Here is a 144,179-nt window from a genome sequence, read left to right as displayed (position 1 = left end):
TAACTGCCTTAGCTTCCATTGGCGACAGCCACCTTGGAGTTTTATTTTCCAGCAAGTCTTTATATCTGACCCAGACATTTAATAGTGCTTTTCTGACAATATGATTTTTGAAACTTTTATGTGCTTTAACCTTGTCATACCACAAATATGCATGCCACCCAAAAATGTTATTAAAACCTTCCAAATCCAAAATGTCTGTGTTTTCAAGAAGTAGCCATTCTTTCAGCCAGCAGAAAGCTGCCGCTTCATAGTAAATTTCGGTTGCAATTTTTCTTTTGCATAGATCACCACTCCTCTCTTTTTTACTCTGTCTGAGGATATAAATTCCTGTCCCAATCTTTTATTTATTAGTAATTTTCTGTGTGCTCTTGTCACATGGGTCTCTTGTAGGCAAATCAAGTCCAATTGGTCTTTCTTTAAGGCATGAAATATAGTTTTTCTCTTCCTGGGAATGTTCAAGCCGTTACAATTCCAGGTTAGAAGTTGCAGAGCCATGATGGGATTATTTACTCCTTCCTCCTACAGCTCCCTGTTTTTGTTCCTCGTCCGTCGGTGGTGCCGTATTCGTGTCCAGTGATGGATGCCCCTGTCCTGGAAATGTCTCTTTCTGTAGGTCTTCTTCGTGCTCTCCCAAGAACTTGTCTTTATCACTTACAGTCTTTATTCTTCTCTTCTTTCCCTTATATTTAAAAGACAAGCCTTGGGGAAATTCCCACCTGAATGGTATGTAGTTCTTCTTCAGCAGTGTCACCAGGTCCTTATAATGTCCTCTTGCGTCCAAGATACTCTTAGGGATGTCTTTAAGAATCTCAATAAAAAAGTCTTCAATTCGAAGGGCTGTTTGGTAGTGCAGGTTCAGTATTTTATCTCGCTCCTCCTTTGATCTTAGAGTAATAAGACAATCTCTGGGTCGATTCTTCTTCTGTCTTGTTCCCAATCTAAATGCACTTTCTATCTTAAAGTCCTCTTTCTTCAACTCCTGCTTCCAAAAATCAGAAAATTCTTTTGTCAAATAATCCACCAAGTTGTCTCCTTCCTTTTCCGGCACAAGTCTGATCCTTAAATTCCTCTCCTTGCGTTGCATATCCTGCATAGAGAGTGCCAGTTCATACTCGTCCAATTTCTTGTAAACTGGTGGAAATTTTTCCTCCGCAGCAGTTGCAATTTCCTTAGCTTCCTCAGCTATCTTTCGTGTTATAGATGAATCTTCCAATAATTTCCCAATTGCTTCTGCATTTGAGTTCACTTTATTCCCAAGGTCAGTTATACTTTTAGTATTTAGGTCAATTTTCCCAGAGATTTCTTCAATTTTTTTATTTGTTTCAGCAACTTGTACTTTAGTTTCAGCAACTTGCAATTTAGTCTCTGCGCCTTGCTTTTTTAGTTCCTCCAAAGAGTCATTTATCTTCTCCAATACCTTAGCAAATGATTCTTCTGTAGACATTGCTTTCACTTTTGGCTTTGCAGCCACTATAGTTCCAGAGGCTCCTGTTACAGAAGCCCTTCTTTGCATGAAAGGGTCAATTTTATATTGTCTGCCAGATCTCAAGGTTGTTTCTTGTAAATCCCCTTTCTCTTTACCATCTGCCATAACAAAGTCTTTTAGTCAAGGTCATTCCCAGACTTTGGAGCTCACAAACAAAAGTTCTCAAATTTTAAACTCCACTTGTTGCTGAAACAATTTGTAGGTCCTCTAGAGGGCGTAGAGTCAGTTCTATGTTTCTCAAAATAATCCCACACTCTTCAGAAAAAAGAATAAAAGTTTCCTAGTCCCTTTCAATTTTTCTTTTCTCTTTCAAGGGGATCCCGATCAATAGTGTCCTGTAAGTAACTTTGTAATACCACAGAAACAGTGTTTCAAATTGGAAGTAACCAAAGTCAATTTAAGATACTTTTTAGCTTCTTATAGCAACAGTCCTTAGCCGGTTCCTTTTCTCCGGCAGTCCGATCCCAGGTTAAAGAGCAGCGGTACTTAATCCAATTCTTTTAAATTGGCAGGGAAACACTTTTAAAATCTTCTCCCCCCCCCCTCCTGCCTTCGGGGGGGGGGGAGTTCTTTGCTTTGGTGGTGGATTTCTTAATTCCCGCAAGTTTCTCTCAAGCAGTTACAGCTAGAGTGCCTTTCGCTTTGATCTTGCTACAGAACGGAAAGCAGACTTCCTTTTTAGTGCTTATCCGTCTCGGTGCCCAATTTCTTTATTTTAAAGTCCAATTATACTTTAGCAGTCAATCCTACTCACGGATAGTTGTTCTTTTAATCCAATTTCACGGGAAGAAGTCAGCGCTCTCCGCTAATGGCGACGCGGCTTCGCTTCGCAGGCTGGGTGAAGACGACTCTCAGCACCGCTCCAAGACCCCTCCGCTGCTCCGCAGCCTTTAAAAAGGCTATTTCGCAGCGTCGGGGGGGCGCAAAGGTGCCCGCCGAGTCTCCAGTTCACAGGCAACGCGCCTGTGATTTTTAAGGGTCCCCGCTTCGCCGTAGCTGACAGGACCCGAACCCGCGAAGCAGATCTCTCCCGGAGCTCCGGTTGAGATCCGCCATTAAGCGCCGGCGCTAACCGGAAGTCTCAAATATTTAACTTTTTTCACAAAATCTAGGCCCGTTTTTTCTTGTAATATTTTCCTTTCTTCATCATCCAGATTTTTCTCTATTACTTTGGTCTTGCTCTTGTTTAATTTAAATCCTGATACCTGACCAAACTCATGTATTAGCTCCAGTGCTTTAACTGCACTGGAGTCTGGATCTTGTAATGTCAGAACTAAATCATCAGCAAAGGCTTTTAATTTGTATTGTTTCGAACCTACTGTAATACCTTTAACTTGTTCATCTTTTCTAATCATACTTAGCAAGACCTCCAGTACAGAGATAAACAGCAGAGGGGACAGTGGGGACCCTTGCCTGGTTCCCTTCTCAATTCTAATTTCCTCTGAAACCACATTATTTACAATAATTTTAGCTTTTTGTTCTTGATAGATCGCTTTAATACCATTTATAAAATCATGACCTATCCCCATACTCTCTAAGTTATGTAACATAAAACTCCAAGAAACATTGTCAAAGGCTTTCTCAGCATCGATAAACATTAACATTGCTTTACAACTCTTTCTTGCTTCTAACTTTTCCAAAATATTCACAACATTTCTAATATTGTCTTTCATATGTCTTCCAGGCAGAAATCATGCCTGGTTTTTATGAATATACTCAGATAAAACCTTTTTTAGCCTATTAGCCAGTATATTTGCAAAAATTATATAATCCACATTAAGTAGGGAGATTGGTCTGTAGTTTTTAACGTTGGATCTATCCTGACCCTGTTTAGGAATCAGAGTAATGTAAGCTTGTTTCCAGGTTTCAGGTGTTTCCCCCGCCCCCGTAAAATTGAATTAGATATTTCTACCAGAGGTTGCATAAACTAATCTTTCAATGTCTTATAATATTTCGCTGATAGACCATCAAGTCCTGGTGTCTTGCCAAGCTGCATTGAATTTATTGCACGTTCCACTTCCTGACTTGTAATTACACCATTTAGTAGATTCTTTTTATCATTCGGAATCCGTTGCAGTCCGTTGTTCTTTATAAATTGCTCGATTTCCCCTAAATCTTCTTTTTCTTTTTTATACAGTTGCTTATAATATTTATAAAAACATTTTCTAATGTCTGCAGGTTTCTCTACTGATTTTCCTTCTGTAACAATGTTTGTAATAGTACTTTGTTTTTGTCTCTTCTTTAATTGCCAGGCTAATAATTTCCCACATTTATTTGCAGATTCAAAATTTCTTTGTCTCATCCTTCTTATCTTCCATTCAATTTCTTGGTTTACTGACTGTGAATATTGAACCTGTAAGGCTTTAATTTCTTTTTGGATCTGCAAATTCTTTGGGTTTCCTCTAAGCTTCTTCTCTTTGTCTTTCAGTTGTTCCATAATTTTGTCTTTTGTCTCATTCTGTGACTTTCTCCTAATTGCGTTTTGTTGTATCAGAAACCCTCTCATTACCGCTTTGCTGGCCTCCCAAATCACCCTTATTTCCATTCCTTGAGTCATATTAAGTTCAAAATAATCCTTTAGGGTTTTTTGGGCCTTATTTACAATTGATGAATTTCTCAACAAATCGTCATTCATTCTCCATCTGAAGGAACCCTGAACAAACATTTTCAAGTCCATAGAAACTGCATTATGATCCGAGGAAGTTTTAGGGCAAATTTCCGTTTTTGTCACTTTAGGAACCAAGTCTCTGGATATCCATAGATAGTCTATTCGCGAAAATACTAGGTTTGCATCTGAAAAAAGTGAAGTCTCTTTCCATTGGATTTCTAATTCTCCATATATCTGACAGATCAAATTTTTCAGTTAGATCAAAGAAAGTCTTCGGTAGTCTGCCAGAGTTCGTAACCTTTGATCTCTGAGTTCTGTCCATCAAAGTAGATGCAACTCCATTCAAATCCCCCATCAAAATAATTTTATAATCCAAGTATTCCAGCAGACTTGCTTCCAGGTTCTTAAAAAATTCCGCTTTGCCATCATTAGGTGCATAGATTCCTAATAACAAATATTTCTCGCCTTGTGCTGAAATTTCAACTGCGATGTATCTTCCTTGAAAGCAAATTTTGGATTCCATTTGTCTTTGATGTAGAAAACCACTCCTCTTTTTTTTTTTCTTAATTGCTGGAAAGGCTACTTGCATTTCTATTTTTTTTAAAAAAAATTTTATAAATATTTATTAAGTTTTCCAATTTTATGCAAACACAAAAAGAAAAAGAAAAAGAAAAATATTGAAAACAAATCAATTTCATTAACAATTTTTCAGTAACATGTTTCTTTGACTTCCTCATACCTCCCCTTCTTGTTTTCTAGTTCAAATTGTTAATCCAGCAAATCCTAATCTCTTAACATTCCTTTTAATTAACACCTTATTTTCCACTCAACTTTTTAAATTTTATGACTTAAAATTTTTTAATCCCTGTTATCTTTATCATAACAGCTAGAGACCACAAAAGTTCAATCCAGCATCACCACTCCTCTTTTTTTGACTTTGTCAGAAGAAATAAATTCTTGACCCAATCTTTTATTTATTAGAATTTTTTTATGTAATCTTGTAATGTGGGTTTCCTGTAGACAAATTATGTCCAAATTTTGTTTCTCCAAAATATGATAATTTTTTCCCCTTTTTTGTGGCAGGTTCATGCCATGAACATTCCATGAATAAATTCTCAACGCCATATTGTCTATTTACGAGGAGGCTGCCCGCAGCTGTGGAGTTTGCAATCCAAGTTCTACCGAGTGCTTCTGCATAAATCTATCCTTCTCCTGAAGATTCTTAATCTTTTGCTTTCTTCCTTCAAATTTGAAGGATAGGCCCTCTGGAAATTCCCACCTGAAAAAAATGTTCTTTCTCCTCAGAATGTCTGTCAAATCCTTGTACTGGGATCTCAAATTCCAAAGAAACTTAGGAATTTCCTTAAAAAGGACCACCGCTTTATCAGAGACTTTGAGGCCTTTTTTATAGTGATGTCCCAAGATGATATCTCTTTGTTCCCTGGTCTTAAAGACCACAATAGAGTCATAGGTTATTTTAGTCTCTTTTTTAGGTCCAAATCTATAAGCTTTCTCCACCCAGTCTTCAACCTCCTCTTTTTTCAGATCCCAGAATTCAACAAAATGTTTTATCACACATTCTCTGAGTTTATCATGATCCTGTTCCAGATTAGGAAATCCTCTCAATCTCAGATGAGATTGTTTCTCGGCCAGCTGTAAATAAGCTATAGCTATTGCATTTTCCTGTTGCAAGCGTTCCAGGTCCTGGACCCGGACATTCTCCAATTGTATCAATCTTTCATCATGTGTATTAATTTGCTTTTTGACAACTTGCATATCGGTGCTTAACTGGTTAATCCTTTCTTCCAATTTATTTACAGCGCCTGTATTGCGGTCCAGTCCTTCTTTAATATCATTTAACGCTGACAATACCGACTCCTCAAATTGCGTCGTTGCTTTAGAGCCACGTCTAGGCTTTTCTTTTTCTGAAGTCATAACTGAGGAATGTCAAGGTCAATCCCACAGTCTGCCAGAACAATGGAGAAAAACAGTTTCTCTCCTTTCCACCAGCCAAATCAAAAGCAGCTTCCTTAGTCTTTAAAACTGCTTCAATCACAACAAAAAATATGGCAGAGAGAAGTTTATCCAAAACTCTCTTTCTTGAGAGGAAGTAAGACAGTTTTTATCACTTTAGAACGTTACTAGTCAGTGCAGGACAATTTATAAACTGTTCAGTCGAGGTGGAGATTAAGTTTATTCACTTTCATTATAAAATCACCATGGAGACTAGCCTTTCCTCTCAGCTGGTCCGCTGACAAAAGAGGATATCTCAGTCTAATTAGACAAGTTTCCAATTGTAATAAATCATTCACACACCCCTATGTTCCCAAAGAAGGGAAAGGGGAAAATTCGCTTCCAGTTTTAAAAGTTTTTCTTTACTTTTAGGCTTCGGTCTTTGCACGCTGATTCATATTTTTGTTCAACAAAAGGGGAGCGACCTCCTTTTTCCATATCTCCCTTATCTTCTCAGATAGCTCTACGATTGATTTAGGAGTACTTACAGTTCCGAATTGCTTATTCTTTTTTATGGAGGAATTGATCACCGCTGGTTGCCAGTCTCAGAGCTTCGCAGCTTCGAAGCGAGCAGTGATTTCCCCTGAGCCGTGTCTCTACCCCACTCACTCTCAGAGCTCTTACGAGCTTACCGGGGACTGGAGGAGTCGCAGATAAGGCTTGCCGGATAAACCAAGTCCTCAGAACGCCCGATCTGAGGTTTTTAATGGGGAACTGTGTCGCTCTCACAGTCTCTCCCTTCTTCAAAGTGCTGGAATTCTTTCAGCCGAAAGAATCCATGACTGTCATACCACGTGACCAACCAGGAAGTCCCCATATTTTCAACTTTGACTGAATACCACTCCAAGTTGTTTAATAATTATATTCAAATATTGTCTTCGCATTTTTAGTTATCCCTAAATATTTTACCATCTTCTTTGCTATAGGAATACCCAATAATTTAGAGGCTTCTAGTTGAATTTTAGGTTTCACATTTAAACATATCATTGATGATTTATTAAAATTAACTTTTAACCCTGATACCTTTGAAAATCCTTGCAAAATTCTTTTTAAAGGCACCATTGCGGTCCCCAGGTCCCTAACCTCCTCTTCTACCTCCTTTATCCTTCTATCTTTCCCTTTTTTTAACACTGACAGGCTCTGAATACATTCTCCCCTAATGACTGCCTTCATTGCTTCCCATTTTGTTGTTAATGGGATATCTGGGTCTTTATTTTCCTCAAAATACCTTTCTAACGCTATTTTAATTTTAAACTTACTCTGCTCATCAGCTACCAACCAAGGGTTAAACCTCCAAGAATAGGACCTATTAATATGACCTATTTGAAGAAAGGCAGATATAGGGGCATGGTCAGTGATCTTAATCATTCCAATATCCATTCCCTTCACCCATTCCCTAGCCACTTGCAATATTAAAATTCCATACAGTGTTGAGAATGTTTCATGTGGGCTAGAATAAAATGAATATGAGTGATCCTTGGGGAACAACTCCATCTATAGTTCCAATAATCCAAACTTTCCACACAATTTTTTAAACTTCACACCCTTTCCCTTTTTGGAACTATTTCCCCCTCAGAAATCAACATTAAAGTGCCCCCCCTTACTTTTGAATGAGGCGAGAATTTCTCTATCTTCTGTGAACACTTACAAAGAAAATCCAGCTGGTGCTTGTTAGGAAGATAAATTGACGCTAATGCCACCGGCTCTCCCTCCAAGCAGCCTTGAACAAAAACAAACCTTCCATTCTTATCTCTTAACACCTTATTCTCCACAAAGTCAACTTTGGATTTAATTACAATTCCCACTCCTCTACTTTTCGAAGTTCCAGAAGCCATAAATTTTCCCCTTTCCCAAAGTCAGGAAAATTACTGTAACCTCCCCCCCCCCCATTATATGTTTCTTGCAAAAATACAGCATCAGCCTTCAGTTCTTGAATATACTTCCCAATCCTCACTCTCTTCACCTGATTACCTAAACCTCTCACATTAAGAGTTGTACACATAACATTCACATTCTTTATTATGTCTTTCCCAATCATATCACTTCTCCTTTTTCCTCCTTTTGTACCATTCCCGTCTGGAGATAAACCAAACACCCCCCCTCCCAACTAACCCTTTTGTGAGCCCTACCCTTCCACCCCCACAAAAAAAATCCAGGCAAAAAAACAAGAAAATAACTGTGTGCCGCAATTCTAGGCACACTTCTTGCACCTGGAGTACAACCCAATATGCTTTCATTCATCCTCACATTTATTTTTCCAATTACTCCTCTCCTCTTTTTTAGCCTCACTTCCAATCCATCCATATCTACCCACATCCCACACATTCTAACTCCCCTTACCATCCCATACAGCACAGCACAGCACAGCACAGCACAGCACAGCACAGCACAGCACAGCACAACACAACACAACACAACACAACACAACACAACACACAAACACCTTTCCACACTCACTCATCCAACCCACATTCACTCCCATATTGGGGGGGGGGGGGTAAGTTGGAAGGGAGTTTGCAAGTTCCCCTAGTCTGAAGAAAGAAAAAACAGCCCCCTCGAGCCGCCCCGGTACTCTTTCTTCCTGCCTTGTGTCTTCATGGATTCTTCACTTCTTATATTTCACTCTGTCTCTGAAATCCCATGACTTTTTCTCAGTCTTCTTTTCCTTCCTCTTCTGCCACCCCGAGTTTGTTCTCTTTCTTCTCTTAAGTCATTTTCTTCCAAGTCTGGAGTCCCTTTAAAGTCCTTGGGTAACTGCAATCCCACATGTTTAAACAACGCCACCATCTGCTGTTGATCTTTTGCATACAATGTTTCTCCTTTATCCTGCATTCTTAAAGCAAATGGTGCCATTCTCCAATTGTTTTTCATATCTTTTTCTTGCAGCACCATGGTAAATGCCCGTAAATTCATTTTCCTTTTAATTGTTTCCAGAGATAAGTCCTCAAAGACCATCACTTTCTTGCCATTATACAACAGTTTATCAAGTCTATCCAAGTTTTTCAACGCCTTGAATACCTGCTCTCTGTGTGTGTATCTCCCAAAGCGCATTATCACGTCTCTCGGCCAATTTGACTCATTTCTCAGCTTCCCGACCCTATGTATGCGGTTGAGCGAGTCTTTCGAAATTCCCAATTCCGGCAACAAATTGGCCATCCACTCAACCACTTTCTCCATATCTTCTGTCTCCAGGACATTTTTTAGACGTGAATTCGACCTTCTGGCTCTATTTTCTAAGTCCATTAATTTATCATTAACATACTCATTATTTGTCTTCAGTTTCCTGGTCTGCTCTTGCAATACCTTAATTTTTTCCTTGTTGGCCTGTGCCAATTTCCAAGCAGCATTAACATTTTCTGCTATCAGTTCTACTGTCTCTGCCAATTTAGAGAGTTTATCTTCTACTTTTGTGATAGCCTTTGTAATACTGTTCTTTGCACCTTCTACTGCTTTTTAAATTTCTTTTTGAAAAGCTTTAGGCTTAATTACCTCTGTTTCGGTCTCCACCTCCAAATCCGAAGCCGCCATTTCTTTCACTCCCAAACACTGCACTTGAGAATAAATTTTTCTCGTACTCCCACTCTATCTGCCTTCAAAGCATTTCCTCCAGCAATTAAGCAGACTAGGTCATAAACTTTCTTGGGCTTGTTATTTTCCAGCTTTTTCATGAGAAGGAAGACATTTTTTTATAATTATCTCCACATTTCACTGGGAGCTCAGCCTCTTCCCCCTCAGCCAAGCATGCCACACCCCCCTAGGATTGAAGTTGTTGAGCTTGAAGTTGTTGAAGTTGTTTGTTGAACTTTTTAAAGGATTTTACCCCTGGAAATAAACTGCCACGGGTGCTGGATTAAACCGACCAGTGGGCCAGATTGGGCTTCCTAAATGGACTTTGGACATGCCTGATTTAGGGGGAGGGAAGTAACGGGGGGATGTACAATGATATATGGAGATATATTTACAGAATGTAAAGGAAGAAATGTTAGAAGATGTTCTCTTTTTTGGGGAATGTAATACTATAAGAATTTTTTAAAATAAAAGTGTGCCTCCCCCCCTTGGCCTCTCACCTCATGCTCCAATGCTCCACCCACCCAGCACCAACCCTCTTGCTCAGCTGCTTCCAGATCTTAGTTACCCTTCCCTGCCTCCTGAGCAAAGCAGCTGCTCCAGAGTCTCTCCTCCTGGGCATCATCCAGGCAGTGGGTCAGAGGATCCTTCAGTGTGAGTCTGTCTGTCTGTCTCTCCTCTAACATCTCTCCTAGGGCATCTTCCAGCCGGAGGATTAGAGGAGCTGTCTCTAACTGTTAGCAAGTTTCTTGCTAGCTTGGGGAAAATCCCCCTTCCCCAACTTATTCCGGAGGGAAAGTATGTGGTTCTTTTTATCCAAAAAATTTCCTAACTCAACTAGAAGGTGGCAAAGAGGGCACAGGGTTCCTGTGTGTTGTCAATTGCCGGCGAATTAATGTGCATCTTTTCTTTCGCTTTCTTTGATCTTAAATGCTTGGCTCCTATGCGATGGGAGTGGCTCCCTCTCTCAGATCCTCAGAATTGTGCTGTTCTTTCTGTGCCCGTTGGCAATCCCGCAATCCAGCAGGGCCGGATTTAGGTTTGATGAGGCCCTCAGCTACTGAAGGTCATGGGGCCCTTGATCTGTCCAGCTGTCCTTTGTCAACAACAAATTGTTGTTGTGTGTGGTGTGTTTTTTTTTGGGGGGGTACAGAATCTTTATTGAGTTAAAATGAATACATCCATACAGTATTTGCCATTACAAGCTTACAACATAAGAAAGAAAGAAAAGAAAAACACGAGATAACGACAACTGTATAAAAATCAAGGAAAAAAGAAGAGGAAAAACATACGTAATTATGAAATTCCTCAACAGTAAGTATTCTGTTAGTGCAATGATTATTCACACAATTAGAAATAAAAAGTGCTGCAAACATTTACAGTAAAAAGACTTCCAAGTATTCTCATTGTACTTTATCTGTTATATACATTATACCGCACAGTTACCTGTTTCTTGTGATTTTTCATTATACCTCAGTTACCTTTTATGAATTTCAAGGATCAGTCTAATTCTGCCAAATTGCCGCTGTTTTTTATTGTTGAATATATGCTATATGGTCATTGATGGACCTAATAGGTACCTAAAGCCATTTGCACATAACATAATATTGGTGATAGCTGTGTTGGTCTGACGCAGTTGAAATATAAAACTTTAAAAACTGTCCAGTAACACCTTAGAGACCAATGAAGTTTGTGCTGGGTCTAAGCTTTCGTGTGCATGCACACTTCTTCAGATACACGGAAACAGAAGTCACCAGACCCTTATATATAGTGGGAGGGTGGGGTGGGGTTTTTCTCCAAAGGGTAGTAGGACTCAATGGGTTTGGTTAACCTGTGGGCAACTGTGAACGACTGCAATTAGTCCTACAGGAAAAAGCAAGGGATAGTATGCAGATGATTAGCATATGTAATGAGACAGGAACCCAATATCTCTATTCAGACCAGGTCTCTCCATAGTTTTCAGTTTAGTAATAAGTTGTAGAGGGGACACGGGTGGCGCTGTGGTCTAAACCACAGAGCCTAGGGCTTGCTGATCAGAAGGTCGGCAGTTCGAATCCCCGCGACGGGGTGAGCTCCCGTTGCTCAGTCCCTGCTCCTGCCATGTCAAGTGCAAGTAGATAAATAGGTACTGCTCCAGCAGGAAGGTAAACGGCGTTTCTGTGCGCTGCTCTGGTTTCGCCAGAAGCGGCTTAGTCATGCTGGCCACATGACCCGGAAGCTGTATGCCGGCTCCCTGGGCCAGTAAAGCCAGATGAGCGCCGCAACCCCTGAGTCATCGCTGACTGGACCCAACGGTCAGGGGTCCCTTTACCCTTTAATAAGTTGTAATTCAGCAAGTCTATTTCTGAAATTCTTTTGTAATAAGACAGCTGCTTTGAGATCCTGTATTGAATGTCCTGGGAGATGGAAGTGTTCTCCTCCTGGCTTCTCTGTCTGGTCTGAATAGAGTTTTTGATTCGATTGAAGTCTGATGGTTGGGGTCGTGTCCAACCTGTGCATCATTTTCATTCAGTTCTCCTTAATTGTGTTAACAGGCGGTCAATCTAATATCTTGCCTCCATAGCTTTTCCCACTGTTCTGGGATATCCATGCATGGTGACTGCACATTTTCTCTCTCTCTCTCTCTCTCTCTCTCTCTCTCTCACTCTCTCTCTCTCCTTCTCCTCTCACCTTCATCGCTGCCAAAATATTTGGGTGGCTGCCCTCCCTCCCTCTCTGGTTTCTTCACCCGGCTTGTGATGAAACATTCCTCTGTGTATCTTCTCTTGACGTCCGCGGTGTCAAGGAACGAACCCATTGTAAATGGATGAGTCACTTTAATCTCCATTTTATTTTGAGTGGCCGGGGCGGCTGCCAAGGGCTAATTTAAACCTCCAACCCACCCTTTGTACGACCCGCAGGGCCTGATAACAAGAAAGTAAGTTGGCTGCCAGCTGGGAAAAAAACATGAAAGAAGGATGGGGGTCAGAAAGGACGTGGGGCACAGGGGCAAATTATTTCTTTTAAAAATAATTGTTATTGATATTCTTTCTTACAACAAATATCCATTATCATTACTAAGCATTCATTTTCCACTTTCCCCCATCCCTGCTGACTTCCCTCAGCTTCCATTTCTGGTTTGTTACATCAAATGGTACAATCTGCTGTTTGTACTTAATACTATGTTGATCCGTTGTTATACTTATTGTTCTCTTTAAATAAAGTTGTAAATGTTTATTTAAATCCTACCAATGAGTTCATTTTTTTTATTGTTTCTGCAAATATGTTATAAAAGGTTCCCATTCTTTTTCAAAGTCACTATTGTCCTTTTCACGCAGCTTGTCTGTTAATTTTGCTAACTCTGCATAGTTCATCAAATTTTCTTGCCATTGTTCTTTGGATGGTACTTCTCCAATCTTCCAATTTTGTGCTATTAAAATTCTTGCTGCTGTTGTAGCATACATAAATAATGTCTGTTTTTTCTTTTGGCAGCTCTTGTCCTAAAATACCCGTCAAAAATGCTTCTGGTTTTTAAACAAATGTTATTTTAAACATTTTTTTCAGTTCATTGTATATAATTTCCCATTTATTTATTTCTTTATAATCTTGCAGTCCCACCACATGTTCGAGCCTCCGCTACGACCCAGCTGATAAAGCTCATCCTCCTCCAGCCGAGTCCTTCGGAATCGCCTCCGACGATAATTAACGACCTGAGCCTCTGATGAGCCTCCAGGCACGTTCCCCATTCAGCAGAGTATCAAAGCAGCACGCAGGGAAGGACAAGATAGTATGAGCTACATGGCTAGGTTTTATTTCTTACTACGCAGACAGAAAAGAAACATCCTCTCTCTGTGAAAGCAGAGAGCAACTGAACAAACAAAGGAACAGGAAACCAGTAACGTCACATCCGTCTCCCGTGAGACTTCCAACAGTATGGAATGTGTGGAATGCAAACCAGAGTCTTGTGACTCCAAAGCACTGCACAGTGGCAAACAGAAACTAACACCACATATGGTAAAATGTACCTTCCTCTTCTTTACATCGCCAACAGTTCTTTTGTTCTGTTTTATACATTTTTGCCAGGTTTACTGGTGTGATGTACCACCTATACATCATTTTTATATAATTCTCTTTTAACAGTATGCAATCAGTAAATTTCAAGTTCACTTTCCAAAGCCTTATCCATCCTCAAATTGTATATTATGACCTAAATCCTGTGCCCACTTAATCATTACCGATTTACCAAAAATGAAGGGGAAATGTATGTGCGTCCTATGGGGCAAATGCAGGCTTCAGGAAGCTATCCGCAAGCCTTGGGAGCCCGCAGGAGTTCCCGCCGGGCTCCCACGGCTTGCATAGAGCTGCCTGCACCCCGAAGCCTGGGCGCGCTGAGCAGTCGCGCCCGGGCTTCGGGTAGCTCTGCGCAAGCCGCAGGAGCCCTCCCGCGGCTTGCGCAGAGCAGCCTGTTCTGGGGGCTGGGGTCAGGGGAAGCTCGGGCTTTCCCCGCCCCAGCCCCACGCCTGGGGGGGAAATAATTTTTTTTTTCTTTATCCCCCCCCAAAAAAAACTAGGTGCGCCCTATGGGCCGGTGTGCCCTATGGGGCGAAAAATACGGTAACTTCTTCATCTTTGGTTTCCCATTCCAACAGTATATTATACGCCTTCTTCAACTATTTAGAACTATTGTCTATAATATCCTTTTGGAATTTGGAAACTGTATTAGTAAATCCTCTCTTACTATCATCTTTAAAGATTTCATTTAGCTGCATGTGTTGCAACCAACTCTGAAGGTGTTCCTTTATCTCATCATAGTCTTTCAGTTTTAACTTTCCTTCTTGTTCTGTTAGTAATTCTCTATCTATATGTTGGCCAAGGGGTGAATTCTTTCTGCCAGCCGGGATAACGATGTGGAACAAGGACGGGGGTTAGAAAGGACGTGGGGCACAGGGGTGAATTCTTTCGGCCTTTCATTAGGGCTTTGGAGAGTGGGCATCTAGCTGCCTCTCATATCATTCTGGAGTGTTCCCCCCCCTTAACAAAGGACCCAACAAAGGGCAGGTCCTTCTTCGCTCTCACTCACTCGCCCTCCTTTTGCCACTCACAAAAATGTTCCAACGTGTCTGGGAACCAAGCTTTTAGCCAACAGATAAAAGTCTGGGGTTGGTGTGGTGGTGTTTTTTTAATACACCCCAAAAAGTTGCAAATATTGATGCCCCAAATAAATGGGAAAGTTTTCAACCATCATCATCATCATCATCATCATCATCATCATCATCATCTGGGTGCCTGCCACATCTATGTTTTATTAATTTCATAAAAATTATACATTGATTTATTTTTAAAAATAAAAACAGAACTCAATGCAGTTTACAAGCGATTTCCAATAATCTCCTATACATAAACAAAACACCCCTCAATCCATTCTTAACTCTGCAGGGGGCTATTAAACCCAGTCCTAAACACATCCTGTACATTATACAGTACTTCAATTTGAATATGTAAATAATAATAATAATAATAATAATAATAATAATAATAATATATTACTTATACCCCTCCCATCTGGCTGGGTTTCCCCAACAACTCTGGGCAGTTTCCAACAAAGTTTAAAAATACATTAAAACATCACTCATTAAAAACTTCCCTAAACAGGGCTGCCTTCAGATGTCTTCTAAACGTCAGATAGTTGTTTATCTCTTTGACATCTGACAAGAGGGTGTTCCACAGGGTGGGCGCCACCACCAAGAAGGCCCTCTGCCTGGTTCCCTATAACCTTGCTTCTCGCAGGGAGGGAACCGCCAGAAGGCACTCAGGAGAGGGATCCCGGCGTCCGGGGTGGAGATGCTCCTTCAGGTCTACTGGGCAGTTGAGGGCTTTCAAAGTCAGCACCAACACTTTGAATTGTGCCCAGAAACGTCTTGGGAGCCAATGTAGGTCTTGAGCTCCCTGGCCAAATTAAAGGACTAAAAGGGAAATAAGTCAATAAATTGAGTATTCAATCCTGGAAAAGACCTCTTGACCAATCCAACAATGCGCTTTCCAGGAACCAGCATCTCAGTCTGTGGAGGGAGGACTGTTCCTCCTTTCCTTGTTTCCTGATCCTTTTAACCAGGGGTTGGCAAACTTTTTTAGCAGGGGGCTGGTCCACTGTCCCTCAGACCTTGTGGGGGGCCGGACTATATTTTGAGGTGGGGTGGAGAAATTAGCGAATTCCTATGCCCCACAAATAACCCAGAGATGCATTTTAAATAAAATGACACATTCTACTCATGTGAAAACACGCTGATTCCCGGACCATCCGCAGGCCGGATTTAGAAGGCAATCGGGTCGGATTCGGCCCCCGGGCCTTAGTTTGCCTACCATGCTTTTAACTAACCAGAAAGGAAAATCTGGAATCTACAGGAAAGGGGCAGAGCTACACTGCCTTGCTGGCCAGGCGCTCTCAAGTCCAGTCCTATATTCTGGGCTTCCCAACTTCTGTACTGAAAAAATTAAAAAATTGTCCAGTAGCAGCTTAGAGACCAACTCAGTTTGTTCTTGGTATAAGCTTTCATGTGCAGGCACACTTCTTCAGATACACTGAAACATGCACACGAAAGCTTATACCAAGAACAAACTGAGTTGGTCTCTAAGGTGCTACTGGACTATTTTTGAAATTTTTTTATATATTTCAACTACGTCAGACCAACACGGCTACCTACCTGATTCTGTACTGAAAGTCCACCTCACCCTATGTCGGAAAAGAAGGGGGGGTGAGCCTCCATTATTTCTTTTTGATATAATTCATATTTGCTATCTTATTTGGCCAACCTCCCTGGAAGGACTGCCTGCCTGATTGTTTATGTGCATAAGCGGAATTGGAAATAAAGAAAGGGTATTTCATTATTGTTATGATTATGGTCTAACTATAGAATTAACTGCATGGAAATGATTTGTGAATTTACAATTACTTTCAACAGATTGATAAGGATAGGATAGACGATGGAAATGATGGTTTCTAGCCAAAGTGCTGGCTGATTTGTCTTGGAAGGAGATAAAACAAAGAAGTTTGGACATATGCCTGGTACAAATGGCAGAAAGCCAGATTTCCTCCACCTTGGGACGTGTCGCAGTGGAAAATCACAGGCGTGAGAAAAAGAAAAAGAAACTCCATGAACAGACTGTCAGAGCACAAAGAATATAAAGAGAGAAATAAAGAAAATAAACATCCACACAGAAACATATGGCATTGGTCCAACCTGCTTACTGGATGAACTAAGAGGCTGTTAAAAATAAACGAAGGATCAAGATCGGAATGTCTTATTGGAATGATCTGGACCAATTAAGAGAAGCCACACAAATGTGACATCATAATGACCCCCCAAACCTCAGAGCATGGGAAGTCAACCAAAGACTTACCATTTGGTGCAAAAATTGGATCGTTTGGTGTTTTTATCATTTGGAATGTTTTTAATGTGGTTTTTATTGAATTGTTAAAATGGAAATTTAATCAATATTACTATAAAAAGAGAAGGAAAGAAAGTCCACCTCACCCAAAGTAGTGGGAGACCAGGGAATACCCATTTGCACCGCCAGGCTCCTCCCGGAGGCCTCGGTGGCATCTGATAGGTGGTTGCTAAGCAACCATGGATGCTTCCCTGGTCCTCCATCTCTTGTTAACTGTGACATCTTCTCTCCTCACTGTTGCGGAGAAAACCCAAAGGAGAGTGCTGGGCCCAGAGGCTTTGCTGAGGTTGCCCACATGTGCAAGAAAAATGATGGTGAAGGAAGCGGAAAAGCGGAAACGGACGTCAATGACGAAGGCAATTTCTGGGGGATGCTATTGGTTTTGTGACTTGGGAGGAAATGGGTGGAGGGTCTCAGCTAGTAGTACCTGCCACCCCCACCCTCCCCAAAAAACCCTCCATGGTTGTTAAGAGTCCTGCTGCGGACAGAAAATTCCCCGCCCCGATGCAATAAAATCAAACAGTTCTGGGGTAATATTTATGAAGAATTTAAAAAGGTGTTCAAAATGACATTTGAAAAAAAGACAAGAAGCCTTTCTTCTTCTCCCCCCCCCCACCCAGGGTTACACTTCTTTATTCATATTATGTACAATTCTTACAACAGAAGACTTCACATCCAAGACGAAACAGTATATAACAAAACCATGAGTCTCATATTTTCGTTTGTACTGATTCTTCTCAGATTCCCTTATTTTACTATTCATTAATTTCTGTCTCCTTTTGGTTCCTTATCCTTAATCTCTTACGTCCCATATATATCTTTAACAATTTTTCAATTAATGCCCTCACATCCCTCCCCCTAAACCCGTTGCTTCCCTTCACCCATGTGCGATCTTCTTTACATACTGTTGTTGTTTTTGTTGTTGCATTAACAGCTGTTTATATTTGTTGTTCCATATTTGTTTTAATACCATCCTATAACCTTGAGCCCTTTAAACTATTGCATATTAATTTTAGGCTCCGAAGCCAACTCTTTTCATGTAATCCTTTACACATTCCCACTCTTTATAATTTTTCTGATTAGAATAGCCTCTAATTGATGCTGTTAACTTTGCCATCTCTGCAAAATCACAAATTTCAGCTCACCATTCTAGTAATTCTGGATTTTTGTCTGTTTTTTGCCACTAATATTCTGGCCGCTGCTGCTGCATAAAGGAATATATTCCTTTTCACTAGATATTAAGCCCAGCAAAAATGCTTTTGGCTTTTTAGAAACTGAACTCCTAAGCATATTTTTGAGCTCTTCATGTATCACAATTCAAAAGCGTTTAAGCACCTTACACGCCCACCACATGTGGTACATTGTCCCCACCTCTGTTTTACATCTCCAGCAGAGATTTGAGTGTTTTTTGTACATCTTTGATAATTTTACTGGGGTGAGGTACCAACGATAGAACATCTTCATTATATTCTCCTTAATCAGATAGCAGGCTGTAAAGTTTATATCGGTTTTCCATAACTTTTCCCATCTGTCTAAATGGATTGTCTGGCCCAGAAGCCTTTCTTCTAGGAATAGGGACAAAGGACATCCCCAACAACAAGGGGAAAAAACCTTTTATACGCCGCCAAGCTTTTGGTCCCCTTCATGGATCACTGCCTTGCCATGGCGAAGGGGCTTGAATAACTCAGAGAAGCTATGAGCTATGCCGTGCAGGGCCACCCAAGATGGACAGTTCATAGTGGAGAGTTTCGACCAAACGTGATCCACCTGGAGCAGGAACCAGCAAGCCACTCCAGTATCCCTGCCAAGAAAACTCCATGGACAAAGACAAAAGGCATATAAAAATTAAGACGCTGGAAGATGAGCCCCTCAGGTCGGAAGGCGTCCAACATGCTACTGAGGAAGAGCGGAGGACAAGTACAAGTAGATTCAGAGCTGATGAAGTGGCTGGGCCAAAGCCAAAAGGACGCTCAGTTGCGGATATGCCTGGAAGCGAAAGGAAAGTCCAATGCTGTAAAGAAAAATATTGCATAGGAACCTGGAATGTAAGAACCATGAACCTCGGTAAGTTGGATGTGGTCAAAAATGAGATGGCAAGAATAAATATTGACATCCTGGGCATCAGTGAACTAAAATGGACGGGAATGGGCTAATTCAGTTCGGATGACCATCATATCTACTACTGTGGGCAAGAATCCCGTAAAAGAAATGGAGTGGTCCTCATAGTCAACAAAAGAGTGGCGAAAGCTGTACTGGGATGCAATCTCAAAAATGATAGAATGATCTCGATACGAATCCAAGGCAGACCTTTTAACATCACAGTAATCCAAGTTTATGCACCAACTACTGGTGCTGAAGAAACTGAAATTGACAAATTCTATGAAGACTTACAACACCTTCTAGAAATGACACCAAAGAAGGATGTTCTTCTCATTATAGGGGATTGGAATGCTAAAGTAGGGAATCAAGAGATAAAAGGAACAACGGGCAAGTTTGGCCTTGGAGATCAAAATGAAGCAGGGCAAAGGCTAATAGAGTTCTGTCAAGAGAACAAGCTGGTCATCACAAACACGCTTTTCCAACAACACAAGAGACGACTCTACACGTGGACATCACCAGATGGGCAGCATCGAAATCAGATTGATTATATTCTCTGCAGCCAAAGATGGAGAAGCTCAATACAGTCAGCAAAAACAAGACCTGGAGCTGACTGTGGCTCAGATCATCAGCTTCTTATAGCAAAATTCAAGCTTAAACTGAAGAAAGTAGGAAAAACCACTGGGCCGGTAAGATACAATCTAAGTCAAATCCCTTATGAATACACAGTGGAAGTGAGGAACAGGTTTAAGGATTTAGATTTGCTGGACAGAGTGCCTGAAGAACTATGGATGGAGGCTCGCAACATTATACAGGAGGCAGCAACGAAAACCATCCCAATGAAAAGGAAATGCAAGAAAGCAAAGTGGCTGTCCAACGAGGCCTTACAAATAGCGGGGGAGAGAAGGCAAGCAAAATGCGAGGGAGATAGTAAAAGATACAGGAAACTGAATGCAGATTTCCAAAAAATAGCAAGGAGAGACAAGAAGGCCTTCTTAAACGAGCAATGCAAAGAAATAGAGGAAAACAATAGAATGGGAAAAACCAGAGATCTGTTCAAGAAAATTGGAGATATGAAAGGAACATTTTGTACAAAGATTACCATAATAAAAGACAAAAGTGGTAAGGACCTAACAGAAGCAGAAGACATCAAGAAGAGGTGGCAAGAATACACAGAGGAATTATACCAGAAAGATATGGATGTCTCGTACACCCCAGGTAGTGTGGTTGCTGACGTTGAGCCACACATCCTGGAGAGTGAAGTCAAATGGGCCTTAGAAAGCACTGCTAATAACAAGGCCAGTGGAAGTGATGATATTCCAGCTGAACTATTTAAAATTTTAAATGATGATGCTGTCAAGGTGCTACACTCAATATGCCAGCAAATTTGGAAAACTCAGCAGTGGCCAGAGGATTGGAGAAGATCAGTCTACATCCCAATCCCAAAGAAGGGCAGTGCCAAAGAATGCTCCAACTACTGCACAATTGCACTCATTTCACACGCTAGCAAGGTTATGCTTAAAATTCTACAAGGCAGGCTTAAGCAGTATGTGGACCGAGAACTCCCAGAAGTGCAAGCTGGATTTCGAAGGGGCAGAGGAACCAGAGACCAAATTGCAAACATCCGCTGGATTATGGAGAAAGCTAGAGAGTTCCAGAAAGACATCTACTTCTGCTTCATTGACTATGCAAAAGCCTTTGACTGTGTCGACCACAGCAAACTATGGCAAGTTCTTAAAGAAATGGGAGTGCCTGATCACCTCATCTGTCTCCTGAGAAATCTCTATGTGGGACAAGAAGCTTCAGTTAGAACTGGATATGGAACAACGGATTGGTTCAAAATTGGGAAAGGAGTACGGCAAGGCTGAATATTGTCTCCCTGCTTATTTAACTTATATGCAGAATTCATCATGCCAAAGGCTGGACTGGATGAATCCCAAGCCGGAATTAAGATTGCCGGAAGAAATATCAACAACCTCAGATATGCAGATGACACAACCTTGATGGCAGAAAGTGAGGAGGAATTAAAGAACCTTTTAATGAGGGTGAAAGAGGAGAGCGCAAAATATGGTCTGAAGCTCAACATCAAAAAAACGAAGATCATGGCTACTGGTCCCAATCACCTCCTGGCAAATAGAAGGGGAAGAAATGGAGGCAGTGAGAGATTTTACTTTTTTGGGCTCCATGATCACTGCAGATGGTGACAGCAGTCACAAAATTAAAAGACGCCTGCTCCTTGGGAGAAAGGCGATGGCAAACCTAGACAGCATCTTAAAAAGCAGAGACGTCACCTTGCCAACAAAGGTCCGTATACTGGTTTTCCCAGTAGCGATGTATGATGTATGGAAGTGAGAGCTGGACTATCAAGAAGGCTGATCGCCGAAGAATTGATGCTTTTGAATTATGGTGCTGGAGGAGACTCTTGAGAGTCCCATGGACTGCAAGAAGATCAAACGTATCCATTCTTAAGGAAATCAGCCCTGAGTGCTCACTGGAAGGACAGCTGAGGCTCCAATACTTTGGCCACCTCATGAGAAGAGAAGACTCCCGGGACGTCCGGTGGAGCGCGATCTTGCCGCAAGCGAGGAAGAATCCCAGCTATTTCGGGTGGGAAAGGGGTGCTACAGGGCTCGGTAGCCCCCTATAAAGCCTCTGGAGGGTGTCCAGGGGTGTCAGGTTCCCGGCAGTGCCCTTAAAACTGCCCGTCTGGCCGTCAGGTAACCCCCAAAAGGGGCAAAGAGTACGGCGGAACGGGTTAGCGGGCTATCGGGAAGCCATTGCTGCACCCAAATTGCGAAGCCCCGAGCTTGCAAAGAACAGCGCTTCACTCTCAAAATTAAGAAATTTGGACCTAAATTAAGCTATAAACTGCAAGAGGTGGAACCAAGGAAGGCTCTGAAAGAATAAAGATACTTTTTCGAGCTCGGCTGTCATCTGGGATCAGCTTTGACGCAGCAACAAATGCAGAGCTGGAAAGCGAAAGTAAGTTGCCGCTAGCGGCTATTGTTTCCGTTTTCCCCGTAACTTTTAGAAACAAAACAAAGAAGCTAAAAAGTAACTTTGCCAAGTTCTAAAGAGGCTGAAAGAAGTATTAGAACAAAAGGGGGAACAGAGGAACTGTTGTGGTAAATAGAGATCTTTGATGGATCGGAGGACTTACAGAGAGCCAAGTTCTTTGTCTTCCCACTTTCGCTTTTAAGGATAAAGGATAAAGAAAGGAGAAGCTTCCGACGCCATTGTTAATAGTATTCAGAAGGGAATCTGAAAAGGCTGCAGTTGCAACGTACAGGATTTAACATCTTTTATGTATCTTCAATCTCCTTATTAATTGGATTTATAATTTCGGTATATAAAAACAAAAGCTGGAATATGTTTATCTGGACTATTAATTTAATCACCCCGGATTTGGGCACGGACACCTAGTGGATGGATTAAGTTACTACAACTTGTTTTTCTGTGCTTCTTCCAATGTTAGTGGAATTTTTTCTTTTTTGAAGTGACCTTGGCTCCACTTCCTCTTTGTGCTGTTTTTCCTTTCTCAGTGGAGCTTCCCTCTTCGGTTATTTGTGGCTATTTTCTGCAGACACTAAACACCATTTTTTTGGAATATTAAACAGATAATCCAGACATTAAATTTAAGGTTTAATCGGTTCTCTGTATTGATACTGTGAAAGGACCATCCCATCCTAAGTGGAATATATAATTTGTATTTGGAGTTAAGTTCCTCATTTTTTCTTTTTTAAATTTTGATCTTTTGGATTTACACTCTATTTGGATTACAATTTGGATTACAATTTTATTTGGATTACAATTGAGGCAAGTACAAATACAGAAGGAAGAACCCAATTAGGATTAGCCCAAGTGGGGGCAAGAAGATTGTCTTCAACTTTGGTCAACTTTGGTCAGGATTGTGACTTCCCCTTTAACTTTCCCTATTAAAGGGGGACTAATTAATCTTAAATTAATTCTTTTTCTTTTGGAAATTATAAGATATTTTTATTTGTAAAAAAGTTTGTGGGTTTTCCATCATAGCTATTTTTTTAAAAAAATAAAATTTGTAAATTGGTCATATTTGCTGTGATTTTAACAGGTGGGGAACGTAATAAAGGATATCTTGGGTAAAATGACACATCAACAAAAGAAAGGGATGGAGTTGGATGGACACCAACTGACAGGAGACCGTCAAAGCAAGAATCTGATTTTAGAGCAGAAATATTGAAAATGTTTGCAGAAATTAAACAAAGTGAAAAGAACTTAGAAACAAAATTAGAATAAGTAGATAATAAAATGGAACAAGTGGATAATAAAATTGGGAAAATGGATAAAAAAAATTGATGAGACAGTTAATGAACTGAAAGGGCAAATAAAAGAGGTTTCCAAAAGAACACAATCACTAGAAAAGGGGTTGAAAAAGACAAAATTGGAGATGAGGGAAGTGAAACGAGAGGAAGAAAGAATGAAGGTGGAGATGATAGAAATAAATAAATCACAGGAGGAAATTAAAGACGCAATTGCTATGAATGAACTGAAACAGAGGGAAGTCAACCTAAGGCTGAGATCTGTACCGGAAATTCAGAACGAGAATGTTAAAGAGAGACTGATTACAGAACTGGCACAGTGGCTGGAGATCCCTGTAGAAGAAGTAGCAAAAACAGTGCAAAATGCATTTAGGATGAGAGTGAGAACAACCAAGGCAAGGAAATTTCCAGGTGACTGCTTAATTACGTTTAAAGATCGAGAGATGAGAAATTTGATACTACAGAAGACTAGAGAGAAAAGACTATATATAGATGGGAACTACATAATCATCTTCAAAGATATTCCGATAAGGCTGTTGAAACGAAGGGACCCCTATATGCCACTGGTGCAGATTCTCAAGAAGAATAAGATTGACTTCAGATGGGAATTTCCAGAAGGAATTTCCTTTTTCTATAAAACTAAGAAACGTAAGTTGACAAGCCCTGAAGAAATAGGGAAGTTTACGAGAAGATACAAAGAATTCCAGGTGGAAGAAGAAGAGGTCAAAGGTGCAGAAGGAGGAGTAGGACCCAGAGACGAGTCAGAATCAGTGGAAGAAGAGAGTTCCGAAAAAGAAGAAGAAGAAGCAGAAGAAAAGGAAGACAGGTTATAAGTAAATTAACATAAATTTATTTAATTGGCTTCTATCATGGCTCTAAAACTATGGAATTGGAATATGAATGGGATGAATGACAAAAAGAAACGAAATAAAATTGAACAATTTTTAAAAAAGAAAAAATTGGACATTATATGTTTACAAGAAACACATGTGGCAAGGAGACACAGAAAAATTTTGATCAACAAAAGACTAGGGAATGAATTTATATCTTCGGATAAAGAGAAAAAAAGAGGGGTTGTTTTATATATCAAAAACAAAATTGAAGCTCAACAAATATTTAAAGATGAAGAAGGAAGAATTATAGCAGTTCAGATCAAATGGCAAGGCGAAAATTTAATAATTGTCGGGATCTATGCACCTAATGGAAATAAGACTGAATTCTATAAAGCTTTGGAAGAAAAACTTTTTGAACACATGGACCAGAAAATCATAATAATGGGAGATATGAATGGAGTGGTTTCATTGGAAATGGATAGATTAAGAGAAGGAATAAATAAAGAAGGGAAACTACCTAGGACCTTTTTTACAATGACCAAGAACTGTAACTTGATTGATATCTGGAGACTTAGACACCCACTGGAGAAGCAATTTACTTACTATTCAGAACCGAATCAGTCAATGTCAAGAATTGATCAAATATGGGTATTGAATGAATTGACTCCAAGAATCCAACAAATTGAAATACAACCTACAGTAATTTCAGATCACAGTCCAATAAAAATGGAACTTAAAGGTTTTGAAGAAAGAACGTTTAGATGGCGAATTAACGATTATTTGTTGGATGATCAGAAGATTATAGAAAAAGCACAAAAGAAATTAACGGAATATTTTATAGACAATTCTAACAAAGGTACAAAGATGAACATTGTTTGGGACGCAAGCAAAGCAGTTATGAGAGGATTCTTTATTCAGCAGAACTCACTGAAGAACAAACATAGGGAAAAAGGGAAAAAAGAAATTCTAAAGCAGATCATGGACAATGAGCAAAAATTAATTAATTAAAAAACCAAATAATTTAAAAATCAAGCAAGAAATCAAGACACTTCAAACTCAATTTGCAATGATAATAAATAAAGAAGTGGAATGGAATGTTAAAAGATTACGACAGAAAAACTTTGAGTTCTCTAACAAATCAGGTAAATGGCTTGCGTGGCAAATTCAAAAGAGAAAAGAACAGAATACAATTAACAAAATTATTATGAACAGTGAAGAGACAGTTAACCCGAAAGAAATTAGGAAAGGATTCTTGGACTTTTATAGGCAATTATATAGAAATAAGGAAAGGAATAATATGAAGAAAATAGAAAGATTTTTAAAAGATAAAAAGGTGCAGAAGATCCCGACAGAACAAAAAGACCAGCTGAACACCCCAATAGAAGTTGAAGAGATCAAAGAGGTTATAAAAGAACTGACGAGGGGAAAGGCCCCCGGACCAGATGGATTTACATCAGGATATTATAAAGAAATGAGAAATGTTTTGATGAGACCATTGAAAGAAGTTATGAATAATATTCTAAAAGCAAGAGAGATCCCAGAAACATGGAAAGAAGGACCATAAAAGAACCGGGCAGTGTCAGGGCCCCCAGTTGGCGAGGGCTGCCTGTTCACTGCAACATAATGGAGACCTTTCGGAAAACCTCTGCCCAGCCTGTGTAGTAAACCAGCCAAACGAGCGGTGTAAAAATAAAATGTGATTTACCGTATTTTTTGCACCATAACACTCACTTTTTTCCTCCTAGAAAGTAAGGGGAAATGTCTGTGCGTGTTATGGAGGGTGTTATGTACTGAGTTGAATAGGATCCAAACTGCAGCAGTCTGATTGGTCCTAGAACAATAGGATCCAAAAGGCAGCAGTCTGATTGATCCTAGAACAATAGGATTCAGAATGCAGCAGTCTGATTGGTCCTAGAACAATGCAGCAGTATGATTCGTTGGCAGGAACCACCCAATCATGCTCCAGATAGAAGTGAATCCACAACCTGATTGGCTTACAGTAGAATTCCGGAATTAGCCAATCATGTGCAGCCCATTGTGTAAATAATGTATATAAAGCAGATGCTTTGAGGGGACTTTCATTCATTCCTCCTCACCACTATGAGCTGAATAAAGAGCATGAAATCACTTTGCGACTCTGAGTATATTTCACTGGCGACGAAGGTGGGATCCCGCTGAGCTGACTGCCACACACAGCACCGCAGCACCGCCACCTGCCACACCGCTGCCTCGCACCGTGTATCCAGGCTTCAGCTCCAGGACACAAGGAACTCAGAATGGCAACCGACAGCAGCTTCTCGCCGTTCAACCCAGCATCTGGAGACTGGGAAGCGTACGCCTCCCGTTTCACCTTCCTCCTAGAAGCCAAAGGGGTCACCGAGTGAAAATGAGTGAAAATGACAGAGCATTGAGTTCTGCTTCACAGGAACTTAGGCTAACTGTCGTCTGCTTTTTGCACAACCAGTCAAACAGGCAGTGGTTGTACATGTAGCATACTCCAGACGTGCTTGTACCATCCGTGGTGTCACTTCCAAAACTTGCATCTGCAAAGATTTCAAGACCTCCAGTCTTCTGACTGGTGAACCTCAGCCTGTAGTGCATAGTCCCTTTCAAATACCGGGCTATGCGCTTCAGAGCTTTCCAATCCTGAACAGTAGGATTGTTAGCATGTCTGCTAAGCAGGTTAGTGCTTACAGCAATGTCAGGTCTTGAACATCTAGCAATGAAATTCAACTTGCCTAGAATGCATCTGTACAGCGTTGTGTCAGAAAACGCTTCAGCAGTACTGTCTACCTGGTAACCTGTCACCATCGGTGTGTCTGCTGGGTTTGCATCAACCAAATTCAACCTGGTTAATACATCAGCAATTTTCTGTGTTTGGTGTACCAGAAAATTACCTGCTTGGTCCCTCTCCACCTGCAGAGAAAGATAGTTGGATACTTCACCAAGATCCTTCATGTCAAAGTGCTCCTTCAGCTGAGCTAGGGTGCTTTGGTAGAAAGCCTGATTCTTCCAAAACATCAGAAGATCATCAACAAAACATAAACAATACAGTTTGTTTTGCCCCTCCTCCTTGACAAACACACACGGATCAGCTTTGCCCTGGTGAAAACCTAGAGAAAGCAACGTTTCAGTGAGTTTTGTGTTCCAACACCTGGCACTCTGCTTGAGACCATATAAGGATTTCCGCAGTTTACAGACCATTCCCTTCTGTATCTGCATCCCGTCAGGTGGAAGCATGTATAGCTCCTCCCCCAAAATCCCGTACAAAAAAGCTGTATTTATGTCATGATGGGAAACATGCAGTTTCTCCTCCGCAGCGATCTTGAGCATCAGCCGAATGCTCTCATATTTGACGGTGGGCGAGTAGGTCTCGTGGTAATCCTGTCCTGGTACCTGTGAAAAACCTCTGGCAACTAACCTGGCTTTGTGTCTGACAACCTTGCCATTCTGGTCTGTCTTGGCCTTGAAGACCCATTTGCTGCCAACCAGTCTCATTCCTGGGACTACCGGTACCAGCTCCCAAGTCTGGTTCCTGTTCAAGGAATCAACTTCAGCCTTCATGGCATTAAGCCAAGGCTCAGCATCTTTAGAGGTTAACTCCTGGACCTCTTTGAAGCTTGAAGGTTCCCACACCTTCTCTGAGCTACTAAGAACAGCAGTTGCCGTCTTAGCAAACTCATCAGCAAATCTCTTTGGAGGTCTGCCTTTGGTCACCCTTTCAGACCTGCGAACTAGACGCAAGTCTTCTGGACTCATCTCCTCCTTCTTAGGAGAAAAGTGACCAATGGTGAACAGTGGTTCTTCCAGTTCATTGTCAGACGCATCAGATGGTCTGACTGAGGCCTTTGCGCTCTTGTAGTCTGCTGTGTCATCACTGTCGCTGACAGCAGCAGCAGCGCCGCCCACTGAACTGGAATCCGAACTCTGATCATCATCATCATCATCATCATCATCATCATCATCCTCAGTTTCCTCAGCTTTCTCAGCATGATCTGCTTTCTTCACATCACCTTCATCCTCCTCTGGGTAACTCTGGAAAATTCCCACATTTCCCCCCCACTTAGGATTGTACTCAACACTCCTTGTGAACTTTATGGATTTTGAGTTAGTCATCCATACTCTGTATGCACCTTTATCGTACCCCATGAACAAACCATGTGCCCCACGCTTCCCAAGCTTGTTGCTTTGTGGGGTGTGTACCCACATGTCAGAACCAAAGATTCTCAAGTGCCTGGTGTTAGGTTTCTTACCAAACATTTTCTCATAGGGAGTGCAGCCAATAGATGATGACAGTCTGCGATTAAAAGTGTAAACAAAATTCGAGAGAGCCTCCCCCCAAAACTTCTCAGGGAGGTTGGCATCATGCAACAAGGTTTTTATTCCTTGCAGCAACGTTTGATTTGCTCTCTCCGCAAGCCCATTCATCCATGGCGATCTAGGCGTTGACAAGTCATGCTGGATTCCCTTCTCAGTCAGGAAAGCTTCAAACTGCTGAGAAGTGAACTCCCCGCCCCGATCAGTAAACAGACAGCCAATACGTTTACCATGAGCATTCTCCAACCAAGCACAGAATGCCTTGAACCTAGGAAATGCTTGCGATTTCTGCTCGAGCACAAACACATGAATGTACCTGGAAAAAGAATCAATTAGAACCATGAAGTACCTTGCTCCTCCCAAAGAGGGCGCTAGAGGCCCAACCAGGTCTGCGTGAACTAGCTGGTAGGGTTTGGAAGCCTGCCTGCTAGACTCCTTGCCTTTTGGAGCAACCTTCACCTTGTTCTCTGCACAAGATACACATTTCATGTGAAATTTACAAGGTTTGATGTCCAAACCTTCAACCAACTCAGGCATCTTGGCTAGCGCTTGCCAAGAGAGGTGACAAAATCTTCTATGTGCATCGTGAATGCATCCTGCATGAAGAACCTTGTTAGTTTGTGCAACACAACAAGAATCAGCATTAGATACTACAGCATTGTCATCATAAGTTAGACAGAACAAACCATCCAACAACTTTGCATGCAAAAAGTCCTCTTTGCCTTTTCTGATGACACAGACAGTCCTCTTGAATGTAATTTCAAAACCACGCCCGTTGAGCTGTGGGACACTAAGCAAATTGTCCGCAGCTCCTGGAACAAAAAGTACATCTCTGATGGTAGTATGCAGACTTGCAAGTTTCACAGTCCCAACTCCTGCAGCTTGCAAAGTCCTTCCATCAGCCAGGTGGATCTCTCCATCTTGAGGTGTGAAGGAGATGAACAGATGGCGGTCTTTGGCGATATGGCGCGTGCAGCCTGAATCCACTATAAACCTCGCCTTGGCCTTCGGTGAAGCAGTGCCAGCAAACAAAACCTTGTTTTCCACTGGCGTGGGCTTTTGCTGCTTGCCCCCCTGCTCCTGGCCATCAGACGTGCCTTTAGCCTTTGGTGGAGCTGTGCCAGCAAACATAGCCTTGTTTTTCCCTGGCCTTCCACTCCCCTTCTGCTTCGGGCCATCTGCAGGCTTTTTCCTTTGTTTATTTCCAGTCTTTCGACAAAACTTCTGAGTATGACCTTGGTTCCCACAGTTCCAGCACCTCACAGCTGCCAACGCTTTGGCTCCCCCTGGAGGCTGGAATGCTGTCCCACATTGCTCCCCCTGAAGCGCACAAGCCGATTCAGCTGCATTTCTCCTGTCGTATTCGTTTTGCAAAGTCGCCAAGACCTTTGTAGCAGTGAGGTCTTGCGCAGGGAGGGTCGCCAGCTGACTTGACACGGCATGATAGCTTTCATCCAGGGAGTCCAGGATGAGAATTGCAAACAGTGACTCAGGCATATTGAAACCTCTCTGAGTCAATTCCTGTCGGAGATGCTGCAAATGTAAAACGTGGGCTCTAAGGTCTTCCCCTGGCTCCAAACGCTTCCTGTGCAGCTTTCTGAAATAAAGCAACACAGACCCAGCCTCTTGTCGGAGATGACAGGCTCTAAGCCCGTCCCACATCTCACGGGCACTGGCCTTGCCAGCCAGGGTGATTAACTCTTCAGGAGCTACTGAGAGCAAAATTACCCCCATGGCTTTCGAGTCCCGTGCACTCCATTCATCTGTCACAGGGGCTGGGGGGTCCTCAGAAATAGTATTCCACACACCAAGCCTTCTCATCTGGCCCTCACAGTACCTTGCCCAGGTCTGATAGTTGTGGCCATTTAGCTTTAGTGGACACGGAGCAGCTTCAGAGGATTGTAAAAGATCCATCTCAGCTATTTGCTTCAGCCGTGAGCCTTTATGCCTTCAAAAACGGCTTATCTCGGCAGCCCATAAATCACGAAGCCTGCTTGGCTCGGCTCCCAGGCCAATTAGGCCAGCCGGACATCAAAAGCTCTTGCCGCGGCAAACAGAAAAGCCTCTGCTTTCGCTTTTCCAACATACCTTTCAGCAGTCTGTCGCTGTCTTACTCTCCTGCAAGTGCCGTGAATCTGGGCCCGAAACCTATTTATTGGGATACTGCCAGGGAGATAATGTGCATCTGAGCCCCCAAGCTCGGTGCCGGACGATCCATCGACCTCCCGTAGTCACGCAGTATCAGCAATTTAGCGACACTAAGCCTCTGGCTTAGTGCACACTCTTAACAGCAGAATTCACACAGCAAAAGTTGCACAAGCAGGACAGCATATTTACAGTTTATTTGGCGATGGTCAGAACAAAGAAATCATGACCGTCTGCTCCGACTGCTCAGGCAAAACAGACAGAAAACGAAAGGAACAGATAGCATAAACATCCTGTGAACAGGAAATACGCAGGCTGTGACACAAACATCCTGCTGCCTTTTAAGGTGGAACGGAAATATCCTAACAGAAGACGCCAAGAAGAGGGCAATATTCTTCAGCGTCTGCGGAGAGGAGATGTTTGAAATCGCCCGGGCTCTCCTTGCGCCTGAAGACATTGCTACTGTTCCATAGAAAACAATAATGGAACAGCTGAAGGGGCACTTTTCGCCACAGCCCTCAGTGGTGGCTCGTCGAAATGCCTTCTACGCAAAGCGGCAAGCCCCTGGGGAAACCATAACTGGGTTTGTGACCTCTCTCCGCCAAGCCGCCCGGTTCTGCAACTTCTCAGAATTGGAGAACATGCTTCGTGACCGCCTCGTCGGTGGCCTGAAGGATGAGAAGCTGCAACGACGCCTCTACGCTAAGAAGAACCTAACGTTCCAGGTTGCTCTGGAGGAGGCCCTGGCAACGGAAGCTGCCGAGAGGTCGACACAAGAGGCACGGCCGAGCCAGCCGTCCCAACCGAGGGTCCACCACGAAGACCTCACCGACGACTCAGGATCCAACCGGGAGGAGGTGCACCGAGTACAGCAGCGCACTCAAGCAGCCCACATACCACAGCTGCCTCGACGAGAAGGAGGGAACTGCGCAAGCTGTGGAGAAAGTCACGAGAGGAGGACCTGCCGTTTCCGCAACACAGAGTGCAGGCAGTGCAGAAAATTGGGACACATCGCCCGGGTGTGTCAGGCTCGGCCCACCCGACGCCAGGCATCAGATGACCAATCCGAGAGCCCCAGGTCCCGGGGCCCAACGCACCAAGGCAACTCGACGGAGCTCACGGACTTCCAGGTATACCAGTTGCCCCACCCCAACGTAGAGAAAATTTATGTAGAGGTACAGATAGAGGGGGCCCCACGCCGCATGGAGCTTGACACGGGTTCAACTCTATCCATAATCTCGGCAAGGACCTTAAGGAAACTGTGTCCTACTGGGGGTCCCAAGCTCAGGCCGGCCCCATTCACCCTCCGGGACTTCCAGAAATGTAAGGTCCCCACAATCGGGGTGGGGACCTTCAGGGTGCAATACCGAGGGCGGACGCGGCAACTGGACTTGCTTGTGGTCAAGGGCCCCTACATTAGCTTACTGGGATTGGCATGGTTTGGACCACTGGGGTTAGCCGTCACCGGGGTGAACCACACGAGCTTACAAGTGGACGTGGACGCCATATGCAAGGAATTTCCGGGGGTTTTCGATGGGAAATTGGGACAGTATACGCCCCCCCCCCCATTGCTCTACAGCTTGACCCCGCAGTACGACCGGTCAGGCTCAAGGCCCGCCGGGTCCCGTTCGCCCTGAAACCCCGTATAGACGAGGAATTGGACCGACTCGTGGAGCAAGGAGTGCTGGAGCCGGTGCCTAATGCCCCCTGGGAAACCCCAATCGTCACACCCGTCAAGCCTAATGGTTCGGTCCGTATCTGCGCAGACTACAAATGTACCATAAACAAGGCCCTCACGGCCCACGCATACCCAGTGCCAGTGGTCAGCCATGTCCTTGCCACCCTGGCTGGGTCGAAAATTTTTGGCAAGCTGGACTTGGCCCAAGCATATCAACAGCTGCCAGTAGATGAGGCCACAGCAGAGGCACAGACGATTGTGACGCACAGAGGAGCGTTCAGGGTAAAGCGGCTGCAATTCGGTGTCAGCGTGGCACCAAGCATATTCCAGAATCTAATGGACTCTCTCCTTAAAGGGATTCCTGGTGTCACCCCCTTCTTCGATGATGTGTTGATTGCCGGGCCCACACCCGAGGAGTTTGAGGACCGCCTCCGCACCGTTCTGCACCGTTTCCAGACGGCGGGTCTCAAGGTGAAGCGGGAAAAATGCCTACTAGGAGTGCCTCAGGTGGACTTTCTGGGATTTATGGTGGACGCAGAAGGGGGGTCTACCTGACTGGGGACAAGGTACGGGCCATTTGTAATGCCCCAGCGCCCAAGAGCAAGACTGAACTTCAGGCCTTCTTGGGACTATTGAACTTTTACCATTCCTTCCTTCCCCACAAGGCGGCGGTAGCGGAGCCCCTACACAGACTCCTGGACAAGCAGGCCCCTTGGATGTGGGGCCAGCGCCAGGAGGCCGCATTCCAGGCAGTCAAGGACTTGCTTGTCTCAAACTCGGTCTTGGCACACTTCGACGAGAGGCTGTCGGTGGTGCTAGCATGCGACGCCTCACCCTATGGCATTGGCGCTGTCCTGGGACACCAACTCCCGGATGGAAGAGAGGTACTGTTGGCATACTTTTCCGAGACACTCAACGCAACCGAGCGGAACTACTCGCAAATCGACAAGGAGGGTCTGGCAATCATGAAGGGAGTAAAAAAATTCCATGATTTCTTGTACGGGCGGCCCTTCACCGTGGTGACTGACCACAAGCCGTTGCTTGGCTTGTTTGCCCCCGAAAAGCAGACCCCCCAAGTGCTGTCTCCTCACATCCTCAGGTGATCAATTTTCCTTGCCAGCTACCAGTATGCACTGATTCACCGCCCTGGGAAGGCGATGGGCCATGCGGACGCCCTCAGCAGGCTACCACTACCGGAAACAGGCCCCGACCCAGCACCTGCACAAGAGGTTATGAGCCTGGAGCTGCTTCCCGACCGCCCCATTCAGGCACAAGAAGTTGCACACCATTCCAAGAAAGATAGGGTCATCTCCCGGGTCCTGGACTGGGTGTGGAGGGGATGGCCCAGCAGCGCCCCGGGCCAGAATTCGCCGGCTACACAACCCGCAAACATGAACTGTCGGCCCACAAGGGGTGCCTGTTATGGGGAAGCAGGGTCGTTGTTCCCCACCCCCTCCGCAAAAGGGTCCTCACAGCCCTACACGAGACACACCCAGGGGTAGTAAGAATGAAGGCCCTTGCCAGGAGTTATGTGTGGTGGCCGGGGGTCGACGGAGAGATAGAGGCCTGGGTCAAACACTGCCAGGCCTGCCAAGAATCCCGCCCAGATCCCCCAAGGGCCCCAGTCGAGTCCTGGGAGTCCGCCCGAGCACCATGGTCACGCGTGCATGTGGACTTCGCTGGCCCCTTTCAGGGGAAAACATTCTTCATAGTGGTGGACTCCTACACCAAATGGCTGGAAGTCGCACTGGTACCGTCCACTTCTACGTCCGCAGCCATCCGAGTACTACGCAGGCTGTTTGCAACCCACGGGCTCCCTGACACTCTCATCTCAGACAACGGGACTGCATTTACGTCAGGAGAATTCCAAACCTTCACAGCGCAGAACGCCATCCGCCACATCCGTTTGGCGCCATTCCACCCTGCCACCAATGGCCAAGCAGAACGCATGGTGCGGAGCACCAAGGACACCCTTCGCCGCATGACGCAAGGGGATTGGGAATACCGCCTTGCCACATTCCTTCTAGCACAGCACAGCACCTCCAGCTCAACGACTGGCCGGAGCCCCGCTGAACTACTAATGGGTCGGCGCCTTGCAATCAGATTGAACCGCCTTCACCCCGATAGAGCTCAGGATGAGGTAGTGGTGGGGGAAGGCAGGAACCCCCGGACCTTCGAGGCCCAGGACCCAGTGTACGCAAAGAATTTTGGGGCAGGCCCTGCATGGGTACCCGCCACAGTCACCAGGGTCACTGGCCCCGTGTCGTATGAGGTGCTAACAGATGGGGGGCAATGCTGGCGCCGCCACTGTGACCAGATACGGCGACGATTCCCGGGAGAAAACCAGGAGGAGGAGGACAGGTCAGAGGAGTCCCAAGGGAACAGTGGGGCTGTGAAGCCCATAGAGCAGGAGGGGCAAGCAGGAGAGGCAGAATCAGTAAATACAGAGAGGACCCGTGAGGCCGAAAGGACACCAGAACCAGAACGACGACTGAGCGAGCCGGTTGCGCCAGACCAAACAGCCCCATCACAGCCAGCATCCTTGGAACACGAGCCAGAACCTGAACCCCGGACCAGGGAACACCCCAGGCCGCAATGCACACGTAGGCCGCCGGCGTACCTTGAGGACTATGAATGCGACCTCCTGGGCAGGACTGGAACTTAGAGGGGAGGGGTGTTATGTACTGAGTTGAATAGGATCCAAACTGCAGCAGTCTGATTGGTCCTAGAACAATAGGATCCAAAAGGCAGCAGTCTGATTGGTCCTAGAACAATAGGATTCAGAATGCAGCAGTCTGATTGGTCCTAGAACAATGCAGCAGTATGATTGGTTGGCAGGAACCACCCAAACATGCTCCAGATAGAAGTGAATCCACAACCTGCCAGAGGCCTGACATGATGGTCAGAAAGGAAAATAAGTACTGGATGATGAAAATCTGGTTTGAATTGGAGATTGAAGAATGGAGAGATCTCCTTATGTGGAGATCTGAAGACCTATGGATTACAAATTTGATTAAGGTGGAAGTTGGAGCTTTCGGGACAATTGGACTTAAAAGGAGTAAGAAACAAGATTCGGGCTTCACTTTTAAGTATGGAGGTCTGGCTGGAAGAAACATGGACCTTATGGGGACAGAGCTTCTCCGAGATCTGGTGTTTAATACTAAAGACTATCAAAAAAAACCGGCAGAGAGGAATTGAGAGAGAATTAAGAGCCTCGGATGTGAGGTCTCCAGGCTGATAGTAGATTAAGACTGATGGACGTCTGTTGGGGATCGAAACCGGGAAAGGAGGTGGTGGGGTTTGGGAATCCAAAGGGTGTATAATTATAATCTGTTTTTCTATTTTGTTTTGTTATTAGTAAGAAAATTGGGGAATTCGGGGAAGGGAATTTGGGTCGACTTTAGAAAAAGCTTTTAAGAATGAGTACTGATGTATAAATATGGATGTTTATAAGTGAAAATTGGTTTTTTCTTTAAAACGAACTAAATATAAAAAGGTTAAAAATTGGGGATAAGAACTTGTTGAAATAACAATTTGAATTGGAATATAAGAAGGGGAGGTGCGGGGAAGTCAGGGAAATATGTCATTGAAAATACGGATTGTAAACTTTATGTGTTTTTTATTTTTTTTGTTTTTTTATTTTTTTTGATTTTTTTTATTAAGATGGAAAATTTTAATAAACATTTATTAAAAAAAAAGAAATGGAATAAATGAATAAATTCTTAGGGGAAAAAAAAGAAGTGAATCCACAACCTGATTGGCTTACAGTAGAATTCCGGAATTAGCCAATCATGTGCAGCCCATTGTGTAAATAATGTATATGAAGCAGATGCTTTGAGGGGACTTTCATTCATTCCTCCTCACCACTATGAGCTGAATAAAGAGCATGAAATCACTTTGCGACTCTGAGTATATTTCAGAGGGAATGCCTACGGGTTGCGGGGGGGGGATCTGCTGCAGTCGTGAGCAGAGGATCCATGGTTCCCCTTCCTTCCCTCCTCCGTGGCTTCATGGAACTTTGAAGTGTCAGGCATAGCACTAATGGCTTTAGCCCAAACGTAGCAGAGTTTTCCTGCACAGCGAAGAAGCTAGTTGAGGTGGAAATGACTAGTCATCTAGACTCAGAATAACTATTTACAGGATTTATTAAAAGGAAAAATAAAACCAGCAGAGTTTCTGCATACAAAACAAAGCAAAATAAATCCTTTCTTTCTCTCTCTCTCTTAACCATACACAGCACTTCTACTCCTAACACACCCCTAACACACCAAACTGTGCTAGCAATCCCTAGATAACAGAGTTGAGTGCTGGTCGTTAACCAATCAGAGTAAGTAGTTTATAGGTCAAGCTGACCTTGGCTTTCTGCCAAGAGTAAATTGACACGGCCTTGAGTTAATTGTGTGAAGCCAGAATCTGTAAGTTTCCCATGAGAACCAATTAACAGAAACTGAACACCCCCTCACAGATTCTGCTGGACAATTAACATCAAATACACCTATGTAGGAGATTATTTTTCCAGCAAACCTAAACCCTTGCACATTCGCTTGTTCTTTACCTTTGCCAATGGTTTAGTTAACACATCTGCTACATTTTCTTCACTTGATACATAAGTACAGGTGATTACATTGTCTTGTACACAGCAACGCACATTTTGGTATTTTACAGAGATATGTTTGGAACGCGATTTGAAACCCTCTGTTTTACTTAAGGTTATACAAGCTTGATTATCAATGTAAACTTGTACTGGTTCTCCACAATTTACATTTAAATCTGTTAACAAATGCTTGAAATAAATCACCTCGTTGCACAATTCACTCAACGCGGCGTACTCTGATTCCGTTGATGACACACTTACAACGTCTTGCTTGCGTGACCGCCAGCTGATTAAAGCTCCACCGACCATTATGACTAGTCCTGTGACAGATTTTCTATCCGGCAAATTTCCCCAGTCACTATCACAGTAGCAACTCAACATTTCATCCTCTGAAGAATTTAATTGTAACATATAGCCAATTGTCTGTTTGAGGTATCTCAGAACTTGTTTTACCCCTTTCCAGGCATTTAGTGTGGGTTTTGAGACCAATCTACTTAATATGCCTACTGCATAACTAATATCAGGTTTGGACCACTGTGCTAGATACAATAAACTTCCAATTACAGAATGATATACATCAGGATGTTCAAATTCAGGACTCTCATCTGTATGAAGTGTTTTTATGAAACCTGGATCCATAGGCACCACTGCCCCTTTGCAATCCTGCATCCTGTATGTAGTCAGTAGTTGTTTAACTTTGTTCTGCTGACTAATTAGGCAGCTGCCATCTTGGGCCCAGCACACTTCCAACCCTAGATATGTCCTAACCGGGCCTAGGTCTTTCACTTTGAACTTACTGGACAATTGCTTGGCAAACCTTTTAGTTTGTTTATCTGTTTTGCAAGCATACAATACATCATCTACATAAATCAGACAAAACTCTTGATCACTGCCTGTACCACGTACATAAACACAATTGTCAGCTGTACTCTGCTTGAAACCAAATGACACTAAAGCCTCATGGAAACATTTGTTCCAAGATCTTGCAGCCTGTTTGAGACCATATAGAGCTTTGTTTAATTTCAACACTCTATTGGAACCTGTCTCATAACCAGGCGGTTCGGCTAGATACAGGTCTTCTGATATTGATGCATGTAAATATGCAGTCTGGATATCAAAATGGTTTAACAGGAATTTTCTCTTTGCTCCAAGCGTTAGAATCAGCCTTACACTGTCCCCCTTAGCAGTAGGGGAAAAAGTCTCGTCATAATCTTTTCCAGGCCTCTGAGAGTATCCTTGAGCCACTAAACGAGCTTTGTATTTGTACTCTCCTGTCACCAGAGGTTTAAGTTTGTACACCCACCTGCAGCCTACAATCTTTGCCCCCTCAGGCGCTGCTACTGGTGTAAAGACCTTGTGCTCATTCAGAGAGGACATCTCTTCCTCCATTGCCTGCTTCCAGAGCTCTGCCTCCTCTTTTGGTAACTTTAACACCTCCTGAAAACTCTTGGGCTCTGCAATTACACTAAACACATTTGCAGTATCTGGAGAAAAACGCACCGGAGGCACTCCTTTGTTTTGTCTTTTAGATCTTCTGGGAGAAAATTTTTCTTCTGACCCACTTTCCTCCTCAGAACTACGACCTCTCTTTTGTTGCTTAGCAACTGGTCTCTGGCTAATTCCACTTTCTTGAGAGCTCTTATCTGAACTTTCCTCCCCCTCAGACTCTGATTCTCTATGTTTACCTTCAGAGTCATGAAGCTCCTGGGAAGGTTCAAACCAAACCTCAGTATTGGCGCATGTAGTCTCTCCCAGCCACTATGTTCACAAAAATTGGCATTCCTGGAGATCACAATGCCATTTGTCCCTTCAGCAAAGCGGAAACCTTTTCCCAGCTCCTGGTAACCCACAAACACTAACTGTTTGGTCTTAGGATCTCCCTTCTTTCTCATTTGTTTTGGAATTAATACCCAGGCTTTTGATCCAAACACATGCAAATGGTCAATTTTGGTTTTTTTCTGAAACAATTTAAAGTATGGAGTTGTACCTATTGTTTGATGAAAGAGCCTATTTTGGAGATAACACGCGGTGAGCATGCTCTCCCCCCAATAAGACATGGGCAAATCAGCATCATCAAGCATGGCAAACATCATGTCTTGTAAAGATCTGTTTTTTCGCTCTGCAACGCCATTCTCCTCTGGGGAAAAAGCGTTCGTTTTTCTATGCCCAATGCCACGCTTTTGTAACCAATCTCTAAAAGCATTTGACATAAATTCGCCACCTCTGTCCGTCTGAATCCTTTTGAGTTTAATGGACAGAAATCTTTCCACAGATGCCACCCAGCCTTTAAACTTAGTGAACACGTCACCCTTATTCTTCATGGGAAAAACCCAAGAATAACGTGTGGCGTCATCCATCCACAATTGTTAATGAAAAACGCGATCCACCCCTGCTTACAGCAAACGGACCAATTACGTCCATGTGAACCAGCTGTAGCGGTGACTCACTAACTCTGTCACTTCTGGGGTAAGAGACTCTGTGGGTTTTAACCTTTTTACAAACATTACAATCAAGGTACTTGTTACAACTCTTTAAATTACCCCCATCAGCCAATTCAGACATTTTTAGTATACTTTTCCAGCCAGCATGCCCCATTTTCCTATGCAATAAGTGCACACAGTTGTCATGTATAGCTTTGTTATTCACTGCAGGCTGAGATTTACTGACTACTGCTGCAACTTGAGATCCCGCTTTAAGCCAAAACAAGCCTCCCTCTGACTTAGCAGTGCCTAAAATCTCACCAGCCTTCTTAATAATGCAACTGTCTCCTTCAAAATACACTTTAAACCCAGCTTTTAGCAAACAATCTACAGACATCAGATTGCTCCTTAATGAAGACACACAAAGTACATTTTGCAGGCATTCACGAAGACAAGGAACAAAAACTGCACCCCCCGAAATCACTTCGGAAGTACTTCCGTCTGCTAGAGCCACCTGGCTGCGCTGTGCTGAGTTCTTGGAAACAAACAATTCATCTGAATTTACGATGTGCCGAGACGCTCCCGAATCGACCACCCAGACAGCTTGTTTCTCATCAGCAATCTTGACCTCGGCGGTCACCAGCTGAGCCGACTGTTTTCGTTTGAAGAACTTCTTTTTCCGCTGCTGCTGCCGCTGCTGCTGCTGCTGCTGCTGCTGATCTCGTCTCTGCTCCTGCACCGGCCACTGAGACTTGACCAACTCCGGACATTGTCGTTTTAGATGCGCTGAAGACCCACATCGGAAACAACGCCTAACAGCAAACGCTGACTCCTCACCAGTACGCTGCTTTTGCTTCACCTCTGGCACGGCATGAGAACTCCTTCCAAACCGCCCGCCTGTAGAAGCCTCTGCAGCAAACGACCTTTCTTGCCTCTTCTGCCACTCTTCAATCAAACGCCCAGTAACGTAACTGATTGATAAATCACGCTCCTGTATGCCTTCTAGAGACAAAACTAAATTATCCCAGCTTTCCGGGAGAGAACTCAAAATAATAGCCACCTTCTCCTGCTGGTCTAACGCACAGTCTCTTTCCTGTAGCGCAGCAAACTTTAACTGTAAACTGTGTAGGTGTTCCTGCATTGTAACCCCAGGCTGTAACATTGCCTTGTACAATGCCTTGCGAATGAACAGCTTGGAAACCGCTGTCTCACGCACATGGAGTTCTTTAAGTGCTTGCCACACACCTCTAGCTGTCTTGATTCCCCTCACATACGGCAACTGGGAATCTTCCAGCCCCAAGACAATTGTGGCCCTTGCTCTTTGGTCTTTATCGAGGTCTTCATCATCAGGCTTCGCAGGAAACTTACTCACCACTTGCCAGAGACGATCCCTCTGCAGCACTGCCTGCATGCGTTCCGACCACAGCAAGTAATTGGAGTCATTCAGACGCTCAAAAGCCATCTGAACTGGTTGTGAGGCCATCTTGAGAGCGATGTCCCTGGAACCCGGAACCAGCTACTCACGACCACCGAGAGAGAAAACAGGAACCACAGCACCCAGCACTCACACGCTGCAGCTGTTGTCCTTGTGTCCACTGCGTCACCAGCTCACAACAGTCAGGAACCAGCCAGTGTCCATCTGCTGCACCAACGGGAACAACAACTTCTGGAACTACTGGAACCAACACCGTTGATGCTGACACCACCACAACTCAGGCTGGCAGCACAATACCCATAACCTCATGGAACTTTGAAGTGTCAGGCATAGCACTAATGGCTTTAGCCCAAACGTAGCAGAGTTTTCCTGCACAGCGAAGAAGCTAGTTGAGGTGGAAATGACTAGTCAGCTAGACTCAGAATAACTATTTACAGGATTTATTAAAAGGAAAAATAAAACCAGCAGAGTTTCTGCATACAAAACAAAGCAAAATAAATCCTTTCTTTCTCTCTCTCTCTTAACCATACACAGCACTTCTACTCCTAACACACCCCTAACACACCAAACTGTGCTAGCAATCCCTAGATAACAGAGTTGAGTGCTGGTCGTTAACCAATCAGAGTAAGTAGTTTCTAGGTCAAGCTGACCTTGGCTTTCTGCCAAGAGTAAATTGACACGGCCTTGAGTTAATTGTGTGAAGCCAGAATCTGTAAGTTTCCCATGAGAACCAATTAACAGAAACTGAACATGGCTCGCTTTGAAACAGCAAAGCGGGAGAAGAGCCGCTGAGTGGGGAGGAGAGAGGGACAGAGAGCCTGCTTCTTTAAAGGAGCAAACCGGCTCCTGTCCGGTTGGTTCCTCTAAAGCAAGCAGGCTCTCTATCCCTCTCTCCTCCCCACTCAGCTCGCTACATAGCAGCAAAGTTTTTCAGCTCGCTAAGCCGGGGATGAGCGGGGAGGAGGAAGAAAAGCAGAGTATGCTTGCTTTAAAGGAGCAAAGTGGGAGAGGAGAAGAGCCTTCTCCCCTTATACCCCTCTTCTGCATTATTAGCAGCATCCTTCTCCACCCACCCCACGCGTGTTCCTTCTCCCCTTAAACCCCTCTCCTGCATTATTAGCAGAATCCTTCTCCACACATCCCACGCGTGCTCCTTGTCCCTTGAGTGCTTTTCCTTCCCTTCCCACTTAAAACGTGGTTACAAAGCACGGATCCACATGGATCCTCAGGATTTTTGCACTGGGTCACCCCAAATTCACCATCAGGTCACATAGCATGTCCATGGCTACATCTTGCACCAAAAAAATCACGCACCCACTGTTGTTGTTTTTTATAATAGATTTTTATTGATTTTACAACATATATTAAAACACAATACAACTAACAATTAACGACACATAAACAAACAAACATATAAACACATATAATTTCTTAACCTCTCTTTCTTGAACCTTGTTTCAACGACTTCCCCATACCTCCCTTTTCTGCATCCCTGTTTTAAACTTTTCCAGCAACCCCTAATTTCAATACTTATAATTCAGTTTCTAATCTTTTTCCTCTTGCCCAATTATTTATCACTGCAATTCCGTTTTACATTACCCATGACATTTTAGCACTCATTAATTTTACAACAGTTCTTAAGATAAACTTTAAATTTCTTCCAATCTTCTTCCACCGTCTCTTTCCCTTGGTCACGGATTCTGCCAGTCATCTCAGCCAGTCCCATATAGTCAATCACCTTCGTCTGCCACTCTTCCAGCGTGGGTAGTTCTTGTGTCTTCCAATACTTTGCTAAAAGAACTCTTGCTGCTGTTGTAGCATACATAAAGAACGTCCTATCTTTCCTTGACACCAATTGGCCTACCATGCCCAGGAGGAAGGCCTCTGGTTTCTTATGAAAAGTACACTTAAGTACCTTCTTAATTTCATTATAGATCATTTCCCAGAAGACCTTGATCCTTGGGCACGTACACCAAAGGTGGTAGAAAGTACCTTCAGTTTCCTTACATTTCCAGCATTTATTATTCGGCGTGTGATAGATTTTTGCAAGCTTGACTGGGGTCATGTACCACCTATAAATCATTTTCATAATGTTCTCTCTTAAGGCATTACATGCCGTAAACTTTATACCGGTAGTCCATAACTGTTCCCAGTCAGCAAACATAATGTCATGACCAATGTCTTGTGCCCATTTAATCATAGCTGATTTAACCGTCTCATCCTGTGTATTCCATTTCAACAGCAAGTTATACATTCTTGACAAATTCTTAGTATTGGGTTCCAACAGTTCTGTTTCTAGTTTTGATCTCTCCACCTGGAAACCAATTTTCCTGTCCTGTTTGAAAACTTCATTTATTTGGTTCCAAATAGTCCATTAATGTCTCATGCAATTTCTTAAAAAATTCTGACTTCCCTTCATTTGGAGCATAAATTCCTATTATCAATAATTTTTCTCCTTGAACTTGAATTTCAATTGCCAAATACCTTCCTTGTTCATCTTTAAAAATTAATTTAGGGGCCAACTTTTCCTTTGCATAGATCACCACTCCTCTTTTCTTCACTTTGTCTGATGAAATAAATTCCTGTCCTAATCTTTTATTAATAAGTAATTTTCGGTGTACTCTGGTCACGTGGGTTTCTTGTAAACAAATCAAGTCCAATTGTTCTTTTTTTAAGATATGAAAAACCTCACGCCTTTTCCTAGGAAGATTCAGTCCATTACAATTCCAACTTAGAAATTGCAGAGACATCTTGTTATTTACTTGATTGTTCCCCCAACTGCTCCGAGCAATTCTTCTCCTGTTGGTGTTTTAAGCCCAAAAGATAAGTTTGAGATGTCTGGTACTTCTACTAGATTTGTAGGTTCTGCCACTTCCTTCAGAAGGTCCTCCTCGTTCCTTTCCAAAAATTGTTCTTTATCTTGCACTGTTTTTATTTTTATTTTCTTCCCTTTGTAATTAAAAGACAGGCCTTGTGGAAACTCCCATCTGAATAGTATGTTATTCTTTCTCAACAGAGTGACCAAGTCCTTGTAGTGAGCCCTCACTTCCAAAATATATTTAGGGATGTCTTTAAATATCTGCACGTGGGAATCTTCAATCTCAAGAGCTCTTTGAAAATGTAAATTTAGTATTTTATCCCTCTCCTCCTGAGATCTCAAAGTTATCAAACAGTCTCTTGGGCTCTTTCTGTTTTGTCTCCTGCCCAGTCTAAAAGCAGTTACTATCTTGAATTCCTCTTCTTTCAAATTGTCCTGCCAAAATTCCAAAAACTCTTTTGTGAGAAAGTCTATCAGATTATCTTTTTCACTTTCTGGAATCAGTCTCAATCTCAGATTCCTATTTTTCCTCTGTAGTTCCAGTAAAGACAGGGCTGCATCATGTTCCTCCAGCTTTTTGCAGACTGGTACTAACTTTTCCTGTGTAGTTTCTGCAGAAGTTTTTGCCTCTTCAGCAATCTTTCTAGTTACCTCATTTTCTTGAACCAATTTGTTTATTGACTCTGTATTTAAATCCAATTTTGTTGACAACTCTTTCAGCTGTTTGGAGTTCTCTGTGCTCTGCTTTGTGAGCGCTTCCAAAGCCTCATTTATTTTAACTAGTGCCTGTGTCACTGGCTCCATAGATAAAGTTGTAGCTGCGCCTGCAGCAGCTGGACTTGAAATTGAGCCCCTTTTTTTCTGAGCAGCTTTACTTTTAGCTCTTGTTGTTATCTCTTCTGCTGGGCCACTCATGTCCCAAGGTCTTTCCCACGGGAATTACTTTCAAATGGAAAACTCCACCAGCCTGTTCTTTACAGTGGAAATAATAACTGTTTCCCTGGAACCCTCTAGAGGGAGCAGTCCAAAGTTCCAAATACAAAGAAACAAGGGTTCCCTTCAAAAGTAGCAACCAATTATCCAATATTCTCCAATAATAATATTGTCAATTGTAACTTTCCAGAGTCCCAAACTTGTAGCAAATAAGGTCTTTACTTTGTAATAAAAGGCAAAGCACCAACTTTGTAGCAAGTCTCTAATGACAGTTCTCAGTCCCGGTGGTTCACTTTCCAGGCAGGCCTCCCCAAGGGTTCAAAACGGCAGAAAATTCCCCTTCTATGCTTCTTTCATGCAGGTAATACAAATCAAAAGTCTTCCCCCCCTGCCCCTGCCTGCTAAGGGGGGGATTTAAATCCAATGTCTGAGTCCGTCAATTTTAAAACTGTTTCCTGTCAAATTGCAGCTTTCTGTTTCGTTGCTTTAGTTATCATGCAGTCCGGGAAAGGCAGACTTCCTTACTTTTTGCCTTCTCCGTTTTCAGCCAATTTTCGGAAATTCTTTTTTAAAATTGTTGTTCAATCTTACTCACGGATAATCCAATTAAATTCCAAATGTCAGGAAGGAATCGGCGCTCTCCGTCAATGGTGACGCGGCTTCACTCCACGGGCTGGGTAGCGACTCTCAGCACCGCGCTCGCCCGATGCCGCTCCGGAGCCTTTAAAAAGGCTCCTTTGCGGTAAGGGGGGGCGCTTAAGGTGCCCACCGAGTCTCCGTGCTCACAGGCTTCTGCGCCTGTGATTTTAGGGGTCCCCGCTTCGCCGTAGCGGTCAGACCCGAACTCGCGGAGCAGTCTCCCTGAGCGGAGCTCAGCGGGAGACCGCCATTGAGCGCTGGCGCCGACCGGAAGTCTCCAAAATCACGCACCCACTGTTGCCTGGAGCCGCAGTGGTGCAAAAATGTGGTTAAAAAGCATGCATCCACATGGATCCTCAGGATTTTTGCATTGGGCTACTCCAAACTCACTGTCAGATCACAGGTCTGTGGCCACAGCATGAACCACAAAAATCATACATCCACTGTTTCGTTTAGAATATTTTTTTTCTTGTTTTCCTCCTCTAAAAACTATGTGCGTGTTATGGTCGGGTGCGTGTTATAGAGCGAAAAATACGGTATATGGTCGCAGAAGCTTAGGAAAGAGTGCTGTGCTCCTGGCCAAGCAGCCACGGTTCCTGATGTACAGTTAAAATAACTACAAACATCAGATTCAGGTAAGTAGCCGTGACAAACTTAGTTGGTCTCTAATGTGCTACTGGACATTTTATTTTTATTTTTTATATATTACAAACATCAGAGAGGTCTTTAGCATATGTGCCGCCGGGGTGCAAAGATCCACCCCCACCCCCCAATTTAGTTCAGCTCCCAAATTTAGGTTACCAGGCGTCCGCATTTCCCAGGGACAGTCCCCAGATTTACAAATCAGTCCCCTGACAAAATCCATCTATTTAGTATAACTTTTCTGTTTTTGTTGTTTGTTGTATAGTTTGTGTTTTGTTTTTAAGGGACAGGATCAGGGCTGCCTGGGAGTGGGCCCCAGCCAACAGAATGGCTGGGGCATGTTCCACAGGGGGGGATGCACTGGGACAACCGATCTCAGTGATCACGGGTAGGAGGAGGAGTTATGCTAAGACCAGACTATGTCATTAATGAGGAGGCAGGTTTAGTCGTTGTTTGAGGACTATCCCTGCCTCCAGGTCTGGTCCTGACCAGAAGGACAGTGGAATCAACTACACGACCTTAAGGTGCTGCTGTGCAATGCCAGGTCAAGGATTCACAAGACGGCTGTCATCCACGACTTGATCGTGGATGGAGGACTTGACCTGGCATGTGTGACAGAGACTTGGTTGGATGAAGCAGATGGGCCTGTCCTTGCCGCTGCTTGTCCACCAGGTTTTTCTTATGCACAGCAACCCAGGCCTTGTGGGCGGGGAGGGGGGGTTGCAGTGATTTTTAGGAAGTCCTTAGTTTGCACCAGGTGTCCTATTGGGAAGACCCAGTTCTCTGAGTGCATGTTCTGGATGTTGGGCAATAGGGGCAGTACAGGATTCCTTTTGGTGTACCGACCTCCCCACTGCGTCAAGGATTCCCTGCCCAAGGTGCTTCAGGTCATGGCGGATGTTCTTCTGGAGACACCTAGTTTGGTTGTCCTAGGGGATTTTAACATCCATGCCAACACGACCTTACAAGGGGCTGCTTGGGACTTCAGGGAAAGCATGGCCTCCATGGGGCTGTCCCTGAATAAGTTTGGCCCAACTCATAGTCATGGACATGCCTTAGACCTGGTGTTCACCTCTATGGATGTTGGTGATCTGACACTAAGTAAAAGTGAAACAAAAGAAGTGCCATGGTCAGATCGCTTCCTGGTGCAACTGGACTTCTCTGCGACCCTTCCCCTCTGCAGGAAGGTGGGACCAATTCGGATGGTTCGCCCCCACCACTTAATGGATCCAAATGGTTTCCAGAGAGTGGTAGGGGATGCTTTATCCCATGTTGATGGCCTTTCAGCTGATTCCTTGGTGGCCCGCTGGAATGCAGAGTTAACCAGGGCTATCAACTGTCTGGTTCCGAAGCGCCCACTCCGATTGCATGGAGCCCCGACAGCCCCATGGTTTTCTTCGGAGCTGAGGGTGAGGAAACAATCACTGAGACGGCTAGAACGCCAGTGGCAGAAAACTCATTCTGAATCGGACCAGACAAGGATTAGAGCTCAATGTCGAGCCTACCAAGTGGCGATAGCGACTGCGAAGAAGACTTTCTTCACCGCCTCTATTGCATCTGCAGAAAATAGTAGCAGGAGACTCTTTCAGGTGGTCCGCAATTTAACGGAACCACCTTTACCACCGGGGCCTTGTAAAGTTTTTTGCAGATAAAGTCGCTTATATTCGGAAGGAGGTAGACACCACCGTGGATGCAGGGCCAGGGCGGGACAGTGCTAGAGCCCTGTCTGGTCAAGTTGCATGGAATCAATTTCAATCCGTTACCACCAAGGATGTGGACAGGCTGCTTGGATGCGTGAAACCAACCACCTGTCTCCTTGATCCTTGCCCATCCTGGCTTATAAAAGCAAGCCGGGAGGGCTGGGTGATGGGCTCTGCGGGGTGGTGAATGCTTCCCTCTGTGAGGGAGCCTTCCCAGACCCATTGAAAAAGGCGGTCATTAAACCAATTCTGAAAAAAACATATTTAGAACCGCCCCGTCTCAAATCTTCCATTCTTGGGCAAGGTGATTGAGCAGGTGGTTGCTGAACAACTCCAGGCACGCCTGGAGGATGCAGACGATTTGGATCCCTTCCAATCAGTATTCAGGCCTCATCATGGGACTGAAACTGCCTTGGTCGCACTGGTCGATGATCTGCAACGGGCTAGGGACAAAGGTGAGAGCTGTTTCTTAGTTCTGCTGGATCTCTCAGGGGCTTTTGACACCATGAACCATAACATCCTTCTGGACCGTCTAGAGGGGCTGGGAGCTGAGGGCACTGTTATAAAGTGGTTTCGCTCCTTCCTCCTGGGCCGTGTTCAGAAAGTGGTGGTGGGGGATGAGTGTTCAGACCCCTGGGCCCTCACTTGTGGGGTGCCTCAGGGTTCTGTCCTCTCCCCCATGCTTTTTAACATCTACATGCAGCCGCTGGTAGAGATCATCAGGGGGTTTGGGCTGGGTGTCCATCAATATGCGGATGATACCCAGCTCTACCTCTCTTTTAAATTGGAACCAGTGATAGCAGTGAAGGTCCTGTGTGAGTGCCAGGAGGCAGTTGGAGGATTGAAGGCGGCTAATGGATTGAGGTTGAATCCTGACAAGACAGGAGTACTGTTGTTGGGGGACAGGGGGTGGGCTGGTGTGGAGGACTCCCTGGTCCTGAATTGGTTAACTGTGCTCCTGAAGGACCAGGTGCACAGCCTGGGAGTCATTTTGGACTCGCAGCTGTCCATGGAGGCACAGGTCAGTTCTGTGCCCAGGGTAGCTGTTTACCAGCTCCATCTGGTACGCAGGCTTAGACCCTCCCTGCCCGCAGACTGTCTCACCAGAGCGGTGCATGCTCTGGTTATCTCCCGCTTGGACTACTGCAACGTGCTCTACGTGGTGCTACCTTGGAAGGTGACCCGGAAACTACAACTAATCCAGAATGCGGCATCTACACTGGGGACTGGGAGCGGCCGCCGAGACCACATAACACCGGTCTTGAAAGACCTACATTGGCTCCCAGTACATTTCCGGGCACAATTCAAAGTGTTGGTGCTGACCTTTAAAGCCCTAAACGGCCTCGGTCCTGTATACCTGAAGGAGCGTCTCCACCCCCATTGTTCTGCCCGGACACTGAGGTCCAGCGCTGAGGGCCTTCTGGCGGTTCCCTCCCTGCGAGAAGCGAAGTTACAGGGAACCAGGCAGAGGGCCTTCTCAGTAGTCGCACCCACCCTGTGGAACGCCCTCCCATCAAATGTCAAAGAGATAAACAACTACCTGACATTTAGAAGACAATTGAAGGCAATTTTTAGGGCAATTTTTAATGTGTGATTTTTTAATGTATTTTTAATCTTTGTTGGAAGCCACCCAGAGTGGTTGGAGAAACCCAGCCAGATGGATGGGGTACAAATAATATATTATTATTATTATTATTATTATTATTATTATTATTATTATTATTATTATTATTGGAAGTTGAAAAGTGTCCCCGGATTCATTGAAAAAAATCTGGTAACTTCAGTTTAGCCCCCAAATTAAGGTTACCAGACGTCCCCGTTTCCCGAGGACAGTCCCCGGATTTACAAATCAGTCGCCTGACAAAATCCATCTATTTAGTAGGAAGTTGAAAAGTGTCCCCAAATTCGGGGGGGGGGGGGGGCGCATTGGAAGATGGCTGACAATAACATCTCTCCGGCCCACACGAGGTAATTATGAGGCTGATATGGGAGTATGCAGTCTCCCTTGTTCGCCCAAGTGAATGTGTAACACTGCCTTGCCTGCTGTGGCCATAAATCACCCCCAGATTCGAAAGAAGGGTGTGAGGGCACTAGGCACAAAGCCCTTGTGTGGGTCCGGCTCTCCTGGACGCTGTCTCTGCGCGCTGGCTGCATCAGCTCGAAATAAACAATTAGAAAAGAAGCAAATGCACATACTTCGAGTGAAGATCGGGAGTAAAGACTGCTAATTAAAGGGATCTCTGGGATGTGGAGCGACGGGCTGGATTCAACAATAAATCAAGAAGAAGAATCATCAGAGGATTGGTATGTCTGAGCGAGACTGAAAAGGGGCGGGCACTTTTCTTTTTTTGTCTTATGTGAGTACCCAATAACCCTTCCCCCTAAGAAAGAATCGTCGCGATTACTGATCACAAGGAGGAGTAAGAACTGTGTGGAAATTAATTACTAATCAAAGATATGGCGTGCGGGAACATCGAGAAAGGAAAGAAAGTTCTTTGTGACGCAGTCATAAAAAAAGATTGTTATGGCAGGCCTGCCCGCAGGAGGACTGAGGGGGAGGAAGACTATGGCTCGTTACTATATCGGAATGTGAGATCGGCCTGGCAGGGCCCCCTGAGAAAATTTATGAGAGCGGCAGGCCTGTGGAAATCAGGACAGACTGTGGAAAACGTTTTGTATGGAGGTGTTGAAATGATGTCTGTCTATTTTGATATGGCTCTTGGATGAGTGTAAAATCCACACAGGATATAACAACGTTTGTTTTCAACCCGCTTGTGGAGACTATCAGAGATCATAAAGAAAACAAGAAGATGAGGAAAACAACAAAGAGAAGATGGAATAGAACTGTGAATACTATTTGGACAGAACTGTGTATACTAAAGCAGCAGCAAGAGAGATGTTTGGATCCCTTTCGGAGCTTGAAGTGTAATTTGGAATTAATGTGATTTGATTGGCCTGTTAATAAAAATTATTTTTTTTAAAAAAGTGTCCCCAGATTCATGGGGGGGGGGGGAATCTGGTAACCTTACCCCAAATTAACTTTTATAATGCTGATGTCAGGTGCCACGCTTACGCCTGATCTCATGCTTACGAAAGAAGGGGGGGGAGAAACAAACTTTTTTAATAGGGCGGTTCATAAAAAAACTTCTTTTTGAAAATGCCTGCTCCAAAGGTCTTCTCTTACTAAACTAGGGATTATATAGCTATCTCTAAAATTTCATGCATATCAGTTAATATCTTGACCCTGCTCCACTGAATTGAAATTTCAGCCTTAATGCCATAGGAAAACGGCCAAGTAAACAGCTCTTTTTGTGGAGGAGGGTCAAGATATCAACTGATATCTTTTTGGGGGGCCTCCAAGAGAGTGGAGCCCTAAGCTATAGCTTGTTTAGTTTATATGTAAATCTGGCACTGCCTATGGGCAGTTAAGTCCAACCCTGTACAGTCTTGCACGCACACAGACATGCCATTTGAATGGCAATGCCCATCAACTATGGGGGCTCCAGACCCCCTCAAATATTGATTTACTGGGAGGACCGAAGGGACCTCAGCAGTTGGATTTGGCTCCTGTGATTCAATATTGCCAATGGGGCAACATAGATCAGGTTAGCATAAGGGACTCAGGGGGAATGGGGCAGGGGTTGCTGCCACCCCCTGGCACCTGCCTCACTCAGCCTAATGGTCTTCTTCTTCTTCTTTGGCGATCCCTCGTAGCCAAGTCAGATTGTCTTCCATAAACACAGTTTTAACAATGAGTCCATCAGTGACGGTGGAGGCCAATTCTGGATCCACACGTCCTTCCACAGTGGGGACATTGGTTTCCGGGCGGGAATTGATCCCGGTGTGGATTTGCCAAATGTGCCTTCCTCTTAGCATGTTTCTCCATCGTGTCCTGAGTTCGAGTGTATTCCAAGCCCACAACACCTTTGGTCAAGGCTGTTCTCCCATTGGAGCACTCGCTGGCCAGTGTTTCCCAGTTGTTGGTGTTTACACTACATTTTTTGCCTTGAGGTTTTTCAACCTCTTTTGCGGACCACCAGCGTTACACTTTCCATTTTTAAGTTTGGAAGAGAGTCGTTGCTTTTGTTTTTTTTTTTATTAAATATTTATTGGCATTTTCAAAAAACACACAACAAACAAAAACAAAAAATACACAAAAAAACAGAAAAAAAACACAAAAATACATAATATTCAAAACTAAACAAAGAAGAAGAAAAAATAGAAAAAACCACATAAAATTTCTGATACTTATTATTCTTAACCTTATTTCTCAGACCTCCTCACACCTCCCCTTCTTGTATTCCAATTTAAATTGTCAGTTCAGCAAGTCCTTAACTTATTTCTTTACCTTAACTTAAACATTTGTTCTAACATACTATTGTTTTACTTTACTTCTTTTTTCCATTTCCTCAATTTATTTCTAACAGCCTTATTTTCAATTAATTTAAAAAGAAAAAACCAATTTTACCTTATTAAAATCACACATCAATACTTATACCTCATTAATTATTCTTAAGCCTTTTTCCTAAAGTCGACCAAAATTTCCCTTCCACGATTTACCCAATTTCCTTACCACTAACAAAATATAAAAAGCAAATTATCCTTATGTACCCTTTGGATTCCCAACCTCCACCCACCCTTCTCCCGGTTCCAGTCCCCAACCAATATCCATCAGTCTTTATGTTATTTATTTAGCCTGGAGATCTCACGTCCGAGGCCCTTATATCTCTCTCAGTTCCTTTCTGCCGGTCTCTTTGATAGTCCTTGATGTTAAGCCCCAAGTCTTGGAGGGGCTCCGGCCCAACAGGCTCCATGTTGCTTCCAGCCAGTCCTCCATACTTAAAAACAAAGCCTATGGGGTACTCCAACTCTTGTTTCAAATTTCTTTCAGATCCATATGTCCCCAAAGCTCCAGCTTTCACTTTCAACAAATTTGTAATCCTCAGGTCTTCAGATCTCCTCCAAAGGGGATCTCTCCATTTTCCAAAGTCCCATTCAGACCAGGCTTTCCACATCCAATTTTTATTGTCCTTTTTTATCATCATGTCAGGCCTCATATTGTAACTCTCCTTTGACTCCTGCAAATCTCCTGCTCCTCCTTCATTTTCTTCAAAAACAACATATTGCTCCATCATATCTACACTTTCAGTTTCATTTATTTGTTCAGTTGAATAGGCTTCCTGTTTCAAGTCCTTATCAGGCTCAAAACTGTTGTTTACTGTCCAGTGTAGTAATGATACCTCTGTAGACAAAGCATTGTATTCATCTTGCAAGTTTCCCAAGAGAACGAGTGCTCTGTCCAATTCTGCTTGGATTTTACATACTCCAGCCATTTTTGTGGTGTAGTGTCCCTGTTACCCCTCTAGGGGGATTTTAGTTCCTTAATGTTCCTTTCGGCTCCAAACCAAAAGTCCAGTTATTTTGTATCAACTCTCCTTATTTTCAACAAGTTGTACCAAATAAACCAGCAAAAACAGCAGAAACAATGTTCTCTTTTTCCAGCTGACAGCTCACTTGACAGCTGTCAAAATCCTCAATACAACAGGCTTTCTCATAGGACGTTCCCGGGTCTCGGGGGGGGGGTGAAATTTCAGCTCCCAAAATTCTTTTTATCCTCCAGTAAATCTTCTTATAGTGTCAAAACCGTGAAGTCAGGATCTTTCATTAAAAAGAAACAAGAAACAAATTCTCTCGACCTTAGCTGCCCAGTCCTTTGCTTTAAATTGTTTACAAAGAGGGGGGGTGGACTTCCTTTTTAGCCCCTTCCCGCTCGTTCCAAATCCAAAATTAAAAATTTTTAAGATTCCAATCTCCGTATTACTCAAGGGTTTATATTTTAGAGTCCAATCGGTCTTGGAAGAAGTTGGCGCTCTCTGTCAATGGCTTGCGGCTTCACTCCGTAGGCGAGGGAGTACTCTCAGCACCACGCCCCACCCTGCCTCCGTTCCAAAGCCTTTAAAAAGGCTCCGTCGCGGATTGGGGGGGCGCAAATGGTGCCCGCCGAGTCTCTGTGTTCACAGGCATCCGCGCCTGTGATTTTAAGGGTCTCCGCTTCGCCGCAGCGGCCAGACCCAGACGCTACGGAGCCGATTCCCTCCGGAGCTCGGAGGGAATCCGCCATTAAACAATGGCGCCAACCCGGAAGTTCGAGAGTCGTTGCTTTTGAAGACGATACACAACATGACCGGTCCAACAAGTTGGCGTTGAAGAATCATCACTTTGACATGGGCGATCTTTGCTTCTTCCAGTACGCTGGCATTAGTTCGCCTGTCTTTCCGAGTGATGTGTTTTCCGGAAACCCCGTTGATTGAATCTTCCAAGGTGTTGGAGGTGGTGTTGATAAGTGGTCTGTGTTTCACAAGCAGACATTAAGGTTGCTGGTACAAAAGCTTTGTAAATGAGCCTTTTGGTTTCCCTGCGCTTCCGTCGGGAGAAAGCCGTGCTGACAGAGCTCAGGCGGTGCTGGATTTCGGCATCAATTTCAGCCCTTGCAGAAAGAGAACTGCCCAGGTAGGAGAAGTGATCAACATTTGATTGTGTGAAGTGTGATTCAATATCGGCAATGGGGCAACATAGAGCAGGTTAGCATAGGGAACTCAGGGGGAATGGGGCAGGGGGTGCTGCCACCTCCTGGCACCTGCCTCACTCAGCCTAATGGTAGGTGAGATATCAATTTCAGTATTTGCAACCCTGCTGTTTACGAGCTGCCACAGGAGATGAGAGTTGCTCTTGTGCCTGGACCCGTCTTGTGGCTTTCCTTAGACCAGGTGTTAAGTACTGAGCTGAATCCTAGAACAATAGGATCCAGAATGCAGCAGTCCGATTGGTCCGCAGGAGCCACCCAATCCAGCTCTAGGTGGAAGTGCATCAGCAACCTGATTGGCCTGCAGGAGCAGCCAATCAGGCTTCTGGAGGAAGTGAATCTGCAACCTGGTTGGCTTACAGGAGCCAGTCGGAATTAGTCAATCACGCAGGGCCCATTGTGTAAATAATGTATATATAGCTAGACGTTTTGTGGAAAGTTTCATTCATTGCTACTACAAGCTGAATAAAGAGCATGAAATTCACACTCGACTTTTTTTTGCTTCTTCTTCTACTTCAGGCTTCCTCAACCTCGGCCCTCCAGATGTTTTTGGCCTACAACTCCCATTATCCCTAGCTAGCAGGGCCAGTGGTCAGGGATGATGGGAATTGTAGTCTCAAAACATCTGGAGGGCTGAGGTTGAGGAAGCCTGCCTTAGACCTTAAAGCAGCTGAGCTTAGATTTATCTCTTAGTTCCCCACACTCACTATAATAATTTATAATGATAATTTATTCTTTCTACCCCGCCCATCTGGCCAGGCTTCCCCAGCCACTCTGGGCGGCTCCCAATCGAATATTAAAAACACAAGACAGCATGAAACATTAAAAACCTCCCTAAACAGGGCCGCCTTCGCATGTCTTTTAAAAGTAGGATAGTTGCTTATTTCCTTGACATCTGATGGGAGGGTGGGCACCACCACCAAGAAGGCCCTCTGCCTGGTTCCAGGGTGGAAACGCTCCTTCAGGTCTACTGGGCCGACGCCGTTTAGGGCTTTAAAGGTCAGCAGCAACCCTTTGAATTGCGCCCAGAAACGTACTGGGAGCCAATGCAGGTCTCTCAGGACCGGTGTTACCACATGTGGTCTCGGCGGCCACCCCCAGTCGCCAGTCTAGCTGCCGCATTCTGGATTAGTTGTAGTTTCCGGGTCACCTTCCAAGGTAGCCCCACGTAGAGCGCATTGCAGTAGTCCAAGCGGGAGATAACTAGAGATAACTAGAGCAGGCACCACTCTGGCGAGACAGTCTGCATGCAGGGAGGGGCTCAGCCTGCGTACCAGATGGAGCTGGTAAACAGCTGCCCTGGACACAGAATGGACCTGCGCCTCCATGGGTCCAAAATCACCCCCAGGCTGCGCAGCTGGTCCTTCAGGGGCACAGTTGCCCCATTCAGGACCAGGGAGTCCTCCACATCTGCCCACTCACAACAGGACTTCTATCTTGTCAGGATTCAACCTCAACCCGTTAGCGGACTTCCATCCTCCAACCGCCTCCAGACACTCACACAGGACCTTCACTGCCTTCACTGGTTCCGATTTGAAAGAGAGGTAGAGCTGGGTATCATCCGCATATTGATGGACACCCAGCCCAAACCCCCTGATGATCTCTCCCAGCGGCTGCATGTAGATGTTGAAAAGCATGGGGGAGAGGACAGAACCCTGAGGCACCCCACAAGTGAGGGCCCAGGGGTCCGAACACTTGTTGTTTACGTGCTGCCACAGGAGAGGAGAGTTACTCTTGTGCTTGGATCCAGCTTGTGGCTTTCCTTGGACCTTAAGAGCAGTCAAGCAACGACTGATCTCTTAGCTCCCCACACTCCCTGCTTTCCACATTATGCTAAGCAGAGCATCCATGTACTATTTTGAGTTGTGGCAACTATGGGAGGCCAAACATTTGATCTCTTTGCCTCCTTCTGTGTGTGCCGAGTTGACTTCCAAACACTATGGAAACTGAGCTCTAAGGTTGGCTGTGTGACAACGGGATTAAGGCGATTCTTCAAGTTGAAACGAAATATATGCATATCCATGAAGGGCTGTTTGGTGGCTTGCAGCCCGGCAACTTATTTTAGAACACCATTTGGCTCGCGTTGGATGCCATGCTGGCTATTTGCAGGGTGACATTTCTGCTTAATCCTTCCCACAGGACCTCTCCATTTAGGGCTCTCGAAAAGCTTTGTCTGCCTTTGTAAAGAACAACGGACACAATGTGACCATTGCCATTCCAATTGGCCCCCAAAATATTCCTGCTGGTCTGTCTCTAGGTTAAGGAGCAAAATTGATTCTTCCTATATTTGTGTAAATATTGACTTCCAGACAAAATGGAGGTGCCTGATTTTTTGCTGCTTTGTTATCTTCTGATCATTCTTTTACACTTTTCTTAATAATAATAATAATAATAATAATAATAATAATAATAATAATTTATTTATACCCCAGCTGGGCGGCTCCCAACTGAATATTAAAATTACAATACAGCATTCAACATTCAAAACTTACCTAAACAGGGCTGCCTTCGGATGTCTTTTAAAAGTAGGATAGTTGCTTATTTTCTTGACATTTGACGGGAGGGCATTCCACTGGGCACGTGCCACCACCGAGAAGGAACTCTGCCTGGTTCCCTGTAACCTCACTTCTCGCAGTGAGGGAACCTCCAGAAGGCCCTCAGCGCTGCCCGTTTAATATTTTTTATTTTAAAAAATGATTTTAAAAATCAAAAATAACAACACAAATAAACACAGGCAAACACAAGCTGTTAGACCGCATGAAAAGTTACCCCCTGTCCCTGTGGATCCCTGAAAGAAGCCCTGTGTGGTATTGGATCTGGGTGACCCTATTTTTTGATTTAGTTTTTTATAAGAAAAAACTGCTCTTTTCCTCTTATGGGGTACCCAAGAGCCCATATAGAGTCCTTAAGTGGGTTCCATATTGGTCTGATAAAATAACAGAGGCTGACCAGAGAATATTGAGAAGCAAAGCAGTTAGGAATCCTGATCTTTATGAAACGGTTGCAAGAGGGTCTGCCGCTCACCCTACGCAGGAGGGAGGAGGAACCCCAAACATTGGTATGCAAGCTCTTATATAGACTTTTAAATTGCCCACCCTGTAGCTCAAGGCCACCCCTTAAAACATCATACATATATCCTTAAAGGGGCAGTCTGCAGCAGAAATCCTGTCTGCCAGGGTATTGTTGGAGCCTCCGCTACGACCAAGCAACTCCTCATCCTCCGGTCGAGCCCTCTGACATGATTAACGACCTGAGCCTTTGATGAGGCTCCAAGCACGTTCCCCATTACACAGAGTATACAGCAGCATGAGGAAGGACAAGAAGTTTGAGCTACATTGCAAAGAGTTTTATTTTCCTAACTACGCAGACAGAAAAGAAACATCCTCTCTGTGAGAGCAGAGAGACAACTGAAAAACAAAGGAACAGGAAACAGTAACATCACATCCATCTCCCGTCTTCCGTGAGACTTCCAACAGCCAAGAATGCCTGGTATGCAAAACAGAGTCCTGTGACTCCAAGCAACTGCACAAACAGAAACTAACATCCTCCCCTTTTCTGCGAATACCACTGGGCAGTGTGTCAGTACAATCTCAGTACAAACCCAGTTTCTGTACATAGGTACAGTGTTGATCCCTTGGAACAACCTTGGACAATAAATCAGCAGGAATTTCATTACCTGGCATGTAGGACACTGTTATGAGTCCTTTCTGAACACATTCTTTAGCATGTTGCAGCTTCAATTGCAAGTGCTTCGTGCTTTGCTTACAACCTTCAGAAGTCAGCAAAGCCAAACATGCTTTGTTGTCCTGATAAACCTGGACTGGACACTTTACAGGAATTCTCATGTCTTTACACTATTGTAACAACCATTCACAATCCACAAGTGAATAAGACAGTGCATTCAGTTCCGGTTCATAAGAACTTAAGCTTACTGTTGTTTGCTTCGTGCACGACCAATCAAATAGACCCTGGTTGTACATGTAGCAAACTCCAGACGTGCTTTTCCTGTTTGTAGTGTCACTTCCAAAACTTGCATCAGCAAATATCTCAAGACCGCCAGACTTCTGATTGTTAAATCTCAGTCTGTAGTGCATAGTGCCTTTCAAATAGCGTGCTATGCGTTTCAGAGCTTTCCAATCCTTAACCGTATGATTGTTGACATGTCTGCTTAGCAAATTACAGCTAACTGCAATGTCAGGTCTTGAACATCTGGCAATGAAGTTTAGTTTGCCTAGCACACTTCTGTACAGTGTCGTGTCAAAAAATGCTTCTTCAGTATCATCTACCTGATAATCTGTTGTCATTGGTGTGTCTACAGGGTTAGCATCCATCAGGTTCAGTTTGGTTAACACATCAGCAATTTTCTGTGACTGGTGTACTAAAATATTACCATCTTGGTCTCTCTCTATTTCCAGAGATAGGTAGTTGGTTACCTCACCAAGATCTTTCATGTCAAAGTGCTCCTTCAGTTGAGCTAGGGCACTATTGTACATTTTGACATCCTTCCAAAAGAAAAGTATATCATCAACATAAAATAAGCAGTTACAGATAGGTAGCCGTGTTGGTCTGCCATAGTCAAAACAAAAAAAAAAAAAAAAATTTCTTTCCAGTAGCACCTTAAAGACCAACTAAGTTAGTTCTTGGTATGAGCTTTCGTGTGCATGCACACTTCGTCAGATACACTGTAGCACCTTAAAGACCAACTAAGTTAGTTCTTGGTATGAGCTTTCGTGTGCATGCACACTTCGTCAGATACACACGTGTATCTGACGAAGTGTGCATGCACACGAAAGCTCATACCAAGAACTAACTTAGTTGGTCTTTAAGGTGCTACTGGAAAGAAATTTTTTTTTTTTTTGTTATAAAATAAGCAATACAGCTTCTTTTTCCCTTCCTCTTTGACAAATACACATGGATCAGCTTTACCTTGCTGAAAACCTAGAGAAAACAACACTTCAGTGAGTTTAGAGTGCCAGCATCGTGCACTTTGCTTGAGACCATATAGGGACTTTTTCAGAGAACAAACAAATCCCTGTTTTACCTGTATGCCATCAGGTGGAAGCATATAAAGTGATTCACCTAAGGTTCCATACAAAAATGCTGTATTCACATCGTGATGAGAAATGTGTAGATTCTCTTCTGCAGCAAGTTTGAGCATAAGCCTAATGCTCTCATATCTCATGGTGGGTGAGTAGGTCTCATGATAGTCTTCTCCTGGTACCTGTGAAAAACCTCTGGCTACCAATATGGCTTTGTGTCTGACTACCTTGCCATTTTGGTCTGTCTTCGCTTTGAAGACCCATTTGCTGTCAAGGAGTTTCATCCCTGGAACTGTCGGAACTAGCTCCCATGTTTTGTTCCTCTCTAAGGAATCAAGCTCAGCCTTCATGGCGGTTAACCATGGCTCAGCATCCTTCGAGTCCAAAGCCTGGATCTCTTGGAAGTCTGAAGGTTCAAATACCTTCTTGGAGTTATTAACATCAGTTACAGCTTTGGCTGCTTTAGCAAATTCATCAGCAAATCTTTTTGGAAGTTTACCTTTTGTGGCTCTTTCAAACGTGCGAATTAAACGTAAGTCTTCAACGCTCTCCTCTTCTTTCTTAAGAGAAAAGTGGCCTACAGTGAACAGTGGTTCCTCCAATTCTCGATCCGAGCCTTCAGAGGGTAGCAGAGAGGCCTTAGCACTTTTGAAATCCTCTGAATCATCTGAGTCAGTTTCAGATTCAGAACCTTCATCAGTGGGTGTGGGGTTTTGCTGCTGTTTATCCTCAGACTCCTCAGTGTCATCAGGATAACATTGGAAAATTCCCACAGCCTTACTGTATTAGTGTCAGTCATCATTACTCTGTAAGAACCTTTCTGATATCCTAGAAAGATACCATGCAAACCACGTTTGCCTAACTTGGAGCTCTGTTGTGTGTGAACCCACATGTCAGAACCAAAAATTCTCATGTGCTTGATGTATGGTTTCTTGCCAAACATCTTTTCATAGGGGGTACAACCATTCGGTGGTGACAATCTGCAATTAAAAGAATAATCAAAACAGCCGAGCGCTTCTGCCCAATAACTCTCTGGAAGATTGACATCATGCAGCAAGGTTTTCAAGCCTTGAAGCAATGTTTGGCTTGCCCTTTCACAAAGTCCATTCATCCAAGGAGACCGTGGACTTGAAAGGCCATGTTGAATTCCTTTCTCAGGAACACTTCAAACTGCTGAGAAGTGAATTCTCCCCTGCGATCTGTAAATAAACATTTCACTTGTTTATCATGCACATTTTCCAACCAAGCACAGAATTCCTTGAAACTAGGAAATGCTTCTGATTTCTGCTAGAGATTGAACACATGAATATACCTGGAATATGAATCAATGAGAACCATGAAGTACTTGGCTCCACCCAAAGAGGGGGCTAGTGGACCAACGAGATCAGCATGCACTACCTGATATGGTTCTGTAGCTTGTCTACTAGACACTTTACCTTTCACAGCCATTTTGACCTTGTTTGCTGCACATGCCTTACACTTCATGTGGTCGGGGACAGAGGGTGGCGCTTGGGGGGGAATTGTCATCGCGCCACTCCTTGGTGTGTGGAGTGCCTCAGGGTGCGATACTCTCCCCGATGCTTTTCAACATCTTTATGCGCCCCCTCGCCCAGCTTGTCCGGAGTTTTGGGCTGGGTTGCCATCAGTATGCCCATGACACCCAACTCTATCTGTTGATGGATGGCCATCCTGACTCGGCCCCAGACACACTGATCAGATGTTTGGAAGCTGTGGCTGGATGGTTACGTGGGAGCTGGTTGAAGCTAAATCCTTCGAAGACAGAGGTCCTGTGGCTGGGATGGGACGATATGGGATTGGGGGGGCAACTTCCATCTCTTGCGGGTGTGCAATTAGTGCCAGCACCATCCGTTAAGAGTTTGGGTGTAATCTTTGACACCTCCCTTTCCATGGAGGCGCAGATTACAGCTATAACAAAGGTGGCATTTTTTCATCTCCGCCAAGCTAAGCAGTTGGCTCCTTACCTCTCTCGCCCTGACCTAGCCACTGTGATCCACGCGACGGTCACCTCCAGACTGGATTATTGTAACTCGCTCTACGTGGGGCTGCCCTTGAGACTGACCCAGAAACTCCAGCGGGTGCAGAATGCCACGGCAAGACTCATTACGGGGTCCTCGCTGCGAGATCACATTCTCCTGGTGCTATACCAGCTGCACTGGCTCCCGGTGGAGTACAGGATCAGGTTTAAGGTGCTGGTTTTAACCTTTAAAGCCCTATACGGCCTAGGACCCTCGTACCTATGGGACCGCCTCTCCTGGTATGTCCCACAGAGAAACTTACGGTCTTCAAATAAAAACATCTTGAAGGTCCCAGGCCACAGAGAGGTTAGGCTGGCCTCAACTAGAGCCAGGGCTTTTTAGGCTGTGGCTCCAATCTGCTGGAACGCTCTGTCACAAGAGACTAGGGCCCTGAGGGACTTGAGATCTTTCCGCAGGGCCTGCAAGACAGAGCTGTTCCACCAGGCCTTTGGCCAGGGCACAGCCTGACTCCCTCCTTCGGCAATCTTTGCAGAGCTCTGGCCCAATGGTTGCCATTGGTTTGAGTTGAATTAATTTTATAATGAATGATTTTAGAGTGTTGTGTTGTGTTGTACTGTTGTACTGTTTTATTGTTGTTAGCCGCCCTGAGCCCGGCTTCGGCTGGGGAGGGCGGGATATAAATAAAATTTATTATTATTATTATTATTATTATTATTATTATTATTATTATTACCTGCAGGGTTTAATAGTCATACCTTCAACTAAGGCAGGCATTTTGTAAACTGCCTCAAAGTTTAAATGACCAAGTTTCCTGTGATAATCATGAATACATCCTGCATGCAAAACCTTGTTAGTATCTGCAATACAATAAGTTTCATCCTGCACAACATCAACAGAATCATCACAATGCAATACAAACAAACGATCAACATAATCAGCATGCAATACAAAGTCATCTTTCTTGGTGGTGCACTTCCTCTTCTTGAAGGAAACGTCTATGTCCTGTTCAGTCAACTGCGAGACGCTCAATAGGTTGTGTGCAGCATCTGGAACAAAAAGAATGTTGCATATCGATGCATCCAAGCTGTGAAGAACAACCGTTCCATAGCCTTGACTGGAGATCGTGTGGTCATCCACTTGGTGAATCGCACCTTCCTGCGGAGTAAAGGACACGAATAGGTGTTTGTCTTGTCACACGTGTTGGGTCGCTCCCGAGTCGACGATGAAGAGAGATCTAGACGTCTTCTGGACCTTTGAAGTGTAGCGTGAGACTATAGCCTTGTGTTGCATCATCCTGGACTTCTGCCCTTTGCCTTTTCCATGCATTGAGCTTTCGCTGCGCTGCTCTGTTGCTTTGGGATGTTTACAATCCCTTTTCACGTGGCCTAGACGTCCACACGAGTAGCATTTCACTGCCTTCAAAGCTTTGGCGCCATCTAGTGGTTGCACTGCATTCTGGGATGACGTCTGTGAGGACTCCCCCTTAGTGATACAGCTAGCACTACGCCGATCCGCTTCATTTAACACCACAGCAATAACATGCGCTACCATAACCTGAGCAGTAGGCAAAACAGCGAGCTGGCTGGCAATCGCTTCCCAACTTGAATCCAAAGAATGTAGCATCATGAAGGAATACACAGCCTCTGGAAATGTGATTCCATGCTGTTGCAACTCATGCCTGAGATTCTGCATTTCCATGAGGTGAGAACATACGTCTGCTCCATCAGCAAGTGCCATATCATGCAACTTGGCATAAAAGAACAAGAGACTGTCCCACATCTCTCTGGCTGAGGCCTTGTCACGCAAAAGACATAACTCTTCAGGGGACACAATAAGCATCAGAGTTCCCCTTGCTTTGGAATCCTTAGCCTCCCACTCTGGGGTAACTGGAGCTGAGGGGGGGGGGCAATCTGTTATCACATTAAACAGACCCTCTTTTCTTAGCAGAGCTTCTGCATACTGCACCCATTCCTCATAATTCCCTTTTGAGAGCTTCAGAATTCCCATCGCATATTGAAGGGCCTCCGTCACTCTAGCATTAGTCATCTTGTGTCTTTAAAGCAGGCTCTGTCTGTTTACAGGCAGCCGCGTTTCAAACAGCACACTGCATGAGGCTTTTGCATTCTCCTGCCGCAGCGATCAGTGCTTTGGCTAAAAGTTCAAAGTCCACTCTTATTGCCAATTAATTAGGGACTGTCAGGCTTCCCGGGGCAATGAGCACATACCTCCCATCAATCTTCTTGACAGGCAGAGAAGATAAGCTGCATTCCGTTCTTCTGGGCCAATAACCAAAAATGTCGGAGCCTCCGCTACGACTGAGCGACTCCTCATCCTCCGGTCGAGTCCTCTGACGTGATTAATGACCTGAGCCTTTGTTTTTGTTTTTTATTAATTTTTTATTAAATTTTATTAAATGTTACAAAAAACGAATAGAAGAAAAGAAATAGAAACAATACATAACCATACATAAAAACATTTTGTCTACACAATTTTCCAGAATGCAAACTAGAAAAGAGGAAAGACAAAAGAGAAAAGAAAGAAACAAGAAAAAGAATGAAGAGAAAAAATACTTTTCATAATCAATTATTCCAAATTCATACTCCAAACATTACAATATTTTAATCCTAGTTAAAATATTATAAAAGACTTCCACCGCATTCAACACAAGTCTCTTGGTTATCTAATTCACCTTTACATCTGTTCTTCAGTCACTTCCTTTCCTTAAATTCTTTCGTAGTCCATCTAATCTTTGTATTCTCAATATTCTTCAGAAGGTTAGTCTAAGCACAACCAAACTTTCATGTTTGATCCCTGTTTGTGTAAATATTTATTTAAGCATTCCCATTGTTTCTGTACCATAGTTTTAGATTTATGCCTTATAATATCCGTCAATTTTGCTAACTCCAGATACTCACATAGTTTACTTAACCATTCCCTTTTTGTTGGGATGTTATTTCCTTTCCAGTAACTGGACACCAATGTTCTCGCTGCTGTTGTTGCATATAGGAATATGTTAATTTTATATTTGGGGATATCCTTACTCAAAATTCCTAATAAGTATGCTTCTTCCCTTTTGTTATATGAAACCTTTATTAATTTTTTTATTTCTTCATGAATCATTTCCCAGAATTTTTTGATCTCTGAACATGTCCACCACATATGATATAGAGTACCCTTCATCTTATTGCATCTCCAACATTTATTACTAACTGATCTATTCATTTTTGCTAGTCTGTCTGGTGCCATATACCATCTGTGGTGCATCTTCATATAATTCTCTCTTATTGAATTGCAGGCCATAAAATTTATGTTTTTTCCCCAAAACCTTTTCCAATCTTCCAAATCAATTGTATATCCTAGATCCCGTTCCCACTTTAGCATATTCTCTCCTTTTACTTCTTGGTCTGGGGGGGCTTTATCTAATAATCTATACAGTTTTGAAAGTGTTTTTTTATTATTTTGTAATACCTCTCTTTCTAATTTTGATGTTTTATTCCCAAATCCCCTAATTTTTATATCTTTCTCATATGTAGCCTTAAATTGGAAATATTCTAGCCAATTTATTCCCATTGTTTTGAGTTCTTCATATTCTTTTAATTTAATATTTTCATTCATACCTTCTACTAAATCTCTATAGGATGGCCAGGTGGTTTTTATATTATTTTTTAATGTTGAGGTTGCTTCTAATGGAGAGATCCACCATGGTGTTCTTTCTATAATTCTCTCTCTTGTTCTCTCCCATACCTCATATAGGGCCTTTCTCACTAGGTGGTTTGTAAATCCTTTATGCAATTGTATTTTCCCATAGAATAAGTATCCGTGCCAGCCATATATTTTATCCCATCCTTCTAGTTTCAAAACTTCAATATCTTTTAGTAACATCCACTCTTTCATCCAACTCCAGCATGCTGCTTCGAAATACCTTCTTAAGTCTGGAACTGCAAATCCCCCAGTTTCCTTTGAACCCATCATTATTGCTGATTTTATTTTGGCTTTCTTCCCTTGCCATATAAAATTGGCAAGATCTCTTTGCCAGCTTTTAAGATATTTTGTCCCGATTATTATTGGGATTGTTTGAAATAAAAATAAGATTTTCAGTAATATAGCCATTTTAATCATTGATACTCTCCCCCATAGTGAAAGTTTTAGTTTGTTCCATTTTTCTATACTTCCTTTAATTTCCTTCCATTTTTTAATATAATTGTCGTTAAACAAATTCGTATTTTTATTTGTGATCCATACCCCTAAGTAATTTACCTTGTTCTCTATTTTTAATCCTGTTGTTCTCTCTAATTCATTTCTATCTTTCTCCCCCATATTTTTTGTTAACAATTTCGACTTGTCTTTATTCAGTTTAAATCCTGAGACTTCACCAAATTCTTTCATTTTTATTAGTGCTTTCTGAATGCTTTCTACTGGAGTTTCGGTTGTTATGATTACATCATCTGCAAAAGCTTTAACTTTGTAACATTGTGTTTCCAAATTTATACCCCTTATTTCTTTATCTTTCCTTAATGCTATTAGTAATGTTTCCAATACTGTAATGAATAGAAGTGGTGATAGGGGGCATCCTTGTCTTGTCCCTCTTTCAATATCAAATTCCTCCGTAATTTCATTATTTATAATTAATTTAGCTTTTTGTTTTTTATAAATTGCCTGAATTCCATTCATAATTCTCTTTCCTATTCTCAAACTTTCAAAAGTTTTAATTAAAAAGTTCCACGAAACACTATCAAATGCCTTTTCGGCGTCTACCAGCAGCATTGCTATTTTCTTACTTGGTCTCATTTCCACATATTCTAGTAAATCTATGATTACTCTGGTATTATCTTTAATTTGCCTCTCTGGTAGAAACCCGGCTTGGTCTTTCTTTATTATTCTATTTAACAAAATTTTCATTCTGTTTGCTAAAACACCTGTGAAAATTTTATAATCTATATTTAATAGGGAGATTGGTCTATAATTTTTAATTAATTTCGAATCTGCACCTTGTTTCAGAAGTAGGGTTATTAACGCTTCTTGCCTAGAATCTGGTATTTCTCCTTTCTCTAGTATTTCATTCATAATTAATTTTAATTTTGGTGCAATTATTTCTTCTAGTTTTTTATAGTATGTCACTGAGACTCCGTCTGGTCCTGGTGACTTCCCTTCTTTCATTTTTTAATCACTTTTTAATTTCTTCTTTATACAATTTTTTATAATATTTTATAAATCTGTCTTTAATCTGTTCTGGTTCAATAATTTCTTTTTCTTCATCTAGAATTCTATTCATTACTCTTTCTATTTGCCTTTCTTTAATAAGCCATGCCAACATTCTGCCAGGTTTATTTGCTTGTTCAAAGTATCTTTGTTTTGTCCAGATAATTTTTTTTCAACTTCTCTATTGATTAAATTGGATAAATGAGATTGTAGATTCTTTATGTGCTGGAGTGTGTCTTCATTTTTTGGATTTTTTACTAGTTCTTTTTCTTTCTCTCTTATTTGTTTATTTATCTCCATAATATTATTTTCTTTATGTCTCTTTATCTTCCCCATTTGTTGTATTGCATATCCTCTCATGTAAGCTTTACTTGCCTCCCAGATTATTTTCTTGTCTGTACCTTGATTTTCATTTATTTCAAAAAATTCTTTCAATGTTTCTTTTGCTTTTAATACCCTTTGTTCGTCTCTCCATACCTCATCATTCATTTTCCACCTCCCCTTAGTATGACTTTTAAATTTCATGTGAGCTGATACTGGGTTATGGTCTCATATAGATCTGTTCAATATTGCCACTTTATCTAAATTCAACATCAATTTCTTTGATAACCAAATTGCATCGATTCGTCCACCAGATTTTTTTGTCTCTGAATAGTAGGTTATATCCTTAACACTTGGGTTTTTTGTTCTCCAGGCATCATATAAATTAAAATTTTCAGTTAAATGATTAACGACCTGAGCCTTTGATGAGGCTCCAAGCACGTTCCCCATTACACAGAGTATACAGCAGCATGTGGAAGGACGAGTTTGAGCTACATTGCAAAGAGTTTTATTTTCCTAACTACGCAGACAGAAAAGAAACATCCTCTCTCTGTGAGAGCAGAGAGACAACTGAAAAACAAAGGAACAGGAAACAGTAACATCACATCCGTCTCCCATCTTCCGTGAGACTTCTGACAGCCTGGAATGTCTGGTATGCAAAACAGAGTCCTGTGACTCCAAGCAACTGCACAGTGGCACAAACAGAAACTAACAGGTATCTGATAATGGTCCCTGATTGCATTACTTGGGAAGTCTGGCCATTCCTTTGTGATGGGAAATACTCCGTTCCTGAATCCAGGTCCCAGGCTCACCCTATTCATATCTTAAATGTGCCCTTAAGGCAGGATTTGTGAGCACAGAGACAACAGGGAAGGTTTTCCCATTTCCATCCAAACTGCAGAGGAAGATTTGTGGTCACTGGGAAAGTCCAAATGGTTTCAGAACTGTCTTCCTATACTGTTTCAGACATGCAGTTTATATATGCGTTTCCCTTGTACAATTATGAACCTTTAATCTATATATTTTAGACCTTCAATTCTTATAACAATCCCCCCTCTGGGGCTATATTTTTTACTAAAAAATGTTGCCCCACAATTAAGAACCTGGTATCCACCTGACGATATGTTGTAAATAGATGCTTTTGTGTAAGTCTGAAGAGTCTTGCATGTCAGGCCTCTGAAGGCTATTCACAAGTTGCTTATTATGGTCAATTCTTGCCTTTCTTCCGAGGAGCTCAAGCATCTCAGCAATACAGAGAGTTCGGTTAGGTTGAGGAGTCGTGAGCAACTCATTCAAGGCAATTCTGCACTCTTCACAGCTGAGAGGGAACTTAGAAGAACTTTGGTGGAACCGGAGGGAAAGCTGCATAGTTTCTCCCCCAGTGCCCCTTCTGTACCTCTGAAGGTTTGGTGCCCAGGGGCTCTTACCATTACAGAAGAGGGAGGGAGGGAGGGAGAGGGAGGGAGGGAGGGAGGCGGGGACTCCTGTGCAGGGATTCCTCAGGTTAAGCCTCTGAATCAGATTCCCAGGCCATCACACCATCCCCTCTCCCAGGCCCCCCCCTCAACCGAGGGTCCGGACCCGGCTTGCTGGGGTACGCCACATGGAAATCACGGAGGCAGGCAGGTGCGTGGACTTTGGCCGCTGGTTCCCAGGAGCGGTCGATGGGCCCATACCCCTTCCAGTCGATGAGATATTGGAGCTTACCCCTGTGGTATCGTGAGTCGAGGATGCGCTCCACCTCGTACTCAGGCTCCCCCTGAACCAAAACTAGCTGCGGTCGGGGTCGGTTCAGGTGAAACTCGTTGGGCGGGGCCACCAGACTCAGAAGGGACCTGTGGAATACCGGGTGAACCTTCAGGGTTACGGGCAACCGGAGACGTAATGCCACAGGCGAGACCTGGTCCACGATAGGAAACGGGCCGGTGAAGCGAGCGTCCAGCTTCCGCGAAGGCCAAGAGGGGTGGAGGTGGCGAGTGGAGAGCCATACCAGGTCGCCGACGCTGAGTTCCGTCCCCACCTGGCAGTGGCGGTCGGCCTGGGCCTTGTATACATCCTTGGCCTGGCGCAGTTGCTCCATCAATAGTTGCTGCTGAGACTGGAGCTCCTGGAGCCAATCTGCCACTGCAGGGACTGCAGATGCCTGCAGCACATCCGGGAACAACCGCGGATGGTAACCGTAACTGGCCTGTAACAGGGTCTGCTGGGTGGACGCGTTCACCGCGTTGTTGTAAGCGAACTCTGCCAATGCAAGGTGGTCGACCCAGTCGTCCTGCTGGAAGCTGCAGTAACACTGGAGGTACTGCTCCAGCACCGCGTTTGCCTGTTCCGTCTGGCCATCGGTCTGTGGGTGGTAGGCTGACGATAGACAGACCTCTGTCCCGAGGGTCTGGTGCAACGCTCGCCAGAAACGGGATGTGAACTGAACGCACCAGTCGGACACGACACGCTCAGGTAGGCCATGCAGGCGGAAGACATTCTGAAGGTATAGTTGAGCAGTTTCCTTAGCCGTGGGTATGGATGGGCAGGGGGCACAGTGCACCATCTTAGTGAAATGGTCTGAGAAAACCAGGAGGCAGGTAAAGCGACGAGACGGGGGTAAGTCCACCACAAAGTCCAGCGAGACCGTGTGCCAAGGACGTGGTGGGACTGGCAACGGCTGGAGTAGGCTGGGGGGTCGTCCAGTAGGACCCTTGGCCCACCGGCAGACGTCACATCCAGCGACGTAGCGAGCCACTTCAGCCTTCAGGCGGGGCCACCAAAACTCCTGGCTTACCAGATGGGTGGTCCGATACCGCCTGAAGTGCCCCGCTGCTGGGGCGTCATGGGTCATCCGGAGAACCTCAGCCCGCAGTGGTCCTGGAGGGATGTACAGGTGACCATGGTGTAGCAGTAGGCCCTGGTGCACGACCACCCCCGGATACTGAGGGCATGACCCTTCGGCCAGTTCCCGGAGTTGTTCTTGAGCCTAAGCGTCGACCCGTTGCTGTTCCCGCACCCGAGCCCGCAGTGGCTCAGCCTCCTGAGCGGCCAGGAACGCGGCTGGTGGTAGAATCGTGGTTGGTACTGCTTGCTGTACCGTGTCTGCGACGTCTTCAGGTTTCCGGGACAGGGCATCCACCTTCTGGTTTTGGGAGCTAGGGATGTAGCGGATCCAGAACTGGAACCAAGAGAAGAACAGCGCCCACCGAATCTGCCTTTGGTTCAGCTTGCGGGTGGTTTGGAGGTATTCCAGGTTCCGGTGGTCGGTTCTCACTTCCACCGGGTGTCGTGCCCCCTCAAGATGATGGCGCCAGACCTCAAAGGCCACCTTGATGGCCAGTAGTTCCCGCTCCCACACGGTATAGTTACGCTCCACCGGAAGGAGCTGGCGGGAATAGTAGGCACAAGGTAATAGTGGCGCATCTGGTCCGTGCTGTTGGGACAAGACAGCACCGAGTGCCTTGCTGGAGGTGTCAGTCTCCACCACAAAGGGTTGAGAGGGATCAGGATGCTGCAGAATCGGTGCCCTCTGGAAACAGGCTTTCAACCCCTGAAACGCCTCCTCTGCCTCCCTGTCCCGGGAAAATGGCGTCTTGGGGTGCAGCAGTCGGGTCAACGGGGTGGTGTGATGAGCATAGCCTGCAATGAAGGTCCAGGAATAGTTGGTGAACCCCAGGAACCGTTGTAGGTCCTTGCGGTTCTGGGGTGCCTCCCACTCCCGAACCGCAGCCACCTTCCCAGGATCCATCTGCACCCCAACTGGAGAGAGTCGGTGACCAAGGAAGTCTACCGACCGCTGATGGAACTCGCACTTGCTGAGCTTAGCATACAGGTGGTGCTCCCGCAAGCGCTGCAGCACGGTCCAGACATGCCCCTCGTGGCTAGCTGGGTCACGGGAGAAAATCAAAATGTCAGCTAGGTACACCACCACGAACTTGTCTAGCAAGTCCAAGAACATGTGGTTGATGTACCGTTGGAACACGGCGGGCGCGTTGCACAATCCGAAAGGCATTACCAGGTATTTGAACTGCCCATACCAGGTCCCGAATGCAGTTTTGCACTCATCCCCGGCTCGGATCCAAATCAAATTGTAGGCCCCCCAAAGGTCTAGCTTGGTGAACACCTGCACCCCTTGCACCCGCTCCAGCAACTCCGAGATAAGGGGCAAGGGGTACCGGTCTGGGATAGTAATCTTGTTCAGGGCCCAGTAATCATGGCAAAGACGAAGCTCCCCTCACTTCTTCTTAACGAAGAGCACTGGAGCGGCGGTGGGCGAGGTGGAAGGCCGAATGAACCCATGCTCCAGGTTCTTGTGAAGGAAGTCCTGCAAAGCTTCGCTCTCCGGCTCCGTAAGAGAGTATAGACGACTCACAGGTAGGGGCGCCCCGGGGTGGAGGTCTATGCCGCAGTCGAAAGACCGATGAGGCGGCAGCTGGTCTGCACCCCGTTCCTCGAACACGTCTTGGTAGTCCTGGTAAACAGCAGAGAGCATCGACGCAGCCTCCCCAGTGGGGGCAGCCGCTAGCATCTTGGACCGAGCATGGGGACACGGGTCTGGGAAGTGCACAGTCCAATTGACCCAGTCGATCTGAACATTGTGAGACTCCAGCCAGTCCATCCTAAGCACCAGGGGAAACTGGGGCATGGTAGCAATGTCCAAAGTTTGCACCTCCCAGTGCTGCTGGTGACACAGAACCAAGGGCTGTGTCTCCTGAGTAATGGTGCCCGAGCGCAGGAGCCGTCTGTCAATTGCCTCCACCTGTACCGGTTCCAACTTATCCTGGAGTGGCACCTGATGATGGGCGGCAAAGGCAGAGTCCATATACGAGCGGGTTGCCCCTGAATCCACCAGAGCATGGGTGAGAATCCAGGGCCCGCCAGGGGGGTATAGGAGCACCAGAACCATGAGGTGTCGCAATTCCACCGGTGAGGGCCCCTCTTGCATGGTTTGGGACCCCAGGTAGCCAAGGCCTTCGGCTACCAGGGTTGACGGTTTCCCTGAGGCCGGCATCTTCTCGGGACAGGATCGGGCATAATGTCCACTCCCACCGCAGTAGAGACACAGGTTTCCCTCCCGACGCTGCGTCTTCTCCGAGGGGGAGAGGCGAGGTCGTGCTGCCCCGAGCTGTGTTGGCTCGTCCAGCAATCGGCTGTGGCCGTGGACTTGCTGGTAAGGACTGAAGCCAGAAGCCGGGAGTGCGGGTGGTCCCGGGCCTGGCGACGGTCCTCCAACTGATCGTCTATCTGCAAGCTCAACTGAATGAGGGCGTCCAGCATGGTGGGGCGATCCATCGTGGCTAGCTGGTCCAGTATCTCTTCCGAAAGCCCCTCGAGATACTGGTCCCACAGTGCAGAGTCATTCCAGGACAAGTCCTGCGCCAACAGCCGAAATTCTGTGGTGTAGGCGGCAGCTGTGGACTTGTCCTGTTTCGACCGGCGAATTGCCTGATTGGCTTGGCTCCCCTTCAGAGGGTTGCCAAACGCAGTCTCCAAGTGGTTACAAAACCCCACATAGTCTGTCAGCAAAGGAGAGTCTTGCCGGAGCAACGGCAAAGCCCACTTGGCCACCTGGTCTTTTTTTTTTCTTTAAGTAATATTTATTAAGAGTTTAAAGATTACAAAAAGAAGAAAAAAAGTTAAACAAAGCAAAACAATACAATACAAGAAAAACAAAAACACTACTTATCTTAACAAAACAAAAGCAAGAACAGAAACAATTAAAAACACATCCAATATTTCCATATCTTGTCTTTCATTTACTTGTTTCAACGACCTCCTCACACCTCCCTTTTTTGTATTCCAGTTCAGTTAGCTATTTCAGCAAATCCTTTCCATCTTTCTCATTTTTTGTCCTATAATTTATCTTAACCCAATCTAACCTTATTTTTTTCCCTTTGGCCCATTAACAATCTATTTTTACTTAATTCTTTATAACATTTCTGCTAAAGCCATATAGCTTCATTCCAACATCCTTCTAACATTCATTAATTTTACAATGTTTCTGTAAATAGTCTTTAAATTTTTTCCAATCTTCTTCCACCGACTCTTCTCCCTGGTCTCGGATTCTGCCAGTCATTTCCGCCAGTTCCATGTAGTCCATCAGCTTCATCTGCCATTCTTCCCGGGTGGGTAAATCTTGTGTCTTCCAATACTTTGCGATGAGTATTCTTGCTGCTGTTGTAACATAGATAAAGAAAGTTCTATCCTTCTTTGGCACCAATTGGCCGACCATGCCCAGGAGAAAGGCCTCTGGTTTCTTCAGGAAGGTATATTTAAATACCTTTTTCATTTCATTATAAATCATCTCCCAGAATGCCTTAATCCTTGGGCATGTCCACCAAAGGTGAAAGAATGTACCTTCAGTCTCATTACATTTCCAACATTTATTATCGGGCAAATGGTAAATTTTTGCAAGCTTGACTGGTGTCACGTACCACCTGTAAACCATTTTCATTAAATTCTCTCTTAAGGCATTACATGCCGTAAACTTCATACCTGTGGTCCATAACTGTTCCCAGTCAGCCATCATGATGTTGTGTCCAACATCTTGTGCCCATTTAATCATAGCAGATTTCACCGTTTCATCCTGAGTGTTCCATTTCAACAGCAAGTTATACATTCTTGACAAATTCTTAATTTTGGGATCTAACAATTCTGTTTCCAATTTTGATTTTTCCACCTGGAAGCCAAGTTTTTTGTCCAAATTATATGCCTCCATTATTTGGTAGTAATGGAGCCAGTCTCGCACTCTATTTTTTAATTTTCCAAAGCTCTGCAGTTTTATTCTGTCTCCCTCTTGTTCCAGAATTTCCCAATATTTCGGCCATTTGGCCTCCATATTGAGTTTTTTCTGAGCCTTCGCTTCCATTGGTGACAACCATCTTGGGGTTTTATTTTCTAACAAGTCCTTATATCTTATCCAGACATTAAACAGTGCTTTTCTGACAATATGGTTTTTAAACGCTTTATGTGCTTTAACCTTGTCATACCACAAATATGCATGCCAACCAAATACATTGTTGAAACCTTCTAAGTCCAGCACATCAGTGTTTTCAAGAAGCAGCCACTCTCTCAGCCAGCAAAAAGCGGCTGATTCATAATAAAGTTTAAGGTCTGGCAGGGCAAATCCACCTCTTTAGCATCAGTTAATATCTTAAATTTTATTCGAGGCTTCTTGCCCTGCCAGACGAATCAGGAGACATCTCTCTGCCACTTCTTGAAACAGTCCATTTTGTCCAAGATTTGCAATGTTTGAAACAAAAACAGCATCCTTGGCAATACGTTCATTTTTATCACAGCAATTCGGCCTAACAGTGATAACTTCAGATTTGACCATATTTCTAAGTCCTTTTTCACTTCAATCCAGCATTTTTCATAATTATCCTTAAATAAATTCACATTCTTAGCAGTCATGTTAACCCCTAAATATTTCACTTTCTTAACCAATGTTAATCCTGTCTCCTTCTGAAACTTATCTCTCTCTATCACAGTTAGGTTTTTCTCTAGAACCTTAGTTTTTGTCTTGTTCAACTTAAAGCCTGCTACCTGACCAAATTCTTGAATCAGTTCCAGTACTCTTTTAGTACTAGATTCTGGCTCCTGTAAAGTCAATACCAAATCATCAGCAAATGCTTTCAGTTTGTACTGTTTAGCTCCCACTTGTATACCTTTAACCAATTGGTCCCTTCTAATCATATTTAGCAGAACCTCCAGGACCGATATAAAAAGCAATGGAGAGATTGGGCAACCTTGTCGTGTTCCTTTCTCAATCTTAAATTCTTCTGTCACTACATTATTCACAATTAATTTAGCCTTTTGTTCTGAATAAATTGCACCTATACCATTTCCAAAACCTTGACCTACCCCCATCCCCTGTAGATTCTTCTTCATAAAACTCCAAGAAATATTGTCAAAGGCTTTCTCCGCGTCCACAAATATCAGAACTGCTTTAGTATTAATATTCACTTGTAGTTTTTCTAAGATATTAATTATGTTCCTCATATTATCAGACAAATGTCTGCCTGGGAGAAAGCCCGCTTGGTCTTTATGAATTTCTTCTACTAACACCTTTTTTAATCTTTTAGCCAAAATATCTGCAAAAATTTTGTAATCCACATTAAGCAGCGATATGGGGCGGTAGTTCTTAAGCTGTGTCTTTTCAGTCTCTGTTTTCGGTATAAGTGTAATATAAGCTTCCTTCCACGACTCTGGTGCCCTTTTCCCTTCCAGTATTTCATTACAGACTTCCTTTAAAGGTTGTATTAACCATTCTTTCAGAGATCTGTAATATCTTGAAGTCAAACCATCCGGTCCTGGAGATTTACCTAATTGCATGTTCTGTATGGCCCCTTCTACTTCCTGCTCCGTTATTTTATAATTCAACATTAGCTTATTTTCCTGAGAGATTTTCTGTAGTCCATTTATTTTCAAAAATCGATCAATGTCCATTTCTTTCTGCTTCTCCTGTGTATATAGTTGTTTAAAGTACCTCTGGAAGCACTTTCTAATCTCTACTGGATTCTGTATATTCTTTCCTTCCACTTACAAATTCGTAATAGTATTAAGTTTTTGTCTTTTTTTCATTTGCCAAGCCAACAATTTTCCGCACTTATTTGCTGATTCAAATGTCTTTTGTCTCATCTGTTTAATCTTCCATTCTATTTCCTGATTCATCATTTTCATATATTGTACTTGATATAACTTTATCTCTTTCAGGATCTCCTACTACTTTGGTTTCGCTCTCAATTTCTTCTCTCCTTCCTTTATTTTCTCCAGGATTTTATCTTTTTTTTCATTTTGAGTTCTCTTCTTGATTGCATTCTTTTGTATCAAAAATCCTCTCATAACCGCTTTACTTGCGTCCCAGATTACTCTTTTTTCCACAGTGGTGTTCATATTTATCTCAAAATAGTCTCTCAAAGTTTTTTGGGCCTTCTTAGTCACTTCTTCGTTCCTAAGCAAGGTATCATTCATCCTCCATCTAAAGGAACCAATTGGGGTCAATTTCATTTCCATCTTCACAGCATTGTGGTCAGAACAAGTTTTAGGACAAATTTCCGCTTTACTGATCTTCGGAGCCAGTCCTCTAGTTACCCAAATTTGGTCAATTCTTGTCCATGTCATTTTGGCCTCAGAAAAGAAGGTTCCCTCTCTGCCCAGAGGGTTCTTCATTCTCCAAATATCAACTAAATCCACCTGGTCTTTCAGCAAGCTGAACAAGAAGTGCACCTTGGTGCGATCATCAGGACTCGCCCCTGAATATACAGCTTGGCCTGGGCAAGGAACATGGGAAAGCTGGCTGGGGACCCATCAAATTTCTCTGGCAGGGCCACTGGGTACTTGCCAGAAACTGGGGTGTCGGCCCCAGAAGCCGGTAAGGCATCCAACCGCTGCTGAAGCGCCGTAACCGCATTGCTGAGCTGCTGCACGATGTGGGACAAGGCCTGGTTTTCCTGGGCCAATGCCCCCAGTGCAGCCGCCTGGTCAGCCATGGTTCTTCCCTAACGCACCCCAATGAAGGGGGAGTGTGGGTGTGGCAGGAGCAAACTCTGCTGGTCCCAGGGGGGTTACCGTGCGGTGTGGTCTGAGTCCGGTCCTGGGTCGAGGGTCTGGAGGCTGTCCATCAAGGGCAAAGCGGGTTCCAAGGCAAGGAGCCGGGCATGGTCAGGAACTCCGGAAGGACAGGTCTGGGTGCTGGCAGAAACAGGTTTCCAACAACGTTGCTCCCGCAACCTGGGACCGGGCTGACTGGCCTTTATCTTCTCTGAGGCCAGGGGCGGTCCCGGCCCACAGGTGACCCGCCTCTCCTGGCCTTAAGGCGAGCACTCCTCCTGAGAGAACCCAGTTCCCTCCGCCTCTCTGCCCTCAGCCTCTGCAGCTCAGGAGAGGCTGGAGGGTTACTGGACCCAGAGGCAACCTCACCTTCCCCTGACAGGGCTGGGAGAGGAGCACCTGCAGGCAATGGGTCCTCGATCACCTCCGGAGCCAGAGTGGATTCATCTGGTGTCTGCTCCTGAGGATCCAGCACAGGTGGGGGCCCTTCAGATTCAAGCCCCTGACCCGGCTCGGCCGGCCCTGGAGGCGGGGACTCCTGTGCAGGCTGGGATTCCTCCGGTTCAGCCTCTGAATCAGATTCCCAGGCCATCACAGAGAGAGAGAGAGAGAGAGAGAGAGAGAGAGAGAGAGAGAGAGAGAGAGAGGGAGGGAGGGAGGGAGGGAGAGAGAGGGAGAGAGATTTTCCAGTTCTTTTTTGACATTTACCATCTGCTGCTCCTCTCTGCGAACCCTTCGGGACCACATTTCTCTTTGGCTTCGGCTAATTCCACCTGTTGCTGAAACCAAACACCCCTGACTGGTTGCTGAGAGGTGTTTGGCAAAGAGAGTTTGGCTGGGGGCATATATCAGCAGCAGTTTTGAATCCTCCTCCAAGCCTTGCGCTTTTCCTCTTCCTTCTTCTCTCCTTTCTATTACGACATGGGTTGGCAAACTACGGCCCGGGGGCCGGATCCAGCCGCATCGCCTTCTCAATCCAGCCCGCGGACAGCCCAGGAATCGGCATGTTTTTACATAAGTAGAATGTGCCCTTTTCTTTAAAATGCACCTCTGGGTGATTTGTGGGGCCTACCTGGTATTTTTACATGAGTAGAATGTGCACTTTTCTTTAAAATGTGTCTCTGGGTTATTTGTGGGGCATAGGAATTTGTTCATTTTTTCCCCCTTCAAAATATAGTCCGGCCCCCCGCAAGGTCTGAGGGACAGTGGACCCACCCCCTGCTGAAAAAGTTTCCAGAACCCTGAATTATGGTCTCCATCAGTGCCAGATTTATGTCTAGGGGAGTAAGTCGGTTGAAGCCTAGGGCCTTAGATGCACTTTCTTCAAGAGATAAGTTTAGGATGAAATCATTTCTTCTTATAATACAGGCATGTCCAACAGGTAGATCGTGACCTACCAGTAGATCACTGGACGTCTGTGATAGATCACTGGCTTGCACCAAAGAAGCTCAACATCTTTGGCCCTCCTAAAAAAAGCTCAAGAACTTTGACCTGAACCCCTCAAAAGGGGGAAGATCACTGCCAGTTTTTAACTCTGTGAGTAGATCACAGTCTCTTGGGAGTTGGCCACCCCTGTAATATACCATCTATACAACATTTTCATATAGTTTTCTTTTAGCAGTATGCAATAGGACGGTTCATAAAAAAACTCTTTTTTGAAAATGCCTGCTCCAAAGGTCTTATCTTACTACACCAAGGATTATATTGTTGTTGTTAAGTCGTGTCTGACTCTTTGTGACACCATGGACCAGAGCACGCCAGGCACTCCTGTCATCCACTGCCTCCCGCAGTTTGGTCAAACTCATGTTCGTAGCTTCGAGAACACTATCCAACCATCTCGTCCTCTGTCGTCCCCTTCTCCTTGTGCCCTCCATCCTTCCCAACATCAGGGTCTTTTCCAGGGAGTCGAGTCTTCTCATGAGGTGGCCAAAGTCTTGGAGCCTCAGCTTCAGGATCTGTCCTTCCAGTGAGCACTCAGGGCTGATTTCCTTCAGAATGGATAGGTTTGATCTTCTTGCAGTCCATGGGACTCTCAAGAGTCTCCTCCAGCACCATAATTCAAAAGCATCAATTCTTCAGCGATCAGCCTTCTTTATGGTCCAGCGCTCACTTCCATACATCACTACTTGGAAAACCATAGCTTGAACTATACGGATCTTTGTTGGCAAGGTGATGTCTCTGCTTTTTAAGATGCTGTCTAGGTTTGTCATTGCTTTTCTCCCAAGGAGCAGGCGTCTTTTAATTTTGTGACTGCTGTCACCATCTGCACTGATCATGGAGCCCAAGAAAGTAAAATCTCTCACTGCCTCCATTTCTTCCCCTTCTATTTGCCAGGAGGTGATGGGACCAGTGGCCATGATCTTCGTTTTTTTTGATGTTGAGCATCAGACCATATTTTGCGGTCTCCTCTTTCACCCTCATTAAAAGGTTCTTTAATTCCTCCTCACTTTCTGCCATCAAGGTTGTGTCATCTGCATATCTGAGGTTGTTGATATTTCTTCCGGCAATCTTAATTCCGGCTAGGGATTCATCCAGCCCAGCCTTTCGCATGATGAATTCTGCATATAAGTTAAATAACCAGGGAGACAATATACAGCCTTGTTGTATTCCTTTCCCAATTTTGAACCTATCAGTTGTTCCATGTCCAGTTCTAACTGTAGCTTCTTGTCCCACATAGAGATTTCTCAGGAGACAGATGAGGTGATCAGGCACTCCCATTTCTTTAAGAACTTGCCATAGTTTGCTGTGGTCGACACAGTCAAAGGCTTTTGCATAGTCAATGAAGCAGAAGTAGATGTCTTTCTGGAACTCTCTAGCTTTCTCCATAATCCAGCGCATGTTTGCAATTTGGTCTCTGGTTCCTCTGCCCCTTCGAAATCCAGCTTGCACTTCTGGGAGTTCTCAGTCCACATACTGCTTGAGCCTTCCTTGTAGAATTTTAAGCATAACCTTGCTAGCGTGTGAAATGAGTGCAATTGTGCGGTAGTTGGAGCATTCTTTGGCACTGCCCTTCTTTGGGATTGGGGTGTAGACTGATCTTCTCCAATCCTCTGGCCACTGCTGAGTTTTCCAAATTTGCTGGCATACTGAGTGTAGCACCTTAACAGCATCATCTTTTAAAATTTTAAATAGTTCAGCTGGAATATCATCACTTCCACTGGCCTTGTTATTAGCAGTGCTTTCTAAGGCCCATTTGACTTCACTCTCCAGGATGTCTGGCTCAAGGTCAGCAACCACATTACCTGGGGTGTACGAGACATCCATATCTTTCTGGTATAGTTCCTCTGTGTATTCTTGCCACCTCTTCTTGATGTCTTCTGCTTCTGTTAGGTCCTTTCCACTTTTGTCCTTTATTATGGTAATCTTTGTACGAAATGTTCCTTTCATATCTCCAATTTTCTTGAACAGATCTCTGGTTTTTCCCATTCTATTGTTTTCCTCTATTTCTTTGCATTGCTCGTTTAAGAAGGCCTTCTTGTCTCTCCTTGCTATTTTTTGGAAATCTGCATTCAGTTTCCTGTATCTTTTACTATCTCCCTCACATTTTGCTTGCCTTCTCTCCCCCGCTATTTGTAAGGCCTCGTTGGACAGCCACTTTGCTTTCTTGCATTTCCTTTTCATTGGGATGGTTTTCGTTGCTGCCTCCTGTATAATGTTACCAGCCTAAATCCATAGTTCTTCAGACACTCTGTCCACCAAATCTAAATCCTTAAACCTGTTCCTCACTTCCACTGTGTATTCATAGGGGATTTGATTTAGACTGTATCTTACCGGCCCAGTGGTTTTTCCTACTTTCTTCAGTTTAAGCTTGAATTTTGCTATAAGAAGCTGATGATCTGAGCCACAGTCAGCTCCAGGTCTTGTTTTTGCTGACTGTATAGAGCTTCTCCATCTTTGGCTGCAAAGAATATAATCAATCTGATTTCGATGCTGCCCACCTGGTGATGTCCATGTGTAGAGTCGTCTCTGGTGTTGTTGGAAAAGAGTGTTTGTGATGACCAGCTTGTTCTCTTGACAGAACTCTATTAGCCTTTGCCCTGCTTCATTTTGATCTCCAAGGCCAAACTTGCCAGTTGTTCCTTTTATCTCTTGATTCCCTACTTTAGCATTCCAATCCCCTATAATGAGAAGAACATCCTTCTTTGGTGTCATTTCTAGAAGGTGTTGTAAGTCTTCATAGAATTTGTCAATTTCAGTTTGACTATGAGGGCCACTCCATTTCTTTTACGGGATTCTTGCCCACTGTCAGGGAACTGCCATCAGCTCAGAGGCAAGAGGTGGAAGGGCAGTTAGGTTACAGGGAGCCTCCAAAGACCATGAGAAGCAGCACTACCTCTGCAGAGGAGGGAAGCCACGCCTCCAGTGGGGAAGGGGTGCAGGGCTCGGATGATGCAAGGGAGAGACACAGCAACGGCACGAACAAAGCGGGGGGGAGACAGGTCCCCCTTTGCCCACGCCCTCTTTGCACAGTTGGCTTACATGCAGAGAGGGGAGGCATGGGGGGGGGGTCAAAAGACTACTCTGCTGGGGAAAGTTTAAGGACCGCCCACTCCCAGATTCTGCTAGTCAGTGAGCAGACATGGAATTGAGTTGATCTGCATTGTGAACGTTTTGGACAGATAATAAAGCCTTGAAAAGACCAACGGGGAGTCTTGCCTGTTTGCTCTCGAGCAACCACGTGGGCATACATAACACCCACAGTAGTAGATATGATGGTTATCTGAACTGAATTCCCCAATTCCTGTCCATTTTAGTTCACTGATGCCCAGGATGTCAATATTTATTCTTGCCATCTCATTTTTGATGACATCCAACTTACCAAGGTTCGTGGTTCTTACATTCCAGGTTCCTATGCAATATTTTTCTTTACAGCATTGGACTTTCCTTTCGCTTTCAGGCATATCCACAACTGAGTGACCTTTCGGCTTTGACCCAGCTGCTTCATCAGCTCTGAATCTACTTGTACTTGTCCTCTGCTCTTCCTCAGTAGCATGTTGGACGTCTTCCGACCTGAGGGGCTCATCTTCCAGCGTCATAACTTTTCTATGCCTGTTGTCTTTGTTCATGGAGTTTTCTTGGCAGGGAATTTTCTTGGCAAGGGATTACCGTATTTTTTGCTCTATAAGACTCACTTTTTCCCTCCTAAAAAGTAAGGCGAAATGTGTGTGTGTTATGGAGTGAATGCAGGCTGCGCAGCTATCCCAGAAGCCAGAACAGCAAGAGGGATTGCTGCTTTCACTGCGCAGCGATCCCACTTGCTATTCTGGCTTCTGAGATTCAGAATATTTTTTTCTTGTTGTCCTCCTCCAAAAACTAGGTGTGTCTTGTGGTCTGGTGCATCTTATAGAGCGAAAAAAACAATATATAGCAATATCTGAAATTTCATGCATATCAGTTAATATCTTGACCTTGCTCCACAAAAATAGTTGTTTAGTTTGCCGTTTTCCTATGTTGTGAAGTCTGAAATTTCAATTCAGTGGAGCAAGGTCAAGATATTAACTGATATGCATGAAATTTTAAAAAAAGAAAAGAAAAAAGGGTAAATCTCTAGTCCTCCTAGAAAGAAAGTTGTGAAGCAAATGTGCAGGTACCATTCTAAGCAATTTACATATGTGAAATGAGCTCCCATCTGTCAGTGTTTTTAGCCAAAGGGCAAAGTCAGAGCTGTGATTGATAAGTAAGCTATTTGGACACCAAGCAATAGGAATCCCTTGCATCCTAAAGAGTTGCTCTTTTCTCCTCCCACTTTAGTTCACTTTTCCAGCTTAAGTCTTATTTTCCAGTCCTTGAAATCTCCATAGCTTGCCTTTTGTTTCCCCCTCTAATTTATGCCATGTCCCCCATGGCAATCATGTTATGACTAGCAGCCACAGCACTCTCTCAAAAATCGAAATGTGCCCACTGGTCTAAAAAAGTTGGCAATCCCTTGCCTAAATGATGTATCCTATAGCAAATGAAGCTGCTTATAGCTACAAGAGTCAAGCTTGTAACTGGCTATCCTCTTGTTATTGTCTCTGCTATTAATATTTCCTGGGTATATCTAAGAGAGATCTTATTTGCAGAATGCAATGCAACACAACTGATTTCCAGATAATAAGACTGTGCAATAGTGACTGACAAATAACATGTATGTATATTGTGGATCATCACCTTGTCGTGGTGAGTGGGCTTGCATGTTTCTACGACCCTTGTGAGCGAAGCCGTCGGGAATCTCGTACTCCCAGCAGGGTCACCCAAGGCAGTAGGTCAAAGGGAAGGAGATAGACAAAGAATGATCCAAGAAGTCCTCAACAGCAGAACAGGCGGATGATAACAAGCGGTATGTTACAACGGCTGTGAAGGCGGATGAAGGCTGCAGCAGATGGGAATCTACCAGTTTGTCGTGACTACCTCATGCCATCAGAACAGAGCCCTACTGCGAAGACTGTGTGTTGGTCAGCATGCACTTGGAATATTCCGTTCCACCTTAAGTATAGGCATGATTGTTGTGTGTCACCTGTGTGTCATGGAACTTTGAAGTGTCAGGCATAGCTCTAATGGCTTTAGCCCAAACGTAGCAGAGTTTTCCTGCACAGCGAAGAAGCGAAGAAGCTAGTTGAGGTGGAAATGACTAGTCAGCTAGACTCAGAATAACTATTTACAGGATTTATTAAAAGGAAAAATAAAACCAGCAGAGTTTCTGCATACGAAACAAAGCAAAATAAATCCTTTCTTTCTCTCTCTCTCTCCTAACCATACACAGCACTCCTACTCCTAACACACCTAACACCAAACTGTGCTAGCACTCCTAGATAACAGAGTTGAGTGCTGGTCGTTAACCAATCAGAGTAAGTAGTTTCTAGGTCAAGCAGACCTTGGCTTTCTGCCAAGAGTAAATTGACACTGCCTTGAGTTAATTGTGTGAAGCCAGAATCTGTAAGTTTTCATGAGAATCAATTAACAGAAACTGAACACCCCCTCACAGATTCTGCTGGACAATTAACATCAAATAACACCTATGTAGGAGATTATTTTTCCAGCAAACCTAAACCCTTGCACATTTGCTTGTTCTTTATCTTTGCCAATGGTTTAGTTAATACATCTGCTACATTTTCTTCACTTGATACATAAGTACATGTGTTTCCCCAGATGTTATACGGAGTAGAACTCTGGGGATGGAATCAGAAGCTGTTAGAACGGCTTGAAATCTTCCAAAATTTTTATCTCAGAAGAATTCTAGGCCTCCCTCAGAGCACTCCGGCAGCTTTCCTAAGAGTGGAAGTAGGATTACCCTCTGTGTCTGCCAGGGCCCACTTAAGATTCCTGCGTTTTTTCACCAACCTCATAGATGCCCCGAACACCTTATTGGCTAAACAAGCCTTTGTATCATTACAAAATAATACCACTTGGCATAAAAATCTACTAGACATTTTATCTAGATACAACCTACTTGAGTTTAATACTCTCAAATTGTGGAGCCCTGATAAAGTTCGGGAATGGATCTTTGAAAAAGACACCTTTTTGGACTCCACTAAGATAAAAAACTCTGGGTTTTCCTACTGGTTCCCTTGAGTAAAAGCAGTCAAAATCTGTGCCAACTACTTGGCGGAGATCACTGATCCCACCCTTCGGAGAGCTTTTACTATGGCACGGTTCCAAACATTGCCAACTGCTTATTTGACCGGTAGATACACAAAAACCCCAGTAGAACACCGTTTATGTCCTTGCCTTATGAAAATTAAAGAGGATCTTACACATTACCTCCTCTATTGCCCCATTTACTCGGGCTTTAGAGACGCATTGCTGCAAATTATACCCAATTCTATAACCAGTCCTGAAGATAGAGTAAATTTTTTGTTAGTTGATGCAAACCCACGCATTACCCATGTGGTAGCGGTTTTTGTGATGAAGGCCATGAAAGCCAGGGAAAGATTTATGGACGACAATGTAAAGACCCCTTCATCGTCTGTTTAACTTGTTGCTCGTTTTCCCTCCTTTTCTATTCTGTGGGAAGAAGGTTTTGTTGGCATAGTATGTAATGAATTTTAATATTTTTAACTATTGTAGTGTTGATGTTTGTGCACAGGCATGGTCCTCACAATAAATGGATTTGATTGATTGACATAAGTACATGTGATTATCATAGAATCATAGAATCATAGAGTTGGAAGAGACCACAAGGGCCATCGAGTCCAACCCCCTGCCAAGCAGGAAACACCATCAGAGCACTCCTGACATATGGTTGTCAAGCCTCTGCTTAAAGACCTCCAAAGAAGGAGACTCCACCACACTCCTTGGCAGCAAATTCCACTGTCGAACAGCTCTTACTGTCAGGAAGTTCTTCCTAATGTTTAGGTGGAATCTTCTTTCTTGTAGTTTGGATCCATTGCTCCGTGTCCGCTTCTCTGGAGCAGCAGAAAACAACCTTTCTCCCTCCTCTATGTGACATCCTTTTATATATTTGAACATGGCTATCATATCACCCCTTAACCTCCTCTTCTCCAGGCTAAACATGCCCAGCTCCCTTAGCCGTTCCTCATAAGGCATCGTTTCCAGGCCTTTGACCATTTTGGTTGCCCTCCTCTGGACACGTTCCAGTTTGTCAGTGTCCTTCTTGAACTGTGGTGCCCAGAACTGGACACAGTACTCCAGGTGAGGTCTGACCAGAGCAGAATACAGTGGCACTATTACTTCCCTTGATCTAGATGCTATACTCCTATTGATGCAGCCAAGAATTGCATTGGCTTTTTTAGCTGCTGCGTCACACTGTTGGCTCATGTCAAGTTTGTGGTCAACCAAGACTCCTAGATCCTTTTCACATGTACTGCTCTCAAGCCAGGTGTCACCCATCTTGTATTTGTGCCTCTCATTTTTTTTGCCCAAGTGCAATACTTTACATTTCTCCCTGTTAAAATTCATCTTGTTTGTTTTGGCCCAGTTCTCTAATCTGTCAAGGTCGTTTTGAAGTGTGATCCTGCCCTCTGGGGTGTTAGCCACCCCTCCCAGTTTGGTGTCATCTGCAAATTTGATCAGGATGCCCTTGAGTCCATCATCCAAGTCGTTGATAAAGATGTTGAATAAGACCGGGCCCAAGACAGAACCCTGTGGCACCCCACTAGTCACTCTTCTCCAGGATGAAGAGGAACCATTGATGAGCACCCTTTGGGTTCGGTCAGTCAGCCAGTTAGAAATCCACTGAGTGGTAGCATAGTCAAGACCGCATTTTACCAGCTTCTTTACAAGAATATCATGGGGCACCTTGTCAAATGCCTTGCTGAAATCAAGGTAGGCTACATCCACTGCGTTCCCTTCATCTACCAGGCTTGTAATTCTGTCAAAAATTACAATTATATTGTATATATTATATTGTCTTGTACACAGCAACGTACATTTTGGTATTTTACAGAGATATGTTTGGAACGTGATTTGAAACCCTCTGTTTTACTTAAGGTTATACAAGTCTGATTATCAATGTAAACTCGTACTGGTTCTCCACAATTTACATTTAAATCTGCTAACAAATGCTTGAAATAAATCACCTCGTTGCACAATTCACTCAGTGTGGCGTACTCGGATTCCGTTGATGACACACTTACAACGTCTTGCTTGCGTGACCGCCAGTTGATTAAAGCTCCACCGACCATTATGACTAGTCCTGTGACAGATTTTCTATCTGGCAAATTTCCCCAGTCACTATCACAGTAGCAATTCAACATTTCATCCTCTGAGGAATTTAATTGTAACATATAGCCAATTGTCTGTTTGAGGTATCTCAGAACTTGTTTTACCCCTTTCCAGGCATTTAGTGTGGGTTTTGAGACCAATCTACTTAATATGCCTACTGCGTAGCTAATATCAGGTCTGGACCACTGTGCTAGATACAATAAACTTCCAATTACAGAATGATATACATCAGGATGTTCAAATTCAGGACTCTCATCTATATGAAGTGTTTTTATGAAACCTGGATCCATAGGCACTTTGCGAAAATAAAACCCCTGCGTCCAGTCACGCTTCCATTGCGCAGCTCTGTTCAGAAGCTGACCTGGCAGGGGAGCAGAGTCGCAGCAGTCCTGGGTCCGTGTGAGATGAGGGATAAATCAAGTCCAGAGACAGTTCGGTTCTTATCTCTAGAAGCGTTTATTTACAAGCCATAAATCAGTCTCCTCCATCGGAACTTGGAGGCATTCTCAGCCGTGCTCCAAAAGCACACTCGCAGCTTCTGTGCCAAGCTGCTGCTCAGTGAGAAGTGAAAGTAAGTCTGAACGCAGAGAGACTCTGTGACTCACTGCTCTGCGACAAGCTCCTCCTTCTACTCCTCCTCCTCCTCCCAGATACAGGACATCTCGGAGTTCTGACCCTGTCAGTTCCAAACTCCACAGGCACCACTGTCCCTTTGCAATCCTGCATCCCGTATGTAGTCAGTAGTTGTTTAACTTTGTTCTGCTGACTAATTAGGCAGCTGCCATCTTGGGCTCAGCACACTTCCAACCCTAGATATGTCCTAACCGGGCCTAAGTCCTTCATTTTGAACTTACTGGACAATTGCTTGGCAAACCTTTTAGTTTGTGTCAGGGGTTCAGGAGCAGAGGGAACGGATGGCGAGGAATCGGAAGGAGAGGTTAGCGATGATAGCCGTCCGAGATCTCTAAGTCTGTCCAGCGAATCGGAGGATTCACAGAAAGGGGCTCCCGTGGGCAGAGCTGGGGGGTTACCAAGAGGGGCACCCCAGGAAGAAGGGACCAGAGGGGATTCAGAGAGCAGCAGCTGGAAATCCGGACCAGCTACTCCACCAGAGAGCAGCAGGGGGGAGGAGTTCCAGGCACCAGCGACAGGCAGCTCTCCGGCAGCAGCCACGCCTGCGTCAGAGAGCGAGGAAACGGTAGAGAGGAGGGTCGGAGACAGCGCGCGCGCGCCAAGTTCAAATGTACCAGAGGGAGGCGCAATGAGCAGCCCGGAAAGGGAGCCAGGTCCTAAAGCCCGCCGAAGGGAGGGGGAGGAATCCGAAGGGTCCGCATCCGAGGCATCCAGGAAGGAAGGAACCCCGGGGGGTGGTAGGACCCAGAGGCGAAAGGAGAGACGCAAAAGGTGGAGCAAGGCTAGGGTCTTGAACTGGTGTACAGGAGGCGGAGATTCAGATGGGACTTCGCCGATCTAGGGAATAGACGTAGAGACGCACGCTAAGATGTGGAAATGGAAACTATACTTCAATAAAGACTTTATTCCGTTCTACCGGCTAGCGTTGGTCCTTTGTGAGCCGGGACCTAGAGGCAGTCTCTGACAGTAAGTCCCATCTCCCAGAAGTTTTCATCAGTTCTCTTTGACTCAAGCGGCGTGTGGGGAGCGAAGCAGGGAGGAAAGAGGACTGGTGCCTTTGGAGCTCACAAAAGTCAAGCGACATGTCTACTGAAGAGCAAATTGCTTCCCTGCGAGAAGCGGTAACGCAGCTCAGCGCAGAGATAATCGCCTCCAGGAAAAGAGGGGATGAAGCGGCTGCTGCATGCCGAGATCTCCAAGCCAGGTTGGAAGTGCTTACTAAGCAGGCACAAACGGGTTCCAGATCCGAGGGAATCGGGTTGGGAAGGACTGGAGGCAGCATTGTATCTCACTTTGATGGGAATTTGCAGCAGTACCCCAATTTCCGAGCAGACGTGCAGTTTGCGCTGAAACTGCTGGAGAAAGAGTTTAGAGATGAGCAAGAGAAAGTGGGGTTTATCTTGTCTCATTTGCATGGAGAGGCGAAAGCATGTCTGCGCAATCTGTGGAGAGATATGGACCCAGCGCTCCAGAGTTCAGCTGCATTCATTGAAGCGATGGATTCTTGCTTTCTATCGAAAATAGACATTGACATTGCCCGTAAGGACATATTTGAGCTGAGACAAGGGAGAGCCAGCGTGAGGCAGTATCACTCCCGCTTTTTTGCATTGGTCAATGCCTTGGGGTGGGACAAGGATTCCCCCCCCGTTAGAGATCTTTATTGGGAAGGATTGAACCCCCAAATCAAGGATGAGATAGCGCGGGGGGAGAGACCCAAAAGCACCCAGGAAGTGGTGGACAGATCGCTTGCAGTGGGGGTGAGGCTGGAGGACCGCCCTTGGGACAGAGGAGAAGGGCGTTGGGGACGCACACCAGCCAGAGTGCCCTCCCTCTTGCCCAGGGATGTCGCGCGTGCGCAATCAACGCCTCCGCAAGCAGGGGGGGAGGAGCCAATGGAGATCGGCGGTGCTAGAGCTCATTCAGCCACCAGAGCCTTAACACCGGGAGCAGTCAAAACAAAGCAGCCTAGAGGGAACAGGAAGTGTTACATCTGTGACAGTTCGAAGCACATGGCGAAAGAGTGTCCCCAGAGGCTCCACAAGCACACTGCAGCTTCAATGACAGTAATGGGAGCAACTCAGCAAAGTGAACCACGGCAGGGAAACGGAAGCACTGGGGGCCAGCCAGGCGAGTCAGTGAAGAAGTCCCCAGAGATTTTGAAGCCCACGGATCCCCTCCCGCCCAAACCAGTGGTGCAGCTCACCGCATCGCTCCAGCTGCCCAGTGGTCTCACTTTAGAAGTGCCGATTACGATTGACTCTGGCAGTAATGCGGACTTTATCGCACTGGAATTCCTTCAACAACACAACATAGCGCTACTGCCAGCCACACTGCCCCTGAACGTGGTCACAGTGGATGGCAGGGAACTGCTAGGGGGGCAGGTGGTGCAGCAGACACCACCTATGGTGATGCAAATTGGGAATCACCGAGAAGTCATCAGCTTCAACGTCACCCAATTGTCGGACACGCCCATAGTGTTGGGCATGAGTTGGCTGGATAGGCACAGCCCGGCATTAGCGTGGTACCAGCGGCAATTGACCTTCTGCTCTTCCTACTGCGCAGCGCACTGCATCCAGACCTGCCAGGAAGGAGAGGGGCGAGAGGATGCACCGCAGCTACACCTAGGCATGGTGCAAGCGGTGCCCAACAAGTACAAGGAGTTTTTGGAGGTCTTCTGCGAGAAGGAGGCGGACAAACTGCCCCCCCACAGACCCTATGACTGCAAGATTGATCTCCTGCCGGGGGCAACGCTGCCAACAGGGAAACTGTATTCCATGTCTGAGGACGAACTGCAGGAACTTAGGGAGTTCATAGACCACAATTTGAAGCGCGGGTTCATTCGGGAGTCGAAAGCTGTAGGGGGCAGTCCAGTATTCTTTGTGAAGAAGCGAGACACGCCCCAGAAGAGGCTTGTAGTTGACTTTCGAATTTTGAACTCGAAAACCAAGCCCTCGTCCTTCCCCATGCCCAAAATAGACGACCTGCTCGCGACGGTAAGGAAAGGACGCGTTTTCACCAAGTTGGATCTGCGAGGCGCGTACAACCTGATTCGTGTGCGGGAGGGCGACGAGTGGAAGACGGCCATGTTCACACCACTGGGCACCTACGAATACAGAGTTATGCCCTTCGGATTACAAAATGGCTCTCACTGTTTTCAAGCCTTTATGCATCACGTGTTGGCGGGACTCCTTTACAAGAAATGCGTATGCTTCCTGGACGACATCCTGATATTTTCTGAGTCGCGAGAAGCGCACGAGAGGGATGTCAGGGAAGTTCTGCGGAGACTAAAGGAGCACAGGCTGTACGCCAAGCTGGAGAAGTGCCAGTTCGACGTGACGGAGGTGGATTTCCTGGGCTATAAACTGTCGGACAAGGGGCTCGCCATGGACAGCGCCAAGGTTCGCTCAGTATTGGACTGGAAAAGCCCGCGCAATAGGAAGGAAGTCCAGCGGTTTGTCGGCTTTGCCAACTTTTATCGCAAGTTCATTAAGGGGTTCGCTATGCAAACGGCGGCCATCACTGACACGCTCAGCTCCAAGAAGAAGAAGTTTATCTGGACGGAGGAAGCGGAGCAGTCCTTTCAGAAACTCAAGCGTCTCTTCGCTTCCGAGGAGCAGCTGCTGCATGTGAATCCCAGCAGACCGATGAGGGTGGAGACGGACGCCTCAGACAGAGCCGTGGGAGCTGTACTGTTGCAACAAGACCAGCAGGGGGACTGGAGGCCGTGCGCCTTCTACTCAAGGAAGCTCAGCAAGTCGGAGCAGAATTACACCATCTGGGACAGGGAGTTGCTAGCCATCCATGCAGCGTTCAAAGCGTGGCGGCACTTCCTTATCGGAGCCAGACACACAGTGCAGGTCCGCACGGACCACAAGAATCTAGAGTACTGGCGCACGGCGAGGTTCCTGAATCAGAGGCACATTAGATGGGCAGAGTTCTTCGCGGACTTCGACTTCAAGATAGAGTACATCCCGGGTGACAACAACATCATGGCGGATGCCTTGTCCAGAAAGCCGCAATACCTCGAGGAGGAGGCACCGTCGGCAGCCAAGCACATTTTCGCACCGGAAGCGTGGGCTTGCGCCTCGGCGACCGTGGATCTGGACGCCGTACGTCGAGCGTTGCAGGAGGACCCCTTCGCGCTAGCCAAGATGGAGGAGGTGCACAAGGGCACGGTGAAGGACGACGAGTTCCAGATCAGAGACGGTTTGCTCATCCGCAAGGGAGCACTCTACGTGCCGGGGAATGACCTCCGCGCAAGGGTGCTGCAGCAGCTACACGACGCCCCCACTGCCGGGCACTTTGGCAGAGAAAAGACTGTAGAACTAGTGACCAGAGACTTTTGGTGGCCCAAGATGCGGGGGGAAGTAGCGGATTATGTCTCGAGATGCGACACCTGCCAAAGGGCCAAGTCAGTGCACAAACCGCCGGCGGGATTGCTGGAACCGTTGCAGACGCCGTCTGAGCCGTGGGAACGGGTGGCCCTGGACTTTGTCACGGATCTGCCCAGTTCGAGGGGAAAGACGGCAGTGCTTGTGGTGGTGGACATGTTTACCAAGATGGCACACTTCATTCCGTGTGCGAAGGTGGCCACGGCAGAACAGACCGCCAAACTGTTCATAGACCACGTGTTTAAGGTCCACGGTCTGCCACGATCTATTCTATCCGACCGGGGGCGGCAGTTCATCTCGAACTTCTGGCAAAAGTTGATGGGCATCCTGAACGTCAAGATCAATCTAGCGTCGGCGAGACACCCGCAGACCAACGGACAAGCGGAGAGGGTCAACGCCATCATGCAGCAGTACCTGAGATGCTACGCCAATCAGCAGCCTAACACGTGGGTGGACTACCTGCCCCTCGCAGAGTTCGCTTACAACAATACGAAGCACGTGTCGACGGGGGTGACGCCGTTCTTCGCCAACAACGGGAGGCATCCCAGAACCTTCCCAGGTTTAGAGAGAGTGGGGGAGGGGGAGCCGCAGGCAGCGGAAGAATTAGCGTCAGAGTTGCAGGAAGTCCACGAACAGCTTAGGAGGCAGTTGGAACTGGCAAAGCACGCATACAAACTGCAGGCTGACAGACACAGGAGAGTAGGGGAAGACATACAGGTGGGAGACTGGGTTTGGTTAGCAGCGCAAGCAGTGCCGACCAGATCGTTGGCCAAGAAGAAGCTAGGGCATAAGCAGCTAGGGCCTTACCAAGTCCAGGCACAGGTCAATCCAGTGGCCTTCCGGTTAGCGCTTCCGGAGGGTTCCAGAATGCATCCGGTCTTCCATAGATCGGTGCTCACGCCCTACAAAGCACCGCATAGATTTCACGAGCCAGGCACAGCACCAGATCCGCCCAGAGAAGGACCCAGGGAAAGGGGGTCGCCAAGAGGGGAGCGCATCAACGAAGCCACAGAGATTTTAGACTCGAGATGGGGGGAAGAGGGAGTAGAATACCTTCTTGCCAGAGAGGATACCCCGGCCAGCGCCAACAGTTGGGTGCCGGGCTATGCCTTGGACGAGCCTCTTCTCAAGGAAGAGTTCCATGCCATTTTCCCACACAGGCCCATGCCAGCCGAGTATTTCGATGACTGGCTCTTCACACCCACACTTTCAGGCAGCACGTTCCAGGGGTTCGACTCGGACGAGGAGACGGCACCACACATACGCTCTCCGGAAGGTTCACCCTCGGGTTCTGCCTCAGACCGCTCCTATTGGTGGGATAATCAACCAGAGGAGCAGTGGCGCAGGAAGTGGCTGGGGGGTCCCTGGCAGGCATCACCCTCAGAGGGGAACGGGGGAGAGATGGACATGGACGTGTTGGGGGAGGACGTGGGATTTGAACACGAAGGCAGGGAGATGGAAGCAGAGGAGATCGACGTCGACGAGCGCACGGAGGACGAGCCAGACCTGCCCGATGTAATGTACGACACGAGGGAAGAACTGTATCCGGCACTCACCCCTGCCACGACGGAGCACCCAGAACCCACACCGGAAGGAGGGGAGGGGGGAAGGGGGGGCTTCGAGGGGGGGATGGATGTCAGGGGTTCAGGAGCAGAGGGAACGGATGGCGAGGAATCGGAAGGAGAGGTTAGCGATGATAGCCGTCCGAGATCTCTAAGTCTGTCCAGCGAATCGGAGGATTCACAGAAAGGGGCTCCCGTGGGCAGAGCTGGGGGGTTACCAAGAGGGGCACCCCAGGAAGAAGGGACCAGAGGGGATTCAGAGAGCAGCAGCTGGAAATCCGGACCAGCTACTCCACCAGAGAGCAGCAGGGGGGAGGAGTTCCAGGCACCAGCGACAGGCAGCTCTCCGGCAGCAGCCACGCCTGCGTCAGAGAGCGAGGAAACGGTAGAGAGGAGGGTCGGAGACAGCGCGCGCGCGCCAAGTTCAAATGTACCAGAGGGAGGCGCAATGAGCAGCCCGGAAAGGGAGCCAGGTCCTAAAGCCCGCCGAAGGGAGGGGGAGGAATCCGAAGGGTCCGCATCCGAGGCATCCAGGAAGGAAGGAACCCCGGGGGGTGGTAGGACCCAGAGGCGAAAGGAGAGACGCAAAAGGTGGAGCAAGGCTAGGGTCTTGAACTGGTGTACAGGAGGCGGAGATTCAGATGGGACTTCGCCGATCTAGGGAATAGACGTAGAGACGCACGCTAAGATGTGGAAATGGAAACTATACTTCAATAAAGACTTTATTCCGTTCTACCGGCTAGCGTTGGTCCTTTGTGAGCCGGGACCTAGAGGCAGTCTCTGACAGTTTGTTTATCTGTTTTGCAAGCATACAATACATCATCTACATAAATCAGACAAAACTCTTGATCACTGCCTGTACCACGTACATAAACACAATTGTCAGCTGTACTCTGCTTGAAACCAAATGACACTAAAGCCTCATGGAAACATTTGTTCCAAGATCTTGCAGCCTGTTTGAGCCCATATAGAGCTTTGTTTAATTTCAACACTCTATTGGAACCTGTCTCATAACCAGGCGGTTCGGCTAGATACAGGTCTTCTGATACTGATGCATGTAAATATGCAGTCTGGATATCAAAATGGTTTAACAGGAGTTTTCTCTTTGCTCCAAGCGTTAGAATCAGCCTTACACTGTCCCCCTTAGCAGTAGGGGAAAAAAATCTCATCATAATCTTTTCCAGGCCTCTGAGAGTATCCTTGAGCCACTAAACGAGCTTTGTATTTGTACTTTCCTGTCACCAGAGGTTTAAGTTTGTACACCCACCTGCAGCCTACAATCTTTGCCCCCTCAGGCGCTGCTACTGGTGTAAAGACCTTGTGCTCATTCAGAGAGGACATCTCTTCCTCCATTGCCTGTTTCCAGAGCTCTGCCTCCTCTTTTGGTAACTTTAACACCTCCTGAAAACTCTTGGGCTCTGCAATTACACTAAACACATTTGCAGTATCTGGAGAAAAACGCACCGGAGGCACTCCTTTGTTTTGTCTTTTAGATCTTCTGGGAGAAAATTTTTCTTCTGACCCACTTTCCTCCTCAGAACTACGACCTCTCTTTTGTTGCTTAGCAACTGGTCTCTGGCTAATTCCACTTTCTTGAGAGCTCTTATCTGAACTTTCCTCCCCCTCAGACTCTGATTCTCTATGTTTACCTTCAGAGTCATGAAGCTCCTGGGAAGGTTCAAACCAAACCTCAGTATTGGCATGTAGTCTCTCCCAGCCACTATGTTCACAAAAATTGGCATTCCTGGAGATCACAATGCCATTTGTCCCTTCAGCAAAGCGGAAACCTTTTCCCAGCTCCTGGTAACCCACAAACACTAACTGTTTGGTCTTAGGATCTCCCTTCTTTCTCATTTGTTTTGGAATTAATACCCAGGCTTTTGATCCAAACACATGCAAATGGTCAATTTTGGGTTTTTTCTGAAACAATTTAAAGTACGGATTTGTACCTATTGTTTGATGAAAGAGCCTATTTTGGAGATAACACGCGGTGAGCATGCTCTCCCCCCAATAAGACATGGGCAAATCAGCATCATCAAGCATGGCAAACATCATATTTTGTAAAGATCTGTGTTTTCGCTCTGCAACGCCATTCTCCTCTGGGGAAAAAGCGTTCGTTTTTCTATGCCCAATGCCACGCTTTTGTAACCAATCTCTAAAAGCATTTGACATAAATTCGCCACCTCTGTCCGTCTGAATCCTTCTGAGTTTAATGGACAGAAATCTTTCCACAGATGCCACCCAGCTTTTAAACTTAGTGAACACGTCACCCTTATTCTTCATGGGAAAAACCCAAGAGTAACGCATAGCGTCATCCACAATTGTTAATGAAAAACGCGATCCACCCCTGCTTACAGCAAATGGACCAATTACGTCCATGTGAACCAGCTGTAGCGGTGACTCACTAACTCTGTCACTTCTGGGGTAAGAGACTCTGTGGGTTTTAACCTTTTTACAAACATTACAATCAAGGTACTTGTTACAACTCTTTAAATCACCCCCATCAGCCAATTCAGACATTTTTAGTACACTTTTCCAGCCAGCATGCCCCATTTTCCTATGCAATAAGTGCACACAGTTGTCATGTATAGCTTTGTTATTCACTGCAGGCTGAGATTTACTGACTACTGCTGCAACTTGAGATCCCGCTTTAAGCCAAAACAAGCCTCCCTCTGACTTAGCAGTGCCTAAAGTCTCACCAGCCTTCTTAATAATGCAACTGTCTCCTTCAAAATACACTTTAAACCCAGCTTTTAGCAAACAATCTACAGACATCAGATTGCTCCTTAATGAAGGCACACAAAGTACATTTTGCAGGCATTCACGAAGACAAGGAACAAAAACTGCACCCCCCGAAATCACTTCGGAAGTACTTCCGTCTGCTAGAGCCACCTGGCTGCGCTGTGCTGAGTTCTTGGAAACAAACAATTCATCTGAATTTACGATGTGCCGAGACGCTCCCGAATCGACCACCCAGACAGCTTGTTTCTCATCAGCAATCTTGACCTCGGCGGTCACCAGCTGAGCCGACTGTTTTCGTTTGAAGAATTTCCTTTTACGCTGCTGCTGCTGCTGCTGATCTCGTCTCTGCTCCTGCACCGGCCACTGAGACTTGACCAACTCCGGACATTGTCATTTTGGATGCGCTGAAGACCCACATCGGAAACAACGCCTAACAGCAAACGCTGACTCCTCACCGGTACGCTGCTTTTGCTTCACCTCTGGCACGGCATAAGAACTCCTTCCAAACCGCCCGCCTGTAGAAGCCTCTGCAGCAAACGACCTTTCTTGCCTCTTCTGCCATTCTTCAATCAAACGCCCAGTAACGTAACTGACTGATAAATCACGCTCCTGTATGCCTTCTAGAGACAAAACTAAATTATCCCAGCTTTCTGGGAGAGAACTCAAAATAATAGCCACCTTCTCCTGCTGGTCTAATGCACAGTCTCTTTCCTGTAGCGCAGCAAACTTTAACTGTAAACTGTGTAGGTGTTCCTGCATTGTAACCCCAGGCTGTAACATTGCCTTGTACAATGCCTTGCGAATGAACAGCTTGGAAACCGCTGTCTCACGCACATGGAGTTCTTTAAGTGCTTGCCACACACCTCTAGCTGTCTTGATTCCCCTCACATACGGCAACTGGGAATCTTCCAGCCCCAAGACAATTGTGGCCCTTGCTCTTTGGTCTTTATCGAGGTCTTCATCATCAGGCTTCGCAGGAAACTTACTCACCACTTGCCAGAGACGATCCCTCTGCAGCACTGCCTGCATGCGTTCCGACCACAGCAAGTAATTGGAGTCATTCAGACGCTCAAAAGCCATCTGAACTGGTTGTGAGGCCATCTTGAGAGCGATGTCCCTGGAACCCGGAACCAGCTACTCACGACCACCGAGAGAGAAAACAGGAACCACAGCACCCAGCACTCACACGCTGCAGCTGTTGTCCTTGTGTCCACTGCGTCACCAGCTCACAACAGTCAGGAACCAGCCAGTGTCCATCTGCTGCACCAACGGGAACAACAACTTCTGGAACTACTGGAACCAACACCGTTGATGCTGACACCACCACAACTCAGGCTGGCAGCACAATACCCATAACCTCATGGAACTTTGAAGTGTCAGGCATAGCTCTAATGGCTTTAGCCCAAACGTAGCAGAGTTTTCCTGCACAGCGAAGAAGCTAGTTGAGGTGGAAATGACTAGTCAGCTAGACTCAGAATAACTATTTACAGGATTTATTAAAAGGAAAAATAAAACCAGCAGAGTTTCTGCATACGAAACAAAGCAAAATAAATCCTTTCTTTCTCTCTCTCTCTCTTAACCATACACAGCACTCCTACTCCTAACACACCTAACACCAAACTGTGCTAGCACTCCTAGATAACAGAGTTGAGTGCTGGTCGTTAACCAAGCAGAGTAAGTAGTTTCTAGGTCAAGCAGACCTTGGCTTTCTGCCAAGAGTAAATTGACACTGCCTTGAGTTAATTGTGTGAAGCCAGAATCTGTAAGTTTTCATGAGAATCAATTAACAGAAACTGAACACCTCATGCCATCGGAACAGAGCCCTACTGCGAAGACTGTGTGTTGGTCAGCATGCACTTGGAATATTCCGTTCCACCTTAAGTATAGGCATGATTGTTGTGTGTCACCTGCCTGTTTACACTCCAGCACAGCTTGCTGGGAACTTCTGTTTGTGTATAGCTTTTGCTTATGCTGTCTTGCTTTGGACACAAAGGAGAGCAGACATGTTTCCTTTTTGTCCTGAAGTACGCTGAATAAAACTACTTGCAAATATGCTCACATATGCCTCTCCTGCCACTTCTGTTGCGCAGTGTTTTACTCTGCTGAGTGTGTGTGCCCAGTTTCTGAAGGCTTCTGAAGCTTGGGTCACAGTTTCATGCTGATCCAAGGACTGGAGATCGCCCAGCACACCAGCCTGTATGCTGGAGCCGCTGGGCGCCTGCCAATTGCCCCTGATTCCTTGGCTGCATCTCAACACTACACACATAAAACAAATTCATGCACAGGCATCTTCCAAAAACCCAACCCAAACCCCCAAAGTGCCATGGCAATCAGCAAATGGTAACAGGGGCAGGATCGTGAAATCTGGAAGCCCCTAGTCATGAACTGGCACATGGGCGGTGGATACAGATTCAGTCATTCTGACTCAAGGAATGAGGCAGTTGAGTAGCTCAGCAGCTTTATCCATGACTGAGCAGTCCTATTTAGGATCCACTCTGCTCACCCCGAAAAGGGGAAGGGGCTAGAAAAGGTGCCCAAAATATAGTTTGCCTCCCTTTTTCCCTGACTGGATTACCGCACCCAGTGGGGTCACCACCTAGCGGTTGTAAAAGACAATAGAATTTTGGAACATGGAATATATGGACTTTGTCAGATAACACAGACAGTGAGCATCCTGAACGCAGAACTGCCATCATTGCAAGAGAGCTGTGACGTTTTAACATCACTATTGCAGCGCTTCAAGACTCTCGAAGAGCAGGCGAGGGACAACTGAAGGAAGAAAAAGGAGGCTACACAGTCTTCTGGAAAGGTCTATCTGAACAAGAACATCAAATACATGGGGTAGGCTTCACTATAAAAAATGACCTTGTGAAGCTCCTGTCAGAAGTCCCTACTGGCATTAATGAGCGGCTCTCAACCCTTCGAATAAAGCTCACCCAAAACCAACAGGCTACTATTATAAGCGCTTATGCACCAACACTGGATGCCGATGAAGACATTAAAGAAAAAAATTACTCTCAGTTGGATACCGTCCTATCAGAGACGCCTAAGAAAGATAAAATTATCCTCCTGGGTGATTTTAATGCAAGAGCTGGGGGAGATTTCAATCTGTGGCCTAGGACTATTGGGAAAGAAAGAGTTGGCAACAGCAACCAGAACGGAATCTTGCTCTTGACAATATGTGCAGCGCACAACCTTGTTATTACCAACACACTCTTTTGACAGAAAAATAAATTTAAAATTTCATGGAGGCATCCTCGGTCAAACCATTGGCACCTCTTACACTATGTTATTGTCCGTGCTAAAGATCAACATGATGTGCTCCTTACCAGAGCTATGACGAGCGCCGACGACTGCTGGACAGATCACCGACTAATACGCTCCACGATGGCTATCAAGATTATACCTCAACGCAGGCTTCAGGGAAGAAAACCAAGGAGCAAAATGAACACTCAAGCCCTTCAAGATCCCATTAAGCGGGATTGCTTCCAAACAACTCTTAAGGACCATCTGCTTTCAGAATTCCCTGATAACATCGAGGAACACTGGACCAAGCTAAAAACATCCATTATTGCAGCCTGTGAACAAACTATTGGATACCAAACCAGGAAACACCAGGACTGGTTTGATGAGAATGACAGTGAGATTGAACGCATGATTGACAAGAAAAGGAAGGCATTTCAGATTTGGCAAAGAGATAGAAACTGTGCCACTAAGAAAAAAACCTATGCCAACGCTAAGGCTGAGGTTCAAAGAAGAACTAGAGAACTAAAAAACACCTGGTGGATAAAAAAAGCTCAAGAGATCCAGCACTTAGCCGACACTCATGATGCACAGAGTTTGTTTAAAGCTGCAAAGTCCATCTATGGGCCAATAAATCATGGCACATGTTCCCTACGTTCAGCAGACGGTATCAAACTTCTAAAAGATAAAGAAGCTATTGCACTGCGCTGGAAAGAACATTACCAACATCTCCTTAACCGCAACTCCCCCGTAGCTGCTGAGGTCCTCTCACAAATTCCACAAAAACAAGTTAGAGATGAGCTTGCAGTATCTCCAAATCTGGGAGAGTTGTGTACAGCTATTAACCAAATGAAAAACAACAAAGCCAGTGGACCTGGCAACTACTCTATTCCAAACTTAAAAATGGAAAGCGTAATGCTGGTGGTCAACAAAAAAGGTTTAAAGACTGTCTCAAGGCAAATATAAAAAAAATGTAGTAGAAACACTAACAACTGGGAAACACTGGCCTGCGAGCACTCCAGTTGGAGAACAGCCTTTACCAAAGGTGTCATGGGCTTTGAAGACACTCAAACTCAGGACGATAGGGAGAAATGTGCTAAGAGGAAGGCATGCTTGGCAAACCCTCACTGTGATCAACTCCCGCCCGGAAACCAATGTTCCCACTGTGGAAGGATGTGTGCATCCAGAATTGGCCTCCACAGTCACTTACGAACTCATTGTTAAAACCGTGTTTATGGAAGACAATCTTACTCGGCTACGAGTGATTGCCAAAGAAGAGAGTAAGATAAGACCTTTGGAGCAGGCATTTTTTTAAAAAAAGGTTTTTTTATGAACTGCCCTACTGATATACACAACACTATCAAACCTATAATTAGGTAAATCCAACTAAGAAGCCCAAAACATTCTTCTGCAGAAAGAAACTAGATTTATTTCCCTGCTTGATTCTTTGCATCCCTCAGGTTTAAATACAGAAATAGATTATAGTTGGTTTTTTATGAGTCATCGTTAATATCTTGATATACAATGGATAACCTTAAAAATCTATGTTGAATATAGTGGTTTCAAAGGGGTCACTTTAAGATAGGCATCCCAAACCTTCGGCCCTCCAGATGTTTTCGACTACAATTCCCATTATCCCTGACCACTAGTCCTGTTAGCTAGGGATCATGGGAGTTGTAGGCCAAAACATCTAGAAGGACAAAAGTTGGGGATGCCTGCTTTAAGAGGTAAAAAAATGCCTGCTTTTTAAGAGAGAAACAAACTTTGCTGTAGGTTGCTGCCACCTGTAACTAGAATTAACACAGTGTCTCTCTACAAAATTAAACATGGGATTACTGGTTGTTTACTGCGGAATCTGCCATGTCACTTGTCCCATGTCTCTGATACAGAAAATATGGTATGTAGATCCATTGTTCAATATGTGTGTTATATGTTTTATTTCCTAATTTGTTAAAAAAAACTACAGGCAGCCCTGTTTAGGGAAGCTTTTAATGTTTGATGGACTATTGCATTCTAATATTTTGTTGGGCGGGGTAGAAATAATAATTGGTTTGTTGGTTTGTTTGTTTGTTTGTTTGTCTGTTTAGAGTATGCAGGGTGAAACAAGGTATTATTCCGGGAATCCTTGTCTTAAGTTCTTTCATCTGGTACCTGCATACAATAACTTTACTTTGCAAAGGCATATGTGGAACGTTACAAAGAACAAGTTCATTTTCTGCAAGTACCGCTTCCTAAAGTTGTTGCGTCTGACACTTGTATTCATAAATACATACGTGAAACACAAAAAGCTTCTATTTGGACATTACGTAAGTATATAAGAACTGAACTATTTGTATTTCCTGTTCAAAATGTTGGTCTTTAATTGCTTCTGCTTAATTTGATAATGTGAAAAGAGTTATGTTTATATGATGCATAAAGAATTATCATAGTTAAACACAGCCAGGAACTGATATACACCCGAATAAATTTGCTTTATATCCCGTTGGGCAGATGGCCTTCTCGGTAGTGGCGCCCGCCCTGTGGAACTCCCTCCCGTTAGATGTCAAAGGAATAAACAACTACCTGACATTTAGAAGACATCTGAAGGCAGCCCTCTTTAGGGAAGTTTTGAATGACTGATGTTTTAATGTATTTCTAACCTTCCGTTGGAAGCCGTCCATTATGGCTGGGAAATAATAAATTATTATTATTATTATCTAGTTCAGAACAAGAGTCCTGTTCCCTCCTGCGATTTCCAGCAGATGGTGCTCAGAAACATTACTGCCTCCAGCCCTGCATTTTGTTATTTGTGCATCCAGACTAAACCAATTCTGGGCTTCAGCCTTTGAACGTTTCCTTCGGAGCACTTCATTGAACTCGCGCAAAATAAGTTGCTCTCCATCAAGGTGAAAGCTCCATTTGCCCAAACCGTGGCTATGCATGGTGAGTAAGCATTGTGTTTTCTGAAGCGTTTCCTCAACCTAAGCGCTCTGGCCATAAAAATGAAGTGGCTGGGAGGACAGATGGAAGGTGGCATTCTCATATTTCCTCCTGTCACTCAACGCTGCTTAAAAAGGGCCTGGGCATGGATGAACTATTAGTCACAATCACCAAATAGAGAAATTCGGCTGCAGTCAACAGCAAGCAAAGAAAGGCATTGGAACCTCACTTCTGTGTAATGTTTCATACTGAATCGGCATATAAATTCCTTAACGGGGAGGCAGCCCAGCGAAAGGGCCTCGACCCTCCAAATGTTTTTGGCCTGTTTTTGAAGGACCAGCTGCGCAGCCTGGGGGTCATTTTGGACCCATGGGGGCGCAGGTCCATTTTGTGTCCAGAGCAGCTCCATCTGGGACGCAAGTGGAGACCCACCCACTGTCTGGCCAGAGTGGTCAGGATCCAACCTCAACCCGTTCACCGCCATCCATCCTCCAACTGTCCCAAATGGTCCTTTCCATAGAGGCCATAATACATGGTCCTTAGTTCTCAATCCATATACATAACTTCTGATCCTATAGGTAACATAATATTAACCTTTTTTTGCTTCTTCTTCTACTTCAGGCTTCCTCAACCTCGGCCCTCCAGATGTTTTTTGGCCTACAACACCCATGATCCCTAGCTAGCAGGACCAGTGGTCAGGGATGATGGGAATTGAAGTCTCAAAACATTTGGAGGGCTGAGGTTGAGGAAACCTGTTCTACTTTATCAGCAATTTCCCATCTTAGCCTAATCTCTTGTCTTGTTTCCTCTCTTCTCTCCTTTTTGGCTTTGCGCGTTCATTTATCCCTGATTTTGCTGCTGTGACTGTGCCTGGGTATAAGCTACTTCGAAAGGAAGCAGGGCACATTTGGGATACCAGCTGTAATGATAATTTGCAGCACCTAAACGCCTCTGATATTGAGAAACAAGGAAGCAAGTTGAATGCCTTGGGACACAGTTTCAGGTATTAAGATTGCAAAGAGGTATAGTTTATATAGTTAGTTTATATAGTTTATACAGTTAGTTCATGGGTAGGCACACTAAGCCCAGGGGCGGAATCCGGCCCAGTCGCCTTCTCAATCTGGCCTGCGGACAGTCCGGGAATCAGCGTGTTTTGACATGAGTAGAATGTGTGCTTTTATTTAAAATGCATCTCTGGGTGATTTGTGGGGCCTGCCTGGTGTTTTGACATTAGTAGAATGTGTGCCCTTTTATTGAAATGCATCTCTGGGTTATTTGTGGGGCATAGGAGTTCGTTCCTTATTTTTTTTCAAAATCTAGTCTGGCCCCCCGCAAGGTCTGAGGAGCAGTGGAGTGGTCCCCAGCTGAAAAAGTTTGCTGACCCCTGAGTTAGTTTACATAGGTTACATTTGTTGGAAGCAGGACTCTGAGAAAGAGTCCCATTCTGTGAATAAAACAGTATTTAAACAGCATTCAAAATGCTCTACAAAAGAAATCAAACCACAAATGTTTCATTTCCCAATATAACACAACCCCCTACATTAGCTCAGCAGCGAAGTTGCCTGAACCATCATAATAATAATAATAATAATAATAATAATAATAATAATAATAATAATTTATCATTTCTGCCCCGTCCATCTGGCTGGCTCTCCCCAGCCGCTCCAAGCTGCATCCAACAAAAAATTAAAAAGACAGCTGTTCAAAACTTCCCGAAATTATGCACCCCCACCGAGAGGGCTCAGATTCCTACAGGGGCTACTCAGCGTTTTGGACGTTTTCGGAGACTGAAGTAGCTGGGCAGGTATTTATATCCTGTTGGTGGTGCCCTATTCTTCTCCCCTGAGATCACCTAAAATGGTAAGATGTTTTCTGTGGTATGAGGGCCACCAGTCTGGGGCAAAGGGGTGTGGACATCTCCTGGTGGCCCCCGCCCCCATATTAATAGCCTCCCTGAACTCTCAAACTGAGACATGCTCTTTATCAGCTGAGCTCCTAAAGTAGGACTGGTTGGGAATTGGTCCTCGCTGAAGGATGGCTTATCACAGGCACGCAGGTAACCCTCCTCTGCGCCCCAAATATATATATAACTTTTCATTGCCTTTTGTGCTTTGGGCAAGAGTTCAGGCTGGCTTGCTTGCTCTTTCAACAGGATTTCGCTGTGCTGGAAATTCTTCATTTGAGCTGGAGGGGCTTTCCAGCAAATAAGGGGACCCTCTGTGCGATGATATTCCTTCCAGGGAAGGTAGGAGTGGGCAGTAGGGCAGTTCAAAAAAACCTCTTTTTTGAAAATGCCTGCTCCAAAGGTCTTATCTTGCTACACTAGGGATTATATAACTGTATCTGAAATTTCATGCATATCAGTTAATATCATGACCCTCCTCCACGAAAATAGCTGTTTACTTGGCCGTTTTCCTATGCCGTGGAGGCTGAAATTTCAATTCAGCGGAGCAGGGTCAAGATATTAACTGATATACAGGAAATTTCAGATATAGCTATATAATCCCTAGTGTAGTAAGAGAAGACCTTTGGAGCAGGCATTTTTTTTAAAAAAAGTTTTTTATGAACTGCCCTAGTAGGCAGAGGTTCTGCTTCTTCCAGTATACTGGCATTAGTTCGCCTGTCTTCCCAAGTGAATTGTCAAATTTTCCAGAGACCCCGTTAACAGAATCTTTCGAGGAGTTGGAGGTGGCGTTGATAAGTAAGTATAAGAGCTGGTAAAGGGCAATTAAGCAGGCCTATCACTAACTTCAAATGCAGCTCATGGACTGGGCTCTAAACAACTGCCAGATCCTTTTTGCAGGAGACAGGACAGAGAGAAGCTTCCAGGACAGCCTTGTCCCTGCTTAGACTCTCCACTAAACTCCTTAGCCGTCATTCTTTTAAATTTTGTTGTGGTTTAGTCATTTCCGACTCTTGTGACCCCATGGACCAGAGCACGCCAGGCACTCCTGTCTTCCACTGCCTCCCGCAGTTTGGTCAAACTCATGTTCGTAGCTTCGAGAACACTGTCCCACCATCTCGTCCTCTGTCGTCCCCTTCTTCTTGTGCCCTCCATCTTTCCCAACATCAGGGTTTTTCCCAGGGAGTCTTCTCTTCTCATGAGGTGGCCAAAGTATTGGAGCCTCAGCTTCACGATCTGTCCTTCCAGTGAGCACTCAGGGCTGATTTCCTTTAGAATGGATACGTTTGATCTTCTTGCAGTCCATGGGACTCTCAAGAGTCTCCTCCAGCACCATAATTCAAAAGCACCAATTCTTCGGTGATCAGCCTTCTTTATGGTCCAGCTCTCACTTCCATACATCACTACTGGGAAAACCATGGCTTTAACTATACGGACCTTTGTTGGCAAGGTGATGTCTCTGCTTTTTAAGATGCTGTCTAGGTTTGTCATTGCTTTTCTCCCAAGAAGCAGGTGTCTCTTAATTTCGTGACTGCTGTCACCATCTGCACTGATCATTTGTATCATTTAGGCGTAGACAAATTAGACTGCTTTACTAAAACCCAAAGAGTGAAGTTTTGGATAGACCATTTGAGTCCAGGGGCTCTTGGGACAATCTTGCAGCACTAGGGATATTAGATCAGGGGGATTTGAGTTTAGGCGAAGCCACAAGTTAAATGTCCTGTGCAAGATCCGTAATTCTACTGAAGGGAGATTGGCCTCTAGGTGCAATGATGTGTTTGGGACACAGGGTGGTACAGAAAAAAATTGCCTTAGAAACTTTGCATGCAGGAAAGCCCCAAGCTAGACCCCTGGAACCACCACTTAAAAACACCTGAAGTCGCATTTGAATCAAAAACCCCCGAGACCTGCTGCCTTTATGCGTATGGAGCTCAGTGGACAAATATCCTGACCTGGTACCAAGCGGCTTCCTAGGGTGATGTTACTGGATCCATATTACAGATCAGGTAGACTGAGGCAGAGGACGAGAGAAAGGGTGTTAACTTCTGTTGCGGAAATGACGGGGGGGCCCACATCTTTAAAGTTGTTAAATGTTACAAATATTATGCCTGAATGTATCCCTTCGACTTGACAGCTCAGGGAAGATACCTAGCTTTAAAAAATCATATAAAATCAACCCCTTTGCCAGTTTCCTCCATTCCAAAGCTATTTTGCCCTTGGAAAAAGGACTCTTTCCCCTGTCACCTCTCCAAGTGTGAAGACATGTATACACACCTCCTACCCCAGGAAATGCCCAGAGGTGACAATTGCAGGGCTCATTGTTTGCCAAGGGAAGTGAAATCTCATCACCAGACTTGCCTCAGGCTCCAGACATGCAAAGGAAGTTTTATTGTACTTTTGGGTGGTGGGTACGTAAGACCTATTTGTCTGTGCTAATCTTGTGTAACCCTCCCCTTTCTGACGGTTTTAGTGGTGTAGCATTGACATATAGATTATGTTGTGGAAACTGTATTCTGGGATACTGTGGGAAAGTTTTAAAAGTCAATGTCGCCCCAATGCTCGGGGTTCTTACTGCCGTTTGAACCTGTTGCACAACAATAAAGGATCAAAGTCTAACGACCGCTGTTTTGCTCCAAATTACTTGGCTGGAATTTCCTTCTTTTACTGACCGCATGGACCCACGGGGGACTCGCACCCCAACGAGCTGGGCTGTTGAGTAGTCTCTCAACCCAGAATTTTCTTTAACACGTGCTTGGGTGGGCTCACAGCTTGGCCCCTTGTCTCTGTCTTCCATAAGCACTTTGGTGCTCATTCACCCTAGCTGTGCTCCTGTGCTGTAGGACTGGCATTTGCAGTTCATGCTTCAATCCCACTTTGCCTGCTGATGGACGGATGGAGGCTGCAGAAATTGTTTCGCGTCCTTCCAGAGACATTTGAGCCCCCCCCCGCAAGCTATTTGCTTACCAGTTGCCCGCCCTCCCATTTGTTGAATGTGTTCTGCAAACCGTTGCCACAACGCAAAATACTTGGTATATAGCCAGACCAAATTCCGGGTAATCGAGTGAAAGGGCAAGCAACTCAGGAAACAATGGGGTCATGGGCCTATATTTAGATTGGAGGGAGGGTGGGTGGGAGAGAACATTGCAGAAACAAGTTAGCCATGAACACATTGGTTTTACTTGGCTGTCCTGGACCTTAGAAAGGGGTGCTCTGCGTAGCCCCCCGCTTGCTTACTTCTCTTGTTCTGAGCTTGCAGGCCTGACCCTGTAGCTGTGAGAGCTTCAGACAGGAATGGCAGTCTGGCAGCCCCTGCTCCAGATCTGTTCTCTGTCTGGATCTAACGCTGTTTGAAATAAATTAAAAAATTTAAAAATTGTCCAGCAGCGCCTTAGAGACCAACTCAGTTTGTTCTGGGTCTAAGCTTTCGTGTGCAGGTGCCCTTCTTCAGATACATGGAAACCAAAGTCTGTATAAGAACTAGTATGAAAAAAGAGGCCTCCCAGCATTCTCCCAGGCCCATATAAGAACAGCGTAAACAGTTGGGCCTGATGAGTGTTTACTGTTCCCAACCCTAATCCTGCGGTAAGCCATCTAACTAGGTTTTAATTTGATCCTGACTTGTTTTCAGGAGGTAATTTCATTATTGTTTGATTTTATACCAATGTTACATATTTGGTGTTAGCCGCCCTGAGCCCGGTTTCGTCCGAGGAGGGCGGGATACAAATCAAAGTTTATTATTTGTTATTATTATTACCAGGCCGTGATATATAGTGGGAGGGTGGGGCGGGGTTTTTCTACGCAGTGTAGTAGAACTCAATGGGTATTATGCAGATGACCAAAATTAGCCGAAATAAAAAAATAATTGTCCAGTAGCACCTTAGAGAACAACTCAGTTTGTTCTGAGTCTAAGCTTCGTGTGCAGGCCCCCTTCTTCAGATACATGGAAGCAGAAGTCACTAGACCCTTACATATACTAGGAGGGTGGAGTGGGGTATTTCTCAGAAGGGTAGTAGGAGACGGGTGATTTTATGGTTCCAGAACTGAAACCTTCCTCTGCCTGTCCAGGATTACAGACCTGCGCCTCCATGATTGACACCTTCTTAATCCTTGTATTTAATGATAATAACACTTGGCTGTCGTGCGCAGGCAGACTTCTTCAGATACACTGAACCAGAAGTCCCCAGACCCTGATATTTAGTGGAAGGAAAAGTCACCAGACCCTGATATATAGAGGGAGGGTAGGGTTTTTCTCTGAAGGGTAGTAGGACTCAATGGGTTTGGTCAACCTGTGGGCGACTGTGAATGACTGCAATTAGTCCTACAGGAAAAAGCAAGAGATAGTATGCAGATGATTAGCACATGTAATGAGACAGGAATCCAATATCTCTATTCAGACCAGGTCTCTCCATCGTTTTCAGTTGAGTAATAAGTTGCAATTCAGCCACTTCTCCTTCAAGTCTATTTCTGAAATTCTTTTGTCATAAGATAGCTGCTTGGAGATCCTGTATTGAATGTCCTGGGAGACGGAAGCTTTCTCCTCCTGGCTTCTCTGTCTTGTGATTCCCAATGTCGGATTGATGCCCATTTATCCTCTGGTGCTGGGTTTGGCCTGTTGGTCCAATATACAGAGCCAAAGGGCACTGCTGGCATTTGATGGCATACACCAGGCATGGCCCAAGTCCATCTCAGGGGCCTAATCTGGCCCACAAGTCAGTTTAATTTGGCTCCTGTGGAAGTTTATTTCCTAAAAATCCTAAAAAAAATCAACAACTTTGGTCGGCCCTTTGATCACAGCCCTTCACTTCATCAAATCTGGCCCTCTTTGAAAAAAGTTTGGACACCACTGGCTACACCATGGGTAGGCAAACAAAGGCCCAGGGGCCAGATCCAGTCCAATCGCCTTCTCAGTCCGGCCTGCGAATGGTCCAGGAATCAGCGTGCTTTGACATGAGTAGAATGTGTCCTTTTATTTAAAATGCATCTCTGGGTTATTTGTGGGGCATAGGAATTCGTTCATTCCCCCCCCCCCCAAAAAAAAAACACTAGTCCGGCCCCCCACAAGGTCTGAGGGACAGTGGACCGGCCCCCTGCGGAAAAAAATTGCTGACCCCTGGCCATATACAGTGTTTGAAGATGAGCCATGAAATAGGCCTGAGATGATGATGATGATGATGATGATGATGATGATAATTTATTTATACTCCGCCCATCTGGCTGGGTTTCCCCAGCCACTCTGGGCGGCTTCCAACAAAAGATTAAAATACAATAGTCCATCAAACATTAAAAGCTTCCCTAAACATTAAAAGCCTTCAGATGTCTTCTAAAAGTCTGGTAGTTGTTTTTCTCTTTGACATCTGGTGGGAGGGCGTTCCACAGGGTGGGCGCCACTACCGAGAAAGCCCTCTGCCTGGTTCCCTGTAACTTGGCTTCTTGCAGTGAGGGAACCACCAGAAGGCCCTTGGCGCTGGACCTCAGTGTCCGGGTAGAACAATGGATGGAGATGCTCCTTCAGGTATGGGATGTTTGGTGTTGTTGGGTCCAGCAATGGTGCAATCCAGGCGTGTGTGGGCAGCAAAGTTGGCACCTGGGTTTATTGTAGGCTCTGGTACCTGTGTCCATGTTAAGTCTGTATGATTGTGGGTGAGGAGTTGCTTAAGATTGGGCGGCTGACAGTAGGTGAGGAAAGGTCTTCCTCCCAGAGCTTGGGAAAGGGAACTGTCGCCGTCTAGGAGAGGTTGCAAATCTCTGATGAGGCATTGAACTATTTTAACTTGGGAGCTGGATGTGATCGCTAGTAGCGTTCTGTTGTTTTCTCTTTGGGGTGTTTTCTCGCAGCATGCTCTCTCTGGGGATCAGTTTGGCCTTGTAGATCTGTCATTGAACTTTGAGTTCCAAAACCCCTGAATCTAGGATCTGATGTTGCTTGAAAGAAGATCAATGTTCTTTTTAGAACCCAAAACTCCATGGTGGCTCTCGCTGGTGGAAGCATTAGCATTAAAACCTCTTAGCAAGAGAGGAAATTGGCCGACATACAGAGAATTATTAATAGAGGTGGAGAAAGGGTTGAAGCTGAAAGAATATGAGGAACTAAAGACTACATTGCAAAGTTGGTTACATCATAGACAATTAAACCAACAGTTTAAGGAAGACAATAAGAAAGGTCTCAGCTACACAGTGTCAAACTTACCAAAAGAGATAATTGAGAGTGATACGAAATGACTTATAAAAAATGTATCATCTCCTGTTATATGGGGAAATGCTGGATGAAATGGTAAAGTCAGCACAAATAAAGTGGGCTCAGGATTTAGGTCACAATATACAACTTGAAGACTGAGAAAAGATGCGGAAGGTGAATTTAAAATTTACAGACTGTATTTTATTGAAAGAGAATTATATTAAAATGATGTATAGATGGTATATTACGCCAGAGAAAGTGGCAAAAAAGTATAAAAAGGGATCTAAAACCTGTTGGAAATGTAAAGAAAAATATGGTACATTTTATCATATGTGGTGGGAATGCAAAAGGGTTAGAAATTATTGGGAAATTATATATAATGAATTGAAAAAAAATGTTTAAAAAGACTTTTGTTAAGAAACCAGAAGCATTCCTCCTAGGAATTTTAGATCAAGATTTAGAAAAAAAAGGAAATTGGAAACGATTTATGTCTGCAACAACAGCGGCAAGAATTATATTAGCACAAGCTTGGAAGACAGAAGAAATACCAACGAAAGAACAATGGCAAGGGAAACTTATGGAATATGCAGAACTGGCAAAATTAACAGATAAATTACATGAAAAGGATAACTAAGGCTTTAAAAGAGAATGAGAACCATTTACAACATATATGAAGAGACAACATAAAGAATTGGACTCACTGGGAGGGTTTGAATAAACCAACACAATTGTGTATAACCAAAAGCAAGACTATATGCATTGGGGAAATTTTGGGAAACAACACGCAGGGTGAGTAATATGGAAATAAAACAAAATGGGAGTATGAGGGAAGTCCAGGTGGGGAGGGGGGGATATGGAAAATTGTTAGAGAAATATTGTTAGAGGATGTATACATGAAAACACCAATAAAAAATATTTTTGAAAAAGAAAAACTAATAAAAAATATTTTAAGAAAGAAAGAAAGACGATCAATGCCCAGAGCAATTTTCGCCAAGAATGTGAACTGTTGGGAAAACCCTGGGAGTTTGTCTGTCTCCTGTGTCCTGTCTCTTGATGGATGAGGTGGCGGCTGGCCTGATGAATGGGAGACAGGTCAAGGTTAACATAGCTGGAATGGAAGCAATGTGTTCCTTAGTGGACTAGGAAGCAAAACGGGTCGTCTCGCTCTGCAAAGAGCTGCTGGAACTCACATCATGTTATAAAAAACCCACACCGCTCCTTTTTCCTGTATGGGGTACCCAAGAGCACAGCATCTAGAGACCTTAAGTGGGTTCCCTATCGCAGGGGTGGCCAACTCCCAAGAGACTGTGATCTACTCACAGAGTTAAAAACTGGCAGTGATCTACCCCCTTTTTGGGAGGAGGAAAGCCTGTTTTTTGGGGGGTTCAGGTCTAAGTGAGAGACCTTTTTTTAGGGAGGAAAGTTGTTGAGTCTTTTTTTGAGGATGGAGAAAATAATAGAGGCCGACCAGAGAATATTGAGAAGCACAACAGCTAGGCTATTGGCTATTATGTGTGACCTCCCATTCTAAAAAGACCATAAAATCAAAGAACATCCAATTGCCGTATTTTTCCGTGTATAACACGCTCCCGTGTATAAGATGCCCCCTATTTTGGGGGACTCAAATTTAAGAAAACAGGGCCCCTTTTTAAACATTTTTTTAAGTAAAAAAACCCCTAGTCTTATACATGGAAAAGTACAGCACCTAGGCAATGGATTCTTTGGATCCTGAACAACCAGGACTTCTTAGAAAGAGACAGAAAAGTCAACGGACAAACTGTTTGATTTACAAGGCCGCACAGAGCTGGCCCTGGAACAGCATAGTTTGGATATTTCAAGCCCTTGTTTGGGAGAAGAGAAGGCTTGACTTGATTCCGACAACCTCCCAGGCCCCGTGCTAGATCTCAAACACCGTCTTTCAGAACGTGGGGTTTCAAAGATATTTTTTCCGTGTCCAAGAGGTCCTCCTGGCTGTTTTTTTTTAAACGTTGGTTTCCTGTTCTCTGCTGTGATGGTCTCCTTGTCGAGAATCACCCAGTTAGGTGTTTATTGATCCATGTAACGTTGGGAAATGTCAATCACTTCTCCTACCTGGGCAGTTCTCTTTCCACAAGGGCCGATGTTGATGCCGAAATCCAGCACTGCCTGAACTCTGTGAGTGCAGCTTTCTCCCGATTGAAGGGCAGAGTGTTTGAGGACCAGGACATTTGCAGAAAAACCCAAATTTGCTATGGTACTACCAACCTGACTGTCTGCTTGTGAAACACAGACCACTTATCAACGCTGTCTCCAACTCCTTGAAAGATTCCATCAACGGGGTCTCTGAAAAATTTGGGAAGACACAGGCAAACTGTACTGGAAGAAGCAAAAATTGCCAGTGTCGAAGTGACGATTCTTCAACATCAACTTCTTGAATTCTGACAAGACAAAAGTATTCTGTTGGGGGGACAGGGTGTGTGTGTGTGTGTGTGAGGGACTCCCTGGTCCTGAATGGGGCAACTGTGCCCCTGAAGGACCAGCTGCACAGCCTGGGGGTCATTTTGGACCCATGGGGGCACAGGTCCATTCTGTGTCCAGGGCAGCTCCATCTGGGACACAGGATGAGACCCCACCTGCCCAGAGCAGTGCATGCTCTGGTTATCTCCCGCTTGGACTACTGCAATGCGCTCTACGTGGGGATACCTTGGAAGGTGACCTGGAAACTTAAACTAATCCAAAATGTGTTGGAAAAACGCTCTGGGGGAAATGGCAACACCCCCCCCCCGACCTCTGAGCGTCTCCCAGTAGGCACGTCTCTGGAATGGCATGTCCCTTCATCTCCATAGTGTCTCTCTGCGACACTTTTCATCTGAAAAGTGCACACAAGTCTTCTAGCATCACACAGCAAGAAGAAAGAAACATCCGTAGATCTAAACTACATTTTATTTAGATTCTATACAGACAATCCATAATCACGTCTGTGTTCTCCAAGCTCTGGCAGAACAACAACTGTTGCATATTTCAAAAGTGAAAGTACAGTTACAATAACATGCTCAGACGGAAGACATAAGACAGTCTTCCGTTATCACACTCTTCTCAGACATCTCATGTGATTTATATTAATCACACCAGCAGCATCGGCTGCATAAAAATTCTAACATAATGCAGCAGCCAGGCTGGTAACTGGGACCCCCGACATGACATCCACTGGGCCCAATTCATAGCATATTAATTTTTTTTTTTGTTGTTGTTGTTTAGTCGTTTAGTCGTGTCCGACTCTTCGTGACCCCATGGACCAGAGCACGCCAGGCACTTCTGTCTTCCGCTGCCTCCCGCAGTTTGGTCAGACTCATGTTTGTAGCTTCGAAGACACTATCCAACCATCTCGTCCTCTGTCGTCCCCTTCTTCTTGTGCCCTCCATCTTTCCCAACATCAGGGTCTTTTCCAGGGAGTCTTCTCTTCTCATGTGGTGGCCAAAGTATTGGAGCCTCAGCTTCACGATCTGTCCTTCCAGTGAGCACTCAGGGCTGATTTCCTTAAGAATGGATAGGTTTGATCTTCTTGCAGTCCATGGGACTCTCAAGAGTCTCCTCCAGCACCATAATTCAAAAGCATCAATTCTTCGACGATCAGCCTTCTTTATGGTCCAGCTCTCACTTCCATACATCACTACTGGGAAAACCATAGCTTTTACTATACGGACCTTTGTTGGCAAGGTGATGTCTCTACTTTTTAAGATGCTGTCTAGGTTGGTCATTGCTTTCCTCCCAAGAAGCAGGCGTCTCTTAATTTCGTGGCTGCTGTCACCATCTTCAGTGATCATGCAGCCCAAGAAAGTAAAATCTCTCACTGCCTTGATTTCTTCCCCTTCTATTTGCCAGGAGGTGATGGGACCAGTGGCCATGATCTTCATTTTTTTGATGTTGAGCTTCAGACCATATTTTGCGCTCTCCTCTTTTACCCTCAATAAAAGGTTCTTTAATTCCTCCTCACTTTCTGCCATCAAGGTTGTGTCATCTGCATATCTGAGGTTGTTGATATTTCTTCCAGCAATCTTAATTCCGGCTAGGGATTCATCCAGCCCAGCCTTTCGCATGATGAATTCTGCATATAAGTTAAATAACCAGGGAGACAATATACAGCCTTGTCGTACTCCTTTCCCAATTTTGAACCAATCAGTTGTTCCATATCCAGTTCTAACTGTAGCTTCTTGTCCCACATAGAGATTTCTCAGGAGACAGATGAGGTGATCAGGCACTCCCATTTCTTTAAGAACTTGCCATAGTTTGCTGTGGTCGACACAGTCAAAGGCTTTTGCATAGTCAATGAAGCAGAAGTAGATGTCTTTCTGGAACTCTCTGGCTTTCTCCATAATCCAGCGGATGTTTGCAATTTGGTCTCTGGTTCCTCTGCTTCTTCTAAATCCAGCTTGCACTTCTGGGAGTTCTCGGTCCACATACTGCTTGAGCCTTCCTTGTAGAATTTTAAGCATAACCTTGCTAGCGTGTGAAATGAGTGCAATTGTGCGGTAGTTGGAGCATTCTTTAGCACTGCCCTTCTTTGGGATTGGGATGTAGACTGATCTTCTCCAATCCTCTGGCCACTGCTGAGTTTTCCAAACTTGCTGGCATATTGAGTGTAGCACCTTAACAGCATCATCTTTTAAAATTTTAAATAGCTCAGCTGGAATACCATCACTTCCACTGGCCTTGTTATTTGCAGTGCTTTCTAAGGCCCATTTGACTTCACTCTCCAGGATGTCTGGCTCAAGGTCAGCAACCCCACTACCTGGGGTGTACGAGGCATCCATTTCTTTCTGGTATAATTCCTCTGTGTATTCTTGCCACCTCTTCTTGATGTCTTCTGCTTCTGTTAGGTCCTTACCACTTTTGTCCTTTATTATGGCAATCTTTGAACGAAATGTTCCTTTCATATCTCCAATTTTCTTGAACAGATCTCTGGTTCTTCCCATTCTGTTGTTTTCCTCTATTTCTTTGCATTGCTCGTTTAAGAAGGCCTTCTTATCTCTCCTTGCTATTTTTTGGAAATCTGCATTCAATTTCCTGTATCTTTCTCTATCTCCCTCGCATTTTGCTTGCCTTCTCTCCCACACTATTTGTAAGGCCTCATTGGACAGCCACTTTGCTTTCTTGCATTTCCTTTTCATTGGGATGGTTTTCGTTGCTGCCTCCTGTATAATGTTGCGAGCCTCCATCCATAGTTCTTCAGGCACTCTGTCTAGCAAATCTAAATCCTTAAACCTGTTCCTCACTTCCACTGTGTATTCATAAGGGATTTGATTTAGATTGTATCTTACCGGCCCAGTGGTTTTTCCTACTTTCTTCAGTTTAAGCTTGAATTTTGCTATAAGAAGCTGATGATCCGAGCCACAGTCAGCTCCAGGTCTTGTTTTTGCTGACTGTATTGAGCTTCTCCATCTTTGGCTGCAGAGAATATAATCAATCTGATTTCGATGCTGCCCATCTGGTGATGTCCACGTGTAGAGTCGTCTCTTGTGTTGTTGGAAAAGCGTGTTTGTGATGACCAGCTTGTTCTCTTGACAGAACTCTATTAGCCTTTGCCCTGCTTCATTTTGCTCTCCAAGGCCAAACTTGCCCGTTGTTCCTTTTATCTCTTGATTCCCTACTTTAGCATTCCAATCCCCTATAATGAGAAGAACATCCTTCTTTGGTGTCGCTTCTATAAGGTGTTGTAAGTCTTCATAGAATTGGTCAATTTCAGTTTCTTCAGCACCAGTAGTTGGTGCATAAACTTGGATTACTGTTATGTTAAAAGGTCTGCCTTGGATTCGTATCGAGATCATTCTATCATTTTTGAGATTGCATCCCAGTACTGCTTTCGCCACCCTTTTGTTGACTATGAGGGCCACTCCATTTCTTTTCCGGGTTTCTTGCCCACAGTAGTAGATATGATGGTCATCCGAACTGAATTTGCCCATTCCTGTCCATTTTAGTTCACTGATGCCCAGGATGTCAATATTTATTCTTGCCATCTCATTTTTGACCACATCCAACTTACCTAGGTTCATGGTTCTTACATTCCAGGTTCCTATGCAATATTTTTCTTTACAGCATTGGACTTTCCTTTCACTTCCAGGCATATCCGCAACTGAACGTCCTTTCGGCTTTAGCCCAGCCGCTTCATCACCTCTGGATCTACTTGTACTTGTCCTCCGCTCTTCCCCAGTAGCATGTTGGACGCCTTCCGACCTGAGGGGCTCATCTTCCAGCGTCATAACTTTTATATGCCTGTTGTCTTTGTCCATGGAGTTTTCTTGGCAGGGATACTGGAGTGGCTTGCCGGTTCCTCCTCCAGGTGGATCACGTTTGGTCAAAACTCTCCACTATGACCTGTTCATCTTGGGTGCCCTGCTCGGCATAGTTCATAGCTTCTCTGAGTTCTTCAAGCCCCTTCGCCACGGCAAGGCAGTGATCCATGAAGGGGAATTTTTTTTACCTTCCTGTAATAAAAAAAAGGGGGGGAGGATTTTAGTCTTCCCAAAAGGAAACCTTCTTCCGTGGGTCAACGTGAAGAGGATGTCAGCAAGGTTGAAAATTTTTCTGTAAAATAAAGGATTTGACCGGGACCACATAACACCGGTCCTGAAAGACCTACATTGGCTCCCTCCCAGGACGTTTCCAAGCACAATTCAAAGTGTTGCTGCTGACCTTGAAAGCCCTAAACAGCCCAGTAGACCTGAAGGAGCATCTCCACCCGGAGCATCTCCACCCGAAGGCCTTCTGTTGGTTCCCTCCCTGTGAGAAGCGAGGTTACAGGGAACCAGGCAGAGGGCCTTCTCGGTAGTGGCGCCCGCCCTGTGGAACGCCCTCCTGTCAGATGTCAAAGAGATAAACAACTATCTGATGTTTAGAAGACATCTGAAGGCAGCCCTCTTTAGGAAAGTTTTGAATGACTGATTGACTGATGTTTTAATGTATTTTTAACCTTCTGTTGGAAGCTGCCCAGAGTGGTTGGGGAAACCCAGCCAGATGGGTGGGGTATAAGTAATAAATTATTATTATTATTATTATTATTATTATTATTATTATTATTATTGACTGACCTTTGCTTCCTGTTACACATTATGATAAGATCTGGACAACTAAAGGTGGACCCATGTGTGGGAATGAGTTTTATTCTTAGGCAGGCATAGGCAACCTTTGGCCCTCCAGATGTTTTGGCCTACAACTCCCATGATCCCTAGCTAACAGGACCAGTGGTCAGGGATGATGGGAATTGTAGTCCAAAACATCTGGAGGGCCAAAGGCTGCTTATGCTTGTCCCACACCATGTTCCGAGCTGCAGGTGCTTTTCCCATTTGCCGTGCACCGACCATGTGCTTCGCTGTCTCCCTCCCTGCCTCCTTTGCCCTAAATAATAACTTCTTATTATTATTATTATTATTATTATTATTATTATTATTATTATTACAGGGCCTACCAGCTACACGGTGGGCACCATGTCAGAGCGCTTTGATTGCCACTATTGCCGGGACAACCTGCACGGGAAGAAGTATGTGCAGAAGGAAGGGCGCCACTGCTGCATCAAATGCTTCGAGAAGTTCTGCGCAAACACCTGCACTGAGTGCAAGAAACCCATCGGGGCCGATTCCAAGGTGGTTATTTTAATAGTTTGCTTGTTTGCTTAATGCAAGCATAGGCAAACTTGGCCCTCCAGAAGTTTTGGGACTACAATTCCCATCATCCCACCACTGGTCCTGTTAGCTAGGGATCATGGGAGTTGTAGTCCCAAAGCATCTGGAGGGCCAAGGTTGCCTATGCCTGGCTTAATGGATATTTCTATCCCACACTTCCCCACCCCACCCCTAAAGAAGTGTGGGGCTGTTTAGGGAGGCGGGAGAGGACCCGCTGTTTAATACAGGCATAGGCAAACTCGGCCCTCCAGATGTTTTGGGAGTACAACGCCCATCATCCCAAGCTAACAGGACCAGCAGTCAGGGATGATGGGCATTCTAGTCCCCAAGCAGCACACATGAAAAACTGTAAACAAATCCTTATTTCCTGATGAATAGCCTTTGGATTCTGGACACATGGTCAGCAGACCCTGTGCACCTTCCACCGGACATTCAATGGAATGGCTTTCACCCCACCATCAACCTAACAAAGAACCAATCTATGCAATAAATACATTTTCTGGACACTACTATAAAAAGACAGGATGGGCACATAGACACATTTTTTATATATATTTCTTCCTAACTTGCGCTAGCAAGTCCCTTTGCTGAGCAGAGTGCATTCCCCTTTTGAATGCACAGCGGCTGGCTTGAGGCAAGCTTCTCACACAGGCAGGGATGATCTACCGGTAGATCTGTGGCCAATCCTGGTAGATCGCCAAATCCTTATTGTGTACAAAAAGTTACTGGGGTAGGGGAGAGCTACAAAAAAACTCTATGCAATCCTCCCCCCAACACACTCTTGCCTTTAAATGGGAAACAGTGAAAATCATTGGGTGGAGGGGAAATGTGTAGAGAAATTGGAACGGAAGCTCAATAAGCTAAGGCTGTCAGATAGATAGATAGATAGAGAGAGAGAGAGAGAGAGAGAGAGAGATGATTGATTGATTGATTGATTGATTGATTAGATAGATAGATGATAGATAGATAGATAGATAGATAGATAGATAGATAGATAGGTAGATACGTAGATAGATAGATAGATACATCAGGACCAGGGAGTCCCTCCCACCTGCCCCCCCACAACCGGACTTCTGTCTTGTCAGGATTCAACCTCAGTTCTGCTGCCTTCTCCTCCTCCCTCCCTCCAGGAACTGCATTTCAAGAACCGCTACTGGCACGAGAACTGCTTCCACTGCTTTAAGTGCTCTGTGTCTCTGGTCAATGAGCCCTTCATGCTGAAGGAGCACAACAAAGTGTGGTGCAACAAGTGCACTATGGATCAGGTCCCCCACTGCAAGGGCTGCCAGAAGCCCATCGTGGCAGGTAGGACTCCTCTCGGCTGCCTTGCGCCCCTTTGCTTCTTGCCCCCCTCGATCATGGAGCATTGCCCTGGGACGGCCAGCAGGCTTACGGAACATTTCTCTTACCAAGATACTTACATAACATGAATTCATTTTTAACTTTGCGCACAAAACCAGGGCTGTCTTGAGTATGACCACTGCTGGGATGCAAAGACCCACCCAGCGACCCCGTAATAATACTACTACTAATTATTATTATTATTATTATTATTATTATTATTATTTATTTCTACCCCGCCCATCTGGCTGATTTCCCCCAGCCACCCTGGGTGGCTCCCAATCAAGTGTAAAAAAAACCCACAGCATTAAATATTAAAAACTTCCCTAAACAGGGCTGCCTTCAGATGTCTTTTAAAAATAGGATAGCTGCTACTTTCCTTGACATCTGATGGGAGGGTGTTCCACAGGGCAGGCGCCAATACCGAGAAGCCCTCTGCCTGGTTCCCTGTAACCTCACTTCTCGCAATGAGGGAACCACCAGAAGTCCTTCATGGTGGAGACACTCCTTCAGGTATACAGGACTGAGGCCGTTTAGGGCTTTAAAGGTCAGCTCCAACACTTTGATTTGTGCTCAGAAATGTCCTGGGAGCCAATGCAGATCTCTCAGGACCGGTGTTATGTGGTCCTGGCAGCCGCTCCCAGTCCCCAGTGTAGATGCCGCATTCTGGATTAGTTGTAGTTTCCGGGTCACCTTCAAAGGTAGCCCCACGTAGAGTGCATTGCAGTAGTCCAAGCGGGAGATAACCAGAGCATGCACCACTCTGGCGAGACAGTCTGTGGGCAGGTAGGGTCTCAGCCTGCGTACCAGATGGAGCTGGTAGACAGCTGCCCCGGACACAGAATTGACCTGCACCTCCATGGACAGCTGCGAGTCCAAAATGACTCCCAGGCTGCGCACCTGGTCCTTCAGGGGCACAGTTACCCCATTCAGGACCAGGGAGTCCTCCACACCAGCCCACCCCCTGTCCCCCAACAACAGTACTCCTGTCTTTTCAGGATTCAACCTCAATCCATTAGCCGCCTTCCATCCTCCAACTGCCTCCAGGCACTCACACAGGACCTTCACTGCTTTCACTGGTTCCAATTTAAAAGAGAGGTAGAGCTGGGTATCATCCGCATATTGATGGACACCCAGCCCCAGCCCCCGATGATCTCTCCCAGCGGCTGCATGTAGATGTTAAAAAGCAGAGGACAGAACCCTGAGGCACCCCACAAGTGAGGGCCCTGGGGTCTGAACACTCATCCTCCATCACAACTTTCTGGACAAAAGATAGTTTAGCCCTTCGCACATGCGCCGCTGGGGTGCAAAAACCCGCCCAGCGCCCTCAAAATTTGGTGAATTTTGCACGCACGGCACCACGGAGAATGACAAGTGCCACCGTAGAGTCGGACAAGCGCCACCATTGCGAATGACAAGCACCACAGCTTTGGTAAATGAGCACACAAAATCGAAAGTCCTTGAGTGAAACAGTAGATCTACATTTTGGGAATACCTAGGTATAGATGTCTTTTGTTTTTCTAGCTCTGGCATAGGCAAACTCGGCTCTCCAGATGTTTGGGGACTACAACTCCCATCATCCCTGTCCACTGGTCCTGTTAGCTAGGGATGATGGGAGTTGTAGTCCCCAAACAGCTGGAGGACCGAGTTTGCCGACACCTGTTCTAGCTTTATTAAAAATTATCGTATTTCCCCGTTTATAGGACTAGGTTCCCCCCCCTAAAAAATAATGTCAAAAATGAGACGGCGTCTTATACACGGATCCATCTCACCCCCCTCGTTTTCTTCAATCTGAGTCCCCCCAAATAGAGGGCATCTTATGCATGGGGCCGTCTTATGCACGGGGAAATACAGTATTTATTATTTCATAACAGGTAGATAGTTAAGAGCTGAGGCAGCTCTTAACAAAGCCAGATGGCAAGAACCATATAATCAAAACCAGAAATCAGGTAGCTATTTTTTTTATATATAATATATTTATTAAAAGTTTAGAAATTTATATAAAACAGAGTAAACAGAACAATAACAACAAAAACAATAACAATACATACACTCCAAATATGAAAAAGAAACACACATACAAAACAGGTATAATTTCCATCCCTTATATTCATAAAACTTACTTTCCCGACCTCCTCATACCTCCCCTTTCTGTATTCCATTCTCTAATTAAGTCAATTCAGCAAATCCTTTCCCTAATTTCTATATGCTTTTTTAACCTTTCTTTTCTTAACACATAATCATTACAGCTTTAAACTCCTTAATTTCTAAATCAACATCGTTCTAGCCTTCAATAATTTTGCAATGTTTCTTAAGATAGTCCTTAAACTTCTTCCAATCTTCTTCCACCGTCTCTTTTCCCTGGTCTCAGATTCTGCCGGTCATTTCTGCCAGTCCCATATAGTCTATCACTTTCATCCGCCATTCTTCCAAGGTGGGTAGATCTTGTGTCTTCCAATACTTTGCGATGAGTATTCTTGCTGCTGTTGTAGCATACATAAAAAAAATTCTGTCCTTCTTTGGCACCAATTGGCCAACCATACCCAGGAGAAAGGCCTCTGGTTTCTTCAAGAAGGTATATTTAAATACCTTTTTCATTTCATTATAAATCATTTCCCAGAAAGCCTTAATCCTTGGGCAAGTCCACCAAAGGTGAAAGAATGTACCTTCAGTCTCTTTACATTTCCAACACTTATTATCAGACAAGTGGTAAATTTTTGCGAGCTTGACTGGAGTCATGTACCACCTATAAATCATTTTCATAATATTTTCTTTCAAGGCATTACATGCCGTAAATTTCATACCGGTGGTCCACAACCGTTCCCAGTCCTCAAACATAATGTTATGACCAATATCTTGTGCCCACTTGATCATAGCTGATTTAACTATTTCATCCTGTGTATTCCATTCCAACAGCAAGTTATACATTTTTGACAAATTATTTGTATTGGATTCTAATAGTTCTGTCTCCAGTTTTGATTTTTCCACCTGGAAGCCAATTTTCCTGTCTGACTTAAAAACCTCCATTATTTGGTAATAATGGAGCCAATCTCTCACTTTATCTTTCAATTTCTCATAACTCTGCAATTTCATTACATCCCCTTCTTGTTCCAAAATTTCCCAATATTTCGGCCATTTAGACTCCATATTAAGTTTTTTCACAGCCTTTGCCTCCATTGGGGACAACCACCTGGGAGTTTTGTTCTCCAGCAGGTCTTTATACCTAATCCAGACATTATACAGTGCTTTCCTGACAATATGGTTTTTAAAAGCTTTATGAGCTTTGACCTTGTCATACCACAAATATGCATGCCACCCAAAAATATTATTGAACCCTTCTAGATCCAAGATATCTGTATTCTCAAGAAGTAGCCAGTCTTTCAACCAGCAGAAAGCCGCTGATTCATAATAAAGTTTAAAATCTGGCAGGGCAAATCCCCCCTTTCTTTTGCATCAGTTAATATCTTAAATTTTATCCTGGGCTTTTTGCCCTGCCAGACAAATTTTGAAATATCTTTCTGCCACTTCTTGAAACAGTCCATCTTGTCAACAATTTGCAATGTTTGAAACAAAAATAACATTCTAGGCAATACATTCATCTTTATAGCTGCTATTCGACCCAACAAGGAAAGCTTCAATTTTGACCAAATTTCTAAGTCTTTTTTTACCTCTGTCCAACATTTTTCATAATTATCTTTAAACAGATTCACATTTTTAGTTGTCATGTTGATCCCCAAGTATTTCACTTTCTTAACCACCGTTAAACCTGTCTCATTCTGAAACTTCTCCCTTTCCATAGGTGTTAAGTTTTTTTCCAATACCTTAGTTTTGGATTTATTCAATTTAAATCCTGCAACCTGGCCAAAATCTTGAATTAGTTCTAAAACCCTTTTAGTACTAGATTCTGGCTCTTGTAACGTAAGTACCAAATCATCTGCAAATGCTCTCAATTTGTATTGTTTGGCTCCGACCTGTACCCCCTTAACCAACTGGTCCTTTCTAATCATATTCAGCAAGACTTCCAGGACTGATATAAAAAGTAATGGAGAGATTGGGCACCCCTGACGTGTCCCTTTTTCTATCTTAAACTCTTCCGTAACCATATTGTTTACAATTAACTTTGCTTTCTGCTCTGAATATATTGCGCCTATACCATTTTCAAATCCTTGGCCTACCCCCATCCCCTGAAGATTCTTCTTCATAAAACTCCAAGAAATATTGTCAAAGGCTTTCTCCGCGTCCACAAATATCAAGACTGCTTTAGTATTTATGTTCACTTCTAGCTTTTCCAAAATGTCTATTATATTCCTTACATTATCTGACATATGTCTTCTCGGGAGAAAGCCCGCTTGGTCCCTATGAATCTCCTCCATCAAAACTTTTTTCAGTCTCTTAGCCAAAATATCAACAAAAATTTTGTAATCCACATTTAATAACGAAATAGGGCAGTAGTTCTTAAGTTGGTTCTTTTCAGTCTCAGTCTTTGGTACAAGTGTAATATAAGCTTCTTTCCACGTTTCCGGTGCCTTTTCCCCCTCCAAAATTTCATTACAAACTTCCTTCATAGGTTGTACTAGCCACTCCTTTAACATTTTATAGTATCTGGAAGTAAGCCCATCCGGTCCCGGAGACTTGCCCAGTTGCATATTTTGAATGGCACCTTCTATTTCCTGTTCAGTTATTTTCTGGTTCAAACCTATTTTACTTTCATAAGAGATTTTTTGTAATCCATAAGTCTTGAGAAAATTGTCTATATCTGTCTCTTTCTGTGGCCCTTGTGTATATAATTGTTTAAAATATCTCTGGAAGCAATTTCTAATCTCATTTGGCTTATATACATTCTTTCCTTCCACTTCTAGATTTGTAACCGTATTTAATTTTTGTCTTTTCTTCATTTGCCAAGCCAATAGTTTGCCACATTTATCTGCTGATTCAAATGTCTTTTGTCTCATTTGTTTAATTTTCCATTCTATTTCTTGATTCATCAACTCCATATATTGTGTTTGATACAATTTAATTTCTCTCAAAATCTCTTTGGACTTTGGTTTTGATCTTAATTTCTTTTCCCCTTCTTTTATCTTCTCTAAAATCTTGTCTTTTTTCTCATTTTGGCTTCTCTTTTTTATTACATTTTGTTGTATCAGAAATCCTCGCATAATGGCTTTACTTGTGTCCCAGATTACTCTTTTTTCCACATTAGTGTTCATGTTTATTTCAAAATAGTCTCTCAAAGTTTTTTGGGCCTTTTTGTACACTTCTTCATCTCTAAATAAGGCGTCATTCATCCTCCATCTAAAGGATCCAGTTGATATTTGCTTCATCTCCATTCTTACTGCATTGTGGTCGGAGCAGGTTTTTGGGCAGATTTCCACTTTCTTTATCTTTGATGCCATTCCTCTAGTAACCCAAATTTGGTCGATTCTGGTCCATGTCATTTTAGCTTCAGAAAAGAAGGTTCCCTCTCTCTCAAGAGGATTCTTTGTTCTCCAGATATCAATCAAGTCCATATTGTCAGTCATTTCAAAAAAAGTTTTTGGTAATCTTCCATCCTTAGTGAGTACCTGTCTTTGTGCTTTGTCCATATTAGTAGATACTACTCCATTCATGTCTCCCATCAAAATGAGATTATAGTCCATATAGTCCAACAAAATCTCATGCAACTTCTTAAAGAATTCAGATTTCCCCTCATTCGGTGCATAAATTCCTACGGCTAAAAATTTCTCTCCTTGGATTTGAATTTCAATTGCCAAGAATCTTCCTTGTTCATCTTTAAAGACAAATTTCGGTAATAATTTTTCCTTTGCATATATCACAACTCCTCTTTTTTTAACTTTGTCTGAAGAAATAAATTCTTGGCCCAATCTTTTATTCACCAATATTTTCCTTTGTAACCTCGTCACATGTGTTTCTTGTAGGCAAATCAAGTCCAATTGTTCTTTCTTCAATATATGAAAAACAGCTTTCCTCTTTCGAGGCATATTCAAGCCGTTACAATTCCAACTTAGAAGTTGCAGAGCCATGATGAGACTACCGTATTTTTCGCTCTATAGGACGCACTTTTTCCCCTCCAAAAATGAAGGGGAAATGTGTGTGCGTCCTATAGGGCGAATGCAGGCTTTCGTTGAAGCCTGCAGAGTGAGAGGGGAGACCCCGCCGCCAGCCCCGCAAGCTCCGGGGACAGTGGGGAGGCGCAGTCTCTTACCTTATTCTTGCCTTATTCTTCCTTTGTCTTGTGCCAAGCCTAAATGCACTCACTATCTTAAATTCTTCCTTCTCCAGGCCCTGTTGCCAAAAGTCCCCGGACCTGATCTGAAGGCGGGCGGCGGGGAGAAGAGCGCTTCTCCCCGCTGCCTGCCCCGCAAGCTCCGGGGACAGTGGGGAGGCGCAGCGCGTCTTCCCGCTGTCCCCGGACCTGGTCTGAAGGCGGGCTGCGGGGAGAAGAGCGCTTCTCCCCGCTGCCGGCACCACAAGCGCCTGGGGGGGAAATAAATTTTTTTTCCTTTATTTCCCCCCAAAAAAACTTGATGCGTCCTATGGGCCGGTGCGTCCTATGGAGCGAAAAATACGGTATTTACTTATTCCTGTTGCTCCAAGTAGTTGTTCTTCCTCTGTCGATGGTTTCAAACCAAATGACAAGTTCGATATGTCTGATATATCCAGTGTTCCTTTTCCCAGTGGTACCAGTTCCTGCCCGGAATCCACCTCCTTCTGTAGATCCTCTTCGTGGTCTCTCAGGAATTTGTCTTTATCACTCAGTGTTCTTATTCTTATCTTCCTTCCTCTGTATTTGAAAGATAGGCCTTGTGGAAATTCCCACCTGAAGAATATTTTGTTTTTCTTCAATAAAACAACCAGATCTCTGTAGCAGGTTCTTACATCCAAAATGTGCTTCGGAATATCCTTAAAGATCTCCACATAAGAATTTTCAATCTCCAGGGTTTTTTGATAGTGCAGATTCAAAATCTTATCCCTTTCTTCCTTTGTCCTTAATATTATTAAGCAGTCTCTTGCCTTATTCTTCCTTTGTCTTGTGCCAAGCCTAAATGCACTCACTATCTTAAATTCTTCCTTCTCCAGGCCCTGTTGCCAAAAGTCCAAAAATTCTTTTGTCAGGAAGTCCACCAAATTATCTTTCTCACTTTCCGGAACCGATCTTATCCTTAGATTCCTCTCTTTTCTCTGCAGTTCAATCATAGACAAAGTCAGATCGTGATCCTCCAATTTCCTGATGACCGGTGGTATCCTCTCTTGGGTAAGAACCGCTATTTCCTTTGCTTCCTCTGCAATCTTTCTAGTTGTAGCCGAGTCCTCCAAAAGTCTTACAATAGTCTCTGTGTTAGAATTAACCTTCTTTCCCAGTTCATCAATACTTTTCGTGTTCAGATCAATTTTTGCTGATATCTCAGCCACTTGTTTGTTAGTTTCCTGAATTTGTTTGTTATTTTCCGCAACTTGTTTACTTGTCTCTGTTCCCTGCTTCGTTAAAAATTCCAAGGATACATTAATCTTGCCCAATGCTTGTGCTAAAGCATCTTCTGCAGACATCACTTTTAGTTTAGTTTGAGAGGCAGCAGCTGTGCTTATGCCGCCGGATGTTGAAGCTCTCCGCTGGTGGGAAAAATCAGTCTTGTATTGTCTACCTAACCTTAAACTTCTTTCTTCAGACTTCCCCTTTTCTTTATCCATAACACTCTCATTCAGAGCCAAGGTCACGTCTTACTCTTGTACTTTGTTTTAAAAAGGAAATTTCCACTGACTCTCTCTCTGGTGGCTTGATTGTTATTGTAACAACAAAGTCTCCACTAGGGGGAAAATTCCAACTTCACTTTGTAACTTTATGACCAATGTCTCTTAAAAGCCCCCTTTTTTCCAATTAACCACAGTTTCGAATTTATTTTCAGTGCTATTTTATATCTCAGTCCATTCAAAGACACTGTATCTTTATATAAAGTTACTGTTGTAAACAGTCCCAATGTGTTTGACAGTCCACCATTCAGTTTCCCTATCAAGGCAGTCCGACTCCAGAGATCAAAGCAGCGGACGTTCTTTTTAAACGTTCCTTTCTTACAGGCATAAAAAGTTCAATTTCCACCCCCCTCCGCTCCTGTCAAACGTTGGGGGGAGATACCCTTCCAAGCGATGGATTACTAGTTCCAAAAAGATATTCCCTCTTAAATTACAGCTTTCAGTCTCTTTGCTTCAGATTATTTACACAACGGGAAGGCAGACTTCCTTTTTGTACCTTTCCCGTGCAGTACCAAATTTCTTCCCAATTTTGTTTCAAATTAAGCTCGTTTTTCCTACTCACGAGTAGTTGCTTTTAAATCCGATTTTCAGAGAAGAAATCAGCGCTCTCCGATCATGGCAATGCGGCTTCACTCAGCAGGCTTTGTCAGCGACCCTCAGCACCGCGCCGTTCTCCCGCTGCCGCTCCAAAGCCTTTAAAAAGGCTTCTTTGCGGTTTTGGGGGGGCGCAAAAGGTGCCCGCCGGATCTCTTCGCTCACAGGCTTCCGCACCTGTGATTTTTTAGGGTCCCCGCTTCGCCGTTGCGACAGGACCCAAACCTGCGGAGCAGGCTTCCCCCGGAGCTCGGGGGAAAGTCAGCCATTAATCGTCGGCGCTGACCGGAAGTCCCCCCAGAAATCAGGTAGCTATTGTGGAAATAGGTATTCTTCATTGTCTGTTGGAATAGAGTTTTCGGCGGGTATTTAAAAGTGGAAACAGAGGGTTCCCACTGAATCTCTGGTAGCAGAATATTCTGCAATAATGGTTTGTTTCCTTTTCATTGTCAAATGAACATTCAGGCATCATTGCTTGCAGAAAGCAGAGTTGCGAACTGTTGCTCGGCTTTCTGATTCACATGGGATTTATGACCTGGAGGAGCACACAAGCATTTTTCCAACCCCACCCCACTATATTCAGTGTAATATAGTCCAAGAGATTTATTATTATTATTATTAATTTTCCTCACTATTTCATTTCATTCTTATGCAGAATCTGCAGTGTCAGTTATGACATTGATAAAATCCCCATTTCCTCTTTCATTCTGTTTCTGTGACTTTCCTCCGCCACAACACGATAGTCTTTCATATATTTTGAACTTGTCATTGTATGTGTGTGTGTCAAGCTTTTTTGAGGGAGGAGGAAAGCCCCGTTAAAAGGGGGGGGGGTTAAAGTCACTCAAAAAAAGATCGCTATGGATCAAAACAGCAGCACAGAGATTGTCTTTTGCCTCAGTACCATATTAAGATCTGTTGGAAAACAAAACCCCTAGGTGGCTGTCACCAATGGAAGCTAAGGAAGTGAAAAAACTTAATATGGAATCTAAATGGCCAAAATATTGGGAAATTATAGAACAAGAGGAGGGAAAAGTGAAATTACAGAGTTATGAGAAATTGAAGTTTAAAGTAAGAGACTGGCTTCATTATTACCAGATAAATGAAGTATTCAAACAGGACAGGAAAATTGGCTTTCAGGTGGAGAGATCAAAATTAGAAACAGAATTGTTGGAACCCAATACTAAGAATTTGTCAAGAATGTACAACTTGCTGTTGAAATGGAATACACAGGATGAGACGGTTAAATCAGCTATGATTAAATGGGCACAAGACATTGGTCATGACATCATGTTTGCTGACTGGGAACAGTTATGGACCACAGGTATAAAGTTTACGGCATGTAATGCCTTAAGAGAGAACATTATGAAAATGATGTACAGGTGGTACATGACCCCAGTCAAGCTTGCAAAAATCTATCATACGCCCAATAATAAATGCTGGAAATGTAAGGAAACTGAAGGTACTTTCTACCACCTTTGGTGGACGTGCCCAAGGATCAAGGCCTTCTGGGAAATGATCTATAATGAAATCAAGAAAGTACTTAAGTGTACTTTTCATAAGAAACCAGAGGCCTTCCTCCTGGGCATGGTAGGCCAATTGGTGTCAAGGAAAGATAGGACGTTCTTTATGTATGCTACAACAGCAGCAAGAGTTCTTTTAGCAAAGTATTGGAAGACACAAGAACTACCCACGCTGGAAGAGTGGCAGACGAAGGTGATAGACTATATGGGACTGGCTGAGATGACTGGCAGAATCCGTGACCAAGGGAAAGAGACGGTGGAAGAAGATTGGAAGAAATTTAAAATTTATCTTAAGAACTGTTGTAAAATTAATGAGTGTTAAAATGTCATGGGTAATGTAAAACAGAATTGCAGTGATAAATAATTGGGTAAGGGAAAAAGGATTAAAGAAAGTGAATTATAAGTAATTGAAATTAGGAGTTGCTGGGAAAATTTAAAACAGGGATGTAGAAAAGGGAGGCATGGGGAAGTCGTTGAAACAAGGTTTAAGAAAAAGAGGATATGAAATTATACGTGTTTGTATGTTTGTTTGTTTGTGTACTGTCAGTTGTGTTGTGTTTTGATATACGTTGGAAAATCAATAAAAATTTATATAAAAAAAAAACAAAACAGCAGCACAGAGAAAACTCCGTCTTCCCTTCCAGAGATCATACAACAACGGAGGGCGGGGTGAGGGGGCATGGCAGGAGTCAGTTTCAGCAATGAGCCAGACATCAACCACTATCTACCAAAACCTCACGGGGAGCTACCAGTAGATCACAATCGACCTGTTGGACACCCCTGCCCTATCCCTATCTCCTATCCCTAACCCCTATTCCTATCCCTAACCCCTATTCCTATCTGTAACTCCTATCTATAACCCCTATCCCTACCCCCTAGTGTCTTGTGTTTTTAATATTCAATTGGGAGCTGCCCAGAGTGACTGGGGAAACCCAGCCAGATGGGCGGGGTATAAGTAATAAATTATTATTATTATTATTATTATTATTATTATTATTATTATTATTAGAATTATTATTATTATTATTATAGCTGTCAGCTTGCCTTTCTTGAATCACAATTTTCTCAGCGCTATGAATTGCATCAATCTGGCAGCGAGCACCACCTCCTTCCCTCCCTCTCTTTGCAGGCGACCAGAATGTGGAATACAAGAAGACTGCCTGGCACAAGGAGTGCTTCACCTGCAGCCAGTGCAGGCAGGTGATTGGCACCGCCAGCTTCTTCCCCAAGGATGATGAGATTTATTGCACCTCCTGCCATGAGCAGAAATTCGCCAAGACCTGCATAAAGTGTAAGCAGGTAAGTCGGGCCGACCCTCCCCTCGCTTACCTGGATCCCATTCGGATCCTGGCTTTCCTCCAAAGGGCTTGGAGCTGTGTTCATTATCAGAGTTTCCTCCGCTGGTTCAGAAGGAGGAAGATGTGCCCACTCTCCTTTCGGCGCGGCCTATCTTGGTGCAGTTCTTGAACGGAGGACATATGGTGGAGATAAGGTCAGGGTCAAGGGACCCCTGGATGGTTCAGTCCAGTCCAAGGCGGTGATGGGGTTGCGGCGCTCATGGGGTTAGGGATGTTGGGATACTGCCAGGGAGACAAAGGCCATCATGCCTCCATGTCATCTCAGGACGATCCATTAATCTCCCGTAGATACAGTATCAGTCAATTAGCGACACGAGCCTCGGAAATAGCTGTCCACATCTCAGGACTCATGCACGCCCTTTTCGCAGAGTTCGCACAACGAAAGATGCACTCAGGAGAGCAGCATATTTACAGCTTTATTCATCGGTGGTCAGAACAAAGGAAAAAACATGACTGCCTGCCTGCTTGTCGAGGCACAGAGAGAGAACAAAAGCTATATACAAAACAGAGACTTCCTGTGAGCAGGAAATACGCAGGCTGTGACTCACAACAGCCTGTCCCTTTTTTAAGGTGGAACGGAAATATCCTAACAAGGGATAGGGCAGGCATGTCCAACAGGTAGATCGTGATCACTGCCAGTTTTTAACTCTGTGAGTAGATCGCAGTCTCTTGGGAGCTGGCCACCCCTGGGATAGGGGATGGGGATAGGGGTTATAGATAGGGATAGGGATAGGAATGAATAGGTGATAGTGATAGGGATAGGGATAGGGATAGGGATAGGGATAGGGGTTAGGGGTTAGGGGTTAGGGGTTAGGGGTTAGGGGTTAGGGGTTAGGGGTTAGGGGTTAGGAATAGGAATAGGGGCTAGAGATAGGAGTTAGGGATAGGGATAGGGGATAGGGATACGGCAGGGGTCAGCAAACATTTTCAGCAGGGGACTGGTCCACTGTCCCTCAGACCTTGTGGGGGGCCGGACTAGATTTTGAGAGGGGGGAAATCAATGAATTCCTATGCCCCACAAATAACCCAGATATGCGTTTTAAATAAAAGCACACATTCTACTCATGTCAAAACACGCTGATTCCTGGACCGTCCGCCAGCCGGATTTAGAAGGCAATGGGGCCTTAGTTTGCCTACCCATGGGATAGGGGAAAGGGATAGGGCAGGCATGTCCAAAATCCGTTTTGGGGGCCTAATCTGACCAGCCGGTCAATTTAATCTGGCCCGCATGGCAGTATATGTCCTGGGGTAAAATCCTAAAAAAAGCTCAGCAACTTCAATCCTAAAAAAAATTCGTGATTTAAATCATGACTGACTAGTGATTTAAATCACTAGTCAGTCAGACTTTATTTAAATCCTTTTTTTACATAAAGGTTTGACCTTGCTGGCATCCTCTTAATATTTACAAGCGAAGGAAGGTTTCCTTTTTGGAATAATAATTTTTCAGAGTAGTTTTTACAGTTAAATAAAAAATGACTGATTTTTTTGGGGGGGGGGCTGCTAGGGGCGCCTTGGAAGATGGCTGACAATACCATCTCTCCGGCTCACACGGGGTAATTTAGGGGCTGATTATGGGAGTACATCAGCCTCCCGATTTCTTCCCAGGGGATGGGAAGATGGAGCCTCGTCCGCGGCTGCCCATAAATCTGTTAGGATATTTCCGTTCCACCTTAAAAGGCAGCAGGATGTTTGTGTCACAGCCTGCGTATTTCCTGTTCACAGGATGTTTATGTTTTGTCTGTTCCTTTCGTTTTTGTCTGTTTTGCCTGAGCAGTCGGAGCAGACGGTCATGTTTTCTTTGTTCTGACCAACGCCAAATAAACTGTAAATATGCATGTTCTGCTCTCATGCTGTGCAACTTCTTGCTGTGTGAATTCTGCTGTTAAGAGTGTGCACTAAGCCAGAGGCTTAGTGTCGCTAAATAGCTGATACTGCGTGACTACGGGAGGTCGATGGATCGTCCGGCACCGAGCTTGGCAGCTTCAGATGGACTCTATCTCCCTGGCAGTATCCCAACAACAGGTTTCGGGCCCAGATTCACGGCACTTGCAGGAGAGTAAGACTGCGACAGACTGCTGAGGTATGTGTGGGAAAAGCGAAAGTAAAGGCTTTTCGTTGCCGCGGCAAGAGCTTTTGATGTCCGGCTGGCCTAATTGGCCTGGGAGCCGAGCCAAGCAGGCCTCAAGATTTATGAGTGCCAAGATAAGGAGTCTCTGAAGTGAAGAAGACTCACGGCTGGCGTTAAGAGGTGGAATGGAGTTTTTCCAAGCCTCTGAAGCTGCTGAGTGCCCAAAGTTAAATCGGGACAATTATGAGACCTGGGCAAAATGGTGTGAGAGTTTGCTGCGTCAGTTTGGAGTCTGGCATACTATATCAGAAGCCACTCCAGTTCCTCGGACAGAGAAATGGCAGGGCCAGAATTTGAAGGCCGTGGATATTATAGTTTTATCCGTCTCTCTGGAGGAAATAAAGACGCTAGCTGGCAACACCACTGCACGTGATATGTGGGATGCTTTGAAAAAGGCCCACCAGCCAATAATCCCAGCCCAGAGTTTGACTGCATCGGAGGTCCTGGCTGTTTCCCAGAATGCGAGTGAATGCAAGGATGCCGAGGGCACCGGTTGCAAGCTGCAGGGGGAGCTGACTGTGATGTCATCCCAGGCAGCACTCCAGCCTCCAGGGGGAGCCGAGGAGTCGGCAGCTGAGAGCTCTGTTTCCCATGGGAGCCAAGGTCAACTTTGCAGAGGCCGGAAGGCCAGAAGTAAACAGAGACGGATGCCTGCAGATGGCCCGAAGCAGAAGGGGGGTGAAAGGCCCATGCCAGTGGAAAACAAGGTTTTGTTTGCTGGCACAGCTTCACCAAAGGCTAAAGGCAAGTCTGATGGCCAGGAGCAGGGGGGCAAGTTGCAAAAGCCCTCGCCAGTGGAAAACAAGGCTATGTATGCTGGCACAGCTTCACCAAAGGCTAAAGGCAAGCTGCAAAAGCCCACGCTGGTGGAAAACAAGGTTTTGTTTGCCAGCAAATCTGCTTCGAAGGGGAAGGCCAGGTTTATTGTTGACTCTGCGGCCACGCGCCATCTCACCAAAGACCGCCATCTGTTTGTCTCCTTCACACCTCAAGATGGAGAGGTCCAGCTGGCTGATGGAAGGACTTTGCAAGCTACAGGAGTTGGGACTGTGAAACTTGAAAGTCTGCATACTACAATTAGTAATGTTCTTTTTGTTCCAGGAGCTGTGGACAATTTGCTTAGTGTCCCACAGCTAAATCGGCGTGGTTTTGAGATTTCCTTCAAGAGGAATGTCTGTGTCATCAGAAAAGGCAAAGAGGACTTTTTGCATGCAAAGTTGATGGATGGTTTGTTCTGTCTAACTTATGAGGACAATGCTGTTATATCTAATGCTGATACTTGTTGTGTTGCACAAACTAACAAGGTTCTTCATGCAGGATGCATTCATGATGCACATCGAAGATTTTGTCACCTCTCTTGGCAAGCGCTAGCCAAGATGCCTGGGTTGGTTGAAGGTTTGGACATCAAACCTTGTAAGTTTCACATGAAATGTGTATCTTGTGCAGAGAACAAGGTGAAGGTTGCTCCAAAAGGCAAGGAGTCTAGCAGGCAGGCTTTCAAACCCTACCAGCTAGTTCACGCAGACCTGGTAGGTCCTCTAGCGCCCTCTTTGGGAGGGGCAAGGTACTTCATGGTTCTAATTGATTCTTTTTCCAGGTACATTCATGTGTTTATGCTCGAGCAGAAATCGCAAGCATTTCCTAGGTTCAAGGCATTCTGTGCTTGGTTGGAGAATGCTCATGGTAAACGTATTGGCTGTCTGTTTACTGATCGGGGCGGGGAGTTCACTTCTCAGCAGTTTGAAGCTTTCCTGACTGAGAAGGGAATCCAGCATGACTTGTCGACGCCTAGATCGCCATGGATGAATGGGCTTGCGGAGAGAGCAAATCAAACGTTGCTGCAAGGAATAAAAACCTTGTTGCATGATGCCAACCTCCCTGAGAAGTTTTGGGGGGAGGCTCTCTCGAATTTTGTTTACACTTTTAATCGCAGACTGTCATCACCTATTGGCTGCACTCCCTATGAGAAAATGTTTGGTAAGAAACCTAATGTCAAGCACTTGAGAATCTTTGGTTCTGACATGTGGGTACACACCCCACAAAGCAACAAGCTTGGGAAGCGTGGGGCACATGGTTTGTTCATGGGGTACGATAAAGGTGCATACAGAGTATGGATGACTAACTCAAAATCCATAAAGTTCACAAGGAGTGTTGAGTACAATCCTAAGTGGGGGGAAAATGTGGGAATTTTCCAGAGTTACCCAGAGGAGGATGAAGGTGATGTGAAGAAAGCAGATCATGCTGAGAAAGCTGAGGAAACTGAGGATGATGATGATGATGATGATGATGATGATGATGATGATGATCAGAGTTCGGATTCCAGTTCAGTGGGCGGCGCTGCTGCTGCTGTCAGCGACAGTGATGACACAGCAGACTACAAGAGCGCAAAGGCCTCAGTCAGACCATCTGATGCGTCTGACAATGAACTGGAAGAACCACTGTTCACCATTGGTCACTTTTCTCCTAAGAAGGAGGAGATGAGTCCAGAAGACTTGCGTCTGGTTCGCAGGTCTGAAAGGGCGACCAAAGGCAAACCTCCAAAGAGATTTGCTGATGAGTTTGCTAAGACGGCAACTGCTGTTCTTAGTAGCTCAGAGAAGGTGTGGGAACCTTCAAGCTTCAAAGAGGTCCAGGAGTTAACCTCTAAAGATGCTGAGCCTTGGCTTAATGCCATGAAGGCTGAAGTTGATTCCTTGAATAGGAACCAAACTTGGGAGCTGGTACCGGTAGTCCCAGGGATGAGACTGGTTGGCAGCAAATGGGTCTTCAAGGCCAAGACAGACCAGAATGGCAAGGTTGTCAGACACAAAGCCAGATTGGTTGCCAGAGGTTTTTCACAGGTACCAGGGCAGGATTACCACGAGACCTACTCACCCACGGTCAAATATGAGAGCATTCGGCTAATGCTCAAGATCGCTGCGGAGGAGAAACTGCATGTTTCCCATCATGACATAAATACAGCTTTTTTGTACGGGATTTTGGCGGAGGAGCTGTACATGCTTCCACCTGACGGGATGCAGATACAGAAGGGAATGGTCTGTAAACTGCGGAAATCCTTATATGGTCTCAAGCAGAGTGCCAGGTGTTGGAACACAAAACTCACTGAAACGTTGCTTTCTCTAGGTTTTCACCAGGGCAAAGCTGATCCGTGTGTGTTTGTCAAGGAGGAGGGGCAAAACAAACTGTATTGTTTATGTTTTGTTGATGATCTTCTGATGTTTTGGAAGAATCAGGCTTTCTACCAAAGCACCCTAGCTCAGCTGAAGGAGCACTTTGACATGAAGGATCTTGGTGAGGTATCCAACTATCTTTCTCTGCAGGTGGAGAGGGACCAAGCAGGTAATTTTCTGGTACACCAAACACAGAAAATTGCTGATGTATTAACCAGGTTGAATTTGGTTGATGCAAACCCAGCAGACACACCGATGGTGACAGGTTACCAGGTAGACAGTACTGCTGAAGCGTTTTCTGACACAACACTGTACAGATGCATTCTAGGCAAGTTGAATTTCATTGCTAGATGTTCAAGACCTGACATTGCTGTAAGCACTAACCTGCTTAGCAGACATGCTAACAACCCTACTGTTCAGGATTGGAAAGCTCTGAAGCGCATAGCCCGGTATTTGAAAGGGACTATGCACTACAGGCTGAGGTTCACCAGTCAGAAGACTGGAGGTCTTGAAATCTTTGCAGATGCAAGTTTTGGAAGTGACACCACGGATGGTACAAGCACTTCTGGAGTATGCTACATGTACAACCACTGCCTGTTTGACTGGTTGTGCAAAAAGCAGACAACAGTTAGCCTAAGTTCCTGTGAAGCAGAACTCAATGCTCTGTCATTTTCACTCATGGATTGTGAATGGTTGATGCAACTGTTTAAGGACATTGGGGTTTCTGTGAAATGTCCTATACAAGTGTATCAAGACAATAGATCTTGTTTGGCTTTGCTGAACTCGGAGAGTTGCAAGCAAAGGACCAAGTACTTGCAGATTAAGCTACATCGTGCAAGAGAGTGTATTCAGAAATGACTCATTCAGGTGTCCTACATGCCAGGAAATGAAATTCCTGCTGATCTGTTGTCTAAGGTTGTTAACAGAGAACAGCTTAAGGTTTACGTACAAAGGTTGCAATTGGGTTGAACCACAGGTACTACAGGTTACACGGAAAGGGGGAGGATGTTAGGATATTTCCGTTCCACCTTAAAAGGCAGCAGGATGTTTGTGTCACAGCCTGCGTATTTCCTGTTCACAGGATGTTTATGTTTTGTCTGTTCCTTTCGTTTTTGTCTGTTTTGCCTGAGCAGTCGGAGCAGACGGTCATGTTTTCTTTGTTCTGACCAACGCCAAATAAACTGTAAATATGCATGTTCTGCTCTCATGCTGTGCAACTTCTTGCTGTGTGAATTCTGCTGTTAAGAGTGTGCACTAAGCCAGAGGCTTAGTGTCGCTAAATAGCTGATACTGCGTGACTACGGGAGGTCGATGGATCGTCCGGCACCGAGCTTGGCAGCTTCAGATGGACTCTATCTCCCTGGCAGTATCCCAACAAAATCACCCCCGAGTTCGAAAGAAGGAGGGGGTGGGGGCACTAGACGGAAAGCCCTCGAGTGAGCTCCGGATCTCCCTGACGCTACTTCTGAGAGCGACGCTAGTTGCATTACTTAAGATTAACGATTGGATATAAAAAGTAAATGCACATGTTTCGAGCGAAGGAAAGGATATTTTAACTGCTAATTAAGCTAGCCACTGAGAAGTTAAAAGCGACGGGAATGAACTGAACAGAAGATTACCTCTAAGAATTACAGCTATGTTGGTATGTGGAAACGGAACGGAAAGGGGGGGGAAGCTTCTTCTTTTATTTACGATACTGCCTAACAACCCCTCCCCTAGAAGAACCGTCACATGACGATAGCAAGTGAGATTGGAAAACAACTGTGTGGAATAGACTGTGTGGAAACAAAAATATTAAGTAAAGGCTTTGCTTTTTAGAAGATATGGAAAGAAAATGAAAGGCTCTCTGATGACACACTTAATCGGGATCCGCCATTATGAGACAGACTAAGTTGCGAGATTGATAGTCAGAGGGGGAGGTGAGCCATTGCTTTGTTATCATGTTTGGATTGTGTCTTTGAGTCGACAAACCCTCCCCTGGAAAGACTGATTTATGGTGCAACTGGTCTGGGAAAATTAATGAGCAGACGCTTAAGACTTTATTACATCGGAACAGACTAAAATGGCGCCTGCCACTCGAACAGGACTGTTGGATCAGCATGTGGTGATTTAAGGAGAGCCTTACAAAGTTCACACAGAAATATAACAATGTTTGGTTTAACTCGCCTGCGAAAACAACTCAGAGGCTATTAAGAAGAAAAATGATAACAACAAGAAGACTGGAAGATGGGATTTGTGAATATCAAAAGCAGCAGAAATATGAGATGATTGGATCCTTACTGAGCTCGAAACATGGGAACCCCCAACAAAAAATTTAAAATTTGGCAAAATATTCGGATTATGTAATATGTATTGGTATAATTTGGAATAATTAATGTGATATGATTGGATTGTTAAATGGAAAACTTAATAAAATTATTATTAAAAAAAATGACTGATTTGGTTCTACTATTAGGAATACATTGACAGATAATGATGAAATGATGATGAGGTTTAATAAGTTAACTGTTTCTATTTGGACAATTTTTCTGCTGTACTTGATTGGAAGGAGAAAAAGAATCATTTCCTTCATAACAATGTAAACAATTTATTTCACTAAAACAATAACATGATAGTATATGGATCCACGTTTGTTAACTGATGCGGTTAAATGATTTAAACAACAACAACAAACCTTAGACTGAGTTTTAGCACTTAAAAACAAATCCTGATGAATAGCTTTTGGACTATAATGTAACTTAAACAGAAAAGTATATTTAGAAAGATTTTTCCTCCCAAATATTTTATTTTTAAAATCCCGATTTGAATTAAAAAAATAAATAAATCCCATTTAAATCAAAATAAAGACTTGGTGGGGTTTTTAAAGTCATAATTTGAAAAAATTGTAATAATAATTCATAAAGGAAACAGTTTATAAGAAGGAAATAAGGAGGCCATGCACAGCATAAAGGAAGTCTTTTATTTTGTCGTTTCTTTTATGTTATGTTCATGTCTAATGGTGGTGGATTTGTTGATTTGAGTTGTGGTGGATTTATGTTGTAAATCATGGGTAGGCAAACTAAGGACTGGGGCCCGGATCCGGCCCCATTACCTTCTAAATCTGGCCCGTGGACGGTCTGGGAATCAGTGTGTTTTTACATGAGTAGAATGTGTGCTTTGATTTGAAATGCATCTCTGGGTTATTTGTGGGGAATAGGAATTCTTTCATTTCCCCCCCAAAAATATAGTCTGGCCCACCACAAGGTCTGAGGGACAGTGGACCGGCCCACTGCCAAAAAAGTTTTTCGACCCCTGTTGTACAGTGGTACCTTGGTTTACAACCATAATCCATTCCGGAGGTCCATTCGTAAACCAAAACAGGTTGTCACCCAAGGCGCCCTTTCGTCAATGGGGCCTCCCAAAAAATTTTGTTCGTAATCCAAAAAAGGGGTTGTCATCCAAAAAAGGTTGTGAACTGGGACACGCCCTTCCGGGTTGGACGTGTTTGTAATCCAAAACATATGCAAACCAAGACGTATGCAAACCACTGTAAATAAAATTTAAATTGAATGAAAAATTTAAATACAAATGGTTGTCAAATAAATTCAAATTTATCCCCCCCCCAAAAAAAATCTGATTTATTTATTTATTTTTAAATCATTGATTTTTATACACCCTGCTTTAAACAGAAGAGAGAAAGCTTCCACAGGTGACACAGGGGTTCGGGGCAGCTGGTACGAATGGTTCCCCAGGAGTCCAAGCAGCGCTTGACCTCTGACTTCCTTCCCCAGGCCATCACCTGCGGAGGGGTCGCCTACCAGGAGCAGCCATACCACTCTGAGTGCTTTGTGTGCGCCACCTGCTCCAAGAAACTGGGAGGGCAACGCTTCACAGCTGTGGAGGATCAATTCTACTGCGTCGATTGCTACAAGTCCTTTGTGGCCAAGAAATGCAGCGGTTGCAAGAACTCAATCACAGGTGGGTTAGTGATGGGTCGGGGGTGAGTGCCTGGAGGCGGTTGGAGGACGGGTGGCGGTTAACAGGTTGAGGTCGGATCCTGGCAAGGCAGAAGTCTGGTTGTGGGTGGGCCCCCTGGCCATGAATGGGGCAACTGTGCCTCTGAAGGACCAGCTCCTCAGCCTATTTTGGACTCATGGGGGTGCAGGTCCGTTCTATGTCCAGGGCAGCTCCATCTGGGATGCAGGATGAGACCGCACCTGCCCAGAGTGGCACCTGCTCTGGTGATCTCCTGCTTGGACTACTGCAGTGGTGGTCCAACTCGGCCCTCCAGCTGTTTTGGGACCACAACGCCCACCACCCCTGACCACTGGTCCTGTTAGCTAGGGGTGATGGGAGTTGTAGTCCCAAAACAGCTGGGGGGCCAAGTTTGCCTATTCCTGAATGAAGTGACCTGTGTGCTTCCTTCTCCTTCTTGTTTAACCCTTCCCTCCCTGCTTCTCCTCTGAACCGGCAGGTTTCGGGAAAGGCACCAACGTGGTCAGCCATGAAGGCCACTCCTGGCACGACTACTGCTTCAACTGCAAGAAGTGCTCCATCCCTCTGGCCAACAAGCCCTTCGTCTTCCACAGCGAGCAAGTCTACTGCCCCACCTGCGCCAAGAAACTGTAAGGGGAGGAGCCAGGGGCAAAGGGGGCGTGGCCTCACCTCTTCCACAGAGGGGTTCGATCTGTGTGCTTGGAGACAACCTGCCCACTCACCTGCCCGCATTTTAAGCTTCCCCATCCCCATCCTTAAGAGGTGCCTGGCATCTCCCCCCTCCCCATCCGATACGTGATGTTCAATAAAAGCTCTGCCTTAGCATCCTACCTGCTGCTAACCTTGCTTAAAATGACTTTTTTTATTTACGGAAAGGTTCGACCTCGCTGGCATCCTCTTGCTTTCTCACCATGCTCTGTGGATGCCAGCCAAAGTTTACGCTCAAGCTTCGCACATCCAAATGTACTTACTGATAACCCGGGTGGATTTGATTTCAATCACAATTCAGGAAGACTGGATTTCAATCACTAGTCAGGAAGACTTGATTTAAATCATTTTTTTAACAGAAAGATTCAACCTCGCTGGCATCCTCTTACTTTTTTGCCATGCTTCCCGGATGTCAGCTGACATTTAGGCTGAAGCTTTGCATATCCAAATAGACCACACTTCCCTTCCCCTATTTTGAGGGGACTAAAAATTTTGTTGTTGAGCTTTTTTTAGGGGGCATTGCCGCAAATTGCCCACCAGCCGTGGTCACCGAGGGGTCTTTGAAGCCTTGAGTCTTATATAAAACCTCGTCTTCTACACGAAAAGTACAGTACTTGCTGATAACTGAGCACATACAGCTAATTACAGGCTTTTCCCGTGTATAACATGTCCCCATGTGTAAGACACCCCTATTTTGGACTGGACTTAACTGTCGGGGTCCTTTACCTTTATCTTGGGGGACTCAAAATTAAGAAAATGGGGGGGAGATTGCCCCCGGGTATAAAACTACCCCCCCTTTTAACATTATTTTTTAGTAAAAAAACAATGCTAGTCTTATACACGGAAAAGTACAGTAGGTTACTAACTTCTGAGTGCGCGGTAAGATGTGGGCTGAAATCACACGGCTGCTTTTGAAAGGGAAAATTTTTGCTCTTCTTTCTTGGGGAGCAAAAGATCGGGAAAGAGTTTGGGGCCGTTTTAAAGGATCGTTGACCAGGAACACCCGCATTTAAAAGCCTAAACAGGGCTGCCTTCAGATGTCTTTTAAAAGCAGGATAGTTGCTGATTTCCTTGACATCTGATGGGAGAGGGAGCCACCACCGAGAAGGCCCTCTGCCTGTATAACGCTGAATCTTGGGGTGGGGTGGGGCAAAATGCCTGTGTCAAAAATCCCACAAAAGCCAGGAAACAGCCGGCCTGAGCCCTTTGCAACGTCACTTTCCACAAGCAATGATACCTTCATATTTGTTTGACAATCAAAAGCAGGGGTCGCCAAACTTTTTCAGCAGGGGGCTGGTCCACTGTGCCTTGGACCTTGTGGGGTGCCGGACTATATTTTGGGGAAAAAATAATAATGAACGAATTCCTATGCCCCACAAATAACCCAGAGATGCATTTTAAATCAAAAGGCGTATTCTACACGCTGATTCCCGGACCGTCCAGGGGCTGGATTGAGAAGGTGATTGGGCCGGGTCTGGCCCACGGGCCTTAGTTTGCCTACCCATGCCCTAGGTCAGGCACATTTGACAGGTATATTGCGATCTACTGGTAGATATTGGGGTGTTCCTGGTAGATCGCTGGCCCCTCAGTGATCTATTTTCCCCCCAAAAAAGCTCATTAGCTTTGGCTTCCGCCCAAAAGCCCAAAAGCGTTGGCTTCCTAAAAAAGCTCTAGAACTTTGGCTTTCCAAAGAAAAGCTCAACAACTTTGGTTTCCTAAAGAAAGCTGAACAACTTTGCCTCTCCCCAAAAAAGCTCATCCACTTTTGCTTCCTAGCCAAAAAGTGGGCCAACAGATTAAGTTCTGTTATTGGACTGGGGATTCAGGACCTTCCACTGTGTTTTGTATAATCAACTTTTGATTATGTTCTGTGTATCTCGCAATGCTCATTCTGTTCCATTTATTCATATATTCCGTTCCATTTATTCATATATTCAGTTTCATTCATTCATTCGCTGCCCTAAAAAAAAAGCTCAACCACCTTGGCTTTCCCCAAAAAGCTCCACAACTTTGATCCATCCAACGACAACGGGTGGATCACTGGCAGTTTTTTTTTACACTGGGAGTAGATCACAGTCTATTGGGAGTTGGACATCCCTGCCCTAGGTGATAGCATGTCAATATGCAGATCTGATCAGCATCACACAGTCCGGCCCAGACACGTCTCCAGAAAACCTGGCATTCGCAGATTAACACAACGAAACCCTCGAGGCGCACAAAGGAATAAAAAGCAAACGTTTGTGACATGCAATTTCCTCCACCCATTCTTACCAAGATCGCTTCCGATGCAGTGTCTCACGGGGAATTAAGGGGAGGGGGGGATTACGGAAATCCACGTGTGCTTGGTTCAATACTGTATAAAAAGTAAGAAACATCTCCCGCTTGGAGTCTTCTCCTTTCCTCCTTGGCGAGACTGGCTTTGACCCTGCTGCCGCAGAAATCTTTAATAAAGGTCCAGCGTCTTCGCTGCTTTGCTTCAACTTGCCTGGGTTTGTATTCCGTTTTTTCACTCTGACCGCAGGAACCTTCGCAGGTCCCATACAGACAGGAGTCCCTTATTTTTCACCGTTCCTGGAAGCCTCGCATGGGAACATCAAACCATTGATGGACACCAGAGACAAAGTATGACTAACTAGTAACAAGAAAAAACTCAGAATGGGTGAAAATGAGATCATAAGTATGGAGACAAGGTAAACAGGCTGATTTAGAAATGCTCAGATAAAAGTGATTACATCTGGAAGTCAGGGAGGGGGATGGGAGGAAGTCAAAGCCCAATTTGAGCAAAGATCTATGTGATGAAGAAATTTTATTTGGTTGTTACAAAGCAGGCATGTCCAACAGGTAGATTGTGACTGGACGTCTACGATAGATCACTGGTAGGTCACTGGCTCCCCCCAGAGAAGCTCAACAACTTTGGCCCCCCTAAAAAAGCTCAACATTTAAGGCCTGCACCCCCTTAAAAATGGTGCTTTCCTCCTCAAAGCTCAGCAACTTTGACCTGAAAGGGGGTAGATCACTCCCAGTTCAGATCACAGTCTCTTGGGAGTTGCCCCCCCCCCCCCGTTATAAAGGGAAAAAGAAAAAATGTAATCAATATTATATTAAAAGAAAAAGAAAATGAGATCATTATCCATAAGATAATCCCAACCAGGCGACTGAAGAGAGAAATATAAACCTGTTGTAGAAGCCCTAAAAGGAAATTCGATAGTACATAAGTGGGAATTCCCAGAGGGCATCTCCTTCTTCTTCAAGGGGAAAAGGCAGAGGTTCACAACGCCGGAAGACGCCAAGAAATTTGGGACAAAGGCCACTTTTCAGAGAAATGCCCGATTGATTTTGATTTTGTGCCTGATTTCCAAACATTCCTGTCTCGCAAACTAGGCTGTACCATGTCTATGGAACAGAATCATGTAGAACAGGAACGTCCAACAGGTAGATCACGATCTACTGGTAGATTGCGGGGTGTTCCTGGTCAATCTCTGGCCCCTCAGGGATCTCCTCCCGCCCAAAATAAAAAAAAAGAATAAAAGAATAGAAATAGCTCAACAACCACTGCTTCCTATTATGTTCTGTGTATATCGCTATGCTAATTTGGTTTCATTCATTCATATCTTCCGTTTCATTCATTCATACCTTCCATTTCATCCATTCATTTGCTTCCTAAAGCTGAACAACTTTGCCTTTCCCAAAAAAAGCCCTGGCTCTGGTCGAGGCCAGCCTAACCTCCCTGTGGCCCGGGATCTCCAAGATGTTTTTGTTTGAAGACCGTAAGGTCCTCCGTGGGACATACCAGCAGAAGCGGTCCCGTAGGTACGAGGGTCCTAGGCCATATAGGGCTTTAGAGGTTAAAACCAGCACCTTAAACCTGATCCTGTACTCCATCGGGAGTCAGTGCAGCTGGTATAGCACTGGGTGAATGTGATCCCACAGCGAGGGATCATAAGGAGTCTCACCACGGCATAACCCCATAAGGAGTCTCGACGCGGCATTCTGCACCCGCTGGAGTTTCTGGGTCAGTCTCAAGGGCAGCCCCACGTAGAGTGAGTTACAATAATCAAGCCTGGAGGTGACCGTTGCGTGGATCACAGTGGCTAGGTCAGTGCGAGAGAGGTAAGGAGCCAACTGCTTAGCTTGGCAGAGATGAAAAAATGCCACCTTTGTTACAGCTGCAACCTGCGCCTCCATAGATGTCGAAGATTACACCCAAACTCTTAACGGTAATTGTGAAGAAAAACTCCACCCCATCATCTGTTAAAAACCAACCGCAGGCTGCTTTCAACTGGAAAATTTATTTAACAGTGAATATGTGTTTACATACAGCATTCAACAGGCATTGGTTTGCACAGGGGGGGAAACCCGGCATCATCATACTTGTCCAAAGGATTGTCTTTATAGAAATAATAAATTATTACAGTGGTACCTCAAGTTACAA

The 144,179-nt window shown here is 44.7% G+C and overlaps 1 protein-coding gene and 1 long non-coding RNA gene across 3 annotated transcripts; one reads left to right on the top strand and one right to left on the bottom strand.

The window, feature by feature from the left end:
* Positions 1-31,780: 31,780 nt before the first annotated feature.
* Positions 31,781-139,890, top strand: LOC310753843 (four and a half LIM domains protein 1-like). 2 transcript variants are annotated; one of them, XM_083595204.1, is made up of 6 exons: positions 31,781-31,919; positions 116,987-117,168; positions 118,338-118,512; positions 129,538-129,707; positions 138,835-139,021; positions 139,518-139,890. In XM_083595204.1, exons 2-6 carry the CDS (start codon positions 117,013-117,015, stop codon positions 139,670-139,672), a joined length of 843 nt encoding a protein of 280 aa, XP_083451330.1. In that variant the 5' UTR covers positions 31,781-31,919; positions 116,987-117,012; the 3' UTR covers positions 139,673-139,890. The 2 variants fall into 2 exon arrangements, with proteins under 2 accessions (XP_083451330.1, XP_083451329.1); XM_083595203.1 differs by lacking the exon at positions 31,781-31,919 and adding an exon at positions 103,455-103,530.
* On the bottom strand, positions 41,341-83,437 carry LOC310753869. Its single transcript, XR_014543473.1, has 2 exons — positions 83,062-83,437; positions 41,341-41,455 (listed from the first exon to the last, which is right to left on the bottom strand). It is a non-coding gene; the product is annotated as an uncharacterized lncRNA (long non-coding RNA).
* Positions 139,891-144,179: the final 4,289 nt, after the last annotated feature.

The sequence above is a fragment of the Podarcis filfolensis genome (assembly GCF_964270895.1).
Source record: "Podarcis filfolensis genome assembly, chromosome: W".
Taxonomy (NCBI): Eukaryota; Metazoa; Chordata; class Lepidosauria; order Squamata; family Lacertidae; genus Podarcis; species Podarcis filfolensis.
This window is presented reverse-complemented; position numbering and strand designations above follow the sequence as displayed.

Bases quoted from the DNA above. Each gene is read 5' to 3' on its own strand.
- LOC310753843 (XM_083595203.1), top strand. From the start codon at position 103,509: ATGGCTTATCACAGGCACGCAG. The intron at 117,169-118,337 runs GTGGTTATTTTA...CCCTCCCTCCAG, and splicing joins CCATCGGGGCCGATTCCAAG to GAACTGCATTTCAAGAACCG. The intron at 129,708-138,834 runs GTAAGTCGGGCC...TTCCTTCCCCAG, and splicing joins CCTGCATAAAGTGTAAGCAG to GCCATCACCTGCGGAGGGGT.